Source organism: Epinephelus lanceolatus, chromosome 1, assembly GCF_041903045.1.
Source record: "Epinephelus lanceolatus isolate andai-2023 chromosome 1, ASM4190304v1, whole genome shotgun sequence".
NCBI classification, from domain to species: domain Eukaryota; kingdom Metazoa; phylum Chordata; class Actinopteri; order Perciformes; family Serranidae; genus Epinephelus; species Epinephelus lanceolatus.
The window spans coordinates 42,364,212-42,507,923 of record NC_135734.1 but is presented as its reverse complement, the minus strand read 5'-3'; the positions used below and the strand labels follow the sequence as shown (position 1 = coordinate 42,507,923).

Below are 143,712 nucleotides of genomic sequence, written 5' to 3'. Positions count from 1 at the left end.
CCACAAGATTGGAGAAATTAAGGATTTACAGCGTGCCATACCCATGGCAATGCCGTCACGTGGTCTGGATATCCCCATCCATTTCTATTAACGAAAGACGAATGTCCCCAGACTCCCATTCCGAAGTAAGGGAGGCTGGTCATGCGAGACTAGGTCTCACTCCGAAGTCTTTGAAATCCAGTGCTTGGGCAGTGACTTGCGGCATAGGACACCGACGAAAAAAGCATGTATCACTGGGTGACACAGCTATTAACATAATATCTCACTTCAAAATAAAGGAAAGAAAGAAATGTCATCAGTACACGAGCTTCGTCATGAGTAAGATACATGAAATTATACGATGGCAATAAAAAGTATTAAAAAAAACAAGAAGTTCATTCTTCCAGTCAGAGATTTCACATATATGACAACAGAAAACATTCTAGCGGTCAAACTTGTACGAATAACATGACGCGAAAATTCGCATCTCATTTGGTGTGAACACATTAGGCTACTGGACATCTGTAAAACACGATCTTGAAAGGACTGTTCATTTTAGACTTTATTCTGCACAGTGTTGAACTGAAAACAATAGAAACCTCAGGAGAACAGCACAGTGGACACAGTGGAAAATACAGAACATCCTGAACAGACACCTGTTGACACACACGCACACACACACACACACACACACACACTGAACACTCATCCATCAGCCCAACAGTTACGATCCGTCACAGTCAGTTTTTTCCGTCATCTGTAGGAAAAGTCACAAAAACGTTGGGACCAAACGGTCAAACAGGAAAACAAGTTGTTCACTGTGATCACAGCGACGCACGTTACAGTCAGCTGACTCCTTTTGCCACTGATCATTTTTATTGTCGATTCGTGTGACAATCACCGCAGACGCCACCATCCACGCTATCACACCCAGAGAGAACTTCAACAAGTCAAAGAAGATCCAACCTGCCACTCCTGGAGGACATGTCTCTTCAGAGGACGGCCAGGTCGTGGCAGCTCTTGGACCGCACTTTGACCGCCATGCGCTGGTTGTTGCGTGCCACCAGTCGGTCCAGGAAGCGGCGAGCCTTCTGGGTGAGGCTCTCTTTACGTCTGTATATGGAGCGTCGGCGCTGAATGGCCTCACTACCGTCCTGACGGAGGCGGATCTGTCGGATCACACCCTCAAACAGCTCGGTCACATTATGTTGCAGAGACGCCGATGTCTCGATGAACTTACAGTCGAACACCACCGCACATGCTCGGCCCTCTGGGGAAAAGACACATACAGAAAGAGGGTAATTATAAAAACAACATCAGACAATTGTCGTTAACTTGTTCCTATCGATATGTGTATGTATGTACCCCTGTGACCTTTGACCCCTACCTTCCACAGCGACTTCTCTGGACCGGACCAGGTCACTCTTGTTGCCAACAAGGATGATGGGCAGGTTTTCGGCCTGGCGGATGCGTCGCAGCGTGATTCGGAGCTCAGCGGCAGCATCAAAGCTGGAGCGGTCGGTTACAGAGTAGACGATGACGTAAGCACTTCCAACCTTTAGACAGTCGTCTTGAGAGGTGTTGTCCTCCCCCTCCTAACAGGAAGAGAGACATGGACACAAGAAACATGTTTCTATTTTAATCAATATTTCATATGAGTTAATATTTTAAAAGTCTACGATTAACTTTGCTAGTTCTGATCAGAGTCGGGCGGCAGCACAATGAACAGCACAGCCTGAATATCCTTTGATCTAGCAACGTTTGTAAGGTCTTCCTTGGAAAGTTTGCTCTGGAGAATGCTGTGACATGTAGTTTCTTGTGTGTGTTCTGGGTCCAACCATGGCAGCGATTAATGCTGTGTTCAAATGGGGTCATGTTTACAGTGTTCATGAGATGAGTCCATATGAACGCCTCTTGTGGTATCACAACCTCGTAGTGAGAAAATTTATGTAAGCTCTGAGTTCATGAGTTGTGATATGTTAGCTGATGTTTTCAGAAATGGTACAGACCATGGGTGTTATTTCTTTGGTGAATGCTAAGTTAATATATTTCAGTTTCAGTCGTGTGGAGTTGTTCTTCATAATTTTATGATGTGTCTGGGGAAAATGTTGATAATCCCAACAGCTTCATCTTTTTCCTCTGACATCGTGCCTTTGCATTTCCTGCATCACGTGACCCACTGTTTGCTAAATCGTTAGTCTCGGTGGCTTCCTGACTCCGACAGTAGCGTATATGTTGCCGTTGCCTAGCAGCAGTGCTCTCATAACTTGAACCACTTGAATGCCAATCATATCATGAACACATTCTCACTCTGACCTGGTCACATATCAACGTTTGCAATGCACCCTGGCTGCGTTAGTTAGGAAATTTAACATTTACATACAGTCTCTTTGAAAATAAATGTACTACGTCAGTACAACACCATGAATTGACATTTTTTTTCCTTCAACAACAACAGATTTTCATGTCATAACCACAAGCTCGTGAGTTCCATTTAATGTCAGCATAGTCAATCAATCAGTTCAATTTTATTTATAAAGCCCAATATCACAAATCACAATTTGCCTCACAGGGCTTTACAGCATACGACATCCCTCTGTCCTTTGGACAACTGAATCTACATAGACTGAGCTCAACAGTCAGAAGAATGCTGTGATGTCACAGCGTCACAAACAATCCAACATCCTAACAAACACTAATAAATTAGTCAACCACTATGAATCTTTAAACTGAACTACATAATATTGTGTCAGTTTGAAAAGTGATTTGTGATTTCCAACTCTTTGCCTCAGGTGTCATGGTCTGATGAAACAGGCTCACTGGCCCTTTAATTCTCATTAACAATAAAACAACATGTCTTCTACTATGTTCATATTCTCATTTTTATCTTATAGTGTTACTGTTTTGCGATCTGCATTTATTTGTTGTTCTGTCAGAGACTCAATGATATTTCTGTTTAGATACTATATTAATGTAAACTGCTTTGGTTCCACAATAAAAGCCTCTCTGCAGTGGAGGAGGAGCAACAGGGAGTCTGCCTTTATCACACAGGTAAGCAACCGCGCAAACTCATTAACAATGATCCTGACACTCAATCATTTTTTTAATCAATTTCATTTTTATGCAAAGAAACAACATGTATCTCCCAAATTCTGACTTATTGTCACAAAACAGGTTTTCTAGAGAGTATTCTATAAAATGAACCTTTGCATAAAGTTTATCCAAAAGTAAATAACAAAAGCTTTCCCAGTAAATGACATTTTATGATCTCAAAATAACAAACTAATGTTTCTGAGATCACAAAATAATACTTTTGTTAGCACAAGGAATTATTTGGCTTTTTATTTTATGATCTAAACAGAATTATTTCAAGTAAAATTAAAGTGCAAGAACATCAGTCATCAGCCACATAAGGTCCCTTTGCAGGACACCATGTAGCTTTAATCCTTTACTTAAAAACTGACACCTAATGCTTCACAGCTGTGCTTCATCAACACACACACACACACACACTTTACCAGTTTGTCGTTCTCCCAGGTATCCATGACGATGAGTGTGGTCTCCTCTCCATCTACTGTCAGTGTCCGCTCATATGTGTCTTCTGTAACAAACAATTAACACAAACAATAAACAACAAGACCGAGGAGCTGCAGCCATGCTCGCAGCTGTGAGGCTGTGCTTATACACATTGATGCTTTGAGCTAAATGCTGACGAGGTGATGTTGAGCAGGTGTAATGTTTACAATGCTCATCATACAGTTTTACTTGTTAGAATGCTAACAGTTGCTAATTAGCACCAAAGCACACTGCGGTTTGGTCATAAACCAAAGTATTAGACATGTTAATCCTTGATGGAGTTGTCGCATTTACAAATGTTATGGTATTTCATGGCAATCTATCCAATGGTTGTTGAGATATTTCAGTGACTCTGGACCAAAGTCGTGAACTGACCGACCAACATCTTTGTCCCTGGAGCAATGCCACTAGCACAGCTAAAAACAATAAACAACATGGAGCACCAACAACAAATCACAACTGCCTATTATATCTGTGATCAAAAGAGACAAACAACAACCTGGTAAACAACAATGACATCACAGTTAATAACTTGAGGCAAACAACAGCATCAGGACTCTGAGCTACAACAACAACAATCAAAACATGTGAAAGTGAAGCAGAAAGTAACCCAGACACAGAGCTCAGTCGACCTGAAAGCTAACAGCAGACAGGCTCTGCCCCCACACACCATGTCAGACTACCACTGGATCAATACTGGTTGTCAATCATGGCCTGGAGCCAATCAACACGTGACACAGGAGCTGATCGATGATGCCAGGTCAGTCAAGGTTGTGATGTCAGAGCAAGAACGCAGAAACTGAGCACTGAGGACTGAACTGGAGTTTGAAAGCCACAACACAACAATAGAACATGGTGGAAAACATCGATGGGGTTCTGCAGTGATTCAGTCAGTCGGTCACTTCCATTAATTTGTTGGATTAAAAAAAAAAAAGGTTAAAATCTGTGCAGCAGTGTTCACAGGGGGAGGCAGATTTTCAAACAGCTCTCTGTCAGCCAAACACCATTCAACTGCACACACTGTGATGACACAGAGCTGGTTGAAAATCGGCACTGTTTCACTGTCATGCAGAAAGTCAGTAATGTGTTTGTTCAATACATTCATCAGTAAGACTATCAGAAGAAAAGTTCGCTTTTTATTTTGATCTGTCATCTAGGGCTGCCCCTGACTAGACATTTTCCTAGTCAACCAACAGTCATCATTTAGGGCCATTAGTCGACTAGTCGCCCGCATGTTTACGATATTAATTCAATTATTACATTGTATATTTTGGGCGGTGCAACACAATGGTTTGAGTTGAAGGTGTGAGAAAGAATAGTATCAGTAACATTGTTAACACTGTGCTACATCACAGAGAAATACAAAACTGTACTAATGAACCTTCATTAATATAGGCCTATATTTTTATCTACAAGTGCACGTCACACTGAGCGAGCCTGTTAATGACGCTGTGGGCAAAGCAGTAATGATTGTGCTAAGTGGCTGATGGGCATGCACGTTTGGTTGACTATCGGGGGCAGCCCTGCTGTCAACCAATAGAAATCCTTTCCCACAGAAACCTCGGACACTGAGACAAAATGGAAAGACAAGACCACATGAATTAACCAGACACCCAACATAAATCCCACCTCCAGGTTGTTCGTCTTTCTCTGTGATCCCAGCAAAGATTCCTGCGAGACTGGTCTTTCCGACGCCATGGTCGCCTAACAACACCACTCTGTAAACACAGTCTGAGTCGCTTTGCGAATCGTCGTCAGAGTCTGAACTCCACTGGGCGCGGTAGTGGAGGGACTTGTCTCCAGGGTGGTAGGACGCCGACTGTCCCAGAGGAGGGTGGCTGCGTTGTGGACGCGGCTGCTCGGGGTCTGGCTGGGTGCTGGCGGGGTGCACCGGATCCTGAAGGTCCCGAGTCCAGGACGGGTGCTGGTAGAAGTGGGCAGGAGGGATCGGTGTGCTGCATCGCCGCCGCAAGGGCTCCTTCTCTCTCTGAGTGTTGAGGGTCATGTTGCTACGGTAACTGCATCAGGACAGGACGGGCCTGAGGGACAAGACAGAAGGATTCAGGTTTTAGAAGCCTGGTTTACTTTGGACTTTAAACATTTTCTACGACAAAGCATTGGTGCCAACCTCCAATAGATTAACTTCTCACCTTGCTACAGTGATGTAGAAGTGTACTCCAGGGTGTGTCAGCACACTGTGACATCACTGTTTGTTGTGGTTACAGGTGCAACATACAGGAAGTGACACTGTAGCCCTTTTTACACAGAGATCCACGATAGGGCTGCAATATAACCCTTTACTATGCTGCCTTTGCTTTCTTTGTACAGAACCAAATAACGCTGGCATCATGTTCTAGAGTGTGATTTCAGATAGCATGCTGGTATTCTCAAAACAAAAGAGGCGTGACGTGATGTGACGTGAAATATTCACACCTAGCAGCACTTTCTTAACAATAACAATGGCAAAACATGGCAATAACAATCATTTACCATCCCTGTTATATGGCTGTTGATCTCGTCCTTTGTTTGGACAGCACAGAGCTCCTGGACCTCACTGTCTCCCCAGTCTGCAAACATTTTCAGCTTCTGTTCTTCTTCTCTGAGTTAGCTGTTAACTGCTGCTACCTGTTTTATAAATCTCCCAACAGTGGGTCGCACAAAGAACACGTCAAAACATCACACCCGTCCCGTCCTGCCAGCTGTCCCTTTAACACAGTGGTGTAGTGGTAGTTGATGAGGTGGGTGTACTACTAGGTAGACAGGTAGGTTGCCGATGAGGAAGTGGGCATACTCTCCTATATATTACAATGGCTGTTTTGCTGATAGGTGGGTATACTGTCACTGGATACAAAAAGAAGTGGGTATACCCCATATACCTGAGTATACCCTCCACTACACCACTGCTTTTACACCAACATCGATTTGGCACTGTTGCTATCTCCGCTGCTGGCTCAAAGGCGAGACAACTCTGTCCCCCCATTCTGCGATCATATCTGTCATACAGAACTACAAGGTGCAATAACGGCACATCATTACCCTGCCTTGAACAGGCAGTGAAAAAGGGGCTTTTGTGTTGGGTCACATGGTCTACTCACCAAAAGTTCAAGTACAGCATTACGCTGTACTTGAACTTCTGGGCAAGTGTCTCTTATGACAGAGATGTTGTATCTCAAGAGACTTCATTAAAGTCCCCCTCCATTTAAAAATATGTTTTTCTTCTGTTTATGTCTCTTAAAAATGTCAGCCCTTGACTATACTGACTTGTAACTGCGCGAAGTTTGTTGCAAGAGAAGTGTTTTCACAGTCCTCTACTGAAGGGGGCGATGTCTGTGCACTTCCCTCTGAGGGTGATTTCACACCTGCTCTGTTTGGTTTGATTCAATCGAACTCAAGTTTGTTTGCCCGCTAAGTGCGGTTAGTTTGGGCAGGTGTGAACATAGCAATCTCACACAGGTATACACCAAAACAACCGGACTGAGACCTTCTTGAAGAGGTGGTCTCAAACACAAACGAACTCTGGTGCGGTTCGTTTGTGGTGAGAACGTGTTCCGACCTGGATCTGAACCAACTGCAGTCACATGACACATTGTTTGGGTTAAACATGAGCATGTTACAGTCCTGGAGGATTATTAATGTGCACCTCCTCCTGTACTGCCTTAATATGCACATTCAGCACATCCAATGCATCAAAACATTGTTTTCTAGTTGGAGCCGCGCCTCGTTTTCAAACTGTATGGTTTGACTAAAATGAACAATGACAGCAATATAGTCCACGATGAGCAGCGCTAAAATCAACCTGCGTAGTTGTCCCTCCATTGTGACATTAGAAAGTGTCACATTTATCTTGCAAGTGTACTCTTCTTCAACGTTTGCTTTACTTCCTGGATTTTTCACGCATGGAAATTCTGACCAATCAAGAGCAGCTTTCTCATGCAAGGCATTTGATCTGGTCCGCTTGTAAATGCTGCCGTGAGAACACGAACCAACTCTAGGCAACTTTGTAATGAAAGTAAAATGAAGACGAGATTGAGATGTACACCGAGCAAAGCTAGATTAGGTACGTCATATGATAACCAATCGCTGTCTAACAGGGAAACATGTATTAACATGGGAGCAGACTTCGGCACAACACTGGCAAAGAAACCTGAAACCTCCAGTGCAGAGCAGACTTATCAGAGAGCGCTAGTTTGCATTAGCATAGTGATAATCCTGAAAGCAAACATGGTAGAATGTGCAGTTTTTGGATGTAAACTGGACCCCAGAGCTTCTTTCCATGATCTACCAAAACCCCCATTGTAGCAGATATTATTGTGTGTTTTTGAAAATAAGACTAAATCATTTTATTTTCAATTGAGAGAGTGGTTGTGACTAAGCTTTCTCTCGTGTGTTTTGTACGAAGCTGGCATCACTCTTTTAAGATATAACTTCATCTGATTTCTGTTTTAGTATCTTAATAGTAGTGTGTGGTGTGAAGGGGGCATGGGTTTTTGTTGGTCCAAAGAACATAGATACTGTACTCTAACTGTTTGTTTCCTAGCCAGCTCATGAGAGACTTACTGACATGCTGTTGCACCAACTTATAGCTGAGTTTGAAAAGGGTTGAGGGGGTAAAAACAGGACACCACACATGACAGTCGTAACATAGAGTTAAGACAGAATAAACCCGTCTGAGCAGGTACAAGTCGTTCCTTATTAAGAGTTGTGATGGAAACTGTTGGAGAGATAAGAGAGACTGATGACAGAGGAGTAGCAGAGGACATTTTTTCCGGTATTTACATTGAGAGCACATTTCCTGTGACATCTCTTTACATTCACGATGACACTGAGCATGCCTTATGTTGTGTTGTGAAGAGCACAGTAGTGTTTTGTGCGAGCACACTTTATCACATACATTTCTTTCTCTTATCATTTTTTAAATAAAACAACTGTTGCGTTGAAAATGTTGAAACAAAATGTTGTAGGTCTCTTACAATGAACAATGTAGACTGGACCCAGAATCAGTTTAAATAACTGTGCACATACAGTTAAACTCAGAAACAAAAAACTGATTACACTGAATATGATTTGGTGCTCGAGCTCCAGGTTGAATCCTGGTTACGAGATACCGAATGGACCCATGAGGACCACTAGCATGCATAAGAGAACACAGGCACACAAACAAACCTCCTACAATAAATAATTCAGGTATTCAAAGGTGCCAAGTACGACAGTCTTTGGTGGTGAGGGCGAGTTAGACCAGGTCATGGCTCCAGCTTTTGCAGGGTACAGCTTTAAATAATCCTTCAAAATACCTGTGCATCACCAGTAATTATATTTTGATAATGTATCCTTATTTATCCACAACAAAACTACAAACACTGGACAGTCAGGAGGTCAAAGGTCAGAGGTCTCTCATGTGCAGTAAAATGTCACACAGACTACAGTATGAATGACAGCTAGTTGAAAATAGTAAATGAACTACATCAGGTGCTTTTAGTAAAGTGAGAAGCTCCTTACAAGCATATAAGAGCAACAAACTTATGTTCTCACATTTACTTTACGTGTCACATGTCAGAAAAACATGTTTACCCATATCATTTGAATGCTTGTCAATGTCAAATGTGCCTGTGTGTAAATCTAACAAATGTGAAATATGTTGGACATGTGGTATTATATGTTAAAACTGATGTTTATGCATGTTAAATATCTGTGTTGATATAATGTGAAATTGTTTCAGCACATTTCACAAGTGAGAGACTTTATGATAATGAATGTATGAAAACATAAATTTCACACATGCTTTTTTATAAAGGGACAGATAAAATACTCAAAATAATAAAAGCTGGAGCAGAAAATAACATGCAGTAGACAGATACGTGTCTCTTACCGTGCACCCCATGAACAGTCCTGTGTCCGTCCAGCCTCAGTAAACAACAGAACTGAACTGGACCCTGTCTCTCTGTCTCTGTCGGTGTAACAGTACCCTGGTGCCACAGTAACCCGCCTGGAAAAAAAAAGTTCCACAACAGCGTTAAAAATTCAGCAGTGGAATCACAGAGTTATCTACCTCCCTCTGTGTGTGTGTGTGTGTGTGTGTGTGCAGTGTGTGTGTCAGAGCGACAGCAGAGGAGAAACAGATAACTGAAGAGGAGGGAGTGAGTGAGTGTGTGTGTGTGAGTGTGTGAGTGTGTGTGTGTGTGTGTGTGTGTGTGTGTTTTATCAGTGTGGAGGGGTGAGTTGGTTTAGGGAACATTTTTGGTCATTTCCTGTTTGACCTAAAACACAGTTTGACTTAATGAAAGAGTTCAGTCAGGACAGATTAGTTTACATATAAAATATTACATGATATAATTTTTCTCTATCTGGAGTTTCGGTCCAATTACAGATGAGCTTTTTTTTTTACAGTCGTCAACATAAAATACAGAAAACTTAATCAACTGGATAAAAGCTTTAAATATTCACTTTATTAATGAACTCGAGAGCTACACAATTTTTTATTCCTTTTTGTACATAGGACATGCTTATAGGGATACTGTATTGTTGGCTAATGAAGAAAAAGGACTAATGATGCAAACTACCAGTTTTTTACTAATTAGCTGACTGATAATGAAACAGTTCACTGGCTAGCTGACAAAGGACCAGTTTACTAACTAACTAGTTCGCTGATGAAGCACTAAGTGGCAAGAGTACCAGTTACCTAGCTGTTACAGGTAGGCTAATTAAGGTCCCGGTTACACAGAAAGCATTTTAGCAGCTGGAGGCAGCTTTTTGTAATTGTTTTTAATGAGAATTAAGCTTTTTGCCCATGGTTTTAGCATTGCAACGTGCCTCACGTTTCTGCGCTCTAAGCACCTGGCGTTTTTGCCGGAGCGCTCTGAACTCCTCAAGTTGAAAAAACTTCAACTCAGAGTGGAAAAATGGCCCACATTATCTCCACCTTTTCCCCACTGTCCAATTGGATGATCCGAGAGGCGGACCTTCTGTGGTGGTCACGACAACAAGTTTACAGTTGGTAAACCACAAGAAACTGGTGGCAGCGGTTGCTGGATACCCAGAGCTATATGACTTAAACTGCAGTTACCACAACCTCAATAGAAAGTAGCAGGTGTGGAAGCATATAAGTACAGTAAAACTCAGGAAACTCCAAGGCACTCTCTTTGGAAAAATTAAAAAGTCTTTATTGTTATGGCTTGGTCATCTTAAACCTTTAAAAGCTCCGACACATTTCGGCATACAAGCCTTCGTCAGGGAGTCAAACAATTTTCAAACTGGAAAAGACTTCCTTAAAAACTTTCAAATCACCAATCATCTTTCGAAGCGCTCCTCTACAGACATTTCATATAAGTACAGTACTTGAAGTTTCAGGTAAGCAGATCTTCATTTCCTTGCATCCGACAAACTATTAACTGACAGCCTCTCACCCTCAACTAGAGCTGGAGCAAGTACCCTCTCGCTTAACAGGGGTACTCGGGTCGCTGCTACAAGCCATCTGGTCCTTGTATAACCAAAGTGAGAGCTGTGTCCGCATTCATGGGACAAAGTCAAACATGTTCTCAGTGGGTGTTGGCCTCCGTCAGGGCTGTCCCTTGTCTCCGATTGTGTTCATGATATTCATGGACAGGATTTCATGGTGCAGCCGAGGGGAGGAAGGGGCTCAGTTTGGTGATCTCACAACTGCGTTTCTGCTGTTTGCAGATGATGTGGTTCTGTTGGCTTCATCACACCATGACCTCCAGCATGCACTGGGGCGATTTGCAGCCAAGTGTTAAGCGGTCAGGATGAGAGTCAACACCTCCCAAACAGAGGCCATGGTTCTCTGCCAGAAACCGGTGGATTGCCCCCTCTGGGTTGGGAGTGAGTTACTATCCCAAGTGAGGGAGTTCCAGTATCGCGGGGTTTTGTCCACAAGCAAGGGTAGAATGTAGCTTGAGATAGATCTGTGGTTTGGCACAGCATCTGCAGTGATGCGGGTGCTGTGCCAAACCATCCAGGTGCAGAGGGAGCCTAGCTAGAAGGCAAAGCTTTTGATTTACTGGTCCATCTACGTCCCAAGCCTCACCTATGGTCATGAGCTCTGGGTAGTGACTGAAAGAATAAGATTGCAGTAACAAGCAATCAAAATGAGTTTCCTCTGTGGGGTGGCTGGGCTCAGCCTTAGAGATAGGGTGAGGAGCTCTGACATCTGGAAAAAGCTCAGAGTAGAGCTGCTGTTCCTTCCTGTCGAAAGGGGTCAGCTGAGGTGGTTCGGGCATCTCATCAGGATCCTGGGCACCTCACATTGGAGGTGTTCTGGGCATGTCCCACTGGGAGGAGGCCCCGGGGCTGGAGGGACCACATATCTTGTCTGGCTTGAGAACGCCTTGGGGTCCCCCAGGAGGAGCTGGAAAGTGTCGCTGGGGAGAGGGACATCTGGGGTGCTTTGCTCGGCCTGCTGCCTCCATGACCCTAATAAAACTCTCCACAGTATGAACAGTGGTTACATGAGCCTCAAAACCAGACACAACTCAGCCCTGAGTAGAGTGACCGTCCTCTACTGACCAATCAGACTGCAGTGTTCACAGCTCCACCTTTTAGTACCAGATCTGTGTGCTAGGTACCCCAACAGAGGGGGGACCAAACATGGGGACGGTATGGAATGGTTCCATTGGTACCATCCACAACTTTTCACAGTGGAAACAGAAAAAAATCGTACCGAACTGAACTGAACTGAACTGCTTGATGGTTATGGGCTCTACAGACCTTGGTGCAAGCACCTGGGTCCTGACCGACACTGTCATGACATAAACAACGTTAAAGCACACCCTCTTGTGTAATACTACTTTATGTGTCAAAAACAAATTAATAAATAAATCACAATTTATGTATTTCAAGTGGGAGAAATCAGTTTTCATGGGATTTAAAGAAGTAAGTTACCAGCAGAGACTCCACACTTGATATAGAAACGTTTTGTGAATTAAAAGGAATACTTCACCCACAAAATGAATATTTGTAAATAAATTAGTCACACCCTGTTACAAATTAATTCCGTTTAATTAAATAGAACTTTATTTATCCCAAATTAACGTTCACAAACCAGTAACGACCAGAACAACCAGTGGTCTGATTCGGTCACAGTCACACACTGGGCCTAGTTTTAAAACAATGGAGTGTTAAGTGTCAGTCAAAATATTCAAAATATACAAGATATAAAGTGTTTAATGACCAAAAAGCAAAAAACAGTGCCTATTAGAGTAACAACAGAAATAATTTAAGTATAAGAGTTACTAAAAATGAACTTAAATGGTGAAAAAAATGCAGATTGGGCCTGAATATGTCCAAATAAAGACAAGTGCTTTGTCTGGGAACGCTGCGAGTTATAGTGAAGCTGATTTGTGTACTTGTGTTTGAAATCAAGCCATGTTTATTGTGTGGAACTGCGGTGTAGGCCACGTGTGTAGGCTACAGCATAGGGTCTGCCGCATGAGTATAAATCCTGCTTTACTATTATGAAGAAGGACGGCAAATACACATGTGCTGGCAATCACATTTCCGCGCTGCCATTAACTCAATTTTCTACCGTTCATAGTGACAATATACACCATCTGTGGTAAAGAGTGTGTGGCTGTGTCTGTGTGTGTCTTTGATGATTTGCCCCTCTGTCTTTTCACCTTTTTTCCAGTCATGTTGCAGAGAAGCCTTCGCCTGCAGGAAGTAGGATATTATACAGAGGAGGGTACCCCAGTGGTCAACAACCAAACATGAACCAAAGCACATGTTAAGGTTAGGCAACAAAATCAGGTGGTTAGATTTAGGAAAAAAAACATCATGGTTTGACTCTATATTCATACGGGAAGCGAACAGAGGGCTCCCAGGTAAAAGTCCAGGGTTTGTTGGACCCATCCACCACCCCTCCCTCCGACCCTATGGGGAATTTCCAGCTCTTTATCATTACCGGCAGCATTTCAAACTGACCCTCACCTGTGGGGTATCATACTGCTGCAACAGGTGCCATCCAGCTGAGCGGTTATGTTGGGGTGAACACATCTAGTGCGTGTACTGATTGCATCTCCTTTTTACTTAGGTGATCGCACTCACACTTCAAAATCTCCACACAGACTTATATTAGCAGGTTTGGTTAGGGTTGTGTCCGCCTGGCTGCCTGGTGGTTGCTGCTTGCTCATTTTAACTTGGAATATTAAAGGTCAATTCCACTAATTTTAAACATCAACTTACTGGTGATGGTTAGTCAGCCTGTGAAACAGCTGTCCAAGCTGAAGCTTTGTCATTTCTGAGAAAATAAGAGAACAGAAGGTCTGCATTACAAACTGGAGGTGGGGAGTTTGAAAGATGTGGGTGTTATAGGAGGGTCCAAGGAAAGGCTCTTACAACATGGCCAATGGGTCTGTGTTTTTAGAGCTTGATCCCTACTGAGGACTGAAAGTCAGGATATCTCTGCTTCTGCAGATCTGCAATCTGTATTTTGTGAATCCAACTTCAGCTATACATCATCACTGTTCTCCTTTAATTCTGAAAACCCATCATTTATGATTTTAAGTCAAAATTGCGAGACTGTCTGCTCTGTGTTGTGGGGAAGGTGGACCCAAACACAGGAGACAACAGGAGCTCAAAAAAATTATAAACAGCAAGTGAACATCACACAACCAAATCAAGGATCCATAATAAATAAAGGGATGAGGCAGAAGGACAGGCAGGGAGCTGATTTGGAAAAAGTCTGAGGCTAACGCAGGGCAGGTGTGTCGCTGGGTAAATGAGGCAAAAGTACTAATTCGAGGAGAAAGAACAGGTGAGTGAAACTAATCAGACTAAAGCAGGAAAACAGGAAATAGAAGCACATATGACACATAAGGAGTGAATCTACAAAATAAAACAGAAAACAGCTTAAACATGACTGAACATGAAACAGGGAAGAATTCAAATAGAAAACTGAACAAACAAAATCCTGGAGATAAAAAAAAAAAAAAAAACAGAATCATGACAGTCAGTCAAACTTATGACCTGTTTCTTATAAATTAGATTTTAAAAGTCATTATGAGACACTTGGAAAGTCAGAATTTAATTTGGATTAACCATGAGTATCATTCTTAAACAACTGCTCCCGCCCACCCTTTGTGTTCTGGCATGAGCCCACATGGAAAATTAGATTACAGAGAAACCCACATCACTTCCTCTGTGTCAGCGTGAGTCCCTCTTACTGAAACTCAACACATCGCAGATGTTCAGATTATATCCACCCCCTCAGTTTAAAAGTTTAAAACTTGAGAGGAGGAGTTTCCCTCCAGATCTTCATCACCTCATCCAATACAGCTGGACGAGCCTACGATATGTTTCCTTTCGGTTACCAGCACAGAAGCACGGTCACTGATCCTCAGCTCCTTTATCAGGTCCAGCCAGCTGCTTCCAGCTCCAGCAGCAGCTCCATCACTCCCTCTGCAGATGGACTGATAGAACTGACTGACAGGGAGGAGCAGCTGAGGTCAAACTGGTTTTATTTGTTCATTCTTAACTGCTTTTAAAAAAAAAATCTGGATACATGGTTTTGTTGGTTTGCAGCTGGTTATGTTACCATTTAATCATGGAGTAATAATTTAGTTCTTAATCTATCAAAAGCACAAAGTGTAGTGTTTGGATCAACTTTTAGACTTAAGCCTAAACCACAGTTAAACCTGTCGGTACAGGGAGCGCCTGTGGAACAGGTAGAGTAAACGTGTTCACCTTGTGTGAAGGATCTAGGTAACATCCAGGTGTAAATTCTGCTGCTAAGGATGGTAAAAAGTTGAAATATTTTAACTCTGAGTGGCAAATAGTCTCTGCCGGCCTCATCTAATTTTACCGTCCTGCCATCTTTCACTAAAATGATATTTGGTTTGCCATCTGCTGTCAGTCAGACTCTTCAGTTATATATATGGACACATCCTGTTAGTGAAATGACTGATTGTGTCTTTCAGAATAAATTGAGTCTTCATGACCTGAGAACAACATAAGATAAAATTCATATAAACACAGTATTTTTCAGTATTTATATCAACATAATGAGTTTTATTTGACAGTTTCATCTTTCAGAAGTCAGTGAGTGTGTTGTTAAATGTTACTCATATAAATAAAAGGCCTTTATCCTAAATTCAATTCCTTTATTTCTCTCTAAAGTTGTGACTCATTATGTTGCTCCTCCTCCCAGGATGCACTGCAGGAAGCACCCTGAGAGGAGAGAGGGGCATGCTGGGATGCATCTGACTGCTGAGGGCAGAGGTCATCAGTTTGATCCTGACCGACAGGAGAAGGAGGAGAAGTGGCTGGAGTGCAGGAAATAATCATTGATTCGCAAGACATGATTAAGTTTCACCAAAATAAATAAAGATATTACAGAAATAAGAAATATTCTAATCATAGCAGTGGAAATCCTGTGAGGTAAATGCATACAAAAGTTAAAATAAATAATAAATAATAAATAATAAAATAATAAATAAATAAATAAAAAAAATCTAAAAACAGTATTTATTTATGTAAATAGAAATGTGAGTTTTGATCCACACACTCATTTTCTCACCTGCAGGAGGAACTGTAACAGAGATCCATTTCCACAGTTTGTTCTGAAGGACATTCACTGCTGCAGGAGAGAAACACACCTACATCAAGTTTCAGTCAGTTACTTTAAACATTAATAATTCAGACTTTCACAGTTTTGTCAGAGCTCCAAATACAAAGGTTCAGTTTCAGTAACAGCTGTAGTTCATCTCAGCGCCAGCAGGTGGAGCTGCTGCTGACTGAACCCATGTTTCAGGGACTAGAGAATGAGAAAAATGACTTAAAACTCAGGAGGAACAGAAAATGTACCGTAATACTCAGGGTGCTCTCAGTATCATCTAGAACCACTTTACTAATTCATTGTCTGTGGAGCAGCTCCAGACCTTACACCCTGTGACATCACACATTTAAGTTGTAGTACTCTTAATGTTTGCTAATATTTTTGGACTGTCCTGAGAGGGTTTGGTTTAACACACCTTTCCTGGGAAGAGAAGATGCTGAAACCTCTGAGTCTGGGTCAGAATCTGATCTATATTCTCCCCCTGGTTCCTCCACAGGTTCTGCCATGGGTTCTTCTCCAAGTTCCTCTTCTGATACTGGCCCGGGTTCCACTTGGAGAAAGACTCGTTCCAGCAGTTGATCCAGCAGCTGTAGGGCGTGGTCTGGTTTGGTTCTGATGGTCAGGATGCGAGCTGGTTGTCCTGCTGAGATCTGCAGCTCAGCGAAGTTCCTGAGGAATCAGAAACAACGGAGACGGTTCAAAAGTCTGAACCAGAACATCAAAGAACACCAGAACCTGATGTTGTTTTAGGGCAATCGCAAACCTGCACGACATTACACATGAGCTCAGAGGTTGCAGACTGTACACGACTCATTTGGAACAGGCCGAACAGGAACATCACTCAAATTAAATATCCACACTCAGAATTCAAATGTGAGTATTGAAAAAATAACTTTGAATTAATGTTGAAGAATCTTTTTTAAGACTTTTGGCTTTATGGGACAGGACAGGTCAAGCATGAAAGGGGGAGATGACATGCAGCAAGGCCCACACTATCCACTGAGTGACTGGACACCCCGCGAAGACTCTTTCAAGCAGATTTCAGTGGCTGATGTGTGTATGAGGCAGCTGTGGGTTCTTACCTGCTTCTGTTGTGTCTGAGGATCCAGCAGAGAATCAGTAGAACCATCAGAACCAGCAGCAGAACCACCAGGGATACGATGAAGAGTTCAGAGGTCATCGTCACACCACAGGGGGCGGGGAAGGGTTCTGCTCCTCAATACTACACACTGGGGAAAAAGGTACATTAAAGCTCCTTTGCACACAAAGTACTGTATTTTTCGCCTGAAATTGTTGCACGTTTCAAATTAAATACAAACTCAAATTGTGTCAAGCATGTTTACACACTGACTCAGAAACATTCGTCTGTCATTGAAGTGTTAGGAACAGGTTTGATTTTTTGTGTGTTTCGCATCTGAACGAACTGAGGTGACATTTGCAGGTAAATTTATATGCGCCTGCTTAATGCTGCATCTGACCAGCTAATTAGTTAGCTAGCTAACTAGCTTGATAGATGACATTGGCAGTGCACTCTTCACCGGTGAGCATTTGTTTGATCACTCGTTCAACAAGCTGAGGAAAAGGACACAATGTGTGGTCATGTTTCTAATTTAGCTAGATAACAAGGAGACTTTAGCAGGAATGCTAACGTGGGTTTTTGTTAAAAGTTTGTGGCTCTTGTGTTGTGTATAACTGGTAATACACAGAAACAGCTAAATTTGACAATATACCTGCTCCTGACCAAAGGCGAGATTTACGCCCAGTCTAACCAAGAAGACAGTTCAAGCCTGGACAGTGGCTTAACTGTGAGGTTGGACTTAAAACGCCAAGTTAGGCCCAGCTTAGCTTCAAGAAAAGCCCTGTAGGTGGCCCTGGAGCCTTTTACTGTATCATGAAGTCTTCCTAAGAAAATGAAGTTTTAAACTTTAACTTCCAAGCCACTGTAGATAAGACCTCCTCAAAATGCTCAGGGAAAACTGTGTATCTGAGCTTCTATGAAACCAGAACAACTGAGAAACTGCATCTGGTGATGAAGATCATGTGATATAAAAAGAAACTACTACAAGGACCTTGAGGTGAGAAGAGTATCTTCTCAAAAGATTAACACTGTTCTTGACACAAAAATGCTATTTCCAGGAATTTTTTTTTTTTTTTTTTTTGATCACTCGAATCACTTCTTAAAGACTTTTCAAACCCCATAACCCCATGACATTTCCTTTAATGCCACCCTCGGGACAAACTGATAAATCATAAGGATGTTGAGTTTTGTTTATATTGTGGCTGTAACAAACACTGCAGCCTCTGCAGGACACTAGCATGACTTCACACTAGTATTCTGGTGTAACATAAAGGCAGAGGTATGTGTGCAACTAACAGTCATTATAAAAAATTGTTCTTCATACATATTGATTTGTGTGTTTAACTTACCGGCCTCTTCTGTTGGGATCCTGCAGTTTGTAGGGAATCAGTTTGCTGTTAGACATGACCAGAGAGGTTAAACCATCTGCCACTATGAGCAAGTTGAAAGAAAACATTCTGTTTGTTTTGAATTTCCTGAACCAATCAGAGGCGAATATAAACTGCACTGAGCTGATCATTGTTTAAACTAATGGAATATTCTGTCTCTGTTTCAGACAGAAAGCCTTTCTGTTCTGACATCATCAAGAAGAAAATTTTAAAGAGAGACTTCACAGAGTAAATCCAAACCTTTAACTTAACTATACAGTCACCTCTTCTGCTATCAGCTGATTCTGGTCCCAGTAGTGTAGATTTAAAGGGACACTTCACCCTGAAATCAAAAGTACATATTTTTCCTCTTACCTTTTTATCAGTCTAGATTGTTGTAGTGTAAGTAGTTGAGTGTTGGAGATATCAGCCGTCCTCATCCATTGTGGTGCTTTATATATAAAAAACAGAAATAAAATAGAAATGGGGCGTCCAACAAAAGTTTCGCCTAAAACGGTGCGCTGCATCCCGTCTTATTGCGTCGCTCACGGGCAGTTAGGACAGTCTAATTGAAAATAAAGCAATCTGTCTGATTTAGTTGCTGATGGATTCTTGTGTCATATCCAGTTAGGACATGGCGTAATGGAACTAGATGGCGCTCTGAACTTGTGGCGCTCAACCACAATGTCTCTTTACAGAAATCATGACCCGGATATTCAAGATATTGTTGTGAGCAGTTTGATGAAGGAACTATTTTCTTTCTACCAATCTACACCCACCAACCCGCAGAAGGAAGTGTGCATCTACTCATGGATGAGACGCTAGCACAGTCAGAGTTTTATCACAGCACCATCCAGTGGCCATTAGAGGAACTTCAGCTGAACACACCTCGGCGCTGGCTTCAAGGCTGCAGTCGAATAGTATTTTTTGCTTTGGGAGGTTTCTGACTCAGTGAAACGACCCGAATAGCAGTCATGATAAGAGCTGTTCGAATTCTCTACATGCTAAGAAAAGGTGCTTCAATTCTTCCTTTCTTATCTCTGTGAGCAAAGGATACACTGGACTGGTCCTACGCAGGACTGTTTTCTTAATCCCGCTCCTGCTGTGTGTGTGTGTGTTTAACTTGGTTACCTCAGTAACCGATTCCATCCTAACCTACACAAAAAATGAAAATGTTTACCGTACTTTGTGTCATGTTTTAAGGTAAATAACTCTTAAAAATAGCTACTGTTACTTCTTTTATTATCTTTCATCAAGTGGGCATGTGGGCAAGAGACTTCCACCAATTAATTTGCCTTCTGGTTAGGCCTTATGCTAACTTGAATGTGGATACAATTATTTTATTGTGCGGCTCTTGTAAACTTTTCAAATGTTATCTGACCAAACCGATCAAATTCAGATACTCTTATCAGCTTTTTTGCAGCGTGTGTGACGCTCAAAGCAATTTATCCAGGAGTATGCTACAGCGTGTCTTTGAAGGCAGCACAAGTTTGTTATTGGTTTGATTGGCCAGTGAGCCCACACGCTCTCATGCACACCCAGGCTGACAGGTACACAGTGAGGGCCAACAAAGAGACGTTTGACACACTGATCAGAAGTAGATCTCCGTCATTGTTTTACAATGAATAACGAGAACTCTGCAGCAGACCAGCGTCAATAACATCGTCTATCACGATTGACATAAACAGGAAACAGATGATTGGTCAGCATGTTTTAATCAGATTAAAGTACATCAGGAAGTCACTGGAGGTTTTTACAAAATAAAATGTACAAGAGAAGAATCTTTGTCTCATATATTTTTATATAAAAGCACCATCTGACGCAGTGATCAGCGTTATATTAATCTGTGTCATAAATGAAAACTTAAAAGCACCCTGATAGAGAATTATTATTATTATTAGGCACCATGTTGATATAAATAAAGTTTTTTCATTATATAAGTAAAAAATATGTTTTAAGGATGATAAAAATGTTGCAGATAAATACAACGATCAAGTATATAGACAGTGTGTGTTTGAGTGTACGTGTGTTCAGACAGCATTGTTGTTGTTGTTATTGATTTCCATCCTGCTGATCAGTTCGGTCACCAGCTGCTGCACGGTTTGAGAGCGCAGCCGACCGACCTCCAGGACGCCTTCATGGTTCACACTGTCCGTGTCCTCGTAACTCTTCACCACCTGACACAGATCAATCAGTCAAATAAACAATCAAATAAACAATACATAAATCAGTCAATCAATGAATTAATAAGTCTAAGCAGCGAGTCTATGAACCAGTCAGTTAAATCAGTATATCAGTTACTTAATCAGTATGCTGATTTATCAAGCAATTAATTGATTCATTTGTCAGTCAATCATTCAGCTCAGCTGACCCCTGAAGATTCAGTTTATCTTATTAATCCAGTTGATTTGTCACTTTGTGTCCTGCAGCTTCATTGTCAGTCACAATCCATCAATACACTGATGTATTGATCAGTGTGTTTACCTTGTTGGTGATCAGAGAGAGGCCAAAGACTCTCAGACCGCAGTGAGTCGCCACAACGACCTCAGGAGCCGTACTCATACCTGTAGACACACAACACCTGGAGTTACTCAGACAGGCCACAACAGTGAGCGTCTGGGGACTGAGGACGCTAATTGAAATTTTGAAAGTGAAATTCTTGCTTTATTCTTGCTCGATATACGACTTAAGTTGCTCAACAGACCTGTGTCTCTGTTGTCATATTTTGCGCTTCATAATGCTCCACATATTTTCATTGCGAGACTGCAGGTATGCCAGTCTAGTACTGCACTCATTAATCTGAAGCAACACTGTTGTAACATGCAGTATGTGTCTCATTGTCTTGCTGGAATAACAAAGGACGTCCATGAAAAGACGTCATCTGGATGGCAGCATATGTTGCTCCAAAACCTTTATGTACCTTTCAGAATTAATGGTGCCTTTAGAGATGTGCAAGTTACCCATGATGCCATGGGCGTGTACACACCCCCACACACCCATGTTGTAATATCCTTTATACAGTCGTGTCGGTTTTTAATACAGAGCAGCTTGAGGGGTCAAAGGTTACGGGCATTCAATGTTGGTTTTTAGCCTTGTTCCTTACATGCAGGATGCGCTGAATCTTGAATAGTAAATGGTGAAATTTCTTGCAACTGTTTGCCCACACAGTTTTACTTACATGCTTGTGAACAACTGAGCCTTTCGAGGATGCCCCTTTAGGATGACCCATTAAGTTAACCAGTTAACCTGTTTCCCTTAGGAATGTTCCACACAGGTGTTTTTTGAACATTCAACAACCTTCCAAGTCTTTTGTTGCCCCTGTCCTAGTCTGAGTGGGTGGAAGTTCTGCAAAGATCAGCCTCTCATTGGGCGGAACGAGCCACCCGCTGAAGTCCCGCCCTACCACCTCCAGTTGTGTAGCAGTTTTCAACACGTCCTTTACTAACTTTTGCGGTGTTTGATCTTGCGGGGATGTAGCCATTTTCCTACCATGGTTTGCGTCCTGTAGGCGATATTTTTGTGGGCGTGTTACACCAAAGACAGTGGATAAACCAGCAAAACCTGTTTCCCCCCGGCAATATTTTTGCAAGCGCACCATTGCTGTGGCACCGCCAAGAACGATTGTGATTGGTTGAAAGAAATACAAGCAGCCGGGGCATTTTTTTCTCCAGTCTTAAAGTGAGAGTCGGCCCAGCCAGACCTTTCTTTTCTTGAGAAAGGTCTGGTGAGCAAGACTACCCCTGTCCCAACTTTTTTGGAGCGTCTTGCAGGCATCAAACTCAAGACTAAGTGTATATTTACAAAAAAAACAATAAAGTTATTTAGTTTGAATATCAAATATTGTGTCTTTGGACAGTATTCAACTGAATATAGGTCAAAAAGGATTTACAAATCATTGCATTTTTTTTTTATTTACGCTTTACACAGCGCCCCAACTTTTTTAGAATTGAGGTTGTAAATACTTTTGGTACTTTAAGTATATTTGCTATGCTAATGCTAATACTTGTGTACTTTTACAGAGGATTAGGTTCATGTTTTTGTCCAGTAAAGACATAAAAGTAGCAGAGGACTATTATTATTTGACGAACTGCTAGAACATGACTCAGAGATGCAACATTGCCTAAACTATGAACGGTCAAAGCAGGAAGTAACATGACATTTTCACCATAAACTGGGCAGAAATGGCACAAATTGTTGCTTTAAAATTTACCAGCATGCAGGAAATCAAGTGTTTGGGTCCCAAAAGTTCTTGGGTGAAGGTGAGGATTAAGATTAGGGTTAATTTGGGTGAGTCTTACCGACAGCATCCACCCCGAGTCGATGCAGCAGTCTGGCCTCAGCGATAGTTTCAAAGTTTGGCCCCCCCACCATGGCGTACACGCCCTCCTGCATGAGGCCGGCCACGCCCAGCTGCTTGGCGATCTCCATTGCTAAGCAACGCAGGCCTTTGTCATAGCAACCTGACATGGCCGGGAAACGAGGCCCGAACCTGTAAAACAAAGCAACAAACTTCAATACTTTGTAACTATAACAACTGAGTTAACACAAGCAACAATATGATCACAATGAACAGCAACAGTGTGAAAAAGAGTTCATACAGAGAAAATTGATTTAAAAACAAACAATAACAATTCAACAAATAAACAAGACAACAACACACAACCAGGTAAATAAATCAGTGTGTTACTTGTCGTCGTTGGGTCCGCTCAGCGGGTTCAGACCGACCAATCCAGGGAAGTTTACGTGGTCTTTGATGATCATGATGTCACCAGGCTGGAGACCGTCGGCCAATGAGCCGGCAGCGTTCGTCACGATCAGAGTCTCCACCCCCAACAGCTTGAAGACTCGCACTGGAAATGTCGTCTGATGAACAGACAGACAGAGAGACAGACAGACAGATAGGTTCCACGTCATAACCCCGGTAATTATGTGTCTCTAAAACATGAGAAGTTTCTTGTTAATGATCGTTGCCATGGAAACGGTGGTTGTACGTGATGCAGGATGTCTGACAATTTGTTTTCTTATCTACAATTTTGTTCTCCATACTGAGACTCTCAGGCAGTGTTAACAATATAATAAATTGTGTCAGTAGTTTTGTTGGGATGGAGTGAGTGTGTGTGTGTGTGTGTGTGTGTGTGAAATATAGAGGGAAACAATAGCAGCATTGAACAGTCTGCTAAAAGGCTGCATGTGACCGAACTCATGCATGACCTGAGTTGGGTTCACACACACACACACACACACCCACACACACACACACACACACACAGAGGTCATGTTACAGGTTCAGTCTCGTGCTGCTGATTACAAAAAGTATTTTGTGTCTTATACTAAAGGGTTGCGTGACGGAGGTGCTCTAGTCAGCTCACATCTGTGTGTGTGTGTGTGTTTCCCATGTGTGGAATGTATTTGTGTTTATTTCTCTTCTTGTATTTATTTTGTGTAACGTAGTGTAAACTGAGTGATGACACTGAAATGTTGCGGTCATGTGCAGTCTTACTATCTGGGAAAATGTGATACTGTTTTATAACTTTAACATCTGATCCCAGAGCCCAAATGACCCCAACTTTTGGGGAAACACTGAACACTGATGTGCTTGTGTGCGAAGAAAAAGGATCATCCAAACTGCAGAAGAAGAGGTAGAGATAATCTGACTTTTGGTCCACAGAATGTCACCCTCCACAAATACTGCATCCTATGATGCCACTCATTCTTTCATTAGACCCTCACTGCCTCCAAAACATCTCAGTATGAAGCTATAGCCAGCAGACCCTTAGCTTAGCTTAGCTTAGCTTAGCTTAGCTTAGCATAAAGACTGGGAGCAGGGAGAAACAGCCGCTGTTTAAACTGCACAAAAAAACAGAGTGTGAAAACTTTCTTGTCCAGTTCCAGTCACGTCAGTCTTTGCTGGTTGCCTGACAAAGAATAGTTTGGCACATAACCTGCATAAAGTGTGACGGCAGGGTGTTAATCACTGAGCTTTAGAGATGCTGATGGATGGAATTTGCAGCCTGTTCCCATTCCCAAGTTTTCATATACCAACACTTTGTCATACTGATGCCGAAGGCACACTTCAGCATCTTCATGAGATGCGTTGGATTTCAGCTGACTCCAATTTAAACCCATCCTTGGCAATATTTGACTGAGCAACTGATGTGGTATAAAGGCCAAGACACTCTGCATAGGTTGGGCAGGATGGGCGATGGATGAGTCAAACAATCACAGACTTTCAGCCAGGAGACTGCAGTCAACGTTGTTTTAATGTAATGTTACGTAACTTACATAGGCACCTCCAGTGTGAAACAAAAAGCAACATTTTTTTGACATAGTATGATGTAACTTACATCACATTACGTACTTGTGTTAAGCCAAACCAAGTAGTTTTGTTACCTAAACCTAACCGTGACAATCTGACAGTGTTAACCACGTGTTGTAACATGTTTTATCCAGGAGACAGCTGTGTGTTCAGAAACTAAAGGATGCCACATGCGTCAGTATGAAAAGCTGAGGGGATGTGACAAAGCATCTGTATTGGGTGACCTATGAATGAGAACAGGTTGGAGGACGACCCCAAACACTCCATTTTATGTGTGCCCCTCAGTGTTGAAATGAAACCAACACAAACAATATTAATTAAAGGGGCAATAAGTGAAATTCATCATTTCTAGATTGAAGGAATTAAAAAATTGCTATGTGAAGAACTAGAGGTGTAATTTCATCTGGAGTATAGCGTGACCTCACACACCCTCTCTCTGTGTTGATCTCCAGCCCATTGTTTACAAGCCGGTCCGGCTGCGCGTTCATGTACGTTCATGTGTGAGTCAATCTGTGAACAATCTGACTCTGTCTGAACAATCTCGCTCTTCTTCTCCTGGACAGGTACAACATAAAGTCAAATGTCTGTTTTAATTAGTATTACAGTAACGTTAGGCACATGTCGCTATGTCGATTCAATTAAATTTAATGTTACAATCGTAGCATGGGTTAATGTCCGGAGCTTCGGTCCCAGCAATGGGTCAGGCGCTCCGGTTGTGTTAGGTGTGTAGCCCGGCAGCCCAGCTAATTTGCAATTAGCATTGTAAAATGTAGCCCGGCGGGCAGTCTGGCGGCTGTGTTTAGCTATTCCCCTGCCTACTTCAATGATGATGGTACCTGTAATAAATGCAATATATTTGCTGAAATGGAGGCGAGGCTCAGTGACTAGAAGAGCTGGTAGAAGCGCTCCATAGCTGCAAGTTACTCCAGTAGCTGTAGTAGCTCTAGTGCTAACTGTGGGAGCTAAAGCTAACATTCCTCTCTTTTCCGGGTGAAGAGTTGGAACGTTAGCATAGCAGCTGACTAGTGCAGGCTAACGTCCCCACACCAGAGCTCGCCGGAGCCGAGAAGCAGGCTCCTGGAACGTTAGCATAGCAGCCGACTAACGCTAACGTCCCCACGCTTCTTGGCTCTGACTCACTGAGCCTGGCGGAGAAGCGTGAGCCCGGCTCCCGGCTCAGTTGGAGCGTTAGCGTGGCAGCCGAGTAAGTGCTAATGCTAACAGGAAAGCAGGGAAATAGCTAAACACAGCAGAGACCAAGAGTGAGTGAAAGACATTGCTAGGAGACATTGTTGGAGAGCAGAGGCAGAGGGAGGAGTGGCTCATGCCACACTTTGTTTTGCTCTACAGGCAGTGCACAACAGCAAACCTAGCGGTGAACGATTTCGCTTATTGCCCCTTTAATATTAGGGTAAAGGTTAGACGTGATCTAAGAGTGTGTGTGTGCGTGTGTACCTTGCAGAGTGAGTGTCCTTCATACATGTGGAAGCGACCCTGCATGCACACACAAGTCTTCCCCTTCAGCTCCCCAAACACCAGCCGACCTGCATGACCCTGCACTGCAACACAAACCATAATCACGCTGATTAACCCAAAAAGAAAAGTAAATCTACATTTCGGTGTGGCTATGCCAGCAGTTTTCGAGGCTAAACACCTCTTGAGAGTTATTATTCAGCCACGCTGACCTGTAACGCTGAGCAGACATTGTGAGGATTTAGCCAGATTTCAAACTCATATTGGTCGCCCTTGATTGATTTTATAATCAGAAATGATCAATTTTCTTCCAGATTAGCTGCTGTTTGATGTTCAGTTTGGCTTTTATTGATTGGATGGATTTCTCCACGTAAAAAATTTGGGTTGGCTGTCTTTAAGCAGTGCTGCGATTAGCAGTGTGCCCAGAGTTAGAGACTGAAGTCACAGTCACAGCTGTGCAGCAAGTGTTAAAAGCCTCATAGCTTATATGTGAAAACACTGACAATAAACTAATGAATAAATGAAACTTTAAAATATGACACTTAACTTACAGACAGATGTTAATGTATATTTGTGTTTAACACTTAATCTAAGTGTAAAATATATGTGAATAAATATGTAGTGAACAGCTCCATACAGTCAGGTTGTCAGTCAATGATAAAGTCACATCATTATTATTATTATTATTAATACCTGTGCTCTGTGGGAAGCCCGGTATATCTGAATAAGCGAAGGAGTCCTGACACTTGAGGGTGTCAGCGAGCATGCCCAGTCCAGACCCGCAGATGATCGCCACCTGGGGGCGGTGCTTCGTATGAGACATCAGCCAATCAGCTGTCTTCTGATATTCGTCATGACTGCAGAGAGGAAGGAATTCATTTTAATTATTTTAGTGGTAGTTTATTATTTAGAGTGAATTCACAACTACTGTGAAGTTCGTAGATACTGTAAATACAACTGTTTTACTATAACGTTAGTATCAGAGTTGGGAGGACTTAATGCCTCTGCCACTGGAATGCAACTAATCAGCAAACACATTAATGTTAAAGAAACAGTGAAATAAAAAATTACATTTTCAAAGCTCTATCCAGTGTCCCTGTCCCTGCCTTGCTATATATGGATAAAACCCCTCGCTAAATTAAGTAAATCATTTTGACTCACCTTAAATTCGGGGCAGTAAAATAGCGTACAATTGAAAATAAACAACCACTGTTTCATGGATTACATCATCCAGACGACTCCTGAGTTTCTGCGTTTTGGCAAACATTAATGAGGTCATTGAAAAAAACATTTTAAATGGAAATTTAGAGCCATAAAAAAAAAAACTTCTGGAGACAGCTGTTCATCACACCTACCTGTCAAAGCTAAATCAGGATGTGTAGCTGTGCAGTATGTAAACTGGAACTTTACAACAACCTTTACATTTAGTTTGATTTAGATAGATTTAGATACTGTGGTTAAAGTGTGAGTTTGTTTACTGTGTTGTTGGACTCCTTGATGCTGTCATGTCACAAAATGTTGTCAGTAAAATAGGACAGAATAAGATAATATGGAACCTCACAATCACAAAGACACTGATATTATTATTTTACCTTTCATTTTGAAATTGTTGACTTTCTAATTAGATGATTGATACAACCCTCATATCTGTCTGTTAAATATGAAGCTTCAGCCAGCAGCCCGTTAGCTTATCTTATTTTAGTACAAAGGCTGGATACAACTCGCCTGGCTCTGTCCAAAGGCAACAACATACACCAACCACCACACCTAAAGTTTGTCCATTAACACTCTCTCAATAAATACAAAGTATGAAGTGTTAATAAATCAATCTGCCAGATTAGAGAGGATTATATGCCTGACTATTTCTCAGCTGGGACCAGTAACTTCCTGGAGTCTCCACTGGTTGCTTGGCAACAGCTCAGAGTCTCAAAGAGCAGGAGCTATGTTGCTTAAATCAGTTTACTTTTAATTTGAGGGGTCAGTTTTGATACTATAGCACCTTGTTTTGTCAACAACTGCAAGGATGAAGTGTTCTGATTTGCTTCAGCTTTTGATGAGCTTGTTTCCATGGCAATGACACCCAAGGCTCATGGGTATTGCAGTATTTAGAAACATGTCATGTCAAAATGATGTGAACAAGTTTCTCAAAAACAAAGTTTAAATAACGGAAACTGGGGGTCAGAACATAAACCTACAGACTACTGTGTTTCTATGTTAAGTAACAATGACTATATAATTTAAATAAACTATAGAAACTCTATACTTTATGGTACAGAGGGTGTTCTACAGTGTATTTTTTTTTGTATGGATTCAGTACTTATAAAATACCTCCTGGTTCCCACTGGTGTGTAAATGTAGGTGCAGAGGCAGAAAACAAGACTAAGGGGAACAAGGGAGAAACAGTATGGCATTTTAAGAACAAAGGAAGTCATTTAAATATTTCTGTGAATACTGGGACTTTACTGAAGCCCCTTTTTCTTTTTGGTGGAATATTGTAACTATCCTCAATACTGTACTGTGTAGGTATCCAGAATTTATAATTTAGTTCAACCTTCCTCTAAAATGCCCAGTTGTTACCCCATAGGCTTGTTTTTCTGATTCAGAAAGAAAAATATATACTATGATTATATTAGACTTTCCTCTAATGTTTTTAGATTTTTTTCTTGTGAATTACATGTACCTTGTCACTTTTTCAGTCTTCTAAAAGTTATCCAAATCAAAAAATAATAAATACAATAAAATAAAATTAAAAAGTTGAACTGGTCACAGTAGAAACATAAAATGATGAGGGGTCACAAGCCAAACACTTCAGTAAAATCAGGTCTAGTATATTAAGAAGAAGAAGAAAACAGTTATTTGTTACCTGATTTGTTCTTTGCTGTGCATGATGGACGGACGACAGACGATGATGATGATGAATCTAAAGCAGACTGGTGTGTGTTATTATAAGCAGCCTCTGTCACTAACTGAGTGTGTGTTTGTGTGTATATGTGTGTGTGATGGAGGAACAGTCAGAGTGCAGCCAGCTGATGCTGATCGGTCTACATATTCACCGGTCACATGCTCCTGATTGGTCAACAACTCATCCATTCATCAGCAGCAGCCAATGGAGCCACAGTGTTGTAGAAGTGTGTGTGTGTGTGTGTGTAGGTAGGTATGTGTGTGTGTGTGTGTGACTCCTTTCTGAGCAGGATCCTGGGATTTTTTTTTTTGTGTTATCTAAGTGGAGTCTGGTTTTGCGTCACGTCTCCACTGACAGTAACGTGATTTTACTTTAGTTCAGTTACTGACTCTGATCCTGAGGCACAACACGCACACACACACACACACACACACACACACACACACACACACACACAATTTTAAACCCAAAGTGTGGCAAGGGTGTAGGTTTCATTTCAACACTGAGGGTCACACACATTTAATGGAGGGTTTGGGGGTCGTCTTCCAGAGTCATCATCACACACTTAATTTCCTGCATTCTTCCCACCTATTTCTGCATTCATTTATGGTGCTAATACCCTTAATTTAATTGCACATGCTCTAAATATTTGGCGTGATGTATCCCCTACATAACCCCCAAAATCTACACCTATGATCACTTCTACCAACAGTTAATATCACACTGGGGTTATACCTTATTACACAGCGACAGCCAGCAGACCCTTAGCTTAGCTTAGCTTAGCTTATCTTAGCACAAAGACTGGAAGCAGGGAGATACAGCTAGCCTGACTCTGTCAACAGTGACTAACATTCATTTGTTTGATAAAAACTGAAGTGAAACAACAATTAGTCATTTTATGAGGTATTATATTTGGTTTATTTTGTAAATAAATCTAACCTACACACTAGACCTTTAGGGGCCATGTCTACCGAAGCATTTTTTCCTGAGACCACTGCATTTTTTGAATTCTTTGCAATGGCAGCACAGTGCATTTACGCTATACTACAAATGTCAGCTGAGTGGCCATTCTGCACTGAGCACTGCTTGTTTGGCATTTTTTTCTGAGCAATGAGAGTTGAAAAATGCTCAACTTTAAGTAAATTCTCAATGTCACTTTTTACCCAGTTACCCAAAAAGATGGAGGAGGGATGAATACCACAAAGACCAACGGTCATATCTCAAATGTATGAGCGCTGATGAACAACAATCAGCACTCTGTCCTCTCAATCTGTGTGCCGCAACCTTCATCCAGAGCAAGTACTCTACCTTGCGCCAACACCTTTACCTCTGTGGATAGTCTGTATCATAGTAATCAGACACAACCAAAGCATCTCAGGTGAAAAAATGCTACGCCACCAAAGTGCTCTTAAGCACCTCGCGTTTTTAGCTGGGAAAAAATGCTTTGGTGAACACGAGGCAAATGTAGTAGAGTACATAATTTAGCCCTGAATTGTAGAGGAATAGAAGTATGAGGTTATATAAAATAGAAACACTTCAGTATACTTTAATTAGAACTGAAGTATAGTAAATGTACCATATTACATTCCACCACTAAAAGGGGTCAAGTATCTACAGCTGCCTCTTATGTCAGGAAGTTAACAAATCAAAGCTGACTCATAGTTTAAACCAGAATGAACCCGCAGCTTCAAACGAGGGTTAATATGAATCAACGTGAAGCACATTTACTTCAGTTAAGTTAGATTTGTCAGCTGGCCCGGTCCAGAATTTGGGTTCAGCCAATCAGAGCAGAGATGTGGTGGTTTAACGAGCAGCCGCTCGTCGGTCGGTTCGGTTTTAATTGTAACTTAACGTCGAGTCTCATGACCGCCTGCACACCTCACGTGTTTCCCTGCTGCCGCTCTGATCAGCTGCTGCTAATGAGGCTCATGTGGGTCTGATGGACGAGGACCAGAGAGGAGCTGGAACCAGACAGACTGGGACCAGAGCTGGAACCAGAGCTGTACTGGTAAAATGACCATGAATTTTTTGTGTCCTCTTTGCAGAGGAACCACAGTATATGTTTGATGCACCTCAGTACACCTCCACCTGCTGAGAGGTGAGTTTCTGCATTAGGAAAAAAAACAAAAAACAGAATCCACTCCTCACAACTACAAAATCCAAAACCATACAAAAACTCAGGGGTCCAATTGAGGATACAAAGTTTCACATGACACAGATGATGACTGAAAATAAAACACATAAATCTTTCTATCTCTGTTCACACGTGCCACCGTGTGTGTGTGTGTGTGTGTGCATTGTTTAACAGGAGCCATATGGAAGCTGGTTAGCAGGTTAATGGACAGAGCACAGCTGGTGGTTAGAGACACACAGACAGAGACAGACTGACTGACGAATGTTGCATTGTACTGAGGATAGAATCTGGTATTTTACAAATTATCAGGCTTCAAGTAAAGCATGGGTGTCTGAACCAAGAGCTGCTGATGGATATGGGTTCGGTCTAGGTTTGTGTGACATCACGAAGAAGCTACTTTTCGTTCAAAACAATAGTTCAACCAACAGTTACTCTACAAAAGTAATCTATCACGCATTACTTGCTATTTTAAAAAAAGCCATTATTTTACTTATTTTGCATTACTTTGCAACTTCATCTGAGATGCATTGTCATATAAACAACAAACCTTCCATATGCCCACTTATCATCACAAAACAAGGCTCAGGAGCATCAAGACGGTACTAGCAGTAAATAACTGCCTCAAAATGAAACTACAGTAGTATATAAAACAATATAAATAAGGCTGGCTCTTTCAACACCACATAGTACAAATATTAATTACCTCAAAATATTATATTAATGGGCCTTAATAAAATATAATCAGACACTGGTCTTCCTAACACCATAAGATGATGACCAACTTAAGGAAATGAAACATGTTTAAATAGCATATGAAGTGCATTTAATGTGCCAAATGAAGTCACTCCAGTCGCTTGTTCACCACACCGTGTCTTTATAGCAGGCTAGTTCAGCTTATTTAGACATGTAGCAGCAGTTAAACCTTGTGAGGAAGAGTCTCTCAAGTCATTTGTCAGACAGCCTGTTCTGTCTCAGAGTCAGCACAAGACCGCCCAGGCTGAAGAGGCTCTCCATGGACACAATGGACGCAGCAAGTTTTATTCATTTATTTTCATTTATTTTTTCAGATATTTGAAGAACTTACTTAACACAAGTAATGACATAATTGTTTGATTAATAACTGTAATGTGATTACAGTAACATCTTAATTCGTAAGGACAAGATCACACATGAGCGAGTGACCGTCACCTGTCAAGGAGACATTCGTGCTAAATGTGGGAACTGTGATGCACATAGGAAGTTAGCTTGCTAGCTATTATTAGCTAGTTTGCTAAATACCGCAAAATGCAACATATTCTTACCCCGACCTCATCACATATCAATGTTTGGTCATGGATTTTCCACATCTGGCTATGACAGGGGTCTGCAACCTTTGCCATTAAAAGAGCCATTTTTTACCAAGAATAATTTGAAAAAATCTGTGTGGAGCCGCAAAACATGTTTGAGCCTTATAATCAAGGTAAATAGCCTATTAAGTCTAGATTAGCGTATACTTATGGTCTAAATAAGCATTTGTTAATATGTTTTACCACAAGGTGGACACTGTGCAGGGCACTATTTATGATTATTTGGTACTTAAATTTTGCAGAGCTGGCAGTGAGAGCAAACAAATCTGTCCATGTAATACTACATTCTCTATTTTATTCAATTTACTTTTTTGGATTTGGGATCCATAGCTAACCAGCCACTGCTATCGAGGTTCAGCAACATTTGGATTCATAGAATGAATTTCCATAGAATTCTTTTCTCAAAGGCTCAAAGGCCACTGGACAGGGGCTAAAGAGCCACATGTGGCTCCGGAGCCACAGGTTGCCTACCCCTGGGCTATGACATGCAAGGTACCCTGGGTGCATTGTTTGTTGACGTTCAGGGATGCCATGCCAAGTACTGCCTGTTACATGCATTGTCTGTTTTCAAAATACACTTCAGTTTTCACAGGACATGTCCTGTTTGCATACAGTCTCTTTCAAAATACAGGTACTACGTTGGTACAACACAAATTGACATTTTTTTTCCTTCAACAATAAATGCACATGGTTACATTTTGCCAGCACACACGTGGTTGGATTCAAGAGAAAAGAACAGGGTTTGGCTTTACAATCTTACAGGAAGCGAACACTGGCCTCCAGGGGAAGGTCATGGCTGTTGGATCCATCCGCCAGCCCTCCTGCCGACCTAGTGGGATTTCTGCTGCCTTAACTTTCATTGTCGTCCCGCCACGTTTCCCCTTGATGCCACTGGGCGTCATTAAACAATAAGGCAACCTGCCACATACCATGCCAATGTGAAAGACTTTGTAGTGAGACTGGATTGCCAAATGTGACTTTTCTTACATTTCATGCATGTCTCCTGACTTGCTGCCAGCCAGTCAGCATCTCTCATGTGGGGCAGTTTGTATTTTTCATGGCCAATATCATACAATATCAACTCCTTAAACACAGCAACAATCAGTGTCTCTACAACACGTACTTCTTTGCTGCTGGTTGAGGCTGTGAATTTGTGATCAAAGCTCACCAAAGTTGTTCTCCGTGCAACATGAAGATGTGAATTTGTGAATTTGCTGTGCAACCAGAAGCAAATGCTTTATTCGCCCTTTCGCAGTGAATGGTAGTGACAGGAGGCAAATATTCGCCATGTGTCGTTAATTTCATGCATGTATGACTGTGCTCTAAAGTGTTTCACCCAACACGGTCATCGGATCATCTACTAAGTATTATTTAAAAGTGCCTGACCTTTTCCAAACAGTTTCCAATGATGGCTTCTCAGATGCTTCTGTGTAACAATGACGTGTCAGGTGAAATGAACACACTAAACTAAGATGCAAGACCCAACAAGAATAACACCAGCAGTTTCAGCAAATGCTCTAGATTGTAAAGCCAAACCCTGTTCTTTTCTCTTGAATCCAACCACGTGTGTGCTGGCAAAATGTAACCATGTGAATTTATTGTTGAAGGAAAAAAAATGTCAATTTGTGTTGTACCGACGTAGTATCTGTATTTTGAAAGAGACTGTATGCAAACAGGACATGTCCTGTGAAAACTGAAGTGTATTTTGAAAACAGACAATGCATGTAACAGGCAGTACTTGGCATGGCATCCCTGAACGTCAACAAACAATGCACCCAGGGTACCCCCCAGGGTACCTTACCTTTATTGAAATTCCATCATGTCAGCAATTTAATGGAAATAGCATTCTGATCGGTTGCATTTATAGACCACCAGATTCAGACATCAACACATTTATTGACACACTTCATTCCACTCTCAAAATAATAACCAAAGAAAGTAAATTATGTTTTTTACTTGGTGATTATAATATTAATTTGCTCAAATGTGATCTCACACAAACGGTTGATTTCTTAAATGCACTTTATTTTTTTAATTTCTTCCCTCTAATTACTAAACCATCCAGAATCACCTCTTCATCTGCTACTCTCATTACTAATATTTTGTTTAACTCTTATGAATTTGAGGTCACTTCAGGCCTCCTGATGTGTGATGTCTCTGACCACCTTCCTGTCTTCCAATTTATCCACTCCAACTTTTCTAAGTCTAACAATCCTAAGAATGATCCAAATAAATACCATAAATTCTCTAGAAACAGCATTGATAATTTTAAGTCGGCCATTGGCTCTATCATATGGGATGAGGTACTCCTGTCGCAAGACGCGAATAATGCATATGAATTATTTTTAAAGTCCTTTAATAAGGCCTTAGATGTATCATTTCCTTTGGTGAGCACAAAATCTAGAAATAAATCCTCTAAGGGGAAGCCATGGATAACTGATGAATTAAAAAAGCTCTCCCGGAAAAAAATAAACTTTATAAGAGATCTATTCTTAACCCCTCCCTTATGAATACTGAAACCTATAAGAAATGTAAAAACCAATTCACAGCCTTAGTAAGAAAAGCAAAGAAAACATACTATTCTATTCAATTTACTCAAGCTTCCAATAACATTAAAACAACATGGCATCTCATTAATCACTTACTGAATCGCACTAAATCTCCATTTGCTGCCCCTGTAGAGTGTAATGGTAAGAAGGGGGTTCTCTCTAACCCTATTGATATTGCTAATGGCTTTAATGACTTTTTTATATCTGTTGTTTCGGAACTAGCGTCTAGCATCAATGGCTCTGACATAGACCCCTGTTCTATGATCAAAGGCCAGTATCCTCCACTCCAAAATTTTGACCCGCCAACTTTACAAGAGGTTCGTAATATCACTTTGTCATCCAGCCCATGGTCATGATGGCATCAAAAGTGTCCTTATTAAAGAGACCACTGATTATATCATCAAACCCCTCACTCACATCCTCTCTCTGTCTCTTAAAACTGGAATTGTCCCCCAGGATTTAAAAATGGCTAAAGTCATACCGATCTTCAAGACAGGCGACTCCCAGGAATTCAGTAATTACAGGCCAATATCAATTCTACCATGCATATCAAAAATCTTGGAAAAGCTTGTCTATTCTAGATTATTTAATCACTTAGCAGCCAACAATATTTTATATAAACATCAATACGGCTTTCGTAAACGACATTCTACTGAGCATGCCCTCATTCAACTTGTTAACTATATTTCATTAGCTCTTGATAATAAAAAATTTGCCCTTGGAGTCTTCCTGGACCTGAGTAAGGCATTCGATACGGTCAGTCATGATATATTGATTGCCAAACTCAACAGATACGGAGTGGAGGATGCTGCCCTGAAATGGTTCAGAAACTATTTAACTAACAGAGAGCAATATGTTCATTTGGCAGGCTTTACTTTCAAGAAATCACAAATTATGATTGGTGTTCCTCAGGGATCAATCCTGGGGCCTTTACTGTTTTTAATTTACATCAATGACATGGCGATGACATGCACCAAACTTCTCCCAGTACTATTTGCAGACGATACAAACCTCGTAGCTGCACACAAAGACTTTAATATTCTAATTAAAACTGTCAATGAGGAAATATCCTCTATTGCGGAATGGTTTCAATGGAACAAACTTACCCTCAATGCAAAAAAATGCAACTTAATGATTTTTTGTAATACTAATAAACATTATCCTATAGAATTAGCTAAAATCTTTATCAATTATACTCAAACTGAATTGGTTCAGCATACTAAATTCCTAGGAGTTATTATAGACAGTTGTCTTATATGGTCTGATTATATCGACCTTGTCTCTAAGAGATCTGCGAAAATGCTTGGCATTTTGAGGAAGGTTTGTCCCCTAATTTACTCCTCAGCTTATTTAACCTTATACTATAGCTTTTTGTTCCCATTCATTAATTATTGTAACATTGTCTGGGCAGCAACCTATCCTACATACCTGAATAAATTAAGTGTCATACAGAAGAAATATCTCAGATTTATATCCCACTCAAATAGATATGCACCCTCGGCACCCCTTTTTAAAAAATATAAAGTACTCCCCATTGACAAGGTAAATGTTTATCAAACATGCTTACTCATGCATAAGTTTATATATAGGAAACAAGATCTTCCAGACACCTTTCAGAATTTATTCATCCCCACCACATATGTACACACATATCAAACTAGACACAGCAAATTACAATCTACTCTTACCCCGCACACGGACTTCAAGACACCAATTTAACATTACTTTTAGAGGTCCTAAGCTCTGGAGTGAATTAAGCTCATCACTGCAATCAATGTCCTCCCTTTCTGCTTTCAAAAAGCATTTGAAGAAACTTCTATTACCCGCCTGATCCCTGTGCTCATCCTTCTCTAACATGATTTTATCAATCCTTCTGATTGTGGGTGGCTTGCTTTTGCTGCGTCTTTCCTGGGTTTAAATTGTATTTTGTGTTTAGCCTGCATGTCATGTGATTGATATGGGCAGGTGTGGAACTCTGTACAAGCCTGCAGAGGCTTCGTTCCCACATTGCACAGTTTTGTACTTGTACTAAACTTGTGCTAAACAACTAAACTAAACTAAACTAAACTAAACTAAACTAAACTAAACTCTAAAGTGACATATCTTTACATTTAACTGATAGAGCACTCTAACAGCTGGAGTGATGATGATGTGAGAAAAAGAGGAATTCAGCTGACAGAGTGGATGGATGGGTCAACAAAACTCTGGATTTAACACAGGAGTCTGCTGTTTGTTCCCTGTTTCAAAATATGACACATTTTTAGTTCACTGCACCTGATCAGGATGTTATCAGCCCATGAAATGACTCTTATCTGTGGTTATAAGCCTCATAGATGGGTATGAACACCTGTTGGTAGGTTCACAAGGCTGTTTTCAGCCCATTCAATGAGCATTACTAGTTCTTTATGTTTCACTTTCATTTTCCTTAGGTTTAAGCACCAAAATAATGTTAGGCTTAGATTTAGGTTATGTTAAGAAAAATAAAATCCTTGTTGGCGGTAAATGCTGGCTTCACATGGGACTCAGATTCCGGTCTCATGGGTGAAAGTTGTGTGTTTGACCCACCCACCACCCCTCCTTCCTCTCATGTGCTCTCTCACACATGGGAGAAAGTCTCAAGCCCTTCTTGGCAGAAAATTTCATTTCATGGCCTGATAATGGCCATGAAAGCAGAACCACATCTATTCAATTCAATTCAATTCAATTTTATTTATAAAGCCCAATATCACAAATCACAATTTGCCTCACAGGGCTTTACAGCATACGACATCCCTCTGTCCTTAAGACCCTCACAGCGGATAAGGAAAAACTCCCCAAAAAAAACCCCTTTAACGGGGAAAAAAAAACGGTAGAAACCTCAGGAAGAGCAACTGAGGAGGGATCCCTCTTCCAGGACGGACAGACGTGCAATAGATGTCGTACAGAACAGATCAGCATAATAAATTAACAGTAATCCATATGACACAATGAGACAGAGAGAGAGAGAGAGAGAGAGAGAGAGAGAGAGATGCAGGTAATGACAGTAGCTTACAACAACATTAATGAAAGTAATAATATTATAGTTATAGTTCTGGCTACTGTGGTACAATATGTTGAAAGTATGTATTAGTATCAGACAGTATACTTGTGTGACAATAGTCATATGTGTATAATAACAGTAGAAGTATGACTAATGACTAATGATGGCAGCAGCAGCAGGAGGCATCTGGCAGGACCACGGCAGCAGCACAACCACACACGTCACACTGTCCAGGCACCGCTGCGGTATGAGTTATTCTGAGAGACAGTGGAGCACAAAGGCTCCGGAGAAGAAGCCGAGTTAGTGACATCCAGAATGGCCGAGTTAGCAAGATGCAGTAATAGGATGAGAGAGAGAGAGAGAGAGAGAGAGAGAGAGAGAGAGAGAGAGAGAGAGAGAGAGAGAGAGAGGGAGCCCGGTGTATTATAGGGGGTCCTCCGGCAGACTAGGCCTAAGTCAGCCTAACTAGGGGCTGGTACAGGGCAAGCCTGAGCCAGCCCTAACTATAAGCTTTATCAAAGAGGAAAGTCTTAAGTCTAGTCTTAAATGTGGAGACGGTGTCTGCCTCCCGGACCGTAACAGGAAGATGATTCCACAGGAGAGGAGCCTGATAGCTGAAGGCTCTGGCTCCTGATCTGCTTTTGGAGACTTTAGGGACCACGAGTAACCCTGCGTTCTCAGAGCGCAGTGTTCTGGTGGGATAATAAGGCACTATGAGCTCTCTAAGATATGACGGAGCTTGACCATTTAGAGCTTTATAAGTTAACAGTAGGATTTTAAATTCAATTCTGGATTTTACAGGGAGCCAGTGCAGAGAAGCTAAAACAGGAGAAATATGATCTCGTTTCTTAGTTCCTGTTAGTACACGTGCTGCTGCATTCTGAATTAGCTGGAGAGTTTTTAAGGACTTACTAGAGCTACCTGATAATAGAGAGTTACAGTAATCCAGCCTTGAGGTAACAAAAGCGTGGACCAATTTTTCTGCATCTTTTCGGGTCAGGATAGGCCTAATTTTCGCAATATTACGCAGATGAAAAAAATGAGGCTTATAACCACTGATAACAGCCATATAATGATCCGCACCAAGCTGTTTCCCTAAACGTAACCAAACACAATCATAGCGTTTCACATCATTAAACAAATTTAACAGTAATTTGATTAAATAAATAATTTTTGAGGGCACAGACGAACACTTGCCCTGCTGATAGTGGCGTTAGACCAGAAAACACTTCAGTGTTTCTTTCTGGAGAACAAACAACATATTTTTTGTTTAATTTAAAGGACAAGCTGATATTGTAACAGTAAATCAAAAGACTGAATCATAAAAGAGCTGAAACGCTTTTTGGACAAAGCCTCAGCTTATTATTGGTTCTTCATGGGGACACTGGACCTAACTTACAAATCATTTAATTCACTATTTAAATTGAACATACGGAACCTGCATGACTTACATAGATTCAGAAATGTGTTCACTGCTGCTCTCTGCGTGTTTAATGCTCAGCTGAATGCTCAGCATTACTGCGTTCCTTCACCTCAGTGAAAATGTGAAAAATGTGACCATTTAAATGTCATTCAGAGTTTTGGCATTCCTGGACGTATGTGATGTACAAGCAGTCTGTGGTGACCTACACATATTTTACTTCTGCTGCCTCAGCTTGATGACGCCAACAAACATTTTTAAGGTACTTCACACAACAGAGTAAAGCTATCAGTAGTAAAGACTGTTTCCCAATGCAAGTCCAGTGTAAATGATGTATGGAGGACAGGAGCTGTCAAAAATAACTAAATACATAAATAATTGACTTGATCAATATAACATGCCATTAAAATTACCAAAAAATGAAATAAAAAAAAAATAGATGTTGGCATTAAGTAATTGATCAAACAAGATATAAATATAGCCTACAAATATTTATGTTTTAATTAGCTTCTTTATAGTAAAACAACAGCACTTGTATAGGGCCTTTCTAGTCGTCCGACCACGCAAAGCACTATTTACACTACATGACACATTCACCCATTCACACACACATTCATAAACTGGTGGCCGAGGCTACTGTACAAGGTGTCACCTGCTACTCAGTAACCACTCACACGCTCTCACACTCCAATGGAACAGCCCTCAAGAACAATTTGGGGTTCAGTATTTTGCCCAAGGACATTTACGGACTGGAGGAGCGGGGGATGTAACCGCCGATTAGTTGACAACTCACCCTACCTCTAAGCCACAGCCAGTCTGTATTCATTTACTTTTGTAATAATTTTTCTATTTATTGACAAAAAAGTATAAGGAAATAAGTTTGGGTGAATGAATAGGAAGGAAAATACAAAGGGAAAATTATAAATGAATAAATACATTTAAAATAAATTGAGATAAACAAAAAATTGATAAAAGGGAACTCTAAATAGGAACGTGAATCAGATAAATGTAGTGATGTAAAAAGTACAATATTTTCCTCTGAGATGTACTGATGTAGAAGTATAAAGTTGCATAAAATCAGTGGTGCAATGTAAAAAGTAATAATACTTTGTTACAAAACATACATATTGAGTTTTTATATTTATGTTAGCTTTCACTTTGTCTCCACTACATTTCCTAAATAAAATGTTTACTTTTACAACGATATATAAAAGCATTGTACTAATTACTTTTGACACTTAAGTACAGTAAATATCAGATAACTTAAGACTTCTACTGAAGTAATATCCAATAGGTGAACTTAACTTCTACTAAAGTCATTTTCTGTGAAGATATCTGGACTTTTACACAAGTATGGCTCTCAGGTACTTCATCCACCACTAAATACAATGTAAATACTCAAGTAAATGACATCAAGTTCCTCGAATTTGTACTTGAGTTCAGTCCTTGAGAGTAAATGTCCTTGGTTAAAAAAACAGATCTGATGACAACAAGTAAAGTCATTTGTTTATCGCTCCTGATGACACGGTCAACAGATGTCCTTCTCTGTGTAAGTAGGTCGACCTGACGTACGTCTCTCAAAACAAAGTGAGTGTGTAAAATCACATATTTGAGATTCTCCGTGAGTTGACTCAGACTGTCTGCTGCTCCACAAGGAAGGAAGGTTTTATTTTGTTTCAGACTGAAAACAGTTTGTGTGTTTTCTGTCAGTGACGACTGAATGACACAGCAGGAACTGAGAGAGAGAAGATCTAAAATTAATCTGCTGTCAACAAAATGAGCATCAACATACTACAACTATGATTTTAAATATCTCACACTAACTTATTTCAGTTTTAGTAGTTACAATTCTGTTAAATTACACCACATTTTGTATTTTTTGTCCTGCACTAACTTTCCACGTGTGTTTTGTTAATGTGGAGCAGGTTGTGACTGATTTGATTGGAATAGTCCCAGTTAAATAAGATAATGGTAAAATCATTTCTATTTGTGACAGAAAAAAAGATGGAATACAGAGTTATTAAGGGAGACAAGATCTGACCGTGTGTGTGTGTGTATTTGTGTGTGAGAGATGTGTCTGAGGGTCAAAGTTCAGAGCTTATAGGGCTTGAGATATGACAAAAATGGCATGTCACATTTTATTCAGATTGTGTCACTAATGCTCAGGGTGTGTGTTTGTGTCATGTGGACAGTCAACACTAATCAGAAAGACACCGCTGTGATCCATGTGGCCTGGCAACCCAGAGGATGCAGGAAGTTAAGTTCATATTGGGTCAAACAAACATGGACTTTCAACCAGGAGACCACTGTTCTTGTCCCGTATGAAACCAAAAGTCAGCGTAGTTACATTATCATACATAATTATGCAAAATGCTTACGTCCTATCCTTCTGTCCAGTGTGTTGTTGTTTTAACCGCTGCAGCTGTTTGAAATAGGTTTTGGCATTGGCATGTTTTTCATGTTGGCAGCATGTAATTTATCACATTTTGTGCCCACAGTTCTTATGGATTGCACGCATTTCTGTGAGACTGTGTTGCACAGACGTACACTCAACATTTGCCTTCTTATTAAAGATATACCATGCAGGATTTTTCAAATAACAATGTATAGACTCATACAGAATTAACCCTTCTCAGTCATCACTTATGACCCACTGTGATTGGTGGTGTATTTTCTGCAGACTCTGCCCGCTGCCTGTATTTTCTGTGTTCAGGACATTTGGTGAGGTCAGGGCTATATATAAAGGTAGTGACTAGGTAACAGACCGTTAGCAGCAGGCACCCAAAAAAATGCAAATATAGCGAGGTGAAACACCAAATGAAAGTGAGCCTTGGGTGGGCTTTTATTTTCACATTTGCTGGCAAGCATGTATAAACAGTAACTGACAATCCTGTGTAGTATACCTTTAATCAGAGCCACCGTCTTTACATCTTTACAGCAGATTTTGTCGTGTGTGGAGATATTCCCTAGGTGAATAGCTGAATATGAATATTATTACACATTATGAAAGTTGAGTTGAAAAAAATCTTTTCAAGTACAAAGAGGAGAGCCTGCAGGGTTGTGAGACTCTGGGCACTCCCTCCTTTCATACATCCTTTCCCCTTCCTAAAAATAAATCACCTCACAATCCTCCACAAGCCTGAAGCTTCTTACAAACCTCACACACAAACTACATTTGCAGACTTATGACCATCAGCTCATGATCACAAGTTTGGCTGCCAGTCACCACGGACTGTATTTCATTACAGTTTTAACAGGACTGGGACTTTCAGTGGACATTATGATGCAGTCTGGACATTAACTGTTATACCTTATAATTCTATATAGCACCTCAATACACACATGTAATGAAAATGTAAAGACATGTTTTGTAAAATGAATGGAAACAGACGGTGAGGACATTTTGTAAGACGGGGACATTTTTGTTGAGTGAGGACATTTTTACAGAGTGTGTACATGTTTGTAAAGTGAGGACATTTTTGCAAAATGGGAAAATTCTTGCAAAGTAAATATATTTTTGAAAAGTAAGGACATTTTCAGTAAGTAGGTACACTTGGTGTAGTGGGAATGTTTTTAGCAGAATGGGGACATTTCTGTAAAGTGAAGACATTTTTGCAAAGTGGGGACATTTTTATCAAGTGAGGATAATTTTGTTAAGTGAGGACATTCCTGTAGAGTGGGGACATTTTTGCAAAGTGGGGGCATTTTTGCAAAGTGGGGACATTTTTATCAAGTGAGGATAATTTTGTTAAGTCAGGACATTCCTGTAGAGTGGGGACATTTTTGCAAAGTGGGGACATTTTTATCAAGTGGGGGCATTTTTGCCAAGTGGGGACATTTTTATCAAGTGGGGACATTTTTATCAAGCGAGGATAATTTTGTCAAGTGAGGACATTCCTGTAGAGTGGGGACATTTTTGCCAAGTGGGGACATTTTTGCCAATGGGGACATTTTTGCAAAGTGGGGACATTTTTATCAAGTGGGGGCATTTTTGCCAAGTGGGGACATTTTTATCAAGTGGGAGCATTTTTGCCAAGTGAGGACATTTTTGCAAAGTGGGAACATTTTTATCAAGTGGGGGCATTTTTGCAAAGTGGGGACATTTTTATCAAGTGGGGGCATTTTTGCCAAGTGAGAACATTTTTGCAAAATGGGAACACTGTTATAAAGTGGACATTTTTGTAGAGTTGGGACATTTTGTAAGACGGGGACATTTTTGTTGAGTGAGGACATTTTTACAGAGTGTGTACATGTTTGTAAAGTGAGGACATTTTTGCAAAATGGGAAAATTCTTGCAAAGTAAATTTATTTTTGAAAAGTAAGGACATTTTCAGTAAGTAGGTACACTTGGTGTAGTGGGAATGTTTTTAGCAGAATGGGGACATTTCTGTAAAGTGAGGACATTTTTGCAAAGTGGGGACATTTTTATCAAACGGGGATAATTTTGTCAAGTGAGGACATTCCTGTAGAGTGGGGACATTTTTGCCAAGTGGGGACATTTTTGCCAATGGGGACATTTTTGCAAAGTGGGGACATTTTTATCAAGTGGGGGCATTTTTGCCAAGTGGGGACATTTTTATCAAGTGGGAGCATTTTTGCCAAGTGAGGACATTTTTGCAAAGTGGGGACATTTTTATCAAGTGGGGGCATTTTTGCAAAGTGGGGACATTTTTATCAAGTGGGGGCATTTTTGCCAAGTGAGAACATTTTTGCAAAATGGGAACACTGTTATAAAGTGGACATTTTTGTAGAGTTGGGACATTTTGTAAGACGGGGACATTTTTGTTGAGTGAGGACATTTTTACAGAGTGTGTACATGTTTGTAAAGTGAGGACATTTTTGCAAAATGGGAAAATTCTTGCAAAGTAAATTTATTTTTGAAAAGTAAGGACATTTTCAGTAAGTAGGTACACTTGGTGTAGTGGGAATGTTTTTAGCAGAATGGGGACATTTCTGTAAAGTGAGGACATTTTTGCAAAGTGGGGACATTTTTATCAAACGGGGATAATTTTGTCAAGTGAGGACATTCCTGTAGAGTGGGGACATTTTTGCAAAGTGGGGATATTTTGCCAAGTGGGGACATTTTTGCAAAATGGGAACACTGTTATAAAGTGAAGACATTTTTGTAAAGTTGGGACATTTTGTAAGGTGTGGACATTTTTGAAGTGTGGTGAGATTTTGTAAAGCAAGGACATTTTTACAGAGTGGGACATATCAAGAAAGTAGGTACACTTTAGTAAAATGAGGACATTTTTGTAAAGTGAGGCCATTTTTGTCATATGGGGATATTTTTCTGGAATTTTTGTAAAAAGGAGACACAGTCCATAAAGTCCTCGAGGTGAATGGTACTGAATTTGGCAGCATTATAGGATATTCAGACATACTGAACTGAAACAATCTTGTCTCTGTAAAGAGCGAGATAAAAAAAACTCAGAGCAGACCTGATGAGCTGGTGGAGTTTGTCTCCCTCTAGTGGCTGAAAGTTGCTCCTCTTTGTTCAGTCCTGTTGAATCAGACAGAAACAAACACTGAACTTTAATCACACAGATCAGATCAGAGTTTATGTGAATCTGATGAAAATAAATCACTCGGGTTGTGACATCACAAAAGAGTCAAAGTAGAGTTTTAACAGTTTGTGTGATCTGACTGAAGCTCTTCACTTCTGAGTCTGACATCACATCACAGTGTCATTCATCACCAAAGAGCGTGTGTGTGTGTGTGTGTGTGACAGAATGTCAGCATGATGCAACACACACACAATCACCAATACACCCCCACCCAACACACACACACACACAAACAAACAAACACAGCAGGTGTGAGAAGATAACTTGACTGGTTTCATTACGGTAAAACACTGTAAAAAAGTTATTCATCAAAAATTCAGAGCACATCTATCCTCTGACTCTGAACCTTTAACAAGTACAGATTAAATTTGAAACTCTTTAGTGTGTTCAGTGTGTGCATGCAAATTTAAAACTGTTTACATGGCAACAGCTGAACAAAATGTTGCTGTCCTGGCAGAGAAACATCAGGCGAAACAATTAAAACTATTAAACTATTAAAGAAGGAAAGGACATGACGTCAGTAACAGTGTTCGAAATTTGCATTGGAGCCAGTCAGTGGGGCGGTCACGGCAAATCACACTATAAACCATCTTTCCTTGATGTTTCAACTTTGACTAAAAAATCCTTCCACCAAATTAAAAAATGTACATAAAGTGATACTGACTGGCGTTTTTTTTTATCTAAATGTGTGCTTTCAATTCCATTTTATTCATAAAGCTCAATATCATTACAGCATATGACACACCTCTGTCCCTTGGACCCTCACAGCAGATAAAGGGAAAAACTCCCCCAAAAAACCCTTGAATGGGGGGGCGGGGAAAGGTAGATACCTCAGGAAGAGCAACTGAGGAGGAACCCGCCAAATGTATCAACACACAGAAGGAAGCATGCACCCACTCATGGACGAGAGGCTCATGGCTTGAGAGATGCTTTTCAAAAATTTGAGAGAAGGCAGACATCTCTATGGATGATATCCCCAACACTTGGCAACTCACACCAGAAAAAACAAACAAAGGTAGACTGATAAATAGCACTACAGGTAAGAGGAAAAATATGGATTTTTGATTTTGGGGTGAACTCTCCCTTTAACATCATCTACAGAGTAAATCTGCTGTGTGTAGTTTAATCAAGCAGCAACATCTGAGTATCAGGCCGGCTCAGACCAGGGTCCCACAACAACACAGCTGTGCTCCATTCACTCTGATGCAGTCATTTCAGATTTCCTTCATTTTCAGGCTAGTTTTGTGGATTTAGAGCTAAATGTTGTGCCTGGGGCACATCGTGTATTAATGATACTCGTTACCTGGAGAGGTTGGAAAAAGATCTACGTTTCTTCCCTGCTCCAAAACCAAAATCAAACCCTGAAAAGTGTAGGGTTAGCTAGCTAGCTACTGAAGATATAGCCTACTGAATGTATACACATGCTGCTTTTTAATGATTATAACAGTGAAACAAAGAGCGACCCTGCTGTACAGGAACCAGTGAAGGGAAGCAGGGAAACTTTGCTCATATTCAACCAGCTGTGTGTCATCACAGTGTGCACAGATGAACGTTGTTTGACTTCCCCCAAGATACCTGCCCGTCCAGCGGCGGAGATCCAGGTGCTGGCAGCGGCACCAGAGCGAAGCCAAACACCGTTCATCTGCACACAATGTGATGCCACACAGCTGGTTCAATATCAGCAAAGTTTCCCTTTATATTCATTGTCTTGTGTGGGGATCACAGACTTTGAGTTTTATACTTGAAAGACCAAATACATGCTTGGTATTTGTGTTTTTATTTACAAATACTAAAGTTATTAGGACGATTTTGATCAGACAAAAAATTTACTTTATTACATGTTTTTCGTTTCATAACATGATGACCTACGGAGATTTGCCCTCTACACAGTGTTTTTTGAATCCTACAAAGTCTTTTTCATTTATTTGTGTTCTGTTGGCTTAAAATTAGACAAATGATGTTTGAAGAGTTCCTCCCCACCACTGACTGTACACATCATTTATAATTCATTCACCCACCATACATTACTGTCATATGTCATCATCACCCTCACACTACATATATTCTTATATACTGGCTGTATTGTCTCACTGAATTGTCACTATATCTTGCGCTGTGTGTGTGAAAATAAACTTGATTTGATTTGTTAAATATCCATTTTCAATTATTTAAAGTCAGACAAGTAAAAACCAACAAAATAAATCCCCAGATACACACAGGGGACATGACCTCTGTGTGTTGATATATTTAGCTCCTTATCACTTCTATCCTGAACGATCTGAATTTGTACTGTTCGTGTATGATGGAAACAGAATAAATAAATAAATAAATAAATAAATAGGAAATAAAAACAGATAATAGATAAAACAGATAGAAAATGTCTTTGATTTCCTTTGAGTTCACTGTGTTGCATAAATGTGAGAAACCTTTACGTGTGTGGACGTGAAGACGGCTGCTGCTGTTAATGCAACTGTTGTGGATGTGACATCATGGCAGTATGAGGTCAACACACACACACACACACACACACACACACACACACACAGGAACAAGTCAACACTCTGTAACTCTTCTGCAATCAGAGGCTGACTTCATCTTTCAACCAGCCTCCGTGTGTGTGTGTGTGTGTGTGTGTGTGTGTTGGTCAGCATTGCGTGTTGATTGCACCTCGTTACGGCAGAAAGCAGCCGGATGGTGATGGAGAGTGTGTGTGTGTGTTATTTTGTTTTGTTTGTTTCAGTCGGAGATGGGCGAGTGTGTGTGTGTGTGTGTGTGTGTGTGTAGGGTATTGCCTCAAGTTGCATTTGATGGTTGCACAGGAGAGCAATGAAACCACGGCCACACACACACACACACACACACACACACACACACACACACATTTGAGTGTTAAAACAAGGATTAATATTTGATGTTTCTTCTATATTTACATTGTTTAGGTTTTTATAAACTTTCACAGTTTCTAGTCTCTCGTCATGATGCTGAAAACTTTTTCCTGTCTAGAACATTCAGACTGTTCAAACATTCAATTTACCATTTATTTTTTGTATTAAACACAAAAATATATATAACAGCAGATCATTTAGACGTCACGGTATCAGCATGCAGCTCTAACATGATGAGAAAAAACTCACCCGATCAGCGTCCTCCTGTGAATCACTAACGTTACAACAAAATAGAGATGTTCATCATTTATGTCATGTTTTTAATTCAGTTGTTCAGTTCAGTTGTCCTCTTATCTGGAAGCTTTACTTTTTCAAAACCACCAAGAGCCAGGGTACAAGTGGACCAGTCAGACAACCATTCACAGTTAGGGACTGTTCTATATTTATCAGTGCTAATCTGTGTTTTTTTTCTTCTTTTTAAGCTACAAATATTTTTCCTTGAGCTCCCTGCATGATTGACGGAAAATTCATGACCCTCCCACCCCCAATAAATTAGTTATTAGATTTTTAAAACTTACCCTTTAATGTTTGAAACTTAAAAGCTGAAGATGAAATCCTGGAGTTGAAGAAAGCCTCGGTTTTTCACTCTTGTCGTGCACGCTGGTTAGTTAGTTCAAACAGTTTATTTTTGGCCAGATTTTAAATGAGACATAGTGATCACATAGTGATTTTGATGAGATATTATTTTAAGCTCAGATGTGGTTATGTTTCTTTTTCTGATGGAAGCTTTTGTCGCACATGATGTGTCCAAGAACCGTTGGAAATTTGAAAATTCCAATGATAATTTATGTTTTTAGTTTAGTTTAGTTTCTGGCTGTGATGAATTGTGTAATTTTTTCAAGAAAACATGCCCTCTGAACCCAAGTGGGTTGGAAGACATGTTTTCTTTAAAAATAAGCAGTAAAATAAACACAAAATACAACCATTCAATGTTGTATGCCCCTCCCCTAAGCCAAAATAAAAAATATAAGTCAACATGACAACACTGAGCATTCTGTTTGTTTTCACCGACCGTCTTTCATGACATATGCTTTAATGACGACTGGATCTTCAAGCGTCTATGAAAGGGTGCATGAATTTCAACCGGATTATGCGAACTGTGGCTATTCTGCTTCCTCAGTTGGAGTAAAAATCATGGCAGAGCCTTGTTATGGTGCACCTTAGCTTTAAAATATTAATAAATTAATTAAAAAAAACTTTAAAAAAACCCTGAGATAACAGTGCACCAAAGTTGTTGACCACAATAGCACCAGTGGGGCAGACAGAAAAACATTCCACTGGTTAACATGCACAAGTGCATCATCAGTTATAGGCACACGTCCAAGCAGATAGCCCTGCTGTATGGAGTCACAAATCCCTGCTGCGCTGGGCTGACACACTGAGTGAAGCTAGGCCAGCACATGAGTATGAAAAGGGCTATTATGGTCCCAGTTAAAGGGAAACTCATGCTAACTTTGCACTCATTGTTACCTGATGTAAAAGCAGGCATGACTGTCCCACATTTTGTGTGTTTACTTGTGGTCAGACTCAAAGACGAGTGTTTGAAATGAATAAAAACGTTACATGTTTATGTGGAAAGCTATTGGAGGCTTATGCAGCTTGCACTGATAGATGTGCTGAGTCCTTGTTTCCCTGTATCTCTACTACAGAGGTGGGAAATGCAAAGTTGGCATGGTCCATCACACATATTTAAAGTGGTCTCTTACTGTAAAATATGTCCACATGGGAAATTATAATAAACAAATTCAAATTAATCTGCTGATAGGTAAGAGCGATTTGTTCACTTTTGTTTACTTATTTATTTTGATTATTATTCTTGTACAGTGGGTGGCAGTAACCTACAATGGGACTGCACATATACAGGAAGGGGAATTGGAGTCAGGTGTGCTGCATGCCAGGGGAAGCATTAAGTTTTCTGATCATGGTGTCTGCAGGTAGCATGGCAGTAACTTAAATTTGGTTTGGGAACCTAATTGTTATTGACAATGTTCTACTTGGATGCAAGAAAAGTTGTAAATATTTGCAAGCAATAAATGAAGTGGCCCAGAGTGAAGGTAAACACTTGCAGACATTTCTGTTTGTGCCTTGTAGCTGATGCCCACAGCACTCAGTTAAGTTCACTGACATTGCAGCACCAGTGGCTTAATGGAAAGCCACTATGCTATGCGTATTCTCTGTTTGCAAAATCAAACCTCACTACATCAATAAACTTATAAATATAACCGAAATAAAGAAAATATGTCCAGAGTTACATGTTATTGTACATATTGTTGTTTTTTCAAACTGTCATGTCCATGTTGCTGTGAAATTTTGGGTAATTTTCCAGTCTGCACCCAAACAGAAAGTCATCTCTGATATGTACAGATCTCGACACACTCAGACTTCCTGTAAACGCGTCTGTTAAGTCTGTGAATGCAGCAAAATCTGGACGTTTGATTCAGACTACTGACTGGTGAGTCAGATTTTTCTAAATGCTGTGAATACCAAACAAATATGGAATATAAATGGATATTTTATATTGTCAATACCAACCAACTCTTAAATCATACCGTGTTAATGAAATGAACACTTGCAAGAAGTTGACATGGAAATCTTTCCCATCTCTTCCATCTATCTCACAGGATTTGAGCTCTGGTTGTTCACTAAGCTTGGTTCAATAAACCCTCTCCAGAGATTTACTCAATCAGACTCGTGCTGCTGATAGGATGAGTGTTTCATTTTGGTAAATAAGGGAGAGATTTGAAGGTCACCTGGGGGGAAGAACATGGTGTCTAATTAGCTGCTGATGCAACTCACCTGGGGAGACGCTGATGGAGATGATGAGCTGTGCTGAGATGACCCCAAGAGGTTAATTTGTTTCATTCATAAATCCTCAGCTGCATCAACAAGACAGCAGGGTGTGAGTACGGCATGTAGGTGAGTCCAGTCCTGCAGCGGCAGGAGAGTCACACCTGTGTATGCAAGACAGAGACACAGATCATACTCACAAAAAGAAGACAGGAACATCATCAAGTTCACCTGCAGCAGACAGATCTCCTTAGGTACATACATTAGTTAGTTATTCATTCATTCATTCATTCATTCGCATTCATTCGCGGGGGGGCTGGAGCCTTTCCCAGCTGACACTGGGTGAGAGGCAGGGTACACCCTGGACAGGTCACCAGACTATCACAGGGCTGACACATAGAGACAAACAACCATTCACACTCACATACGGACAATTTAGAGTCACCAATTAACCTGCATGTCTTTGGACTCCACCCTGGGTTCGAACAAGCCCCTGACTTGCACACCTCTTGATGTGAGTTGACAATGCTAACCACTGCACCACCGTACCACCCACAGTAGTTGTGTACAGTAATATTACATCAGCAGTGGTGGAATGTAACGAAGTACTTTTACACAAGGACTGCACTAAAGTACAAATGTGAGCTACTTATACTTTAGTTCTTTAATCTCATGCCAATTTCTACCTCTACTCCACTACAATTCAGAGGGGAATGTTGCATTTTTTACTTCACTACAATTATTTTATAACTTTAGTCACTAGTTTCCTTACAAATAAAGATTTTTACACACACACACAAAATATATATGAAAAACTAAAAGTTCTGCCGAAGGGATGAGTTGATTGATTAGAAAATGACTTGGCAACTTTTTTTGACCTCACTACCAGAGATCGTGGAGGCAGTGTAGCATAGTTCGAGCGAAATATGACCATAGGAGATGATAAAGACATTTAAATAATGGCAGAACAGCATTGGTAATAAAGTGAGAAGAATTCTCGGTCTATATGTTGGGATGTATTTAACAGCCCCAAAGATCACCGCCATCTACAACGCTGCCTTCTTTTAAACGTACAATACGAACTCATTCATCATCACCCTGATTGTCGTTGTGTGAAACCTTTGACTCCGCCCCCTAGTGGCAACTATTGTCTGATGTTTACAGTATTTGAAATGGACGTATCTATTTTCATACATACAGTAAAGGGAGTATAACTGAGCCTTAAATCCCCATGGACCCCTCATGTTTAAATTCCCAACTTTGCAGCAGAAATAAAGTGTTCACAGCCTGGCATAAAACTGTTTTGGTCTGTGTAGCTGATTTCATCATCTGCTGACCACAGAGACTTACTTCTTCTTATTTTGCTGCCTTTTAAAAACATACAACTTATGATAAAATCAAAACCTAAATAAGTTTAATGAGGAATTCAACAGAATCAGATCTAATCCTCCACAACATCACCACACACACTGCTGTTACGGCTGTAACGTCATTAATAACATTGTTATCATGATTATCATTATTATTATTATTTTGAGATTTAGGACCCTACAACAAATTTCAGTTCTTTCTTTAACAGACACAGGGAGGAGGTCAAAGGTCAGAGCTCCCCATCATGCACACACACAAACTTGCACACACAAACATGCACACACACACACACACACACACACACACACACATAGTCATGTCACAGTGGATGGAGTCGTCATGCCAACAGCAGACATTACTGCTGGTTTCATCACAGAGACAATCCCAGGCCAGCCTCACTGTATGTGTGTGTGTTTATAGAGATACACCCCCCCATCTCTCTCTCTCACTCACACACACACACACACACACACACACACACAAAGTATTTAAGTGTCTTCTTGTCTTATCTCAGTTTTGCATCATCCCTGGTGACCTCTGTGTGTGTGTGTGTGTGTGTGTGTGTGTGTGCATGTGTGTGTTGGGGAGGAGAATGAAATGAAGGGCTGAGACAAAATCAGGTTTTATGACATGAGAGCGCCTCAAAAAAGATCAGTCACAACTGTAATAACCGATAATTATATTTTAAAGTCTTCAGCTGTGCACAAACCTGTAAACGTGTCAGACTGAAATTATTCAGAAAAATATTATCTATATATAAATCAAACAACAGTAAAAGTCTACAGCACTGCGATGCTTTGAGCTAAATGCTAACATCAGCACACTAACATGCTAACAGTAAGAATGCTATGTATGCGGTAAGGCAGCAGAGCATAGAATGTGTTTTGGCCTGCAGGGCAGCTTATAGTTGGGTTTCCATTCAAATGTGGCACAAATCTTTACCGAATTCTCAGAAAATCTGCAAAAGAAAATACACATTTAGATTCTTTTCCATCCACAACTGTTATGTGATTATTGAGAGTTGGTTCACTGCAAAAAGCAGTGGGTGGCGCTAATTCTCCAGTCAGGTGCAGAGGAGGGCGCAACAAGATGATATATTATTAAAAAAGTGCCAGTCAGACCTCAAATAAAGGAAAACAATAGATGTATAATAACAGAGAGCACACTGGACGATGGTAATAAAGAGTTTTGAACTATTATTACATCTCTGTGCTCTTAGAAGAGCATACATAAGCTGTTAAAAGCCATTCAGAGACGACCACGAGAGCCTGCAGTGGCCTATGAGACTGGACGTCAGCATTTATTTACTGAATCTGTTTCCATTGCACATATACCTTTCATCAATACACCAACTTTTTCCCCAAGCATATTTTTTTGCAATAGTTCGATATCTTTTTGAATTTTTGGCGTTTATACACAAAATGTGCATAAAAAGAGGTGGATGGAAATGTACATTATGGGGCACTGCATCTTGTCCAATTAGGACAACTTAATCATCTCCCATAAGGGCATCCAAGATCTGCTCTTTTCAGTTTACTTCCCGAAAGTAAATCACAGGTTTTGTGTAGAGTTCAAATTTAGTGACACTTAGACACATCTTGTTAGTGCTAACCTTTGAGGGACCAGACAGAAGTGAAGAATCCATCTTCTTCATTTCCTCTGTCTCAGGTGGAGTTTCATTTTTCATTCTGCAGGATGCTCTGCATGTTATCTTCCTTTAGGTGACAAACATAGAGGAGAATATTTAACAACAGCTGTTGAACCAGCTGTGTGTTGGTCTTTCAGATTGACACTCACCTGATGTAGACAACTAAGTCCTCATCTTGTCCTGAGTGTCTTTGTTGGACAGAAGGTTAAGCCTCATGTAAATCTGCCAACAGGTGGGAGTTCTGTCACCAAAGTGTTTCTGACTCAAGTGTTTGCTACATCTTGCCTCAGCTGACACAACGCAGGGTCACCGATTTAATCATCAGCTGCCACATGTTTTAACTCTTCACCTCACATCATGCAGAGATCAAAGTGATTGTGAACTGATCCCTGGTCAGTGGATGTACTTGAAGTTTATCTTCTCCCTACAGCGAGAAATAAGAAAATGGAAATGACACCAAGGAAACACAAACCTGAACCACAGAGACTCTGTTGTATCTGAAGGCTGATCTCTGATCACTGATCTCTACACAATCCAAAGTTTGGGTTTCATTCAATAATAATTATTTAATAATAATTTCACAAGTTAATTTAATTGGTTACTCTAAATTGTCCGTAGGTGTGAATGTGAGTGTGAATGGTTGTCTGTCTCTAAGTGTCAGCCCTGTGATAGTCTGGTGACCTGTCCAGGGTCCCCTGAGCCCCGCCTCTCATCCAGTGTCAGCTGGGATAGGCTCCAACCTCCCTGCCACCCCTAACAGTAAGGGCAGTTATGGAAAATGAATGAATGAATAAATCAATGCAGAATAATGTAGCAAATTAGTGCAATTTACAGTAATTGCGTTATGTTTGGTTTTTGCATATAAATTAAACTGTTCTTAAAAAAGCATGTAAACATGATGGAAAATTGGTCTGTAAATATATATTAACTAGAATTACCACCTCACGGATGTATGACTGCGTGCCCCACTCAAGTTGCAGTTACAATTTACATCCATGTCTGTGAAAACATGGATGCTTCACACACATCTTCACCCGATGCAGCACAGCTTCACGGTGGACACCCAAAGATTAGTGTCACCAATTCAGTATCTGACCAAATGTCAAAAGAATTATGATGCTGAGTAATGGCCAGAAAAGTGTTTTATGCAGATGTTATGATGTCACAGTGAAGTTGACCTTTGACTTTTTGGATATAAAATGTCATCAATTCATCATAACATCCTATCTGATATTTGTGTGAAATTCTGTCGTAATAAGTGTATGAATTTTTGAGTTATGGCCAAAGACATATTTTTTTAAGGTCACATTGAGCTTGGCATTTGACCTTCGACCACCAAATTCTAATCCGTTTATTTGTCCAAGTGGATGCTTGTGCCAAATTTGAGGAAACTAACTTCAGGACTTAAGACATTGTGTTCATAAGAATGAGGTGGATGCAAGGTCACATCGACTTTGACCTTTGATCACCAAAATCTAATCAGTTCATCATCCCTCACAGCACTTCTTGTGGTATCGCGTTCACGAGAATGGGACGGATGGATATGACAACCTGAAAACACGGCTATCACCAACACGGAGGCATAAAAACTGTATTACTGCTCTTACAGGTGAGACAAAGAGGTGAGCACAGTTTGGGAGTACAGCTATTTGTTCACAAGCAGTCTAATGTTAGCTTGGCTTCTTAAATTAATCAACACAATCTTGATTTTTTAAATTTGTTAGCTGTTTAAATCTGCACTTAACAAAGACCACCGAGTGCACTGGATCAGTACACTGGAGGATACTGTGGTGTTTAACCACCGCGGAGCTTAAACTGTCGTTTAGAGTTCCCACTGTTCACCATGTTCAAGATGCCCTTAAGCTAAACAGAGAGAGGGAGAGAGAGGCCACCAGAACAGAGCTGAGAGACCAGACACACACACACACATACACACACACACACACACACACACACACAGCAAAAGCAGCAGCCTGACTCTTGCGGAGATCAAAACTTAAGCATCACAGCAGCACAGGTGTCGCACAGGTGATAATCCTGAGAACGAGGACAGTGTGTGTGTGTGTGTGTGTGTGTGTAATGAAAGAGTGTGTGTGTTGTTCCCAGTATGTGTGTGTTCTTGTGGCAGGCCGTAGTTGAGTCAGACACTTGGCCTCTGATTTCATCACGTCGGTTATGAAAGAGACAGTAAAGTTTAACACACACACACACGCAGCACAAACACACATATACACGCAGTAACACACACACACACACACACACACACACATTCACACACAGACAGACACACAGTGTTCTTCCTCCTCTGTTTCTTCAATATTTCATCATGTGGCGTAAAAACACACTAACCATGTGGAGATAACCTGCTGTGTGTGTGTGTGTGTGTGTATGTAACCAGGTCAGTCAGGGCTCTCTACCTGTCGCTTGGAATCTATCCAATCAGAGCAGAGCTGACTTCACATGTACTCATGGGTCAACGCACACACAAACAGGAAATCTACATAATGAAGCTGTGACCTCATTTCCTGTAGAGCAGCAGGTGTCTGTGTCAGCTTCCTGCTTGATTAATCAACATGTCTCACATGTCCCTGACGTCCACGTGAAGTTATTCAGTCATTCACACTGACTAACATTACTACACTGTAAGAAACACACAGTATTGTCCTGTGTAAAAAATACTTCTAAAGCTAAAGATGATTTAAGGCTTTAAAGGGACAGTTCACACAAAAATCTAAAATACAAAATTTCCTCTTACCTGTGGTGCTGTTTAGCAAACTAGATTGTTTTGGTGTGAGTTGCCGAGCGCTGGAAATAACGGCGGTAGAGAGAAAAAAAATTAGAGAAACTCAACAGCAATGTCTCTTTCCAGAAATTATGACTCCGCTACTCATGATAATCCACGGACCTCGTTGCAAGCAGTTTCATGTAGGAACTATTTCCTGTCTATCAAACTACTCCCGTCACCCTCATCACCACACAGAACAAGCCTCAAGGAACAGCTCCGGGTTTTGAGGCGGATATGTTATTCTGTAGTGATTCGTCAGGGAAAATCGAATCCCCCTCCCAGACGGAAATCGGTTAGAGGGGAAGCAATGTCAGACTGAGGATGAAAATGAGTGTAATGAGTTGCCAGTTCTGCCTGATGTCAGGCAACCAACACCCAGCAACTCGCAACAAAACAATCTACTTTGATAAATAGTAAGATAACAGGTAAGAGGAAAATATGTAATTTTGATTTTGGGGTGAACTGTACATCATTAACATCCTGTAAAATTCACCTAAATTCATCTAGAACACCTCTCCAAGGCATACCCAAAGTAAACTGAGAGCTGTACTTGTTCCAATTTTAGTACAGGTACGTGCATGGTCTCATTTGAAAGGTGACACTCAAAAGATGTTTTTCCCCTAAAAGTCGGAGTCACTGGTGCGGTTACATGATGGCTTCTCATTCAGAATGAAATAAATCTGAATGAAATCATTCAGAATTAAAGTCTTTCCAGGTAGTTTACATGGGAAATATTCATTCCGAATGAGGGTTTACACGGGAGATCAGTTTAATCGCCTTTATTCGGGTCCGCGCAAGGTTTGGGGCAGGGAAGGTTTCTGATTGGATAGGGGGCGGGGCGGATGTTACGTGTTAAGTTTACCAGAAGAAAACACTGTAGTCCTAGCTCCGGATAACAAGATGCTTGACGCCGCCGTTCTTAGTGCCTTTTTCGGGCTTGTTTTGCTTATATTCTTGAAGCAGCAGTACGACAACAACCTTGTTCTGCTAATGCTTTGTCTGTTGAGGAGAAGAAGGGAGGCAGAAGGTCGAAGAAGGGAGATAGAAGACCGTGCTTTGGCGAATGGAAACCGGTGAGTGCAACGAGTCTGACTGCTCTATCTCAGCCCGTTGCTATGCGCGCTATATTGTATAAGTCATTGTGCCAGAAGGGCAAGGAAATGAGTATGCGCAGAAAGACCGGTATGAACTTAAAGAGGAATGAGTGTATACAAGTGCGAGAAATTCTTTCATTAGGAATTAGAAAGGGAATATTCCAGACCGTTACATCGGTTTGAATTTTCAATCGCATTGACCATTTTCAATCCGAATTAGGTGTTTACAAGATCACTTTTAATAGGAATGAACTTTCATTCTGAATGAAAAGGGAATTAAACTGTCCATGTAAACGAACACACTTAAATAAAGAGTTTTTTTTAATCCTTACCTGAATATTGTCTTGAAAAGATGTTGCAGAGGACTAGGACTGGGGAGGTATTACCTGGAAAACACAATAAGTCCACATCATGAAGCCTCACCTAGTCAGAATTCAAAGAGGATACAACAATATCACAGAAAAAAAACCCATTTTCTACATGTTTTTCTGAGGTTTTGTCTAAACATTTAAAAAAAGAAGGTAAAACAATGTACTGAATGTGTGAAAAACTTATCAACACAAATATAAATGTGTATTAAGAGAGCTTAGAGTATATAAAAATGCTTCTAGAAAACCTAAATTGATAAGAAAGACTTTTTCCCTTAATGTTCAGACCAAAGATTTGCTACGAGATGAGTTGAAACAGGCAACTACTTGCAATGCACCGTTCTGCAAGATTTTAAAAACCTGACGGTTCACACTAATGCAACTACATGAGATGGTGTATCATCTCTATGCAACAACTCTCTGTTCTTACATTCCAATTTCCGGCTTCTTAAAATATGAATGAGGATAGTGATAGTGAGATACTGGCTACAGCTGCATCTGTAGTAGTGATGAAACAGCAAAAACAGAAACAAAACGAGCATCAGATGGACTGTGTTCATAACAAATACACCACAATAATATAAAACAACAACAGCACTTAATCAGTTAATGAGAATGTAAGCTCCTTGAGCTCAGACCGGCCAGTTCACACCACTGCAACTTTTCTCTGTAATGTTCTACAACAGTTTTGTCTCATGGCGAGTCTTTGGTCTGAACTGGGCTTAAGGTCTTGAAATCTGTGGTGCCTGTAAGTAGTTCAAAAGTGCACTCGAGGTCAGTAGTGTCATAAACTACTAAACTCATAAGCCTCAGAAAATTGGGCCAATTGTCGACTCTTTAAATACCTTTAACCTACAGGAAATATTACTGACATATGTTCTTTCAGCTCAGGCCTTGGTCGGCTATTGAGGCTGTAGCAACAATATTGGAACTGGCTCAAGTGAGGTGTCAGTGGAAATGTCACGAGTTTGCCTCCATTTGAGACCACAGCTGGTTGGATGTTTACATGCAGCGCAGAGAAATTATGGATAATATGTGAAGAAATGTGAAGGTTTGAAAAATGTGATGGCAGTTTGTTGATATCTATGGATGTAACAATGTGTTTAGATTAAATGTTTCCCTGGATTCAGATCCTTCTAACTACTGCCAGTGTGTGAGAAATGAACTGATAGCTGTATAAGCAGAATTTCTGTCTGGAGAATATAGTGCTTCATAGGAGAGTAATAGCTGTTTATTTGTTTGGTTTTTGTCTGATAGAGTTGTTTATTGAACCTGCTGTGGTGGTTGTATCATAAAATGGTCAGCATTAATGGCACTGCAAGGAGCATAACTTTTGAACGATACGTCATATGAGTAAACCACCTTAACCACAACAAATACAGCTGTTGTTTTACATATTATAATCATCAAAAATCACCCTCTGAGGGCCCATCGATGGGCCGTTGGATTTTGAACAATTTTAATCAAGAGGCGACTAAGTTACGTGTTGGTTTGTAGATGTGTAATGTAACTAAGGACCAATGGTGGAGAAAGTACTTAGAATACTACAGCGAAGATACTCTGTTACAAGTAAAAGTCTGAACTTTACTTGAGTAAAACTACAAAATTATCAGCATTAAAATATACTTAAGGTACCAAAAGTAAAAAAACTCATCATGCAGATTTACATTATATTACTGGATTATAATTATTGATGTATTAATGTGTTCATCGCTTTAATCTTGCAGCTGGAGCTCATTTTACCGACTTTATATACTGACAGGTAGAGCTAGCATTTTTGCACCCCCGGTTCCCTCGTCTCACCGCAAGTGCAGTTTTTAAATGTATTTTTTCACAGACACCTGAAATAAGATCTGTGGTTCACACAAGCTTCGGAGACTTTCACATTTTGTTCCAAACTTAAAATATGTCAGTACAGTACCGCTCAAGAATTTTAAAGCTTCTGTGTCTTAAAAAAGGCAGTTGCTAATAAGTGGCTAAATGAGACAACAGAACGTTGTCACACTGAACACTGTAGTTCATTTACAGCCTAATGTTAGCTTTTTACTTCTGGTGATTGCATTTGAGCTTAAAGAATCATGAAAGTGGTGTTTATTGGTTAAGATTACCTTGCTGAACAAAACTTGTAAGTATCATAAATGTTTGTTTGCCACAGAGATTAATTTCTACAATAATCAAAAATCCAGTGGTAAAATCCCAAAGACTTTTTGACAAGGGAACCAGTGCAATGCTTACTTCTGTGTTGGCCTACAGAAAAACAATCCCTGGAGCACTCTATAAATTATACATCACAATCTATTAGCTGATTTATATTTTGTATCAGTGACCTGAAAGTGTAAAGTCGCTAAAGCTGTAAAATCATTGCCGTGAAGTAAAAAGTATGATATTTCCCTCTGAGGTTTAGTGGAGAAGTAGAAAGTAGTAGAAAATAGGAAATACTCAAATAACAGTTCCTATAAAATGTACTTCAGTATTTGACTTAATGCACTTCTCACCACTGCTAAGTACATTAACTCAAACACTCTACTTAAGATCAGTTTTGAATGATCTGAGTAGTTCTTCCACCTCTGTAGGTTTGTTCTCAGTACGACAGCTGTGAGTTAAGTTGTAGGTACCATGTTGAGATATTTCAGTCTGAGTTAACAGATAATAAGGTCACTCACCTGAGTGTGTAGATCAGAGTGAGGAGAGGCAGAGACACGTGAGACAGGTGATCCTGGGTGAGACAGATGAGGTGAAGCTCAGTTTACGAGGTGAAACGTGCCACACGTCTGAATGTGGAACAAACTCACAGACTGAACACAGATTAAGGTCAGAGGTCAAAGGTCAGCAGGTGGCTGCAGCTTTACAGGTCACGTTTACAAACAAACAAGACCGTGATTAACGTCAGAGGAAAACCTCTATCGACTGTATTATAATAATGTTACTGTCAGAGGAAAACCTTCTGGGTGACAAATGAGCAACTCAAGGTAAATTTAGTTGTGTTTCACCTTTCATCCACAAAAACAATTCTAAATGCAAAGTACATGTAACAAACAAAATTCCGTCGGTGTCAAACATACAGCCCGTGGGCCAGAACCCCTACAGGGTCCAATCCAGCCCACTGGATGACCAGACTAAGAGGTTCCAGGTTTCAGGAGCAAGTTAAACACTGCGTACTTCATGTGAAATTCTGCTTCAGAGGCTTTTTCCACCCTGACCAGGATACAGTTCTCCGATATATGAGTGAATACCTACTGTGACCATGTTTAAAGATACTGAACGTTGTGCAAAATATTGTCAGTCAGCAGCTTCAGTTCAAAATAATCTGTATCAGGAAATGTGTGGGTAGTGCATGTGTAATGACAGTGAGAAGTAGACTGACTGAATGTGGAAAAACTGAGACATACTGTTGAAATTGCACTTATTTTTCTTAAGCTATCTCAGACTGTTCATCTGTTTTGTAAAAGGATGAACCTCGACAGAATGTATTTGTAATTCTTTACACTGAAAAATACTGGTTATTGTGCGATCGTTTTATTGGTCCGACCCATGTGAGATCAAATTGGGCCGTATGTGGCCCATGAACTAATATGAGTTTTACACCCCTGCTCTACACCAAGTTTGTGATTTGGGCTTTGAAACTTGTCCAGTGTGTCACTGCAAAATGCAATAATCCTCCGAATATAAACAAGCAGCTGCTGTGTAAAATTAAATCTCTGACTCACCACCGTGCCATGTCTGATATTTTTAACATATATCCTTGCGCCCATAAAAGAAAGGTACACTCGCTTTGTCAGACAGTTGTCTCTGTTTAACTAAACTTGCCACCAGATCAATATTTGTTTATAATATAGTGTCATATAGGAACTTTTTTTGGTCATTGAAAATGTTTCCCCTGCAAATAATGTCTTTGGAAATACAAAAACTGAGAACTAAAACCTGTCTCATGTTATATGACTGTAGACAAAGGCGCTATTTCTCGTTCTCATAACAAGGAAGCTGTCAGAATATATAATTTGTGTTGTAAGCAGAAACTCTATCTTTACACCCAGACTCTGTTTACATGTGTTGCATTGCGAGTGACGTAAGTTCCCATCAGAAGTGGAGACTAAGTATATTTACTCAAGAACTGTAGGCTATTTAAGTACAGTTTAGATGTAAGTGCACTTTACTTAAGTGCTTGCATTTACTGCTTCTTTACACTTCTGCTTCTCTACATTTCAGAGGGAAACATTTCACCTTTTACTCCCTTACATTTACTTAATAACTTAAGCTACCTTGCAGATTCAGATGAATATGAACAAATGAATTATGATGCAATATTACAAGGTAGATTAAAATAAAAGTTTATTGACCCACAGCTCCCCAGCAGCAACTTAAGTAGTTAAATTAGCTCCACCTTTGCCAGCTTCAACATTAAAGTGATGAACATAACCATTTATTTTAACAGAATAATATACACTAATCTAAAACGTGTCATTCTGCATAATGAGTACTTTTTACCTTTGGTTCTATGAGTACATTTCTGTTAATACACTTGTACAGCCACATTAGTAAAAGCTGCGAGTGCTTCCTCCACCTCAGGCCATCGTTATGTTCAATAAAGAAACATAATGCAACAGCTCTGCTGAGTCTCGTGTCTGTTTTCTGACGACTGATCCGCTCAGGATTGCAACATCGAGGCTCCGCCCCCCGCTGGATGACGACATCACGGGAGGAAACACCGTAACCAGACAGACCTAGAGTCAGTGTGCGCCGCAAAGTTCTGGAGACGAGCAGGGACCGAGCAGACCAGGGTCCGAGGGTCAGACTGGATCTACAGCAGAGCCACACACGGACATTATTTTAATTTACACCTCAGGCGGACGGACAGGAGGACAGAAAGGACTCGGTGTGACTCGGCTTTGTTCGCTTCAGCTCCGGATATATTTTAAAATATACTTTCATTTTCACTTTTTTTAAACAGCTTTTATTGTTTCTTTTTCTTCTTCTTCTGTTTTCCACCGTCTGAGTTTCTTGTAATTCAGACTGAAAAAGAAACTCAAACTACCAGCTGACTGACGACACGTTGCGCAACCCAGACAATAATAATAACGAGACAAAGACGTCATCACCGGACAGTCGGCTCCAGTTCTCCCAGTTGCTACAAGAGCTGCAGGTCCCAGTCGACGTTTTAACTTTGAAAGGCAAAGCTTTTGTATGTCTTCAGCAACTTCTGCACCACAGACAGACAGACCATCTGCTCCTCTCTGACTCTACTGGGTTTCTACTGAGTCTAACTGGTTTCCTGTTGACCTGCAGCCCGAACCAGTCTGCCTGTCTGTCACGAGAGAGAGCACAAGGTAAGAAACTGAGCTGAGAGCAGAGGTGGAGGAAGCACTTAGATTATTCACATTGGCAAAGGAAACAACAAATTATACAACTTCACTATGCTGTGCACTTTTTAGTCTGTAGTTTCCAAATAAATAATTTGGAAAAAAGTATAGAGAGGATACATGTCGAGGAGTAAATGGAAGCACTCAAGTTAAGTGCAAGTACCTCAAGATTGTACTTAAATAGCCTGCAGTACTTGAGTAAATATACTTAGTCTCCACTTCTGATGGGAACTTACATCAATTCCAATGCAACACATGTAAACAGAGTCTGGGTGTAAAGATACAGTTTCTGCTGACAACACACATTTTATATTCTGACAGCTTCCTTGTTATAAGAATAAGAAATTACACCACTGTCTACAGTCACATAACATGAGACAGGTTGTAGTTCTTAGTTTTTGTATTTCCAAAGAAATTATTTGCATGGGAAACATTTTGAATGACATCTCTTTGTTGTTACAACCAAATAAAAGTTCCTATACCAGACTTTTTATGAACAAATATTGATCTGATAGCAAGTTTAGTTAAACAGAGACTAGTATTGTCTCTAGACATATATAATGTTATTAATTCATGTATATGTACAAAAGAATTGTCAGCAAAATGTACTTTAAGTACTCATTATGCAGACTAGTCTCTTTGACTGATGCTTTCAAGTGTAAACAGCCTCTTTATGTTGTACCTGCTGAAAATGAAAGTACCTCCAAGTAGAGTACAACTACCTGTAAACTGTACTCCAGCACTTTACTTACTTACTTTACTTAAGAGCTCAAAAGAGCAGATTCTGCTGGACTCTGCTGAGCAGAGTTTATGAAACCGTAGTCCTCATCAGCACATGGAGTGAGCCCAGCTGTCATGTAGGATGGGTGTGTTGACATGTGAGCCCAGTAGCTGTTATGTGTGGCGTGTATAACTGTGTGATACAGTTGAAAGTTCTGGAAAAAGCTGGCAAGTGGAGGATGAGCTGGGTTTGTTTGGTTTAAGGGACTGTTCTTTATGTATCAGAGGAAGGGGTGTGACTTTGTCTTTGTTTTTTTGGACCCTCCCCAAAGCTGCACATATTTGTCTTTGAGCCTTTGCACATGATGTGGACTGTCCGGAATTTAAAAAAAACAACAACGGTAATTCTGTTTTTGCAGTTTGCTGGCTATGATAAATAGTGTGATTTTTAAAGACACCTGCAGTATGAAAGGCATAAATACTTTTAAGACTGACTGCATGACAACTGAGCAAACTCCATCCACTGACTGTTTGGAAGGAGCTCCCTGTCACACAGACATCATTAATACACAGAGGGAATCGACTCAGTAACAAGAGATACTCAAATTAAAGGATTAGAAGCATGTACATAATAACGACTGTTAATAACATGTTTATGTTTAAAGCACTCAGAGCTGGTTGGTCCGGCCTGCAGGACAGAGAGAAGACATCTGACTGTCAGTCAAAACAGATCAGAATCATAAATACTAATAACTGGGACATGTTATAGTTGCTCTTCTATTACATATAAACCTATGGAAATATATAACACATATAAAAGGAATATAAAAAATATGTATCATACTACAACGTGTGTTAAATATAAATGCAAGACTAGAATAAGTACGAATTAAATAAGAATATTAGTTGAGTAGAGTGTTGCACAGGTGAACTGTTGCACAGTTAAGTTGGCTTTGCAGCGCTGAAATACAAATAATGAATAAATTATGGGGTTATATCAGCTGACAAGTGAAATAAGTCCAAGAGCCTGAGTCTATTGACTCTCAGTCTTGTGACTCAGGGCGTCTGACACACACACTGAGGGAGGAGTTGAGAGGTTTGATAGCTACAGGCAGGAATGACTTCCTGTCGCGCACTCTGGTGCATCTCAGAGGAATGAGTCTTGTACTGAATGTCCTCCTGTGCTTGACCAGCACACCATGGAGTGGGTGGGATAGATTGTCCGAGATGACACACAGCTTACACAGCATCCTCCTCTCTGACGCTGTCGCTGGAGAGTCCAGCTCCACCCCCACAATGTTACAGGCCGTGCGGATCAGTTTGTTGAGTCTAGTGACATCTGCTACCTTTAACCTGCTGCGCCAGCACACCACAGCAAACAGGATAGCACCGGCCACCACGGACTCATAAAACATCCTCAGCATTGTTGAAAGACCTCAGCCTCCTCAGAGAGTAGAAACAGCTCTGGCTCTTCCTGTAAAAGGCGTTAGCGTATTTTGCCCAGCTCAGTTTGTTCCCAGTGTACAATCACAGGTACTTGAAGTACTCCACAATGTCCACGATGCCTTTACCTTCATCAGATCCACAAGTTTTTTCCCTTTGTCTCCGTCACGTTGAGCTGTAGATGGTTCGGCTCACACCAGGTGACAAAGTTTCCCAACACAGCCCAATGTTCATGTGAAGACAAGAGTCAAACTTGTCAGTAATGCCGGGTTAAAGACCTCTTTCTTAGTCAGAATAAACAGAAACAAGTAGTGTTAAGTACTTTCAAATAAAGAGCCAAAGTGAAAGAGGAAGGTCCTATTGTAGAAGTAACAAAACCTCATTAAAATCCCACTGACGTAAATCTAGATAAGGATGCTGATTTCTTTTTATTCAGTTTCAGTTTTTAGCTACCTTTAGTGAACACGATTTCCTGTAAGCCCTAGACTTCTGCGAGCTTTACGTCACATCTTGACAAAACAGACGAGTCCACGAGGTTGTGGCTACATCAGATGTGTCTGTAATAACACCAGGACAGAGAGGAGTCAACGGTGTTTATGTTTTAAGAAAGCAGACAGCTGAGTTTAAGGCTGAACACAAAAGGAAAATGAGAAATGAGCATTGGTTAATAATATGGATAACTCAAGCACCACAGGAGCTGAATTGTTGTTTACCTCGTGTAAAGCACAAAGGTTTGAACCTCAGGATCATGCTTTGTTATTTTCAGAAAGTCAGATGAAAGAAATCCTCAATGAGAGAGTTCATGAGAGTTCAGGAGAATCTGGTGGAATTTTTCCCGTCGTTATTTTTAACATTGATCTGTGATTGTGAAACAGCAGCTGACGAGATGAGACATCAAACAGCACGGAGTCACTGAGTGTGTGTGTGTGTGTGTCAGGGGGTGACGTTTCCGCGGTGACTCAGAGTGTTTCACCAGAGTGAAAGCAGAGTTGGCCAACAGCATATTGCCACACAGCGTTACCACGGCAACCACAGGCTCTAAAAAACTTTATATGACAAAAACATAGGCACACACTCTCACAGTGAGTGTGTGTGTGTGTGTGGTAGGTGTTGACTGTATTTAAAGGCTGTTTAAACTACAAACTTGTGCTCTGATGCAACGATCTGAAAGCTGAAGCGTCTGTCAGCTTACAGGAAGTTGCATCATGAAGCCTATAGACACGTTAACAGTGTAACGTGTGAGCAGCAGAGACACAGAACACAGCGAGATGTGATGCGAATATAATTCTTCTTACTGTATGTGGAAATATAACTGAGGAGGGGTTTTAGTGGCTCAGCTGTGATGAGACCAGCAGAGGGCGCTACTGTGCAGAAACCAGCCAGTCTCAAACAACTCAACAGCCTGAAGTTCCTGGTAGTAAAGTTCTGGAAATAAAGCCAACTATAACCACAGATTGTTGAAATTAAAATACTTAACTGTTCACAATAATCAATCTGCACACAGGACATGTGGTTAGGATGCTTTCTATATTTGACACACAGTAAAATAATCAATTATACAAGATCTCAGCTGCAGTACACCTCAGATATACCACATAGGCAAACTGAAATCTGCAGATTCGAAGCAGCTATAAGCACAATTTTTATATTAATTACTAACCTTATGATGTCACCTTTCTCCTCCAATCACAGATGAGCATGGGCATGACAGCCGCCAGATCTCAGCTGTGTCTGAAGAGATTACTGGACGAGCCGCAGGACAATTTACTGAAATGTAAAGTAGCCCGTCTGGATCCGCACCCTCCTGCCACCGGCCTATCACACTGCCTCAGGCCCAAAAGCCCCGCCCCCGAAGCCAACCAGAGCCAGTCTCCAACCAAAGTCGGATCGTACTTCCTGTTTGAACCCTGTGAGGGGGAGAAGACTTACAGGGCTGTGCACGCACAGACAAAGCAGCAATACACCTGCCAGGTAGTCACCTATGTTACTGACACTGCAAAAATACAACTGGTACTGTAACTGTAGCAAATGTTTTATAGTTACCTTAACCCTCCCTCCTGGTTGCCATGGTTGCAGGTTCTTCCTCTGCGTGGTTATCAAGAACGCTTGGCTGCCTACTCCCGCGTCGGTCACCATGACAACATCTGTGGCCTGTTGGATGTGGTGATTGGCCAGGACAGTGTTTACGTTTTCCTGCCAGGTCACCACGGCGACATGCACGCATACGTGAGAAGCAGGAAGCGCCTAGGAGAAGACGAGGCGAGGGATCTTTTCGCTCAGATGCTGAACGCCGTGACGCACTGTCATCTCCATGGAGTCGTCCTGAGAGATCTGAAGCTGCGCAGATTTGTCTTCATCGACCAATACAGGTGAGACTGTCGAGTACTCTGAAAATACTATTATACAGACAAATGTAGGTGAACTGACAGAGAGGTACTGATGATACCAATACTGATGCTACTAATACTACCACTGATACTGCAAATAAATACTTAATAAAAGTGCTGAATACTACTGCATCCATCACCAGTACTACAGATGCTACAGCTGTCACTGCTGATGCAGCACATAGATTAAAAGTGTGGTTTTCTTTCTGCAGGACTCATCTCGCTCTGCTCGGCCTGGACGACTGCGTCCTCCTGCATGGTAACCATGAAGATGACTCTCTGACAGACAGACATGGCTGCCCCGCCTACGTCAGCCCCGAGCTGCTGACCAATGGGAACAGATCTTACTCGGGTCGCGCTGCAGACATCTGGAGTCTGGGCGTGTCTCTGTACACAATGCTGATTGGACGATACCCATTTCAGGACACACAGCCTGCTGTGCTTTTCACCAAGATACGCCGCGGGGCCTTCAGCCTGCCCGAGTGGCTGTCGCCGCAGGCCAAGTGTCTGATTGGCTGCATGCTGAGGAAGTTGCCCACAGAGAGACTGACGGCGTCAGAGCTGCTGATGCACCCGTGGCTGACCAATCCCTGCACGCCACATCACAACACACAAAAGACACACACACACAGTTCACAAAAAACACTACAGAATAAACAAGAGGACGATGATCAGGTGGTGCCGACGTGGACTGAAAAACAATAATGCCATATTTCCAGTGCATGGTACAGCACGGATCAACTCTATTTGTCTTCCATCGGCAAAAGTTGTGCATAGAACCTGATCCTTGTGTTGGCAGGTGGAGATAAAACCCTGCAGACCACTGACTGGTCTGGTCACAGGCCATCCTGCAAAACCCCGCCATTTTTAATAGCCAAGATACCACCAATAACAAGCCTGTGGATATTCTCATAACATAACAACCGCAGTTTCTTTAGTCCCGGACTGAAGATGATGCCATGGCAGTTTCCAGTGTTGTCACTATTGTGATCGGCCAAGAATCCGCCTACATTGAAGAGGTACAATCCACAGTGGAAAATGAAATAGAGAAAAGGACCTTAAGTTGAGTCGAGACGAACCATGCAGTGGAAACGAGGCCCAACACAGCACGTCTGCCCTTCTATACTTGTGAGGACCCACAATATGCATCCTCTAACCCTAACTTACGAACCCCAAACTTACACCTCAACCTGACTCTTTTACCCTAAAACCAAGTCTGCACCCTCAAGCAGCCTTCAGCCAAAAAGTCCTCACAAGCAATCCGAAACTCCAAAAGGTCCTCGCAAAGATAGCATGACAAGAGCACACACACACATACACACACACACTACAGAGACAGTCTGATCCTGGATTACTTGACCCGACCCTCAGGTGCCTTCCTGTCGCTGCGTCTCAATTCAAGCTCCGCCAGATTCCTATCAGAGTCACCAGCTCCCCCAGTGCAGTACCTGACACAAACCAGATCAAATAGTGTGTTCAGGTCCCCTCTCAACACCTGGTGACATCATCATCTCTGATTTAAGACATTGACAAAGACTGCCTAAACACATGACTGGTTTCAAAATAGACTTTGACGCAGGCGGAGCCTAAAATGGCACACAGCTTCTTTCTGTCAGTGTTTACACTTCCTGGTTGCTCCCTAGCATTAATAAGAGAAGGATCGGTGAGTGTTAAAGAGTCACAAGACACGTTTCTGAAAAACAGAAAGTACACAACTTTAAATTCAGCTTTAGCGTGACGTCAAAACATCAAAGTGTCTCATTCTTCTCTGATGATCCCAGTTTAATAGAAGCTGAGAGCTGTCACGATTGCTTAAAATATTTTCAGGCCTCTTATCTCATGATCATAACTTGATTCAGTAATTTTCTTTGGAATTTTGTTTTTGTTGGGTCCATACAAACGGTTATGCAGAAAAAACGATTTGCTCATATTATTAGTTATGTAATGAGTCGTTTTCTTGAGACATGACATGTAATACTGGATGTTGAACATGTTCACACTGCAATAATAATTATTACATGCAAGCTAGTTTATTCTGGGACACCTCATATTGTAAAGCACTGACTGCGTGACATAAGTGGCTCCGGATCAACCATCGTCCCAAAATGACAGCAGAGTTTAAGTTGTGATCATGAGAAAACTATTTCTTATGTAACAGAATAATTAAATCTGAATCATAATGAGTGAATAATGAAGTTGTAATCTTGAGATAACTGGACTAAAATTACTCCCATCACTCAAGTCTTGTGCTCCCTTTGACTGATCACGACCCGCAGCCAGCCAATAGGATGCCTTCTTCTGAATGTGTCACTCAGACCTCACTTAGAGCTGGAGAATAAATAAAGATGTTTCACAAACTGTTCTGATCCTGAACTGGTTTTTGTTTGGTTTTAACTAAGGAAACATTTTATTACTTGTGTTAAAACCTGTATTTCTTTTGTTGTGATTCAAATGTTTAAGAGTTGAGTAGAGTCCCTCAAAGAGTATAGACAGGAGGTGAAGAAACAACAAGAGAGCAGCAGCAGTTTGTCTCACCTTCACATTTTATTATTAAATCACATCAGACAGCAGAATAAATCCTGTGACTGTCCGTCACTTCAGACCTCTGAATTTTCAATGATACTTCATTTCTCTCCAACATCCACTTCATCACAGAACGGTTCTGTCCTTGTCTCAGTCTAAAAAAGTCCAATTAACAGTCAGTAAACTGTCTCTTGTGTCGGCTCATTGGTCGCTGTGGCAGCAGCCAATCAGGAGCCATTATCAGTGTCCATGTCATCAGTGTCGTCGCCCTCTGAGCGGCAGATCTCCTCCAACGCCAGCTCTGAGAGACAGAAAACAGGAAGCAGGAAAAAGATGGGTCTGTTAACTTCTGAGTTCTGAGTGGCCAAAAGTATGTGGACACCTGAACACTCCCAGTAAGATGTGAAATTGAAACTAAGGATGCCATATAAGGTTGTCAATGATACGACATGTACAAATCCTAATGTAATAAAAACATGTCATACCATAATATTAATATTTTGACATTGATGTAGTTAAACTGTAATAACAGACAGCAGCAACACACATGGTTGAAAGAGAAAACATCCATACTGACCTGATTAAGTGGATCAGGGCTCAGCCATGACATGACTGATACATATTGAAGTTCCCATGAAACTGTTAGAGAACTATTTGATTCTGCATATTTACATCTTTCCTGTAAAAACACAAAGCTAGGGACGGTCTTGTCATGGATATTGATTGGCATTTACTGTAACCAACAGAGCTGAACGTGTGTTACATATCCCTGCCAGAGTTCAGATTGACAGCGGCTACTAACTCGACACGAAGAAGAGCGATGAGGACAGCCTGCTCTCTGTGGTCGAGAACATCTTGCCGCCACTAATGCGTACAGCTGCAGATTTTACCAACAAACTGCACAGGCATGAAATCGAGGAAAAAGATGACCACGACAAAGTCATGTTGGAGTGAAGCCATGATACATGTTTGAGCTGAGATCTGAAGCCAGCAGTGCTGCTGGTGAAAAAGAGGCGCAGGCTCACCCCTACGATGGAGCTGACGCATTCCACTTTTAGGCCTGTGTCTATATTATTACATTTCACTGGGCACAACATTAGTATACACCTCCCAGTCCAGGATGAGTCATCAACATTTTTTTTATCTTTTTTCCAGGAAAGGAAAAACTCTAAATTATTTTGTTTGTCGTTGGGCCAGATACTGGCATATATGTGACATTCAGCACAAGACATATGAGATTAAAAACCCTTAAACATCTATTTTGATTTCTTTAAATACAGTTTCATTTGTTGCAAGTTGAGGAAAGTGCAGTCAAATGTCTCAGCAGTCACATTCAGTGTAGGTTGTGTGAGGAAAGGCTTCCAAAAAAACCAGGGTGAAGTTACTTTTGATAATCACCAGCTGCATGTTTTATCAAATACAATCTGCATCTAACTGAAATTAATATTGGTAGAGTGTAGAGCAACAGCTGCCTCTCTGAGCCTGAAAATCCATCTGTATGAGCTGCTGTAAACAAACACACCATATTGGCCCCAGATATGAGACACTACTTATTTCTAGAAATTGCCTGTAAATATGGGGACCATATTTTATTTGTTTGAAAATTTTTACAATAGCAGATATTCTTTTTAAAACAGAGAGCATACCAGTGTAAGCTGCCACAGAGAGCGTTGCATTGCGGGTCGTTTGTAGCCTTAGTGTTGCTAGGCTTGTATGTTTTTAAGTCTATTGATAGTGTGTGTGTTAGACACAGTCAGTAGTACTTAAGTGTTTAGTTATCCCAGTTCACTTACAGGTGTTTCTGTTAGCTTGAGTAATGTTTTAGGAGAAAGTAAAGTGAAAATGAGTGAAAAGCATGTCTTAATGTCTGAAAGTTGTGTGCGTGTGTGTGTGTACCCTCGCTCTCGCTCAGCCTGGGGATCTTCCTCAGCGTGTCTCGCACAGCAGGGATCACCTGGTCATACATGTGCAGCAGCGGCCTGCAGCTCTCTGAGAAGCTGCCGTGATGCAGCAGCAGCCAGTGAAGCAGCAGCAGACACTCCCTGAGCAGAGACGCTGCCGGGCCGCACCACCATGGCAACGAGGGGGTGGGGCATTTCTGTGGGGGTGGGGCCATGCCTGAGGGGAAAACAAGAAAAAACAAACTGAGTTGCAAATGATAATTGTGTAGAGACAGATTGTTAGGTGTCATGAACAGTAGAAGGGACAGAGCTGTGAATATTTGCAGGCTTGTGTTTTAAAGCTGAGATGCGACTGACCTGCTGAGTCTGTCGGATCCTGAGAACCACGAAGATCCAACCACTGACGATGGAAAACAATCACCACTGTCTGAACCAACTGAGAGAGCAAGACAGACGCTTGTAGTAAACTGCAACACAGTGTTAGTGTCATTATGTAAAAGAGGGTCAGAGAGTTTTACCTCAGTGTAACATTGACAGCTTCTGCGCTGGCTGGCGGTCCAGCTCTCTGCCCTCTGAGTCATCAGTTTGCTCAGCAAACAAACCACCTGAGACACAAAAACAGCCAAAATAGAAGCACTGTAAATCCTCAAATAAAAGCTAAGCTCAAATATTAGCTGCAGCTGAAACAAACAAATGAAGGGCAAGCCTTTATAAAAACACTGAGGAGTGAAATTACTTGTATTATTCTTATTCAAATAATAAATTCAGTATAGTGTACATTCCCACATTAATTCTATGCACATTAATTAGTCATGTTGAACTCACCACTCTGATGCCTTCAAATTTCCCGTCTTTAATACAAATACTGCTTTCATTAATGAATTAGTTTCGGTCAGTTCTACTTTATTTGTTTTAATTGTTGTGAAACTCAACACTTGAAAGTGTAATTCATCAAGACAACACGTAAACATGAAGGAAGAGTTGAGTTTTCATCGGCTATTTAAAACAAGAGAAGATCAGAAAACAGGGAGGATTCTTTCTAAAAATGTTTAATGTACTTAATACACAAGAAGTTGAACATAAAAACACACTTCTAATATAAAAATATTGATTAGTGCAGCCTTAAATCCACACTGACTGGTTGATGTCCAGCTTCAGTGCCTTGAGGACTTCAGTATGATGATAAAATATCACAGGTTTGAGCTGTTAACCAACCTGTCTTGTTCTCTTTCGCTCTGTCGTAACATGACATCACATAAAATAACAGCATCTTTTTTTGTAACATTCCAAACGTGACAATCTGACTTTCTGTACCACATAACACAGAGAAGGCATGTGGAGGTGAGAAAGAAGTCAGCATCTGAACATCTCTTTTTGTCATTCTTTACTCAACAACTTCATGGTAACAACAGATTGCAACACCAAGAATGTGTTTGAAGACCGACTGTCTCAAAGTGTGTAGCATTATTCCCATTTTAACAACCCGTGGTGTAAAACTACAAAGACACACACACACACACACACACACACACAAAAAAAACAGCTGTTGGAGAGACATCAGGGCAGCAGTGGGATGCAGCCTGGAGGAGAGTATGAGGTAGGAACACTTAAGATGTGGTCGGACCGCTTAGAACATTTTGTTTGAAACATAAGAAAATTCTATCCATGCTGTTATTCATTTACATCTCATGTAGGATGTTAGCCTGACATCGCCAGACCAGATGGCAAATGCAAGTTAGTCCAAAACGTGGTGTGTGTATGTGTTACCTGCAGGTCCAGGAGAATCCAGTCTCTGTGTGCTGCTTGGTTGTCTGGTCTGGTTCTGATGAACTGGAACAACTTCAGGAAAACACACGGGTCTAAACAAAACAACAAACAATTAGTGAAGCTTTTCTTTTTAAAAAAAAAATCAAAATCATGTGGAGCAGAAACTTAAAACAACTGAGTGAATATCTGAAGCAAAAACTAGATAAAAAAAATCATCAAAGAGCAGTTACTTAATGTATAAATGACATTAAATTACAGATGAGTTGGAGTCACTGCAGTAACTGTGCTGTATCAGTGGGCAGAGACTCACCATGCTGAGAGCAGAGCTGCTGAGCCAGTGTCTGGTGGTCAGACATGGACGTGAGGACAGACACACTCCCAGAAACCATCTGCAACCTGCAGTCTGCTGACAAACACACACACAGCACCTGCAACACACACTGCAACCTGACAGGGAGAGACAGAGAAACTGTCAGTGAAACTAAAACAATACTAGTCAACACTGAAATAATAAATTAATCACATTAGTTATATAGTTATAACACGCAGGAGTTCCTTCTTTTGGTTACTGGACTGTTGTTCTGACTAACGATTTAATATTTCATCATATTTTTACTCTGTGTGTCAGTGCCTGTAAATCACTGCACGTAGTTTACAGTCATGTTTTACGTAACTGCTGACAGTCAGTGGAAAGTCGTAAACCCGCATCACTCCCAGCTCAGCCACTCCTCTACCTCCAGTACTATTCCCCCCAGATGAGAGTTGCATCATATGCGTTTGATCTCGTAAACTGTTCTATGTAACTGGAGAACTGTTAAAAAGAATTTGAACTAAAGGGTGTGTGAGTGGGTGAAGTTTCATGACACCTTCACTGCTGCCTGCACCTAGAAAACAAACTCTTACAAACAATCGTAGTATTGAGAAATTGACAAATATCTTGCAACCTATACTTGAACATTAAATATAGTTTTAAATACATTTTGAAAAATACATTTTCAAGGTCAAGGTTTCAAGGTTTTTAAGTACTCAAACAAAAGTTGAATTCATGTTCATACATTTATTTTCAAGGTGCTTATTTTATTTGCAAAAGTCTGTTGTCACATATGATCAGATTATCAACTATTGATTATTATGTTTCCATCATATAATCATACAGAAGAACAATACGACCGACTTTGACCTTTGACCTCCCGACTGCTCGTTGTTCTTAATGGTTGCCTGCAGTGTGTGTACCTGTCTGTGTGAGTGTGTGGCGTCCTCTCAATAAGGACACACAGGGTCTTCATGGCATTGAGGACAAGCTCCTCATTCTGTGAGCCACTGCCTCGCCCTGCTTCACACAGCCTTAACAATGACTGCAGCAAGGCATTCTGGGAGCTCAGACCCACACCTGCAACAGAACGCTCAGTCTAAGACCAGAGGGAGAGACAGAGAGAGGAGGATTTCAGTGAAATGTTTTTTTTCGAGGGGAAATTAAACAAACAAAACGTAGGTTCATATCATAAAGTTCGTATTTTGATATAAGCCTTCTTGACTGTGATGAAGGTGAGGAGGGACAGGTGATAACGTTGACAGTGGGAGCGTGTTTTTTTTGTTTGTACCTTTTTGTCTGTAGCTCTGCTCTGACTCTCCTTTGACAGCACAGCCTCCACTGCCTGACAGCATCACAAAACATCACAACTTATTTGGCCAATAACCGATATAGATAGATGGAACAATCTTTTTCTACTTTCATAACTTTTCCAGGAATTTCACAAGTGTGAGTTTAACATTTGGACGGAAAAGAGCTTTTGTCACATCACAACTATCAGTAGTTATCATGTGTGAGTTGTCACTGTTGTGTCATCACCTCGTCACTGTGGGCCAGCACCAGGTAGAGGAGCCTCAGAGCAGCCAAGCCAGTGTCCTCCACGCTGAAACCAGTCAAACCAGCCTCCTCCAGTCTTCCCTGTGCAGCAGCAGGAGCAGCGCGGCCCGCTGGAAGGGAGCTGGCAGCGGTGGAGTTTGATCCACCACTGCCAGCAGAGTGTGAGGAACGGAGCAAATCCAGAGCCTGACAGAGCCGAGACAGGTGAAGGTCCAACAGAGGGAGGAGGAGGACAGCTCCAGGACACAACCTCCAAAGACACACACAAAAAAGGATTTAGATGTTTTTAAAAATGTCGCGCTAAGATAAATGATGGTTGTCCAAATCACACATTACATCTGTATCAGAGATAAAGGGGTGGCGTGGTCAATTATTTCAATATTTATTGCCTACTTTTTCAGTTGTGAGCTAATTTACTGTCTCTGTCAAGTAGTTGTCGGTTAGTCACTCAATCTACAGCAGGAAACAGTATTTCAAAAGATAAAGTGTTTTTTTATAAACTTGACACATCTGCAAGTCACTTGTGGACAATTCAGAATGGACTTGTGATGCACTTTTAGACTGTGACCCACCACTGTGCCAGAGTATACACATTATTTGCTATCAGCTAGCTATCTGGGACCAGGCTATTTCCTGGGGACAAATAAATTCAGTCAGAAAGTTAAGTCGCTGACGCTTGAAATGTTTGAGTTTGCTACAATGTTATACCCCTCTTTCTTTATCTGTTTTTGAACGTACTGTAGGGAGCGATGGAGAACGAAAACGTACCCAGCATGCTGTTCAATAGTGTAACAGTTAATATGGGCCCCCTCTAAATACATTACACAGTGTGTACATAACACACTGCTAACACATATGTCCCTCGGATCTCAACACTGCATTTCACTGGGTTTTCAGAATTCACCTGCCAAGTGTGAAGTCGATAGGATGAACAGGTGTCAAGAAAATCAAAGGACAGACAGACAGAAACTCCTATTTTAGTTTGATAAAACTGTTGTTAATGGATGTGTTGCCTTCTTTTTCTTAAATGGTTAAAAATGTACTCTATAAAAATGCAAATTAACTTGTGGTATCTTTGGCCTGTCCAGCACACTCTGTGTTACTTCTGTGTTAAAAAGTATTTGAAATATGATGAATCAGTAATTCTCAGTGATTTGCAGACCTGATGGGTTAAATGTGCAGGGTAATACTTTTTTAAATCTACATTAACATGTCCTTGTGATGGTGTTTTGCTATGTGGCCATTTCAGTGCTGCTGATACATCTTTTGGCCACCAGAGGGCTCTATTGTCTAAAGAACTGTTCAGCTTTAATAGTGTTTTGTTGCTCAGGATTTTTCAGAGCGCAGAAGATATCAGTCAGTTAGGTTTCAGCATAGCAGCTGAAGTATCTCAGTCAGTCTACCTTATGTTTCTGCTGCTGGCTGAAGATGCCGGTCGGCTCTGACTCAGCATGTTGAGTCCGGTTATAGCCAGACTCTGGACCGAACTCAGAGCTGTTCTGGGAGCTCCGCCTCCACTGCCACTGACGCTGGCTGCAGCATCACAGTCCAACAGAAAATTTGTAGACAGCTCGCTGAAATCACAACATGCAACAAAAAAAAACAAAACAACACATCAGTTAGTCTTTATAACAATTCAGCTCCTTTGTGTTTCTTCTGCAATGTGACCTACTGATGGTACTACAATCATGACTCCTACTACTGTTGATCCAACTACTGAAGTCAAAATAGTGTCATGAAGGTTGAAAATTAAATCTCAGATGAGATCTAATTAAAAGTAAAATAAAAATTTTCCTACGATTTGTGTTTTGGTGAATTTGCTGACGAGGTGAGTTGGTTGCATTTAGTGACTTCAAAGCAACACTGAAGATACAGTAGATGTTTAAGTGATCATAATATAATAACATGTATGTTTTTTGCAAGTGAGTGAGGTGGACTTAAATGCAAGATTTCCAAAGGACGTCTGGTGCGTTGGCTTTAGAAACAAACTCGATGATGCTGATCTAATCACACAAAATGATGTGTTTATTCCTTGAATTTATTAAACCAGGGTGACTTTTAATGAGCATGAATTGCTTCACTGATGTGGCTGGGGGAGGTTACATACTTTGCACTCCTTGATCAAACTTTATTCTGGCACACCAGATATCTGGCACACCAGATATCTGAACCAAAATCTGTTTCTCTCTCAAGTCACTGCTGCAAACTCCTTCCCTCTGACTACTACAGTGCTGTGTTGTTATACATACTACACTCCCTTAGTGACCACGTTGCCATGGCTACAGATGAGGGCATTTACCTGGATGTCAGGTGGATATCAGTCAGACTCATGGACAGCAAGTGAGACAGGCCAAGGCTGCTGGGAGACAAAGGCTGCTGCAGCAACAACCCGAGAAGGACTCCACCTGGAGAACACCACAGAACACACACAGACGTCTTCATTAATTAATAAACGAATGGTCAAAATGTGTCCAGCAGATGGCATTATCTGACTTCCAGTCTCTTATATGGACCAAGATCCTACATTTCCCATAATGCAACTGGATAGTGTCTTTGATTAGACCCTCCTTGTCTGGTAAATGCCCTCATCTTTCAAACTTCAAGGTTGTGTTTCATTTGCCTTGGCACTTCCCCTCAGGGAAATCCCAGCTGCCATCATAAGTGTTGTTCCATTTGACTGAAAACCTGAAGTGAACTTGGTGAGTTTGACACTCGGAGGACTGAGGGAGGAAGTCAACACCTATGGTCACTCACACAGCTGCAACTTTTCTCTCTTTGGTCTGACCTGAGCGTAAGTAAATGAGAGGAAGGGGAGCTACCAAAGAGATTTTACTCAAACTGTGTTGCAGGTTGTTTAGTATGAAGCAGCACTGCGAAGTGACTGACCTCGGTGCCTTAGGTGCGCAGGTCTGACAGACAGGAAAGGGTCCGGGCGAGACGTGTCCTGTTTGTCGCCAGATCTGCTGCTGGATGTCCCTCTGTCTGCTGGAACACACCAATACAAGCACATGTCAAAATCTGCTTCTCCTCAACACAACTGTTTCACTATTATCACCTTTATCATGTGACCCACTGTCTCTCCGTGTCTTCACTGGTGTTGTTCTGGACGGGCCTGGAGCTCCAAATGACTCCTTGGTGATGAACCCATTTCCTGTTGGAGAGGAGGAGCTGCTACCGGTCCCATGATGCAGCTGGGCCAGAGAGCTCAGCACTTTAGGACTGAGAGGAGAGAGAAAGAAAAAAACAGATGATAATCGATCACTCTGACTCAGTTTAAAACCAAAACTGGTGAGTCGTACAGCTGCAGCTGCTCCTCTACAGTGTAACCTTTGACCTCCTGATGAAATATTTCCTTTAGGTCTCATTTTACTTATCTCAACTCCATACACTCTTCTAGTTCAACAGGTCCCCTTTAAATGTCTTGATTTGTCCAAACAACAGTCCAAAAAGACATCCAGTTTACATTGATATAAAACATAGAGCATTTAAATCTATCGTCTGCTGTTGATGATAACTGACCTGTGTCTTGGCAGTGGAGAGGCCGTCTTGTTTTTGTCTGAGCTGTGCAGTTTGGTCTTGATCTCATTGATCTCTGCTTCTTTAAACTGCAGCTCAGATTGTAAAGACTGAACCTAAACAAGGGGAACATGTCATTATGTTATTCTGAGGATTATATGAACTGTATTACATACAGTCAGGTCCATAATTATTTGGACAATGATACAGTTGTCGTCATTTTGGCTCTGTACACCACCACAATGGGTTTTAAATGAAACAATGAATACCTGCTTTAAGTGCAGACTCTCAGCTTTCATTTAAGGCTTTCTTCAAAAATGTAGTATGAACCGTGTAGGAATGACAACCATTTCTTCACACAGTCCCCCAATTTTAAGGGCTTATAAGTATTTGGACAAACTAACATAATCATCAATTAAACAGTCAGTTTTAATACTTGGTTGCAAATCCTTTACAGTCAATGACTGCCTCAAGTGTTGGACACATAGGCATCATCAGATGCTGGGTTTCTTCCCTGGTGATGCTCTACCAGCCCTTTACTGTAGCCGTCTGCACTTCCTGCTTGTGTTTTGGGTGTTTTGCCCTCAGTTTTGGCTTCAGCAAGAGAAACGCATGCTCAATTGGATTCAGGTCAGATGATATGACTTGGCCATTGCAGAACATTCCACTTCCTTGCCTTAAAAATGTCTTTGGTTGCTTTTGCAGTATGCTTCAGGTCATTGTCCAACTGCACTGTGAAACATCGTCCAATGAGTTTTGAAGCATTTGGTTGAATCTGAGCAGATAATGGTGCCCCAAACACTTCAGCTTTCATCCTGCTGCTCTTGTCAGCAGTCACATCATCAATAAATACAAGAGAACCAGTTCCACTGGCAGCCATACATGGCCATGACATAACAGTACCTCCACCATGCTTCACTGATGAGGTGGTGTGCTTTGGATCATGAGCAGTTCCTTCCCTTCTTCCTTCTCTTGTCTTCCCATCATTCTGGTAGTTGATCTTTGTTTTATCTGTCCATAGTATGCTGTTCCACAACTGTACAGGCTTTTTAGATGGTTTTTGACAAACTCTAATCTGGCCTTCTATTTTTAAGGCTAACCAATGGTTTGCATCTTGTGATAAACCCTCTGTATTTATTCTAGTGAAGTCTTGTCTTGCTGACAAGAGCAGCAGGATGAAAGCTGAAGTGTTTGGGGCACCATTATCTGCTCAGATTCAACTAAATGCTTCAAAACTCATTAGATGATGCTTCACAGTGCAGTTGGACAATGACCTGAAGCATACTGCAAAAGCAACCAAAGACATTTTTAAGGCAAAGAAGTGGAATGTTCTGTGATGGTCAAGTCATATCATCTGACCTGAATCCAATTGAGCATGCGTTTCTCTTGCTGAAGCCAAAACTGAGGGCAAAACACCCAAAACACAAGCAGGAAGTGCAGACGGCTACAGTAAAGGGCTGGTAGAGCATCACCAGGGAAGAAACCCAGCATCTGATGATGCCTATGTGTCCAACACTTGAGGCAGTCATTGACTGTAAAGGATTTGCAACCAAGTATTAAAACTGACTGTTTAATTGATGATTATGTTAGTTTGTCTAAATACTTATGAGCCCTTAAAGTCGGGGGACTGTGTGAAGAAATGGTTGTAATTCCTACACGGTTCATATTACATTTTTGAAAAAAGGCTTAAATGAAAGCTGAGAGTCTGCACTTTAAGCAGGTATTCATTGTTTCATTTAAAACCTATTGTGGTGGTGTACAGAGGCAAAATGATGACAACTGTAACACTGTCCAAATAATTATGGACCTGACTGTATGCGTGTGTATTTCTCAGCTCCTCACCTTCCTGTTGAGCTCCTTCTCCCTATCGCTCTGCTCTTTCTGTCTCTGGGTCTCCAGCTGGATCTGGTTCTGCCTCTGGGTCTCCTTCTCCTGCTGAGCTCCCTTCAGAGAGTCCCTCAGGACCCGGATCTCGCCGTTCTTCAACACAATCTCCTCCTCCACCTCCTTCAGCTAATAACACAAACATTCAGCAAGAAGTGGTTATACAGAGTCCGTTCTCAGCAGAATCAAATCACTCATTATACTTGACATTTAACCACACTGATGGCAAATATCTACTGCTTTGGATGACCTCACACTGCTCCTTGTTATCTTTATATAATCCTACTACATCTGGGTTTCAAACCTCAACACCTTCTTGGTCCAGACTGAAATGTGTCTGTAACACCAACAATCAAACAGTGACAACAAATGCCTGGTCAGATTCGGAAGTTTTCATATCAATATGCAAATTTTAATTTGTTGTAATGACTAAAAAGTGACTTTTACCAACTACAGAGACTGGACTTTAGGTTTTCAGATGAAAGGCGCAGTTATTTATGTACTTAAAAACACCTGGACAAGCAGTGACACAACAGTGGGACAGTCATTACATAGTTTAAATACACTGTACTTAATCAGAAATTCTCACAGAAATATCAGATGTCAGGATAAACTTTGGGGAAATGTACAAATGAAGCACAAGATGTGTAATATTTCCATTTGATGCAATGGTGATAAAAACAAAGAGTTTAGGGTTTTGATATTTCACAGTGTAAACATCCTACAGCTTCAGTAAAGACAGAGGGCCCTATCTTACACCCAGCATGAAGCAGCGCACAGCTCAGTGCAACTGTCATTGCCACTTTCAGACTGATGCAGGTGTCATTTTCACAGCCAGCACCCACGTTGTGTAAGTAAGAAATGTACTTGCACCCATCTGTGCGCCCATGGAGGTGTAAGTCTCAAAATGATGTGTGGTCAGGCATATTATTGGCGAACAGCTATTTTGAGGCAGCAGAATGTGATTCCATCATTGACTTAAGGCCAAGTTTTTGTTGGTCAATGGTAATATTTTACTGCTATTTAAAGAGTGCATTATTCAGATAGTACGATGCGCCTACAAAGGGAAGTTCACAACACGCGTACACTCTGCCTGTTACACACAGAGACACACAGATGGGTTGCGGGAGGGTGAAATAATACACTATTAATGAGGAGGATATTAATTACATTCTCTAAAGTGTGAACATAGCAGAGAGCTGAGCAGAGCTGCTTTCCAACTCCCCATTAAGAGACACGCTGTGCAAATGTACACACGAGGAGCAGCGTTACTTCATTGATTATTTCAGAGGCTAAATGTTGAGTCCTTTTTCTTCTGTCAGGTTTATAACTACAGCTTTTAGTTTTGCTGCTTAAACAATATTTGCTACAGTGACATTACTCCTCTTACTGTATCACTGTCAGCAGAGAACTGCTCACATTTCCAATTTGCCAAAGGTGCCGTGTAAATTGCAGTGTGCCATAGGCAGACATGCCTGGCTTTTAAAGGGAATGGAAGATGACACTTTGATTGGTTGAACTGATTTGCCTTACTTTTCACCCAGATTATGTGCCCTTTAACTAGCAAAAGTGGAGTTGGACAAGCAGTGTCCTAAATGTGCTTGTGCCATGTACTATGTCCTATGGATCATTAAAATAAGGCCCTATGAGTTAGAACTACTTGATACAGAACATGCTGTGTATGATACAGTCAGACAGTTTGGAATAATTTAAACAACCTTAAATCCACTTAAGAGACAACAAAAGGGAAAATGTACAAAGAGGATAACAGTCAGATTTACAGCAGTGTTTACCCAGAGTTATTCAAAAGGCTGTTTTTCATTTGTAGGCCTTCAGCGGATGTTACATCACCCTACAGTAGTTTTTTAATGAGGTAATCACCTAACAAGTTATTATTATTGGTATTTTAGATTTTTATATTTGCACTCTTCCGCCTATGTATTGCAACTGCTGTGCAGCAAATATCCTCGAGATACTCAGATGATATCACGTGATAATAGCAGTTTTAATTTATCTTATGAGCCCTGCTCAACAAAAATACAGAAACTTGAAAATGACACTTAATTCATGTTATAATCTCACATGCCAATGGAATATCATAAGCACTGTTATGTCTCCCTGCTCTGATTATATAGTTTTGTTCACTGTAGTGATTCTTCAGTATGCTTTACAACAGCTGCTTTCTCTAAATCTGCCTGCTGATTGGATGCACATGGGTTATCTTTTTTAGGTAGTGAGAAAGCAGTGAGCCTCACCTTCCTCTTTAGCTCTGCATGCTGAGCCTCCAGCAGACAGTAAGAGTCATCTCTGTCCAACCCAAGCTGCTGCTGCCTGTTACCTGAACACACAAAATAACAAAATTTTAAAAGCATGTTAAGCAATGCTTGTTAAAGGATACTGCAGTGGTTCTGCAGGTTTAAAAAGTAGAGGTATATCAATACATCTTAGTACAGTATAGAAAATATACTGTATAAAATATTCACAAGTCTCCCAACTGACAGTATGTGTGTTTACTGTAAGAATACACAGCAGCTGATTAGACCAACCAATTTACAAACGTACCAGATTATCACTCAGTTTTCACCTGGTTTTCATTCAAAGTCTAAGATTTTCATCTTCAAACTGACTGTGATGGTCTTTGTTACAGTCAGTCTTTAATATGTAGGTAGATTTGAAGGAAATTTAATGAAATCAATGACTGCCTAGAAGGAAGAAAAACAATCTTTAACTGCTGAATAATTTTCGAGCAGGAATTTTAAACACAGATGATAACGCTGGTAGTCTGTGGGATGAAATATGTAATTCAGCAAAGGTTTGATCTTTACATATGACCATATTTTGATGATCTGCTCTAAGCTCACCGAGAGGCTCTCTGCTTGGTATCCCAGGATTTCCCCTGCTGCTGCTTAGCCCAAACGCGTTCTCTCTGCTGTGGTTGGATGTGGCTCTGCTGACAGATTTACTGTGCCCTGCATTCGACGGCCAGGCAGACCCACGGGCCAGCTCAGTGGGTTTGGTTCCTGGTTTAGACCCAAGTCCAGGTGTGGTGACACCAGTGTTGGCCTGCGAGGCGATGATATCAATCTCATCCAAGTCGTCCTGAGTGAAGTCCTCATCATCTCCAAACGGGTCATCAAAGGCCACTGTCGTCACTGCTTCCTGGTTCAGGCCTCGAAGGCGCTTGGTGGGGGGATAGTTCATGCTGTGGGGGAGAAAGAGAAAAAGACAAGCAGGTTAATGAGCTACAAACAGCCACTGGTCTACGATATTGTTGGTTTTAGCATCAGGGCCTGTATTTATCCATCTTGTCAGAGTGGGATATAACTCTAGCTGGCCAAAAATGAGTGATGCAACTTCATATGAGGTGAAGCTCCTAAACTGATAACTACAACCAAAGCTGCATCACTATGGTGGTTTGAATATCTGAGACCTTTGATAAAGATGGGCCTTAGTTCAATATCCATAAAGCCTCTCAGGAGTAAAATTTTTGTTTTAATTATGTCAAATTTCTAAGAACAACTAATAACCATTTTGCGTTCATTCATTCATATTCCTAAATGTTAAGCCTCGCCCTCTGAACAAAGGAATACTTTGCGCATCTATTATATTTTTTTAATATTTCTTTAACACAGTTATGAGAGCTACTTTAAACAAAGCTGATCAGTCCCAACTTCTGCCCAGAATTGTTTGAATCATAAATCAAATTCACAGATATATATTCCATTCATCAGACTGTTTTTGCTATGTTTTAAACATACTGGGTTATCCAACAACAACAGCAAGTTTAAAGCCTCTGCGTGTTGAAATTAACTGAAACCTGAGGCTGTCTGGGAAGAAAGGACCTCAGCCTTAACATTAAGAGATGAGTTAAGAAAATGCTCAGCAAGAATGAAAACACAGGTTTGTAGTTTAGCTCAGCTCAGACCAAAGTTACAGCCAGTCTGTCGCTAACATAAACTTCTTAACAAGCCTGTTGCTAGGTCATTAAGTGTTATTAAGTGTGTAGTTCCTTTGGGTTCGCCACCTGTGTTACCTTGTGTCCCGGTGCTGCTGCTGTCGCTCCTGTTAGCTGTTAGCCACAATGACACCGCTGCATAACTAACGTTAGCTGTGATTCCAATGGGAAGTTAACCTTCTGCTAAGCTAACAGGGCTCACTCCGTCAAAACAGTATTTAACTGTCTGTTTAAACTTCACGAAAAAGACATAACATATATCTGATAATGGCGTCTCTTCAGACTCCAAACTCAGCTCTAAATCAAACGGTTAAATGTGTTTTACGGTGGCCAGCAGCTGGATAACACGAAGATATAATTATCATGAAAAGTGTTCGCTTGTTCCGCCCGCTCCGGTGCCGCTGTCAATCTGACCAATCAAAGCGCTACTCCGGCAAATCTGACCAATCAAAGCACTCCTCCGGCAAATCTGACCAATCACAGGCGACCATGCACTACACTGGCTGTCGTACGGGTCCTTCGTAGGGACAAACTGAACTCAACGTACGATAAGGCGCGAAAAAGCGTCTTTAAAGGAATAGTTCGAAGTTTGAGAAACATTTCAGCTAGATGAGGATATCTTCCTATCGTGTCATAGTAATTAATTTTACCTTTTATATCTTAATTTTCTCTTTACTTTTTAATTCAATTGTAAATCTGTATCCTTTGTTATGTTTTATATTTTCTTGCTCTGTAAAGCACTTTGAATTCATTTAATTATTATTTTTTTAATTTTATATACTTATAATTGCCCTGGTGTATGAAATGTGCTATACAAATAAAGCTGCTTTGTCTTGTACAGTAAATAAAAGTTACAACTAGCTTCTGGTTAGTTTAGCTCAGCACAAAGACGACAGGCGGGGAGAAAGACCTTCAGGACTTTTAGGAATTAATTTTATAAATTTTAGGAATTCAGTTTTTTTTTTTTTAAATCAGTTTTTCAGATATGAGGAATTTGCCTTTGTGTTTCTGTGCACAGCAATAAATATAGTAAAAATATAAAAATAAAAAAAAAGACAAAAAGAAAATACTGCAACAGTCAAGAAACATAAATAACATTTTAAAAAAATGACAATAAAAATATGGAAAGAAAAATCAGAAAATATATGACTTAAAATGAAAGCTGTGCAGTTTTGTGCAGGAATGTGCAAAAATACTGACCAAGGAATGTGCAAACATTAACATTATGAAGTAAAGAGAGCTAACAAACCCCACTTGGCAGCATCTCTAAAGCCCAGTAAATAATATTCTACATGTTGTTTGTTTATTCTGTGCCAAAAACATACAAACAAATGCATAAAAAACAAAGTGTGAAATTACATGTTGTGGTTATGTTTGGGACTATCTCTTGGCCATGTTTAGTAGCCTCGCACTGATGACATAACTCTGATATTAAACATTTGTATTTGCACTCCATAGCAACATGGTCACATTTTATATAGCCGCATACAGTCTTTGGATTTTGTAAAGTGTGGGGGGCATGTCCCTCTGTCCCCCGTGAAAATTACAATGCGTGTATTTAAAACAAAGAAAATTGATTAATTGCCTCCCTGTAACAACCACCATGGTAGTAACCTGACATTAGTGGTCACTGTTTTTATCCACGTTATTTCGAAGGCTGATGTTAGTATGAATCCCTGTATGTACACGCGCCACATATAGAAGCTTCTTGTGGCTTCTCAGCAACAGCAAGTGTGCTTTCCATTTTTAGACACAGACAGGTCTGTGTGTCGCAGCTGAGGCTCTACAGTGTGTGTGTGTTTAACACTGACACATGCACTCTCTCTTCCTCTCTCTCTCTCTCTCTCCGCCTCCGTACTTCAGTACAGAAATGGCAGAGCTCAGCGACAGGCATCCAGATGCACCCATCAGCATCAGCAGCAGCTCTCTCTCTCTCTCTCTCTCACACACACACACACACACACACACACACACACACACGATCATCACGAACATCTGCAGCACCATGGCGTCACCGGTGTCACCAGTGTTCTGCGCTCTGGCAGGTCTGCTCTGCACAAATTCAGCTGTTTATGGCTTAAAAAGATCTTTCATTGAATGAGCAAAGCGGCACACACAAACACACACATTTGGTGGGCAAGTTGGTTGCCATAACAACGAAACAGTCAAAGCAGGGTCAGTGAGTGAATCAGATGAAATGAAACCTACATACATGTGTATGTGTGTCTTACCGCAGAGCAGAGGAGCGGCTGTAACTCTCACATGTCTGATTCTGTCCGATGTGGGTTTGAGACATCTCTGACTGTCCTCTCCTGCGGTGTCCTCTCAGGAGGGCCTGCAGTGGGACTCAGGCTGCTGTCCAATCGAAGTGAGAGCTGTGTTCACACATGAAGATGGACAGGATGTCCCTTGTGATGTGACACTCATAGACAGGTATAAACCTTTCTCAATAGGGAGTCAACAAGTTCAAACCCAGCAAACTTGACTCGAGTTCAAACACCTGAGGAATGAAGAACTTCCAACAATCAGTAACCATTTGCTAAGCCCTGCCCCTTGTTGCTACTGTTGCTACACCTGTAACAGAGAGAGAAAGAGAGAGGTGAGCTAGAGAGGTAATAATAAGGGGAAAAAAAAGATTATTTTCGGTTGTCACACAGGCTGAGCGCTGGTCAGGTTATAACTGTAGTAAACCTCTTTTACCCCCGTCACACTGCAAAGGACAGACTGATCAGGCTCCTCTTCTGTGGACAGAAGAGGAACCTTCTAGACACCGTCTCCGTCTCCACATTTAAGACTAGACTTAAGACTTTCCTTTTTGATGAAGCTAATAATAGGGCTGGCTCAGGATCGTGGATCGTAGTTGTGCTGCTGCTGTGCTCCTGCCTGATGCCTCCTACTACTGCTGTTATTACTGTCATACTTCTCCTTTTATTATACACATGACTATTATTGTCACATAAATATACTGTCATATACTTATAACATATATGCTACCAAAATACAATCATTATCATTATTATATTATTACTAATTTGAGTGTTATCATAGCTAATATCATCACTGTCTGTGCTGCATCTCTCTGTCTCTCTTTATGTATCATTTTGTCATATGGAACAGTGTAAATTTATTATGTTGATGTTCTGTACGACATCTATTGCGCGTCTGTCCTGGAAGAGGGATCCCTCCTCAGTTGCTCTTCCTGAGGTTTCTACCATTTTTCCCCTGTTAAAGGTTTTTTTTGGGGAGTTTTTCCTTATCTGCTGTGAGGGTCCTAAGGACAGAGGGATGTCTTATGCTGTAAAGCCCTGTGAGGCAAATTGTGATTTGTGATATTGGGCTTTATAAACAAATTGAATTGAACTGACTTGACTTGAAAATAATCTGTTAATCAATCAATCAATCAATCAATTTTATTTATAAAGCCCAAGATCACAAATCACAATTTGCCTCACAGGGCTTTACATCATATGACATCCCTCTGTCCTTTGGACCCTCACAGTGGATAAGGAAAAACTCCCCAAAAAAACCCTTTAACAGGGGAAAAAAATGGTAGAAACCTCAGGAAGAGCAACTGAGGAGGGATCCCTCTTCCAGGACGGACAGACGTGCAATAGATGTCGTACAGAACAATCAAGAGGCAAACTTGCAAATGATGACTCGCCCTATTCTCCCTATGATTGACTGGTACTCGTCGCCTTCATTGGTTGGATTGGTTAAGGTTAGGCAAGAGGATTGGGATCGGTTGGGGTTAGGATAAAATGTCAGGGTAAGACAATCAGAGGCAGAGTAAGGCGTGCCATTCCTCTGCCATCCTCAGATTCGCAAATTTGCGAGCTTAACCTCATGCTACTGCAACCTTTATGTTAATGTCATGGTATCCGGTTCAGACTTGTGCTGTGTTGAAGACACCAACATGTTAAAACTGCCTGCAGATTAACATAAAGAGGCGCATGTCTGACAGGGTCTGAAACAGTGAGCAGTTTGAGAAAGCAACAGAAGCAGCTTCTCACTTTTTGCCAATGAACAAAAATATTGTCGGCTGTAATGACAGCTGCCACTAGCAGATTTTGTAATCAGTGGCTGGCTCAGTCACAAGATGACTTTACAATGTTTCCAGCTGATTCATATCAAATGAAAACCCTGCAGGTTTTAAATATTTCCATGCATCACAAAAATGCTGACCATGAAGCCTATAGCTGTGACAGGGCCTACATCACACCAATATGGTAGATTGATGTTTCATATCTGAAGAAATACTGCACAATGACATGAATAGACTGTTATAATACACTCATGAGACTGAAACTTTGAAATCAAGGTGTTGTAGTGCTTTGGGCCCCAGTTATTAAATGTATATAATGCAGGATTTTCCTAAAAACAACAAAAAAAAAAAAAAAAAACAATGTGTAGACTCATACAAAAGCAATTCCTCTCTACCATCAGTAGAGATGTGTGGGGGTGTATTTATCTGCAGAGACGCTGCCCTCTTTTCTTCTAATGTAGCTGAGGTCGGGACGTTACTGGGCTGCTACATTTGAGCAGTGGTGGGTAAGGTTGGGACATTATAAAAAGGTATTCGCTTAGCAGATTGCCGAAAAAACAAAGGTAGCAAGGTGAAATGCCAAGGAGACAAATCTCGCTCCAAGACAAGAGTGAATCTGGGGTGGGCTTTCACTTTCACCTTTTATGTCCCTTTCTTTAAACCATACCACAATTTGCTTGAGTATATTTTTAAGCCAGTAATCCACTTTTTACTTGACTTAATTTGCCATCTATACCTTTGTTCCAACTAGTCTGCTCTAAATGTGGGGATGTAGTGTAGGGGGTGAAAATGTGAGGAGCACCTCTGCTGCAAATGTGAAGTTTCCAGCTACCTGGAAAAAAAAGACGCACCACCTGTCTTTTGGCCACAATGCAATCATGACAGAGCAAAACCCAGAACAAGAGGCAGCTTCCAGTGACAATCCCTGGCCACAACTCATTTACCAAAATCTAAAAAGACAAGTTACATGATGATATGCTTGATGAGATCTCAGCCTTTAAAAACTCCTCTTCTCCACAAGCACATTGAAATAAGGTGCACATACTGGTGGTGAACATGAAGTTATCTAACTAACCTTATTCTAAGCAAGGTCATTTAATTTATCCACTTTGGAACAGATATTAAATAGGAGAAAGAGAACTGTAGGCGAGGAGCAGATGGACAGTGAGAGTGGGAGATGGTTTATATCTCATTTGTTTAGGCCAGTGGCTCTCAAATGGTATGCTGTGGCACACTGGTGTGCCGTGATGGAAATCCATGTGTGCCGTGGGATTTTGTGATAACCACACATTATTACTGCAATATTCAAATGGTCCCATACAAAAAGTTATGAATACATTTTTTATTGACTGTCAGTATGTTGTGTGCACCCATTTCCTAAGAAAGATGGGAAACGCCACCACATCACATTATCTTACATTATTTCCCATCTAAATGGATGTGTTATTGTTGCTTTGATGTGATTTTAAAAAGTTTAAAATGAATTCTTGAATCATTTGGTTAATAAATATTTCATGAGTAATGGCTGGTTGTCAATTGTAATTAATGTTAGTAATTAAAAACAAACTTTTATGTTTCGATGAGTGATAACACACATTATAGTGGCTACTGTGCACAGATATAGATACAGGTGTTGCCTTGAGATTCTGGCTTGTCCTTTGGTGTGGCTTGGGCACCAGTACTTTTTAACTTTAACTTGATTAGCTTTTTCAACTGGTAATTTTTACCTTTACTTGAATCACTTTTAAGGGAGTAATTGCACCTTTGCTTGAGTATAGATTTTCCGTACTCTACCCACCACTGCTGGTGAGCACTTAAGGAGAGGATGGGGATGGAGAGCGACACAGATCACACACATCAACTCATGTACCATTTCTAGTTCCACAGCTGAGGCTGATAATAATGGATCTGGAAATTCTTGCACATTGACTTGCTAGAACATTTTGGTCCCAATCTAAAACAGAAGAACCCTAGCAGACACGAGGGACTCCATCTCCCAGCATGTCTTGAGCAGCATCTGCAGGAGGATCCCAGATGAACAGCTAGAAGATGGATTGTTGTACGGTGTGTTCCCTCTGTTACTGTGTGTATCGCTGCAGTACAGATTCCCTCTTGCACATGTCGAGGCTTCATGAGGAGTTTCAGTCAGAGAGGAAGACATCCAGAGGGAGAACGCTGCATCTGATTGGCTGATGACCCTTAACAGGCCACCAATCAGACACCATCCTCACTGTGTGACTGCGTGTGTTTCCCTCTCCATCTCTGAATGCACCGTGTCAGCCTGCGCATATTTTTATGTTTGCAGAGCTGCATGCATGCATGAGTGTGTGTGCGTGTGTGCAGGATGCTAAAACCTGGAGCTGTGAAGGAGGGGGAGGGGCACGGATTGAGACGCTGACAAATTAAACGAAAAAAGAAAGAAAGAGGGGATACACAGAAGAGAAAAAGAAGGGAGGAGGAGGACAGTGAGGAGAGGACAGATGCTGAGGAGAGAGTGATAGTGAAAGGCACGCTGAGGAGAGATAGACGGAGAGAGTGAGAAGGAGGAGGAGGAGGAGACGATCTGCTGGAGGAAGCAGCAGCATCGTTGATTTTCACAGGAACCAAGGCGGCTATCCTCTGTTGCCGTGACGATGGGCTGCTGGCTCTCTGGACCGTGGATGGGAGACCAAATGGTGAGCGTCCAAAGACCTGTTCAATGTTCTGAATGATGCTGGCTGTGTGTTTAATGATGTCTGATTTGAAGAAGATGGAACTGAGCTCTGTAAGACATGTTCAGGTTTGTGTGTGTGTGTGTGTGTGTGTGTGTGTGTGTGTGTGCGCCTGTAGATGCAGATGCAAAATGGCATCATCTCATAATTTCTGCAGGACTCTGCATTTGTGTGTATGTATGTGTGTGTAAAATGAGCCTAATGTGTGTGTTTGAATCTGAAACAGTTTATGTCCTTTTTTGGTAAATATATAAAATGATCATGTTGTGTGCAAGAGTGAGGTTCATATTCGTCATCTCCATCTGCTGAAGGCTCACAGTCGTTCTGCTGCCATCCTCTGTAGCCACACACAGGTGCCATTTTGTGCTTCTCAGCTCATGCAATGTGTGTATGTGTGTGTGTGTGTGTGTATGCGTGTGTGTGTCTGGTTGAATGTAGCGGAGGGTGACTCATGGTTGTGATGTGCTGGAGTTAACAATACTGTTCATGCGTCTAATTCGATGGCTGCTGAGCTGAATGTGTGTATGTGAGTGTGTGTGTGAGTGTGTGTGGTGTGTGTGTGATGTGTGTGTGTGTGATGTGTGTGTGTGTGTGTGTGTGTGTGTGTGTGTGTGTGTGTGAAGCAGGATGAGGTTGATGCTGGCTCGTAGGTGTTAACCCTTTAGTGGAAATATGGACATCATGTTCACATTCGTCATATTTGATATAAACGGCTCAGAATTTGACTGTCTGGTAATTTTGGAATAAATCTACCATCTGTCTGCAGGCAGATCTGTGTCTTGTGACCTAGTTGCATAATGTTGACTAATTCAGTTTGTTTGTCTGTAGTGTGTTCACACTGTAAAATAAAAGGCGCTAGAAGTGCAGTTAAAATGGCAGCATGCTGACTAAAATTTGGTTGTGGTATCGTTGATGCTGTTTTCCCACAATGCATGGATGGATTAGAGCTTTCTCTCATGTCTGGCATTCCCATAAAGTTGTTGGACTTCTGAGAGACAGATTTAATAAGAGTGGTGCAGCAGAGGTATGGGTCAAACTCCCACAACACTGGAACCTACATTTCCCATAATGCAGCTGGATAGTATCTTGTGATTAGGCCCTCTCTGCCTGGTAAACAGCCACATCTTTACAACTCCACACCTCCAGCTTACGATGCAGACTTTCTGTTATACATTCATCACCTTCAAGTCCAAGCTGGGATAACCCTGATGACACCACAGCGACATCATCAGGGTTATTGACAGAGCTCCTCCAAATCTGCAGAAGACATTATACCAGTGATACTCAACTTGTCGACCATGGGCCAAATCTGGTCCATGATCGTGTGCTGCCGGGTGGCCTACCAACCATTGTCTAATTCACAATTAAAATACACTGATTCTGACTGGGATATTTTTTTTCTACTTTGAAAGCAACTACAGTGTCAGAGTACATATCAAAATCATTAAAATTTAGCTTTTTTAAATAATTAAATAGAATAAAGTGCCAAGGGAGGATCCCGCCCAAGTCCCCTGACAGAGGTCCAGGCTACACCCTTAATGTCCTTCGTTCTAGAAACACCCATGCATGCATTTGCCCTGTAGGGTTCCTGCAACTGGATTTGCCTCTTGGCAAAGATGAGTGAGCAGAGCAAACATTGAAAGGCTGAAAACAGGCAGTTCTGTTTTTATATATACTGATAAATATAATTAACATTTGTTTATTAACTGCCCCCTGATTTCCTGTCATTTTGCAAAAGCGGCCCTCGGGCAAACCAAGTAGAGTATCAGTGCATAATAATTTTACAGGCTGAGGGGAACTCACATACACACGCTAATATTGGAGGAAAAAGGGTATAAAATAGGAGGAGAACAGGTATTACATTTACATTACATTACATTCTCTGGAGGTCATTAGTGAATTTGAGTATTGCCATTCAGCCGTCCCGCTCATTGATTTATAAAACTGCCAACAAGTGTCAAAGAATTGTACAGATCTTACACTGACCAACCCTAACTAAAGACTGCAAGATGTACATTGAGTGGAGTGCTGCTGCACACATGGATGTAGATCTGGGCTCAATATTTAGAACATGTGCATTTGTCCCCCCTATAATGATAATATCAAAGTGGCAGAGGACATTTCTTTTGACAAAATTAAAGACCTTCACACTATAAACTGATGCACAAAAGGCACATTTAGGTGCATAAATAGTCACCAGAATGCACGAGCATTTGATGCTTAAACATTTCTGGCAAAGGACCCCCACACCTCCCATTTCATATCTGTGCCCCCCAGCATTGAAACAAATCCTGCGTCCTTGGCTGCACAGTTCATTTACAGAAAAGTAATAGTTTCTTTGTAAATTTTGTTGATATTAAATGATTAACATCAAATAAGTCCGTAGACTTATGACAAAACAGATTTTTCTGTTTGACACTGTGACAGGTTTTCATTATGATCTGATGCTTTGACATGATCAGAAGACGTAATGAAGCTCCACTGATCAAACATTTAATTGAGTAATGTGGTAGTTGTGAATCCACAGAGAAAGACTGGAAACTCCGAAACTCTAAAGCCACTTTGCCACTAAAAAAAAAAAAAAATAAAATAAAAAAATAAAAAAAACACTAACATTTGTCTTTTTAATGTAATGGGAAAGGTTACAATCAGCATTCACACCTGGGTCAAATGACTCTGTAGTAGTCACAGGTATTTATTAGCTCCAGCTTCAGTCAGCATTGGTGGAAAAACAACACCCAGTTAATCACACTAATTTTAGCCCCTAAATTGGTGAAATGCAGTCACGTGCCACCACATAATACTGTCCGTCTCCGCCAAAGTAGCATTCAAACATAGGTTCAAATTAGTCTACACCAAGTTTGAGAGAGCCACTGAAAAAGTAAGAGATATATGAAAAGAAGTAACCACGGTAAAGCTTTCAGATGCTTCCATGCTGCTCTTTGCTGTTTACTAATCTGTTTTCCAGCCTGTCCATGATGTCAAATGTGACACATCAAAAAAACCCACACACACACAGCCATACTCGCCTGCTGCAGAGACTCACTTTTGGTGCCAGGTCCTTTTGCTCTATTTCATCTCCCACTGTAGATAGTCCTCCCTCAATGCAGGCAGGATTCTCAGCTGATCAGCATAGCAATGCCGAGTCAAACTGCCGTGACATCATCGTCAATGTGACACTTGGTGAACTCTTATCGGCCACCAAACTGAGTAATATCTGCATTTCATCAGTTGTAGCATGGCTTAGTGTTGGGAGCTGCTGTTTTTTAAAATCTGGGTCGCGTGAATAAGAAATTGTGGTCACTATTGACAGTAGCTTGACTATTTATAAATGGCGAATGCAAGATGTCCCATGTTGCACTGATGACAATTCTTTCTGACCAGTGGTCTGCAGTGTTTTAGCGCCACCTTCAAGTATCTGCTCAGCTCGGTTGAAACCTCGACTGAGGTGGTACCAAAAAAGGTACCAGGCAAAAGGTACTACCCACATCTGTTCAGTTTGCAGCACCAAACAGCAGACAAAGTTGATGTCCACTGGTGAAGACAGTGAAATATCTAACAGCTAAAGAGCCAGATGTTTTTCTCAGGAGTTGGTGGAGACCAAACCAGAGCTAAAAGGAAAGCAAATACTGCACTTACATTCATCATGTGGACATAACCATGACTCCGTCAGGGTGACCATCTCACTCTGTGTCCGCTGGATTTGGGAATAGCCAAATGTTGCCACCATCACATCCTTCCTCTTCCCCTGTTTGCTTGTCTCAGGTGAGTGGGCGAAGTCTTGCAAACCTGAGCCAGCGGGATGCTTTGCGGATCCTAGCGGCCAGTCAGCGTCCAATCACCATGCAGATCAAGGGTCAGAGGGGGTGTGGCACTGAAGCAGACAGGGGAATGTGGGAGCCCCTTCCCCTCAACCTGCAGCACCTCAACCTGCCCCTCCCACTGATGGGGGCAGGGCTCAATGCCTCCAGCCCCTCCTACCAGGACAGGTATAGACACACACACACGCACACACACACACACACACATATAAAAAGACAACATGATGAGGATCTGTACAGTATAGTAAGTCTTATTACTATGGAGAGCTGTTAAACCTGCTTCAATAAAAGTGACACCCTCTTCTTCACAACATGGTTCTTGTGTTCACAATTTTGCTGTTAAAACTGAGAACGAGGAATCGCTGATCTCTTTGTATCATGGTTTGGTTTGCAGACTCACATTGGGCGAATTTAATTTGGCTGACAAGCACAATGAAATAAATGTTACCTGATAAATGTCTGCAAATCTAAGCATCTTTTAAAAAGTTAGTTTTTGCAGATGAACCCCCTCCAGATTAGTGTTGTCACGGTAACAAAATTGGGACCCACTGTACGATACCAATGAAAATATCATGGTTCTGAGTAGTATCACGATACCACAGCGAAAATGAGGCAGATGTGCCTTTTGTCATTTATAAAAAGATAAATCACTTTTCTATAATACATCAATGATATTTCAATGGAATAAATTACTTATTGACTTATTCATACTTCAAAAACAGCATCAATGAGTGATTAACATAAAGGGGATCAAAATAAAATAAATAAATAAAATAAAAATCAACCAGCCACCCTTCTCCCCTGACAGTCCCTTCATAAGTAATGAACAGTCCCTAAAGTGCGGTGAGGTTTGTGGGCCGTTACTGCCAGAAAGAGAGAAATGTGAAAGGCTCGTTTCTCCTCTGACACATCACATACCTGTGTTAGGCTGGCTCGGCTGTTCAGGTACTTCTGGGCAGTCCACATGCCAAGAAGAGGATATCATTAGAGCCGACTTCTCCGTCGCCAGTCAGCCGATGGTCGCCGTATTTGACAGGAATACATTACTGTCTGTGTCTGTGACCCCCGTTCAACCCACAACCGATGGGATTCGCCTTTCGTTTCTGCTGCTGGTTGAAATCTTTAGGCTGCTCGCACAGCGTGCTGAATGATTTAAGCCTATTTTGCTCGCTCAAAACTATTTTTAGTCGCAAATGCCAGTGTGGTGACGGGCGGATCGCCACACTGCCGACATTTTACTCCGCCCGTCACGGCACGCTGTTTTATTGCGTTATCAAAACACGCCACTATTATTCGGCCTTGCTTTTAACTTATTCCACCGAATACTGAATGTGTGTTTTTTTGCAATATTCAGCCGAATATATTCGGTTACCGAATATTCGGTGCATCCCTAGTTTCATGTACCCATACAGATCTCTGTTTATCTGTGCCCAACAAACTATTTGCAGTCAGTCTCTCACCCTCAACCAGAGCTAGAGGAAACCCATTTTAATCACTACTAATTACTAGAAAATGATAAATGATTGCATGGGAAGGTTAGGGTAAGGAGGTGATGAGGTGGTTGCCTGGCAACAATAAAAAGGCAAAGCAAGCGTTTTTTGCAACCTGTAAAATGCTTTCTGTGTGATCAGGGCCTAAGAATGATGAACCACAGGAGTATATTAAGGTCTTAAGTTCTACGTCATAACAGGATTTAAAAATGATTTAGCCTTGAAAATGTCTTAATTGTGTGTCCCTGTCCTCTGTCTCAGACATTACTACAGCCATCTGTCTCTGCCACAAGATCACTGTGAAGGAGGACGGTACAGCTACCTGTCCAGCTCCCCACGGGACACTGTGGACATCGGTCACCAGGTGAAAAGGAGAACCACACACATTTGTTGAATATAAATGTTATATTTTAATTGCAATCTGCAAAAACCAAAATATTGGGTATCACTCTGGCCTCTGCAACAATCAGTTTCAAATGCTTTAATTTAGTCGAGATTTAACAAAGACTTCCTTCAGTTAGTAATAAATGACCAACCCATAAACATACAGAAGCTTTGTGTTGTTTCTAATTTTCTTTCATCACATCATGAATCCCTCAGGATCCAGAACTGAGTGGTCGCGGACCAAAGGGACAGAACTGCCTGATGGGATGCTGCAATGCAAATTTAGACGAACCCAATGGCTGCCACAGTCAGGTATCCAAAACTGTGTTGAGTATCTTATTGTTAAGATCGCATGCCATCACCTTCCTATTTTGAGTAGAAAATATAGAAACCGAGAGGGAATTCACATGAGAATTGTTTGGCCTCTGGGCTGCCGAACCAGCACAAATAAGACAAAAAGAAACCGTGTAATTCTAAAAGCACTCACAAAGGGTGAAACGCACCACTAACTGTGCTGCCAGGTAAATACCATTTTGGAGCTCCTGTGCCATTTGCACAGATCTAAATTAGGTAATGTTCATACACTACCACAAAACCTGCCCCTTTCTATCAAATTGTGCCTCATTGGAAAAAGAGGCCAATTCACAAAGATCAGCGCTAACAGCCACACGCAGTTAGAGTGAAATAATTAGTGTCTTCAGTGAGTTAGTGGTAACTGAAGCGTATTTATTAGGAGTGTCATTCCCAGCACTGACCCAAATACGGTTTCTCTCTGTCATGTCTAAAGTCCTTGCCTGAAGATTTGAGGAATGCCTCTGCACCCTGCGGGTCAGGACCTGCAGGTCGCATCTGAGAATTTCAGTTTTTTTTTCTCTATGCCATCATTCTGCCTCCAGGGGCAACATTTATACTTATCCACATGGATAATTGCAATCAGATGCAAGAAAGGACTTCATAGGCGTGCACTGTTATATCACGAACACAATATTTTTTGTCTATCTGACCTTGACACAGGGCAGAAAGTGTTTTCAAGTGATGCGAGCAATCAGCAACTGCTATCCATTCTTTGTGAATTCGCCTGCAAGCGTGATTGCAATCATTTTTATTACTCAATCTTAAGAAAACAAAAATCAGTAACAATATAAACTGAGTGTTTTGGTGTGTGTATTAATGTAAATGATCTTGGGACTGAGGATGACTGTTGTTGCAGACGGATGACGAGGACTTCATGCTGGAGAAGCCAATGGGCTTCATGCCCCTCCATCATGAGCTGGACAGCGGTCTGGGCTGGACTGACGGCTCCATCCATCAGGGGGACCTCTCTGGGCTAGAGACCGAGGAAGGAGGCCTGGAAGACTGTCATTCTCATGGGGCCCTCGCCCCAGGGGGTTGTGGGGGCTTTGGTGGCGGTGGCTCTCCTTCCTCTGAGTCCTTTATTTCTTCAGAGCTCAGCGACTCTGGTTTTTACAGCGTAAGCACTGGGGAGTTTAGGCACTTTCAGAGGCTGCTGGAGAAGCGAATGCGGCTGTACAATGCCAGAATGCAACATCAGGGTGAACCCTGCGAGAGGCGGGAGCGGCGTGACAGCTGCCCTAAGAGCCACCGTGAGCTCCTGGAGGCCATCCCTGAGGCCCTGACCATGCAGCCTCAGTGTCCACGCCTGCAGCTCGAGTTGGAGGAGGGCACTGGGCCCATCATGGATCTCCCACCCCGTGGCCTTTTCAGGTAGAATCTTGTAGAATGACACCTCTTCTAAAGATAAAGCGAGTGCGCAAACTCTGTCAGATTAAGTGTGACTAATTGTCCCGATAAACTACGAGCGACAGCAACAGTCACAGAACTTATCGAGCCCTGAGCAAGCCCGAGCAAAGGCTTCCTGTTGCTCTGAAAATGGGTTGGAGGTGCACAAAACTTTGTCAAAAAAGAGCCAGTGCCACTAAAGGCTGATTTATAGTTGCATGCAGGCTGTATGCAAAGCCTACGTAAGTGTCTCACGCCGTAATGAGCAGTTATTCTTATGCAGTGGTGTCTCTGTGTCACTCTGTAGTTACACCTTTAAAAGACTATTTGGCAGTGGGGTAGCTATGCCACAATGATGAGTTTTTGTGAAGTGCTGTAAATACTGATTGATTTAAAACACACCTAAAACCTGGCTTAAAAGTAACAATGTTAAACAAAAGTACAAAATTCTGCTCTGATATAACACCTGTCTTTTGCTAGACACATTTTCCCCAAAACATGGTAACGTTATTAGCATAATCCAATGACATTTTACACTGCATAAATTAGCCTAGCAGCTAGCAGAGTTTTCCTCCGATCATATGAAACCAGGAACAAAAGAAACATTCAACAAAGGGAAAGTTTCAAAATTTGGCTCCATTATAACTAACAAGGTTCACTAACAAATCAATTAAATAGTTTTTCCCGCTCATATACTAGTAATTAATAATATAATGAATATTGACAGTATTGAGCAGAGTTTACTTGCTAGTTTAAACCAGTTTAGAACCTTGTAAAACCTGTCTAAACTGAATCATTTTGCATCAGAACATCCATAATTTACACCAGCCCAAACAAGTATCTCTGTTGTTTAAACCAGTTAAAACAAGATTATGTCTATCTCTCTAAACTAGTTTAAATCAATTTAAAAACTGTCAACACAAGTTTTCTGGAGTTAATCAATCTGCACAAATCTAAATCTAATCTAAATCTAAACATTAGTTTTAATTTACCAAGAATATCTAACGACATCGTCAAGAATTTCATAGCTATATGCAGTAGACGAATTTAAATATCAATCTGAAGGTACTTGTTAGATTCTTCTAAATATCTGCGTCCTCAAATGTGTCATTACTGTTTGTTTGTTGACCTCATTCTTTATATTTCCAGGGTCTCATCGGTCCAGTTCCATAAAGCTGACCGGCCCTGTCTCAACCGTCACAGCTCCAGCAGTGGAGCCCTCTTCAACCCCTCCCACGCCCATGCTGCAGTTTCTCGAATGAACGCCCCGGTCCTCTCCACTTGCAGCACCCCCTCCAGCCACCGGAGACCACTAGTACCCATGCAGCAGCACCACCAGGGCTCGAGTTCGGTGGGGATGCTGAGGAGAAGCCGAACGCTCCATCATCGCCCTCCTCCCCAGGAGTACCGCCGTCGAGCGAGCCACCCAGCTTCCCCCTCCTACTGCGCAGCAACCCTGCACCACTGTGGAGGTGTCCCACCACACAACATCCTGCCACAGGGCCTGCCAGAGGAAGGTGAGCTAGTGGCTGGTGTGATGGCTTCTCACCCAGCAGGCCTGTCCCTCTCACCACAACAACACCCCGCCGCTCTGGGGCATATCAGGGGTTCCAGCAGCCATGAACGATGCTGCGACAACAACCCCAATGCCCAGATCGCTCACCACGACTGGTGGCATTCACAGGAAAGAAGCTTGATGCCTGAGAAACTGGTGACAGAAAGGGACAGAGAGATTGAGAGGGAACTAGAGCAAGAAAGACAAATGCAAGAGAAAGAGCTGGAGAGGGAAAGGGAGCGGGAAAGGGAGGCACAGATTCAAGAGGAGATGGACAGAGAGAGGCAGCAGGAGTTGGGGAGGAGCCGAGCCAGAGAACAACAGCAGCTTCAGATTTCAGTCCATCCTCCTCAGGCTGGAGACGTCAATGACACCTGGCCGAAACCAGCCACCCGTCAGTCCCAGAGTGGCGTGGGAGGCAGAGGTCTCTATAGCACCCTGGAGGGCCACACAGGAGCTGGCTCTGCTGCTGGATGGGATGCAAAGAAAGGACATATGAATGTGAGTTCAAGCCCTAATCCCAGTTCTGGTTTTCAGACAAGATCTAATCCAAGCTCCAAACCCAACGCAACCTCACGGATCTCAAGGAACCAGCTCCTGAGAGACCGGGCGTCTCAGCTGGCGGATGAACGAAGTGGAATGAGCACGGATGAAGAGACCAATACTGACATGCTGATGGGTCGGTACTGGAGTCGAATGGAGAGAAGGGAACACTTCCTGTTGGCCCGTGAGCAGAAGCAGCAGCAGCTGCAGGCAAGAGGAGGGAATATGCGGGACGCCATCGCCAGGGGAGGATCCATCGCTGGAGGAGGAGGAGCCTCTGTTGGAGATGGAGGTGTGGTGGACAGCAGAGGAGGCGGGGCTTTTCCAGAGGGGCGGTGCAACACGGTCCTGGAGCTAAGTCAGAGGAAGCTGAGTCGTCTGAGGAACAGGAAGTTGTTGGATGACTGGACGACAGTAGAGGAGCTGCTGACTCATGGGACCAGGCTGGATAACCAGGAGGACATAATGTGTACCAGCTCTCTGCTGACGGTCACCACCGTCTAACTGCATGGGCACCACGTCTAACTGTAACTCTGTGTGCGTGTGTGTGTGTGAGTGTGCGTGATGTTGAGCTAACAGTACAACATTTCACTGAATCCTCTTGTTCATTTTTTTCCAGAATCAGATGATGGGTATTCGTTTCATCTTTGTGTGTCCCATACACAGAGAGGTCCAGGATGTCTTTAGCCTAGCTAAGCACAAAAACTGGAGGCAGGGGAAAGCTGTTAGCCTAGCTTAATTTAACGAGGAACAAAAATTCACCTTCAAACAACCCCACAGCTGTCTGATCTAAACAAACAGCTGGATTATGCATCTGTGTAGCTGCATGGGTCTGAATGATGTCATTTTTATCTGCTCACGTACATGCAGACCCTCTGTGGACGTTTTGTATTCCACCCCAAAATATCTTACTGTGCAGACTCTATGAATCCACAGTGCAGTGCATTTTGCCATCCACCCTGCTCTCTCTGTCCTCTTCGAAGTACCGTACTAAGGGCCCTATGACTTCTGCAGCACCGAAAACAGAGATGGAACTGCAGAGATAAGTTTGTCCAGAGTCAGCCTCTAATGTTTCTGTATCAAGCTAGCCAACGTAGCATTTGAGTGGTCAAGCCGGTAGCTGCCATTAAAGTTGTAGTGCACCTGGAGTGTACCCGTATTCTACTCTGTAAATATATTGAAACAGCCCAGGATACAGAAATGACTATGCCGGCTTTTCAAAATAAGGAGTTAATACAGTGTAAATGCATGTATGGAAATAAGATTAATTGGATTATATTCACAGGAAGTATAAACATGTTACCTGTGTCCCTTATGAATAAGGAAATCCCACTAAATTGTGAGGGAAATTATTAAATTATTGAAAATAGTACAAAAAAGAATGCATTGGTGGTTTACCTCAAATTCATTGATAATTAATAAACTGATTTTTTTCTTATCTAATTATTGAAATTATATTCATCCACAACATAATCAGACACTCTTTCTGATGACAAAATGTGCTTAAACTATAAAACACAGAATTCAGAAAAATTAAAACCACATCTGAAAAAATAAAAACACATTTCATAGGGCCCGACGTACTTGAAGCGCAAAGATGAAACTGGTATCCATCCTCTCATATGACTAAAACAGAACAAGAGGATTTATGGAAATGCTGCTGTTCCTTTAATGAATGTGCGCGCGAGAGGGAACCTCACTGTCATCGCTGTACATCACCTCAACTGATAGCTTTATGTGTGGGTGTGTCACCACTGTACAGCACTCTGGACAAAATGTGTGTGTCAGTGCATGACGCTTGTAAAGACAAACAACTGAACAAGGTCAGATGAGCGTGTGTGTCTGCGTCATGTCTTATGCTACATCTTATGCTACATTTATTTCACAGAATCTTTGACAAAATTTACAAAACTTTTGGGTTCAGACTCAAATCCTCAAACAGACCATGAGATTTCGGGGAGCAATACTGTTCTGCGTGATGTACCTGGCTGTGCACTAATGATAGATCACATACGACTACTTTAACATCAGGGCCACAGAACACATCAACTGTAGCAATGCAGACAAAGACAACTGAGATTTGATACCAAATCCTGAATGGTTTTTATAGAAACTCTGTTTACAATTAAAATACCAATCGGTGGGAGCTTTTGTAACTAAAATGAAAAAAAGCGACCTGATTTCCTTGGTTGTGAAACACTAGTGAAACCGTGTTGATCAGGGATGGGGAACAATGTGCCATGGAGGTTCTCAGAGGATTTCAGCAGCAGGTTGATGCTCTTACCACCACAGAAACCCCACCAATTAAAACAATATATGTACTTTTTAGGACATGAGTACCATGATTATGAAAGTGAGGCGCACTCACTCCACTGTACACAGCACACTGACTAAAAAACAAAATTGCTCTGACTTTGAGTGAGCAGCTCTAGTATCCATCTCGTGATTCGGAGGCGCTCTGTAATTTAATGTGTCCTTCCTTGGACCATGCTCCACCCTTCCATCAAGTTTCATGAAAATGAGGGCAGCAGTTTTTCTGTTATCCCTCTGACAAACAGACAAATGCACAGATGAACGCACAAATGACATCAAAACCATGACCTCCTCAGCGGAGGTAGAGGAAGTCTCTGAAAGGGAAGCACTATAACGTGTGAAGTTTAAATAACTAAAAAAGAGTGTTTTTTAGCCCCATTGTTACTGTTCTGCTGACCTGCGTGAATGCAGCATAAGATTTTGGGCTCTTCATGGCACATGGTTCCCTGTTCCTGCTGGTGTCTTTACTGTTGGCAGGATGTTTACAGATCTACCTACCCAGGTAACGTTTACTGAAATCTACAGACATGCGTTGACTGTGCGGAAAAAAATTCCACGGAAGATACACCTCAAGTCAACTTAGGTTGTCTAGACTGCTGCAGTGTTTGTACAGTCAGGACAGACAGAGCTCAAGTCAGCGTTGACATTCCACTAAAAACAGGTACAGTGGGAGTGAATCTGAAATCTGCTGATTCCAGGTCTGCAGTTCGGGAAAATGTGCAATAATACCTCAAGCTAGTTTTAATATGAAAATGATGGTGTTGTGTGCGCTACCTGTCAGGAGTTCATCGAATGCAGTAACTCGTTTTAAATCAAACAGATGCACAAATGTGACGAGTCGCCATGAGTGCACAGTAATCCTAGAATCTGAAATGGCAAGAGCAAAGGTTGTGTAGATATTTACATTATTTCTTTACATTGTTTTCATTGAGAGGGACCTAAGAAAACAACTTTTTGCACATCGTTTTTTATACTAAAAGTTTCCCTACCTTTCTGTACCAGGGACTGAGGCCAGTGGAAAGACTGTAGATAGAACGACAGTATGTGTTGATGTTTTCTTTATAAACTATCATAGTGATTTATGGAGGAAAAAAATAAGTTTATTGTCATTGTGTTGGACATATTTCAATATTTTTCTTGTGATGGTTACAAAACCAATGTGAACAGTTTTTATGATCTTTAAAATCTACTTAATTTCCTTAAAAGCTGGTGAAATTTTTGATTTACCATTTTCAAAGAGTGAACACAAAATGTGAATATTATTGTCGCTTTAAATGGCTAAATTGAATTTTACTGTTGTTTTGTGTCATTATGACATGTACATATTGATTTTGTCAGAAGGTGCAGATGAGGTCAGAGATAGTAACAGGTCATGCTGATGCCATCAGACGCCTCCAGTGGTTTATCATGTGATTCTGTAGGTTTATAGCTGTGTTATGGAGGCTGTATATACAGCACAGAGATTAACATTGTAGTAGTAGTTCGTTTAACACTCACAACATTGTCAAAATCCATGAATTTTGAGTAGGATCACTGACACTAATGCTTTAAAGAACACTGCAACATTTTGGATAAATATTCTTGTTCTGTCTTGTCCAGGGTCGGATGTTTCAGCTGGTTATCAGTTTCATCTCTGTGTGTTTAGTAAAACAATGGTTCCTGGATGTGTTTAGCCTAGATTAGTACAAATACTGGAAGCAAAAGAAAAACGTCCAACAGCAGATGTTAGGGTGCAGGAATAGAAATACAAGAACTTATGTTTTTTACAGGATGTGTTTGGTTTAGTTGGCACAGAGAGACACAGCTAGCCTATTTCTGCCAGTACTCTGAGCGACATGCTAACGTCGTGATTGCGAGCACACTGATTGACAGACACAGCTGTCAACTATGAAGTCACATCTCCTTTTTATAACATCAAATAACTAATTAAAACCAAATTTATCAGAAAAATGAACACACATCAGCGTGATCAGATCTACCTAAAATGACAGAAACCAGTTGCTAAAATTGGTCAAATTTGTTGCCAAATTTGTTGTCAAATTACAAACATTATTAATCACACAAAACAAGTTTCAACCATAAACTGCGATCAGATTTTGGACCTTGTCCACTTTTGTTTCAGGATCAGCTGCAGACTGACTTGGTAGAGATGGCTGCCATCTTGTTTTTACATTGACTAGTGTATTATCCTTTTGTTATCACTAGATGGCTCAAAAAAAGTGTCCACGAATGAGGACAATAGGCCTCAGTTGAGTAGAATGCAGTATAAGGTCAAGTAAACCCAAAATTTGATGTCCTCATATGAGGACACAGGGTCACAGAAGGATGTGAACCAGCCACCAGGGGTCAATAGAGATGTTTTGACGTCACTTTAGGGAAGCATTCATGTCATCATCTTTATACAGTCTATAGTCTGGACCAGGGGTGGTGAATCTAGAACGATGCTGCTCATGGGGCTAAAGAAAAAAAATACAACATCAACAAAGCTGTCTGATTTATCCTGTTCCCTAACAAGCTAGTCATCAATCCAACAATTTGCAAACTGCCTCGAGAGAGTCCAAAATAAAGGAACCTGATATACACGCTAGTGCTACTCTGGCAGAGAAAAAATTGCATGGCTCGGTTGTTTGTTTGTTTGTTTTTCTTCCCAACGAGGGAAATAGCTGTCCCTCAGCACAACACCACACATAGCTGAATCACTAAATAATCAGAGATGTGCAGCAGTAATTCAGAGGTCAGGAACCAGGCTAAGCTTTGGAGTTGCTGGAAGGATTTTTCTCTTTTGACTGAGCAAGGCTAGCAGCTTCCCTTTGCTTTCAGTCTTTGTGCGAGGCTAAACACATCCATGGCCTGTGTACTGAGAATAGAGAATAGACTGACTCATCTGACTCTGGAGAAGACAGAGAGCAAGATGGTTTACAGAAATGTCGAACTGTTTGTTTAAAACACCTTAAACGTTCAGACTCAGAGAGAGAAAAGAAGTGGAATCTGTTTGTTTCCACGTTTTCCCTCTCCCTCTCGGCTGTGACTCAAACAGTCTGAATAATGGATGACGAAGAAAGATTTTTTTCTTCCCAACCGCCCCCCCCTTTCACTCTCTTTGCTTACGTTACACAAGGACACTGAGGGCTGAAAATAGCACTGCTGTCCTCATGTGATGTGAAAATTAAAAGCACACTGGAGCGGAGACACTTGCTGCTGGGGAACTCAACACTTGTTTTACTCCATCTGACAATCCCTCCATCCAGCCAGCAACACCACCTCCATCTGTCTGTGCAAGGGTACTTTTCACAACAGCAAGCTTTTTGGAAAATGATGATGTACATGTGATTGTAATAAAGAGATTTTAATTAGCTATGAAACGGTGGTTTGGTGTTTTTATTGAACACATTGCAGATATTTTAGATGTTTTGAAACTTGGGCACAGATATTTAAGTCTTTCATAACTGGTCTGAGTAGGTGAATTAATGTAATACTGTTATACATTATGAATTGAGGCCACATGTTTTATGTACAGCATGTGAAGAGATTACTTAAGAGTCCCTTCTTTAGCTACTGGCCTGGACCCCACATGAGTCCATTATAAATCATGCATTAACATACATCATGCATTAAAGCACAACAATATTCTGTTGGGTCAGTCATTAATTAACCTTAAATAAATAAGGCTTTTTAAATCAGATGTTGCAGTTAAGGTTTGAATAAATACTGTTGGTTTAAAAAAATGTCTTGTAATAACTGTTGACAGCATTTGATAAATAGGATGGAAATTAAGAAGAAATCATAAAAATAAATATTTAAAAATGTTTTTAGAATGTTCTTTTTTTTGCATTATTAACATGTTCTATTGCAAGTACTACTTTTTTTGCTCTCTGTGGTTTCTGTTATAATATCTGTCATACTGATTTGTTTCTGCTATAACGCTGAGCTGCATTTTATGTTATGAAAGGTGCTATATAAATACAGTTTATTATTATTAAAAAACAAAATTACATTCACCAGATATATGCAGCTTACCCTTATTCTCTCCTCAGGGGTCTCATTTATAAAACCATGCATAGGATCCATGCTAAAAATTTATATTCAAAAATTCAAATATGGTGTGTGCCAAAAAATATTTGACAATTTCTACAATCAGGCTTCCACCTCACCATCTGCGTCGCCAATTTCCTGTCTCTCAAAATGTTCGTAAGTGTAGGTCAAAGTTTCTACCATCAAGTCTGTTTTTATAGATCACAACTTTTGCGTGGGAAGTGGCGTACACCTCTTTCAGACCTTGTTTTCTGCATATGCAATGTTTATAAAGAGACCCCTGTATGTTTAAATCAGACAGCTTTGGAGGTGCTGGAGGACTGAGCTGGGCTAGCAGTTTCCATTTGCTTCCAGTCTTTGTGCTAAGCTAAGCAGTGCTGGCCCTGAAGCTCAAAATCAGAAAAGAAAAAACAAAAAAGTTACTTATTATCAATGCATCTATAATTCACCAAGTCACATAATAACAACAGAGCCATCTCTATGACACTTCAAACTCTATCTGCTGATGAAGACCTTGAGCTGCAGTAAAAAGTTCTGGGAGGCAAAGTTTCTGCAAGTATCCAAGTATCTACAAGTACAGCACTTTACCTTCACACTGGAGTTCAATGACAAACATCAGTATTCAGTCTCAATTATAATTGTTTTTTAATAAAGAACATATATTTCACTGATTGATGATTATTGATGTTTTTAAATGCAGTGGGTCATAATTAGTCCACAGACTCAGTGGAGGCATTTTAAATGTGCCACTCATAATATTTAAATATTTTTTCTTTTTCTACTTCAGTGCAGTAATAGTTGGAGGTGTTGTAGGAAAGAACACTTTATTTTAAACCTTTTTCTTTCCAAGGGGCCACACACTTGGCCTCACACACTTGTATTGATGCTTCAGTAGCAGCAATGAAAAGACAGAGTGTGAGAAACCAGGGAAAAGTGACTCACAGAGCCCCCCAGTGGGACAAAAGATCAAGACCTCTGCCCTGAAGACACAGGGGCTAAGGAGTGTGGTGGTACTGATGTGAAAACCTGCTCATCTGTTGTAGAATGAATATTATGTAATAGTGGATACATGGCAATAAGTAACAAATTTGTGTTTTTTTTTATCTATTCATTTTTTCCATTCAAACAGTTTCCATGTAGTGTGACCCTCAGCACTTCAGTCAGCTGTTTTTTGTATTTTTCTTTTCGGTAAAACTTCGATTGTGTATTTTTTTTAATTGCTAATTGTTTTGAGTTGCTTATCACCACCTGTCATCATAGAGCCTGTCAGGCTATTGGTGCACATATCAGTGTGGCAACCAAAACTATTTTAACCTGACAAAGATCCAACTGGGATCAAAACGTATATTTAAATGCTTTTGTGTTTTGGAGCCGGATACAGCCGGATACAGATGATATACTTTTAATCACCTCCAAGGATTTCAGTGAGTATTGCAGACATGTTACGGACAAATAATTTTTCCACTGATGTTTCTATTCAGTGATTTGTACCCTACAGAATGTAAGTGATTTTTATACTTTGACTGTATATAGAATCCACAGTCCAGTGCACGTGTGATTCATTACGGTCATTGATCCCGTCCTCCATCTGTTCGTCTAATATGACCACTGAGCATGTGGCAGCTCAGCGTTCCCTTTTATTTTGAGCGGCACTCTGATGGGCTGAAAACGGTGAGAAAGTCCAGTCATACCCAGACCCACACATTGATATGAAGATGGGGGACTATAAATAGGAGGGATGAAGCCAGCACAGATCAGATTCTCTCTACAGAGACCTCTACAGCACACAGATCCAGACATGGCACCTACAATCACTGCAGCAATGACCAATTCTCAGGAGCATCTCACTCTGACCCACAAGGTAAACTCAACATCCAACAACATTTAAATATTGTTAATAAATCTTCATGCTGACAATTTACTCCAGAATAAGTTTATTAATGACTTTGTTCTTCTTCCTGCAGCTCAGAAAGCCTCTGGTGGAGAAGTTACGCAGAGAGCGAATCAACAGCAGCATTGAGCAGCTCAAGTCTCTCCTGGGTCCAGAGTTCCTCAAACAGCAGCCAGACTCCAAGCTGGAGAAGGCAGACATCCTGGAGATGACAGTGTGTTTCCTGACACAGCTGCAGCAGCAGCATCAAGCTGTGGACTCAGCAGCTGTCGGTCAGGGCTACTCCAGGTGTGTCCAACAGGTGACACACTTCCTGTCCAAAGAGCAGGTGAAGACACAGTCCCAGAGAAGACTGCTGAACCACTTCAACAAGCTGCAGTCTTCCTCTGATAACAACCTGACAGAGGCTGACTTCTCTCCTCTGAGCGCCACAGTCCAGACCAGCATCACCAAACAACAGAGTCCAGTCAACAGCGCCCTCTGGAGGCCGTGGTAGACACCTACAGACTGGAGTTACTACCAGACAAACTCAGATGACCATATTGGTCAAAGATTACTGGAAATTAATTCTTCTGAATTCTGACATTTGATGAAAAAAACAACAACGGTAAAAGCACTGGCAGCAAAGTTTCCAAACAGATACCTTAAAATTACAGTAAATAACCATATCACAAAACTACGTACAATAACTGTAAAAATACAGAGTAGATTTTTACAGTCAAAATTAATTAAAATACAGTATGTTATAGTTGATAAATGCCCATTATACTGTAAAATAACATACATATGTCAAAAAACATTAAAATCAGATACCCTTCAGGTTAATCTCTGTAATTTTACAGTATTTAAGAAACTGTAAAAAAAAAAAAAAAAAATGGTAAAAACACTGGCAACAAAGTTTCCAAACGGATACCGTAAAATTACAGTAAATAACTGTATCACAGAACTACAGACAATAACTGTAAAAATACAGAGTTGATGTTACAGTCAAAATTAATTAAAATACAGTATATTATAGTTGATAAATGCCCATTATACTGTAAAATAACATACATATTATGTCAAAAAACATTAAAATCAGATACCTTTCAGATTAAGCTCTTTAATTTCACGGTATATATTATTTATTTTAGGAAACAGCCAAGTCTATCTATAGTAATTTCATGTTAAAATACTATTTTTCATACTTTTTCCATGTACAATAACAAAGTTATTACGTATAAAAATGAAGTAGGTTCATAAGATAAATATCTGCAAATTTACAGTATTAATCTGTCATTTTGGAGAATTAGTATATTAAAAAACAACCATTGGACAGTGGAAAAACAAGCTAAATCCATTACAAATACATCAAAAATAGCTACATTTAAGGCCAATCTCTGTGAATTAAGGGTATTTAGTATTTTTTTTTCATGGAATGGCCTCATCTATCTAGAGTAATTTCCAGTTTAAATACTGTTCTTTCATGTACAATGACTGAAAAATAATGTATAAAAATGTTATAAATGCCTTAAACCAACAATAAATGTCTGCCCATTTACAGTATTAATCTGTAATTTTAAAGAATTACAAGATTTAAAAATGTTCGTTGGACAGTGGAAAACAGCAGAGTACATTAAAAATACATGTTTTCAGTCACAATCCCTAATAGCAGAAACCAGATAGCTCCCTGCCCTGCCCATCCAGTAACACTGGAAAGCCCCCTCCTATTCTACTGCATGGGCATGAGCAACAATCTATGATAAACTTTTTCAAAACATGACACTCGCAGTATAATCATACAGTAATCATCAGTATGTTATCTTGAAAAATATTGTTTAGAAAAAGCTGTGCAGAGCAAAGAAAAATTGCAAATCTGTGACTTGTTTTATTTTTGAATACCATGGAGTTCAAATAGTTACATGATATGAAATATATATTTCTGGCGGTGGATAGATGGACCATAGTTATTAACAGAAAAGCATTGCAGATTTTGCTCTTTTCACAGGCCATGTTTACAATAAGTAAACACTACACTAGTTTTATCCTTTAAAGTGATATTTATAACTTTTGTGTTGTACTGTCCATACTGCAAGTCCAAAATATTGAGTAGCTTCTTCAGCAGCTGCTCTTGTGCTCTACAAGTAAGTTACTTTGACTAGACCTAGTTGCCCTAATTAATTGCAGGGCAAAACTGGAAATAGAAACATCTTTCATCTATAAGTAACATCAGCATAAGAACTACCTACATACCTACAATAAATAAATAAATTATGTGTACTTGAAGTTTTTTTGAGTTTGGCCCATGTTCCACTTGACAACATGGAGAGGGTGGACTTTATGTCCTATACTACAGCCAGCCACCAGGGGGCGATTGAGATGTTTTGGCTTTACTTAAGGAGCTGTCATGCTGTCCATCATACTGTATTACTAATGTACTATTCATGCTAAGTATGTCAGATTGAGGATGTAGTGTTTCAGCTGCATAGTATGTGGATTATGTATGCAAGAAACGCCCGCATGTATACTAAATTATCAAGAAGTTTTGATTATGCAGTGTGAGCTTACTGCACATACTCAACTCAATGCATTGCTAGTCTGATACTCAGAATTGCCATTTCGTTTCACTGCATTACTCTGTCTGACCGTGCTCTCATAGTAGCCGTTAGCATAGCAGCTAAGTGTTAAAGCAATTTCTCAAGATACAAGGTGCTATACACAACTTTTGGAGACAGATGGACCTGGTTTCGTCCAGAAGCCATCAAAATGTGCAGGGGTAATACAACTCTGATACGAGGTGTCCTGAGTATGGAAGCAAATCGTGACTAATATTTAAATTAAAATGCATTTGCAGAAATGCTTTTTCATTTTAAGAATGTGGCTGCATTATTTGACTATAAATAAAATGAATAATCAATCAATCTATTTGCATTTGCATTTTCTTCTTCAAGACTGCACATTTTATGCCATAATCAAAAAGAAAACAAAGAGGACATTGCTATTTCATTTTCGTGGTCTGTCCTGCAATATAGTGCCCATAATTCGAAAATGATTTGGCAATCTGAGTGGCGCAGGAGAGTGACGCCAGTAGCAGCTCTTCTTCAGCTCCGTGCTGACCATGGTGCTACCCATCTAATACGGTAGGGGACGGTGTGCACATTTGATATATGGATGCATCACAGATCATGGCGCTCCCTGAGATTGTGCTTTCTAAACATCGTAATTTCCCAAAACTGAATAAATACCTCACATAGCAACACAAAACTGCTTTGCTACCTCAATCATGTTGTAACTAAGATATCTGCTGGAAATTTTTTTTTTCATGGACTGTTCATTGAGTTACGGAGTTAATACGTCTGCTGACTACGTCCCTGACACTGATCAGCTGTGACTCCCCTATCTAACCTACATGTGACTGATCACCACCTATGCCCACAGCTGTGCAGGTAGCCCATAGCAACCATAGTGCCTACCATAAACACACACACATTCACACACACAAACATACACAAATCTAAATTGGCTGCAACACTGAGAGACACAGCACCTGCTACTAGCTTAAATGACTGTCAAGTCAGCAAACATATTATCTCTGTCAACAAAGAAATGCTGTTCCTCCTCAATTTCAAAGTCTTCAGACATGTTGGGCTGTCCTTTGCTAAAAGACCGTAGTGCAAATTATCTTTTAACTCTGTGGTTACTGCTGTACGGTGCACGTATCACGTGATGTAAACACATGTAGAGACTTGGGCATGTTTTCGCTGGTCTCGCGCAAGCGCGCACACGTGAACGCGGAGCACAGAGAAACAGTCAGAGCTACAGGCTACTGTCTCTCTTTTGAAAGGATTAAGCACAGTTACCCCTCTTCCATCCATGCGGCGCCTGCTCAGTCTTCAAACTACTGTTTTGAGGTGAACTCTGCATGAACCAAGCTGCTGCAGCAAGAACGGACGGATGTGTCGACCCTGTTCCCTGTTTAGATACACACGTGGCGAACACAATGAGTAACGTTTATAAACTTTCTAGCTTAATTTCATGTTGAAATGTATGTTTGGTGACCGTGAGTAGATATTGTAACACTGTTTCTACTGCACACACTAGCTTTGTGCTGGTCAAGGGCATCCATCCAAAGTAGCAAAAAACCGCGCTGCTGCTCAGTGGTATCTCCATGCCAGTTACATTCGACTCATGTAAGTACGCGTTTTGCTAATAATATATGGTAAGATTTTCACCAGATTCTCTGGTGTGAACAAGTCTCTTAAGTTTCAAGTGTGTTTTATTGCCTACAGTTGTTGGTGTAACGCGAAATGGCGAAGGTCTTTCCATGCTGCTTCTGTAGCCTTTCGTTAACATCAGTAAAATGTTATGTAGACCACCAACTGCTACATAGACATGAAGCTAATGCCCAATTTCCATGTTGTGTTGCTGACTGCAAACGTGTTTGTCAAATACAGTGCTTTTAAAACGCATTGTTATAGACACCATAACAACCCATCTGTGTCAGAATTGGACATTGTGTAAGGACCATATACATGTGAGAACATAAGTTGTCAGAAACAGTGCACAGATTTCAAAGACCTTCTTGCACATCTCAGGTCACGATCTTTCCAAAAGTGAGTTGGTAAATTGTCCATTTGTTCTCAGACTTGAGAGAGGTAGAGGATAATGGGCTTGTCACTTCTTCAGGTCATACTGTACGAGCAACAGTCTTATGCATTGAGGGTGACAATTTGGGATCCCACTGCATTGGAGGTTATGCTGAAAATTTCAGTACCTCCTCTCACTGTTGTAGGTACTGCTTGGTGCCCAGACAGGACATGGACAAAGTGAGTGTCAAGTTTCCAGTGAGAACTGTTGAGAGTTACAAAGAGGCAGTGCAGCTACTACAAGACAGTGAGACAACAACTGTAAATGGAGTAAAGTTTGACTCACTTTTCAATGGTCTTCAGTATTTTCATATGTGTCAGCCAGGCCTTCCACCGTGCATAGGCCATGACATGTTTGAAGGAGTAGTTGCCTATGACCTATCCATTTACATTCAGTACTTTGTGAAGGTAAAGAAATGGATGACTTACCAGCAGCTGAGGTTAAGGTTGGTGGGCAGGCAGGCAGCTGAGAATTGGTGTTTGCTGAGACTTCTTCCCATCATTATTGGGGACAGAATCAAAGACACCCAGGACCAGGTATGGCAGCTAGTTATAATGCTAAAGGAAGTGGTTGAGTTAGTCTGTGCGCCCAAGATATCTGCTGGCCAAGTCAGTTTCCTTCAGGTCCACATACAAGAATATCTTGAAACAAGGAAGCATCTATTTCCCTCTGAAAAACTTAAACCAAAGCATCACTACCTCCTTCACTACCCATCTCTGATCATGAGGCTTGGCCCACTCATTCGCTTGTGGACAATGAAGTTTGAGAGCAAGCATTCGTACTTTAAACGATGTGTGAGGAGGACACAAAACTTTAAAAATGTTTGTAAATCTCTTGCAAACAACCACCAGCTACTGCAGTCCTAAATGAACTCCAGCTCCTTCTTTCCTCCAGCATTGCAAGTGAAGGATTCCTCCCCTTACCATGCTCCGTTGTATAGCAGTAAGGTACGCAATGCTGTTGAGGAGAGCTTGGTCACACCCAACTTTATATCCACAGAAGTGCGCTATCAGGGAACTCTCTATAGAAAGGGTTCCTTTCTGGGCCTTAAGAATGATGAATCTGTGGAATTTGGACAACTTTAGCTCATACTAATGAAAGAAAACAAAAATGTGTATTTTCTTGTGACACCACACTCATCCTCTTACATGCCAGAGTATGGGCTTCATAAAGTTGGAGAATCAGCAAGGGATATGCTTTGCATCAATGCTGATCAGTGTCTTGATTTTTATCCACTGACTGCATACAGTCTGCTTGCAATGAAAGTAATATCCCTGAAGCATAGTGTTTTGGATCTGTAAATATGTTTTCATTTCACTTGTCATTTATTGCCCCCTTTTAGACATGGATGACATAGCCACTTTTGTTCAAGAAGCACTACCAATGTGTAGCACGCCAGCTACACTGCAACCCATTATGGATATCCTCAAAGACATTGGGGTGGAAACGCCTGACGATATGCAACTTGTCCAGATAAATGACCTTGCAGGTGTGCTCAGACCCATTCAAGCAAGGAAGCTTATTGCACATGTTAAAAGTAAGTCAAGGCTCAGTCTGTAATATGAGTATATTGCCACCAGTGCCATTGTTGGTCTACTATTCAGTATTATGTATGTCTCTGTGCTTTTTAGGTGTCTTCTCAGCTCAGAGTGATGCAGCTTCAAGCATGGAGCAGGATTTCACAAGAACACCTCAAACTCAAGAAACACTCTGGGTCACTACAGGCCCAAACATACCCTGTACTTCTCGAAGCTCATTTGGAAGCCCAGGCACACCTCAAACTCCAGAAACACCCTTTCGAACCTCATTTGGAAGCCGAATCTCCTCTCCATCTGGTAGTGAATGCTCTAGTCCCACTAGACAACTGGGCAGTGACTGGCACTACAATTTTCAAGTCCCTTGGAACATGCTGCCAGCTATTGTAAGGAAGAAATTACACAATCAAGAGCGGCCCACAGCCAGAGAAAGGAGGGAAGTGATTCGCATTATTACAGCTGAAATTCTTGCCACTTGCAAGACACCAGCGAAGAAGCACTTAAGTGAAGTTGCACGGAAGATGGTCCTAGAGTACCCAGAGTCTTTCAAAGACGTCATAGAAGGTGAAGTCGTTGGAAGCGGCTATGATTCTCTTACAAAACAACTCCAGTGCAGAGTTGATAACTACAAGAGAAATGAGGCGCTGGGTAAGAAGAGGATCATCCCAGATGACACCAGCACTGTACCAGAAAATAAGAAGCAACGGAAAGCCTTTCGAACCTCATTTGGAAGCCGAATCTCCTCTTCATCTGGTAGTGAATGCTCTAGTCCCACTAGACAACTGGGCAGTGACTGGCACTACAATTTTCAAGTCCCTTGGAACATGCTGCCAGCTATTTTAAGGAAGAAATTACACAATCAAGAGTGGCCCACAGCCAGAGAAAGGAGGGAAGTGATTCGCATTATTACAGCTGAAATTCTTGCCACTTGCAAGACACCAGCAAAGAAGGACTTAAGTGAAGTTGCACGGAAGAAGGTCCTAGAGTACCCAGAGTCTTTCAAAGACGTCATAGAAGGTGAAGTTGTTGGAAGCGGCTATCATTCTCTTACAAAACAACTCCAGTGCAGAGTTGATAACTACAAGAGAAATGAGGCGCTGGGTAAGAAGAGGATCATCCCAGATGACACCAGCACTGTACCAGAAAATAAGAAGCAATGGAAAGACTCATATGGCTGTATTCAGTGGGAATCTGGACCTGTGAATGTGGAAGCACAGATGAAAAAGAAAAAAGACATGCAAAAAATATTCCTGGAAAATGAGAGGAATGAAAAACAAATAGAACAGTTAATCTCAGACACCTTCATATCTCAGAGAAACGACATAATATCTGGTAAGGACACCCAGGCCCTTACTGAAGAATGGCCTCTCCTCTTCTCACTTGTAGGCATGAAGGCACACTTCAAACTCTTGACTGGTGTCCATATCAATGAGGGATTTGAGGAGGCCATGGCCTCAAAACTGGCCAGAGTCCTGGAATATTTTCAGTCTCTTCCGTTGGAGAAATCAAGCGTAGCTGCAAAACAGAGAGCAGAGATCCAAGCTGGAGGTGGACCCTCTGGGGCGGTATTGATGCTACTCTCACACTTCAAAGAGGATCGTGCAAGAATGTTCCACATGGTCGACAGAACATGCATCGCTGTGGAGGTTAAGACAGAACACCTGCCACCCACACCATGCATTGTTGTATGTGGTAAGTGAGAACCAATATAATGTGTGTGCCCTACATGCAAATAGAGGCATTTAAATGGGTGGATTTACTGATGACTTTTTTTTTTTTCACAGGACAGAGTCCATTGTCTGCAACAGCTTTCATGGTGGCAGCAGACCAGGAGGTGATGATGGATAACTTGAAGAGCTTCACCGACGCACTGGTTGGCATGTTCATGTGTTTCTACATCTTCAATATGCACTACCCAGTGGAACTCAGGGCCACAATGGAGTTTCTTCAAAGGTAAATGTACATGAATAATCATACACACATACATAAAAAGACCCCTAAAAATCAATATCAGTTTAACTGATCAGCTGACTGGGTCAGAAAGACAGAGAGACAGACAGAGGAAGAGAGACAGACAGACAGACAGACAGACAGACAGACAGACAGACAGACAGAGGGCAGAGGAAGAGGGAGAAAGACAGAGAGAGGGCAGAGGAAGAGAGCGAGACAGACAGACAGAGGGAGAGAGAGACAGACAGACAGAGGAAGAGAGACACACACAGACAGACAGACAGACAGAGAAAGACAGACAGACAGAGGAAGAGAGAGACAGACAGACAGAGGAAGAGAGAGAGAGACAGACAGACAGACAGACAGGAAGAGAGAGAGAGAGAGACAGACAGACAGACAGGAAGAGAGAGATAGAGAGGGCAGAGGAAGAAAGAGAGACAGGAAGAGAGAGACACACAGACAGAGGAAGACAGACAGGAAGAGAGAGAGAGAGAGAGAGAGAGAGAGAGAGAGAGAGAGAGAGAGGGCAGAGGAAGAGAGAGACACACAGAGACAGAAAGACAGACAGACAGACAGACAGACAGACAGAGGAACAGAGACAGACAGACACCTCTAAAACTTTCTACTTTAAGTTGTCTTTATACAGTAATGTACAGTCAATTACTTTTGTGTTTGTACAAATACTACTCATTACCTCTAAAAAAAACCATAAAATCACCTTAACCACACATGCTTAATGACCTGCAATTTTATGGAAAACACTACAGATTTCTGTAATTTTACGTACATTTCTTCATTATCAAGAAAGATCTGTAAAATTGCATCACATTTTATGTAAAATTACATTTGACTATGAAAGAAATATGTTAATTTACCTTTAAATATCATAGTAATTATTGGTAATTACATGTAATTCTAAAGGTAAATATTTAAATTACTGCTAGTATCTGTTAATTTACAGTTATTTCATTGTCTTATCGAAAATGGTGGTAAACCTGTAAAAACATACAGAAAATTGTATGTAAAATTAGAGTTAAATATGTACAAATACAATAAATTGTCATTAAAAAACATAATATTAATGTAATCTTAAATTATGGTTAATTAACTGTAATTTTAAATATAAAACCTAAAATTACTGAAAATATCTGTAAATCTACTAGCATTTCATTGTTTTATTGGAAAACAGGAAAAATCTGTAAAAAAAAAATTACAGAACATTGGCTGTAAAATTACTTTTTTTTTTTTTTTTACAGTGTTCTTCTGTTTATACAGAAGGTTTTATTTTGTGTGTTTTCCTGAGGAAATGACAACAACATCTTTCATTAAGAAAAAGAACTTCTTATCGTGCATGTTGCATGAACCAAATCCGATTGCATCAGAAATTATTATTATTATTATTATTATATCTCACTGTACTTCATGTATTAGAAGTTTATATTGCTATGGTAACATTTGTTATGTCTTGATTGTTCACAGTAAAAAGAAAATTGAAATGTCTGGTATTTTTTAGACATATTGTCATAATGTACTCCTCAAAACTGATCTGTTGTTAGATCCAAATGTTTATTTTTTTATTTTATTTTATTCTTTCAAGTTTTGATTAATGTCACAATTTTCCTGTGATACTTTTATGTCTCACTGCACATCATGTGTTGGTACAATACTGTGCATGGAGAGATTTATTACCTCTTGATAGGTACTGATGATTTTGAATTTATCAAAAATCCTAACTCCTTTTGTGGATGTTTTGTCACAGTGAACTTTCTCTCACTTATGTGATAATTTAAAAATAATCTGTTCTAAGATCAGTGTGTTTATCCCTTTTACTGAAAAACCCACTTCTTAGGTCAGTTTTTATCCTATACTTTTGTTAAAAAGTGCAAGTAATGTCCATTTTTAATGTTTAATGTACGACTAAGTGTTGATTGATCTCAAACTGTTTGTATGTCTTGTAAAGACGACTGATCCTCTATACACTGTGAGTACTGTAGTGATGTATCATCACATTTACCTCCAGTTAAAAATGTCATACTTCATTATTGAGTTTGTTTGAATACACAAAACCTAATCTGATCATCTGTGTTGTGTTCACATTGTATTTTTTGACACACAGCGACACTGTGATGATAAACAACAGATTCAACATGTTCTTTGTTGCATTTTGTTGTTGACAGAGCGCTCTATCATAACTCCATGGTTCAAACAACACATAGCTGCATTCACAGCAGGGTAAATTTGACATTAGATAAACTGATACATGTCATATTCTGGCGCATCATAAGTCACCAAATCATGTGGAGATGTGAGCCTCTAATCATGTTTCATTGACAAACTTTTGCTGAGTCATGATTTTGGCGGAATTGTCAGTTCAGTGTGTTGGAATGTAAAATGTTTAAAGATGCCTACAAGCACCCACACATTTCAGGTCATGTGATATGATACATAATGAGACATGCTTGTATTGATCCTGACATGAAACAGTGAAAGGAGAGTGTGTGGGAAACCAGAGGAAACTCACTCACAGAGCCCTGAGGGACAACAGATTGTGACCTCAGCCCTAAAGAGAGAGAGAGGTTAAGAGGGATTAAGGCGGTATTACAGTAATAACCTGCTTGTTTGTTTACAGTCATGATCATAAAGTTGGTCCATTGTGAATACTGTTAAAACACTGCAAGGTCATCATGTGTACAGAATATTTTTAATTTAAAGTAACAGATCATACAATGTCAGTATGTTACATGTTAGATGAGACTGTAACTCAATTTTCACATTGAGAATGTTACACTACAATACTGAGTTTAAGGATACCAATTAATTAAAGCTGGTGATCGTCCAGTGTTTACGTCAGACAAAGTATTGATACTATTTTGGATAATACCCATTTTACTGTTTTAAAACTCTGTGTATGTTTTTGTTGTAAACTTTGGATTTTCAAAGAATATGTATGATTACAGTACAGGTCAGTACATTTGTAGCTAATGTTAAGGTTTTAGAAAATTAATTATTAAAATCTTGAGTTCAACCCTAAAAGAAATACAATAAAATTATATAAAATGTCTTCTGCTTGTGTCAAAGACAATCCTGTTGTTACACAGCATCTACAGTGAAATTATGTCAGTGGACAGAGTGTGGGAAAGCTCTGGAGAACTGAGTCACAGTTCAGTTTGATTAGCAGTCAGCTCTCGTCCAGAGGGATTTGGCACACTTCAGGAAACATCTGTCTTAACCCCCTAATTTCATATAAAGAGCTCAGCTTTTGATCCACCAGGCAAAATTGTATTATGACTTGATATTTATATTGTCTACAGTTACAAGTTAAAAGTGACAATTCAGCACGATTGTTGATATTATATGTATTTTATTCAATGTATTTTCAGTTTGTATGAAACCTTGGAGGCAGCCAAGAGTGTTCTTTCCCTCCAGATGGTCGGTGACGTCAGGCTCTGTATCCTTTACACACGACCAGCAGCCGTCACAAAAGCTTCTTGAAAGGTCCTTTTGTTGTGCGCTGACCACACCATGCAAAGAGTGTGGGAAACTGAGACCAGCCTTCTACTCACACAGGCTACCAGCCACAAGACAGAGGACACACCTGCTACATCTGGACACCAGCACAACTTTGTCCCGGTTCAGATTAATATGATACTACCATCTAATGTTGGTTGCAGGTGTCTTGCAGCACTACAAATCTGTTCTAAGGAGGAAATTCGATGACATGCAGAGTACAACCCTGTATACAGAAGACTGCTTATTATATAGCAGTTGAGTGTGTAAACTTGCACTCATAAAGGTAAGTCAAAGGGTGAATATCATGAGCGTGTGCTCAGTCAAAGTCATTGATCCCAGCATCAGGCAGCAGATCTGCTCTCTCTACAGGGTCAACACTTTCCCAGATTCACACAGAGCTCTGTGAGTCTCTCTCTATCACCCCCCCCAGTCCTCCACCTGTTCCCCTGAGATCTAACCATTGCCCTCAGAGCAATAAAGCCATTCGGAGTGTGGCATCCCTTACTGTCAGACAAAGCTCTCTGATTGGCTGAGACTGTGAGAAACTCCAACTAGACCCAGACCCACACATTGATATGGAGATGTGGGACTATAAATAGGAGGGATGAAGCCAGCACAGATCAGATTCTCTCTACAGAGACCTCTACAGCACACAGATCCAGACATGGCACCTACAATCACTGCAGCAATGACCAATTCTCAGGAGCATCTCACTCTGACCCACAAGGTAAACTCAACATCCAACAACATTTAAATATTGTTACTGAAAGCTTGTCTTTGTTCATGCCAACATTTACTCCAGAATAAGTTTATTAATGACTTTGTTCTTCTCCCTGCAGCTCAGAAAGCCTCTGGTGGAGAAGTTACGCAGAGAGCGAATCAACAGCAGCATTGAGCAGCTCAAGTCTCTCCTGGGTCCAGAGTTCCTCAAACAGCAGCCAGACTCCAAGCTGGAGAAAGCAGACATCCTGGAGATGACAGTTTGTGTCCTGACACAGCTGCAGCAGCAGCATCAACAGCAGAGAAGACTGCTGAACCACTTCAACAAGCTGCAGTCTTCCTCTGATAACAATCTGACAGAGGCTGACTTCTCTCCTCTGAGCTCCACAGTCCAGACCAGCATCACCAAACAACAGAGTCCAGTCAACAGCGCCCTCTGGAGGCCGTGGTAGACACCTACAGACTGGAGTTACTACCAGACAAACTCAGATGACCACATTGGTCAAAGATTACTGGAAATGAATTCTTCTGAATTCTGACATTTGATGAACTTGTTCTTCTGTTTTACAGAAGGTTTTATTCTGTGTGTTTTCCTGAGGAAATGACAACAACAATATCTTTCAAATTAAGAAAGAGAACTTCTTATCATGCATGTTGCATGAACCAAATCTGATTGCATCAGCAATTATTATGATTATATCTCACTGTACTTCCTGTATTGGTAGGATATATTACTATGGTAACATTTGTTATCTTTTGATTGTTACTGATCATTGTTAAAAGAATTGAAATGTCTGGTTTTATAGACATATTGTCATAATGGACTTTAATCTCTTTGATTACTCAAAACTGATCTGTTGTTAGATCCAAATGTTTATACTTTTTTTCTAAAAGTTTGATTGATTTCGCAATTTTTCTGTGATACTTTTATGTCTCACTGCACATCATGTGTTGAGAGATTGATATTACCTCTTGATAGGTATTGATGATTTTGAATTCATCAAAAATCTTACCTGTCCTTTTGTGGACGTTTTGTCATGGTGAACTTTCTGTCACTTTATCTGATAATTGAAAAATGATCTGTTTTAAGATCAGTATGTTTATCCTTTTACTGTAAAAGGTTTGTTTAATGTCACACTGTCACAGTTTTACAGTGACAATGTAATTTTTACATTTTGAGAATCAAACTAATTTAGTGATGATGAACAATGTGACCTGTTGTTAGGTCGGTTTTTACTATTTTTTTCTGTTGTTCAGGAAATGCAAATGTTTAAATCCATTTGGAAAAACAATTTTTTAAAATACAGTGAGTACTGTGTCCTCAAATACTGTATAGCATTTGTCTTTTATAAAGACAGTTGTTCCTTTACGCTCTCTGAGTACAGTGTGTCTTGTAGAAGTCGACAGGTTGTTGTTGTTGTGATGCATCATCACCTCTAGTTGGAGCGTTGTTGCTCATTGTGCCTTGTTGAATAAACAAACACTGTCAGCTGAAAATGCTGTGTCCTCGTATCACTGTGTATCATGGTTACATACATTTATATTTTATTTCAACTTATTTCTTGCCATCATCGTTTCGACCTTTGGTTGGTAAATCAAGATAAAATGATGACACACAGTAATTGTTTATCCATAACATACCTGTTTAGTGTTAAACTAAGCATTGGAATGTGGTTCAATTTAGATTTTTGATGAGGAGGGATAATCAGTGTTACATCACTCTTTTTACATGAAGTCAAGTCATCAAGCTAAATGAAAAAAGGTCCATTTCAAAGACACTTTTGCAACATCAATATCTTGGTAATTTTCAAGTTTAGGTGTTTTTTTAAATGTTTAGAGTAAAGCATTACACGCTTTAAAGAGGTCAGACTTAGTATCTAATGTGATGCATAATGAGGCACACTTCTATTGTTCCTCCAGTGAAAGCAGTGAAAGGACAGAGTGTGGGAAACCAGAGGAAACTCACTCACAGAACCCTGAGGGACAATAGATAAAGACCTTTGCCCTGAGGGGACAGAGATTCAAGACACCCTGGCTCCTAAAACTGGAGCTGGTTTGAAATAACGCCTGTGGTTGTAACTGTTCTTCTGATATGAATCAGCATCAACACCTTTTTTCAGAATACTGACAAGTCATCTTGTGAAGAGACCCTTTTAGCATGGTGTTTGAAAAGTTTCTGTCAGTAACGCTATAAATTGTTCTAATAATTTAGTGAATTGGTTTGGATGTTGGAAGTGTTCACAGCCTATGTTCTTCTCACTCTTTATTATTCTCCCGCCACTTTTGTTGCAACATAACTAGTTCCACACTTTTCAATGTAGAAATTTCATGTGTGCTACTGTACTTCTCTATTCAAACTGTAAACCTGTTAAGACATGTAAGACTTTCTCACATTAATTCAACTGTCTGATATCTTTCATACATTTTAGGTAAAATTATGTTTATGTTTTTCAACATTCAACATTCACATCATAATTTTCTAAAAAAATGGATTGTCTAGTTTCACTTAGTGTTGTGTACCAACTATTTATTCTGATGGGTTATTATTTTTAGAGGAGGTCTCAACCTTTACCCTTTGTGGTGCACACTGCTTTAGCACAGGACCCTCAAAAGGTCCATTTGTAGAGGGGCACTTGACTGTTTTCTGCTAATGGACAGAGTGTGGGAAAGCTCTGGAGGGAAGACTTCAGTGTGAATGACATTCATGCCACCAGCAGCCAAGTCATTCCCCAAAGGGATTTGGCACACTTCAGCAAACAGCTGCCCCCCAGGAAACCTCCCACCCTCATGTGTAGAGCTGAAACTTTGATCCAGTTGATGGTCAGTAGTGAAGCGTGATTATGATTTGAGGTTTACATTGTATGAATATGAGGTGATCACGCTAATACTTTTGGTGATTCTTTATGATAGATTTTTCCACCAAATTTCAATTTTTTTACACAGAGTCTGAGCCAGCCAATGGTATCCTTTCCCTCCAGATGGCTGATGATGTCAGACTGTGTTTCTATAACAACACACAGCCAGCATCTGTCACTGAAGTCCCTTTGTGGTTCATTGACCACACCATACAGGGAGTCAGTGTGGGAAACTGAGCTCAGCTTGTTCCTCACACTGATTACAAGGCACGTGTCAAAAGACTTGGCTACATCTGGACAGCTGCATGATTATTGTGTTACTGAGTTTAATTCATGCAATGGGCATGATACTGTTTTCTAACATCTTGAATATTATTTTCTAAAATGGTGCAATTTTGATTGAATGCATTTTAGAAAATCATGTCATATCTATCCAAATTTTTAATTAAAAACAGAGAGCTGTCACCTGCGACATGTTAGGTTTTGGCTCAAATAACATGTAACAAAAATAAATAAACAGACAAAATTTTTCTATTATTTTATTTTAACTTAAATGTAATTCAAACATTGCACCATACATGTTACTCCCTCACGTGTGTGATGTGATGATGAGCGTGTGCTCAGTCAAAGTCATTGATCCCAGCATCAGGCAGCAGATCCGCTCTCTCTACAGGGTCAACACTTTCCCAGATTCACACAGAGCTCTGTGAGTCTCTCTCTATCACCCCCCCAGTCCTCCACCTGTTCCCCTGAGATCTAACCATTGCCCTCAGAGCAATAAAGCCATTCGGAGTGTGGCATCCCTTACTGTCAGACAAAGCTCTCTGATTGGCTGAGACTGTGAGAAACTCCAACTAGACCCAGACCCACACATTGATATGGAGATGTGGGACTATAAATAGGAGGGATGAAGCCAGCACAGATCAGATTCTCTCTACAGAGACCTCTACAGCACACAGATCCAGACATGGCACCTACAATCACTGCAGCAATGACCAATTCTCAGGAGCATCTCACTCTGACCCACAAGGTAAACTCAACATCCAACAACATTTAAATATTGTTACTGAAAGCTTGTCTTTGTTCATGCCAACATTTACTCCAGAATAAGTTTATTAATGACTTTGTTCTTCTCCCTGCAGCTCAGAAAGCCTCTGGTGGAGAAGTTACGCAGAGAGCGAATCAACAGCAGCATTGAGCAGCTCAAGTCTCTCCTGGGTCCAGAGTTCCTCAAACAGCAGCCAGACTCCAAGCTGGAGAAAGCAGACATCCTGGAGATGACAGTTTGTGTCCTGACACAGCTGCAGCAGCAGCATCAACAGCAGAGAAGACTGCTGAACCACTTCAACAAGCTGCAGTCTTCCTCTGATAACAACCTGACAGAGGCTGACTTCTCTCCTCTGAGCTCCACAGTCCAGACCAGCATCACCAAACAACAGAGTCCAGTCAACAGCGCCCTCTGGAGGCCGTGGTAGACACCTACAGACTGGAGTTACTACCAGACAAACTCAGATGACCATATTGGTCAAAGATTACTGGAAATGAATTCTTCTGAATTCTGACATTTGATGAACTTGTTCTTCTGTTTGTACACAAGATTTTATTTTGTGTGTTTTCCTGAGGAAATGACAACAAAAATATCTTTCAAATTAAGAAAGAGAACTTCTTATCATGCATGTTGCATGAACCAAATCTGATTGCATCAGCAATTATTATGATTATATCTCACTGTACTTCATGTTCTTCTATGTTATGGACATATTGTCATAATGGACTTTAATCATTTTGATTAACCATAACTGATCTGTTTGTTAGATCCAAATATTTATGCTTTTTTTCTAAAAGTTTGATTAATGTCACAATTTTCCTGTGATACTTTTATGTCTCACTGCACATCATGTGTTGGTACAATACTGTGCATGGAGATATTTATTACTTCTTGATAGGTATTGATAATTTTGAATTTATCAAAAATATTACCTGTCCTTTTATGGACATTTTGTCATGGTGAACTTTGTGTCACTTTATGTGACAATGGAAAAATGATCTGTTTTAAGATCAGTATGTTTATCCTTTTACTGTAAAAGGTTTGTTTAATGTCACACTGTCACAGTTTTACAGTGACAATGTAATTTTAACATTCAGAGAATCAAACTAATTTAGTGATGATGAACAATGTGACCTGTTGTTAGGTCAGTTTTTACTATTTTTTTCTGTTGTTCAGGAAATGCAAATGTTTAAATCCATTTGGAAAAACAATTTTTTAAAATACAGTGAGTACTGTGTCCTCAAATACTGTATAGCATTTGTCTTTTATAAAGACAGTTGTTCCTTTACTCTCTCTGAGTACAGTGTGTCTTGTAGAAGTCTACAGGTTGTTGTTGTGATGCATCATCACCTCTAGTTGGAGCGTTGTTGCTCATTGTGCCTTGTTGAATAAACAAACACTGTCAGCTGAAAATGTTGTGTCCTCGTATCACTGTGTATCATGGTTACATACATTTATATTTTATTTCAACTTATTTCTTGCCATCATCGTTTCGACCTTTGGTTGGTAAATCAAGATCAAATGATGACACACAGTAATTGTTTATCTATAACATACCTGTTTAGTGTTAAACTAAGCATTGGAATGTGGTTCAAGATATTTGATGAGGAGGGATAATCAGTATTACATCACTCTTTTTACATGGAGTAAGTCAAGTCATCAAACTAAATAAAAAAGGTCCATTTCAAAGACACTTTTGCAACATTAATATCTTGGTAATTGTCAAGTTTAGGTGTTTTTTGAATGTTTAGAGTAAACAATTACACTCTTTAAAGAGGTCAGACATTGTATCTAATGTGATGCATAATGAGGCACACTTCTATTGTTCCTCCAGTGAAAGCAGTGAAAGGACAGAGTGTGGGAAACCAGAGGAAACTTACTCACAGAGCCCTGAGGGACAATAGATAAAGACCTTTGCCCTGAGGGGACAGAGATTCAAGACACCCTGGTGTCCTAAAACTGGAGCTGGTTTGAAGTAGCACGTTTGCTTGTAATGGTCCCTCTGTTATAAATCAAGATTACTACTTTTCATAATATGGTCATTTCATCTTCTGGGAGGCAGACAGTGTTTTAGCATGGTGTTTGAAGCGTGTCTGTCAGTTACTCTGTCACAGTTAAACTAAGAAGTTGGTTAGTTCTTTGAATGCTGGAAGTGTTCACAACCTACATTCATCTTGATCTTTATTAATATTCTCAAACTGTTATTGCAACTTAATCATGTTCACATTTTTCAACACAGAAACGTCATGTGTGCCACTACTTCTAATAATGGTAACTTAAATACTATAAAAAATATTCTGTGTGACCTGGGATTGGGATTTTTTTCCTGTTCAAATGTATGAATGGAAGTTTCAGAAACGACTTATGATGTATTTTAAAACTCTGTGTACTCATTCATACATTCGGCACGAAACTTCATTCAAACTTTAAAATGTTCCACATCTTTCATACATTCTGGGTATTATTCAACTTTCAAATCCTGGTAATTCTTTTTTTTTTTTTTTTTTTAAATCAACTTTGTTTTGGAGGTTAGTAATATTAGAAACAAATGAGAAAAACAAACCCACTCATCTTCAACTTCCTCCAACTCATTCATACATTCACATAGAAACTTTTTTACACTGAAACTGTTCACAACAAGTGGGGCCTGTTCTCATCATATCTTTCACACATTTCAGGCCAGTCACTAGTTATCAATGTCCAACATTCACACTGCAATTTGGTCAGAAACTGCCTTCTAAAGTTTCACTTATGTTGTGTACAAACTATTTAACTTAATGGTAAATTATATTGTGAGGGGGTCTCACACTTTACGCTTGGTGGTGCACACTGCTTCTGTACAGAATCATCAAAAGGTCCATTTCTAGTGGGGCACATGCCTTCTGCTAATGGACAGAGTGTGGGAAAGCTCTGGAGGGAAGACTTCAGTGTGAATGACATCCATGCCACCAGCAGCCAAGTCATTCCCCAAAGGGATTTGGCACACTTCAGGAAACAGCTGCCCCCCAGGAAACCTCCCACCCTCATGTGTAGAGCTGAAACTTTGATCCAGTTGATGGTCAGTTATGAGGCAGGATTATTACTGGAGGTTCAAATATGTATTGCAATGATTGGAAACAGAAAACATGTGATAATGAGTCATTTTGGTGATACTTAATAAAAGATTTCCCACCAAAATTTAAAATATTACAAACTGTCAGAGCCAGCCAATGGTGTTCTTTCCCTCCAGATGGCTGATGATGTCAGACTGTGTTTCTATAACAACACACAGCCAGCATCTGTCACTGAAGTCCCTTTGTGGTTCATTGACCACAATACAGGGAGTCAGTGTGGGAAACTGAGCTCAGCTTGTTCCTCACACCGACTACAAGGCACGAGTCAAAAGACTTGACTACATCTGGACAGCTGCATGATTATTGTGCTGAGTTTATTTCAAGTACCATGAACAGGCAGCAAACTGTTTTCGAACATATTGTACAGTTTGCAAAATGGTGGATTTTTTATAAAGCAATTTGAATTTTTTTTAATCAACTTTGAAAATTCCAAAACTAATCAGCAGTTCAAAACAGAGGGATTGCACCTGCCACATGTAAGGTTTAACTCAATGAACCATCAGCAGCAGAAAAATAAAATGTTCACTTAATTTTTAAACCTATCCTACATGTTATTCATATGTTATACTATAAATTGTTCTTTCCTCACGTGTGTGAGGGGACGATGAGCGTGTGCTCAGTCAAAGTCATTGATCCCAGCATCAGGCAGCAGATCTGCTCTCTCTACAGGGTCAACACTTTCCCAGATTCACACAGAGCTCTGTGAGTCTCTCTCCATCACCCCCCAGTCCTCCACCTGTTCCCCTGAGATCTGACCATTGTCCCCTGGGGCGATAACAGCATTAAGTGTGCTGCACCCCTTATTGTCTGACCAAGCTCTCTGACTGGTTGAGAGTGTGAGAAAGTCCAGTGAAACCAGGACCCACACATTGATATGGAGATGTGGGACTATAAATAGGAGGGATGAAGCCAGCACAGATCAGATTCTCTCTACAGAGACCTCTACAGCACACAGATCCAGACATGGCACCTACAATCACTGCAGCAATGACCAATTCTCAGGAGCATCTCACTCTGACCCACAAGGTAAACTCAACATCCAACAACATTTAAATATTGTCAGTGAGTGGTTGTTTTATTTCATGCAAACATTTACTCCAGAATAAGTTTATTAATGACTTTGTTCTTCTTCCTGCAGCTCAGAAAGCCTCTGGTGGAGAAGTTACGCAGAGAGCGAATCAACAGCAGCATTGAGCAGCTCAAGTCTCTCCTGGGTCCAGAGTTCCTCAAACAGCAGCCAGACTCCAAGCTGGAGAAAGCAGACATCCTGGAGATGACAGTTTGTGTCCTGACACAGCTGCAGCAGCAGCATCAACAGCAGAGAAGACTGCTGAACCACTTCAACAAGCTGCATCCTTCCTCTGATAACAACCTGACAGAGGCTGACTTCTCTCCTCTGAGCTCCACAGTCCAGACCAGCATCACCAAAGAACAGAGTCCAGTCAACAGCGCCCTCTGGAGGCCATGGTAGACACCTACAGACTGGAGTTACTACCAGACAAACTCAGATGACCATATTGGTCAAAGATTACTGGAAATGAATTCTTCTGAATTCTATGAACTTGTTCTTCTGTTTGTACAGAAGGTTTTATTTTGTGTGTTTTCCTAAGGAAATGACAACAACAATATCTTTCAAATTAAGAAAGAGAACGTCTTGTCATGCATGTTGCATGAACCAAATCTGATTGCATCTGCAATCATTATTATTATTATTATTATATGTCAAAAAACATTAACTGCCCTTTTTCTGTCATATTGTATAATGGACTTTAATCTGTCTGATTACTCAAAACTGACCTGTTGTTAGATCCAAATTGTTTTTACTTTTTGTTTTCTTAAAGTTTTGCTTAATGTCACAATTTTTCTGTGACACACTGCACGTCATGTGTTGGTACAACACTGCACATGGATGACCTTTTGAAAGGTATCGCTAATTTGAGCTGATCAAAAAAAAAATTAACTGTCCTTTTTATAGACATTTTGTCATAATAGACTTTCCCTCATTTTATGTGATTATTGAGAGATGATCTGTTTTAAGATCAACATGTCCAATCCTTTACTGTAAAAGGTTTGTTTAATGTCACTCTGTCACAGTTTTGCAGTGACCATGTATTTTTTACATTTTGAGAATCCAACCAATTTAGTGGTTTTTAAGAACACTGTGACCTGTTATGAGGTCAGTTTTTACTATTTACTATTTCTTTGGTTTGTAAGTGCAAATATTCAAACCTGTTTAGAAAAATTCTTCTAAAGTACAATGAGTACTGTGTCCTCAAATACTGTAAACTGTTTGTCTTTTATAAAGACAGTTGTTCCTTTACTCTCTCTGAGTACAGTGTGTCTTGTAGAAATCTACAAATTGTTGTTGTGATGTATCATCACCTCTAGTTGGAGCTGTCATAATTTATGTGGCTCATTGTGTTGAATAAACAAACACTGCAAGCTGAAAATACTTCCGAGTTATTTTATTCCTTTTACATGTCCTTGTTATGATGATGAAAAAGTCATTTCTTTTCCCCTTACATAACTAATTAAGAGTTCTCTACAGCCATCCCACCTTTGTATGATGTAATATCTGTCTATCTTTAAAATACCATCCATCTCTCCATCCCTCTACAGCTATAAACTCTTGGGTTGAAGTGTCCTGGAGACAGTTCCAGCTGACATTACGCTAGGCATGTGCACCATCCATAGGTCACCTATCAACAACAAGACAGATAAAGACAGACGAACACTAGCTTTATCACATACAATTAACTTCACAGGTTTAAATTCAGACCCCTACCTCTGTGAGGCTACAGTGGTAACGACTGCACCACTGTGACACCCCAGTTTACAGTAAACCTATGGGTGGTACATCTTTTACATGGTTTCATTCTGATTAGTATCTTTGCCAGGCCTGAGCCTTAAGGGGGTCATGCATTTGGTTGTGTGCGTGTGTGTGCATGTGGTTGTGTGTGTGTGGTTCTGTCTGTCCACAGTTAATCTTGCAAACTACCGGCCCAATCAGCCTAATATTTTAGTGCATATCTATAACTGTATGCTCAAGGATTTCTCTTGGTTGTGTGTTGATTCATAGTTGTTGAAAAACCTGTTTTACTGGCTGTTTTACACCATCACTAACTGCTGACTCCTCAGTCCTGTTCAACAGCTGGTAGGGGCTGCAAGTTTTCTGGATTTTGGCTTAGTTAAAAACAACAAGCCTTAAAGTCTGCTGCAAGCCGTGTTGTGGCCTTCGTCGTGGCTCAAAACTGACATCCTTTCAAAAGTTTGGTATTCTGAACCACAACTCTGTCCCCCTATTCTGCAATCGTACCTTTTCTACAGAACAGCAAGGTGGTCTGACGATGCGATATTCCCGCCTCAAACAGTCAGTATGAAAGGGACTATAGACCAGTTATCTTTATTAGCTTCTGAAATGTGTTGCGGCATATCTTATGGAATTACAAAAATTGTCCAGTGTGGCCATGATCAGCTCAAGCAGCTGCCTGGCAGAGATCTGCACTCTAGTTCATGAATTAAGTCACTTATTTGCATTAAAGGGCCAGTGTGTAAAATGGGTTGAAAACAGTGACATCAGTGGTCAAATTCTAGATTGCAGGGCTCACTCGCTCACCCCTCCCGTCGGGTAACTGACGGTGGCCTCGTAGGGACAAAAAGCCTTGCGCACAAGTTTTTCAGGAGTAGGTCTATCTAGCGACGAGGTGAATATTTATTTAGAAATCTAAACCATGTTACGATATTGTAATGAATCCCTCACGAGCAGGAGACCAGAGGAGCGTTCGGGAAAAAGGCCAGTTTATTTGAGCACTCCAGAAACTCCGGTAACACTCCAGGGGGTAAAAGACTCCGTCCCAAACTCTGACTCTTCTAGCATAACAGACACACTTCATACACACATACTCGTTTACCATACCGAGTGGGGACCCCCTCCCCTCTCTGCTCCACCAATCTCCAGCCTGCACACTGACTGACAGCGTAGCCGGTAAACAGAGCTCAGCTGTTTATTTAGCCTAGCAATATCTCCGGACTATAGTAGCTGCAATGGACGACTTTGAACGCGATTTTGAAGAGTTTCTTGTCGCGGACCCAGACCCAGAGCCATACCTGTTTGAGCCGGAGCATACAGATGAGGAACTCCATGTGTTTGATGCTGAGCGGGTGAGAAGAGAGGCTGAATGCACAGAATGGGATTTGGTGCTACTGCTGCCATCGTTGGGGAGATATATCATCAGGAGGAAAAGTGCCGCAGAGAGTGCATCACAAGGAGTGAAGTTGCATCTTCTTTTCCTCGCAGATGACGGTTCGGGTTCATTCTCTCCTGTTGCGTGGTAAGTGTGGTCCATTCCCAAACTTAATAACTAAAAAAACTTTTCACTACTCTCTATCGACGAACTACTAACACTCTCTGCTGTTTCCTCCTCCTTCTTCCTTCTTCTGCTGTCTTCGTTGGTTTATTTATACACGCGAAACGCGTTCTCTGGCTGGCTGGATTGGCCGCTCGGGCCGCCGTACATACATGGCGGCGCAAGATGGCGACCTCTCTAAAGCAAGGCCTTTGCTATATATATATATATATATATATATATATATATATATAAAAGAATAATTATAAGGCTACGAAAACCAAACGAATTTTATTTTATAGCGATTATACACTTATATAAACATATTAATGGGTAGAATATTCAGATTCAGATTCAGATTGACAATAAACCATGCCAAATATTACACGCTGACCCTTTAAGTCATCCAATCAAGTGGTAAATGTATATATGATATTGTTTTTTTAAGGCAAAACAATTTTTGAATAAGTGTTAGGTGCAGTTGTTTTAATGTATTAAGTACAAATAAGTAGTTTCTCCCTTTAAAAAGGTCAGACATTGTATCTAATGTGATGCATAATGAGGCACACTTCTATTGTTCCTCTAGTGAAAGGACAGAGTGTGGGAAACCAGAGGAAACTCACTCACAGAGCCCTGAGGGACAATAGATAAAGACCTCTGCCCTGAAGAGATAGAGATTAAAGACACCCTGGCTCCTAAAAGTAAATTCCTAATCTGTTTCAAATGTTTTCAAGCCATAATAAAAACTGCCTTCCAGTGTTGTTCTATAAGTTAATGTCCATTCAGTAAAACTAAAGTGTTATTGGGAATTATGAAAAAAAGAAACAAAATAAATTAAAAATGAAAAGGGAAGAAAGACTGCCTATATTTCAGGACAATGGATTACAGCCAAGTATTACATGTTGATCTCAGTGTATACTGGTTATATTACCAATACTGTTTTATCAAATATTTAAATGGGATATGTGATTCCTGAGCTGGTTTCTAACACAGACAATTCAGACTTCATATATGGTTTGTACTAAATGTTGTTGTGCTGTAAAATGTTAAAACAAGGGAGAGGCAGTGTAAAAGGAAAAATTTGAAAATAACCATGTGTTAAAAAAAAAGAATCATCAAAAGTTCTGTTTGGATTTAGGCACATAGGTTAATTTCTTTTACTGGACAGAGTGTGGGAAAACTCTGATCAGACCTTAGCGTGATTATCATCCTAAACCCCTCCAGCAGAAGATTATTCTCTAAAGGGATTTGGCACACTTCAGGAAACAGCTGCCTCAACCTCCCACCCTCATCTATAGAGCTGACATCTTGATCCAGTTGCCGATACCACAGTACAATTACCATTGGATGATCAAAATGTCTTAAACGATTAGAGGATGGCAAAAATAAAATATTATAAAATTTTCATCAGAATTTGAAACTTCTCAAACTATCCCAGTCAGCCAATGGTGTTCTTTCCCTCCAGATGGTTGGTGATGTCAGGCTCTGTTTCTACTACAACACACGTCCAGTATCAGTCACAAAGGCTCCATTCAAAGTCCTTTTGTCGTTCATTGACCACAGCATTCAAGGAGTCAGTGTGGGAAACTGAGACCAACTTTCTACCCACACTGACCACAACACACAAGTCAGAAGACTAAAACATCTGGACAGAAGAATGACTGTAGTTCTCAAGTTTTTAAATACAGCTTGGGCATTACAGTCAAAAACTGAATGTCAAAAAAAAATCTTTTATGTATTCATTTATATTTCCAATGATAAAAATGTCACAATTTCTGAGATACAAAATTGCAACTAATGTACTAAGACAAAATCCACAAATCCTTGCTAGATTTCAGGTTTTAACACAACTGCAGCATTAAGACATAAACATCTATTCCCACTGATTGTTTAATTTTGTTTCATGTAAGTGATATCTTACTTTTTACACAGGATGAAATTAATTGTCTGTCTCCCACGTGTGTGATGTGATGATGAGCGTGTGCTCAGTCAAAGTCATTGATCCCAGCATCAGGCAGCAGATCTGCTCTCTCTACAGGGTCAACACTTTCCCAGATTCACACAGAGCTCTGTGAGTCTCTCTCTATCATCCCCCCAGTCCTCCACCTGTTCCCCTGAGATCTAACAATTGTCCCCCGGGGCAATACAAGAGCATTCAGCGTGTTGCCGCTCCACATGTCTTATTGTGTCACTGAGCTCTCTGATTGGCTGAGACTGTGAGAAAGTCCAGTGAAACCAGGACCCACACATTGATATGGAGATGTGGGACTATAAATAGGAGGGATGAAGCCAGCACAGATCAGATTCTCTCTAGAGACCTCTACAGCACACAGATCCAGACATGGCACCTACAATCACTGCAGCAATGACCAATTCTCAGGAGCATCTCACTCTGACCCACAAGGTAAACTCAACATCCAACAACATTTAAATATTGTCAGTGAGTGGTTGTTTTATTTCATGCAAACATTTACTCCAGAATAAGTTTATTAATGACTTTGTTCTTCTTCCTGCAGCTCAGAAAGCCTCTGGTGGAGAAGTTACGCAGAGAGCGAATCAACAGCAGCATTGAGCAGCTCAAGTCTCTCCTGGGTCCAGAGTTCCTCAAACAGCAGCCAGACTCCAAGCTGGAGAAAGCAGACATCCTGGAGATGACAGTTTGTGTCCTGACACAGCTGCAGCAGCAGCATCAACAGCAGAGAAGACTGCTGAACCACTTCAACAAGCTGCAGTCTTCCTCTGTTAACAACCTGACAGAGGCTGACTTCTCTCCTCTGAGCTCCACAGTCCAGACCAGCATCACCAAACAACAGAGACCAGTCAAAAGCGCCCTCTGGAGGCCGTGGTAGACACCTACAGACTGGAGTTACTACCAGACAAACTCAGATGACCATACTGGTCAAAGATTACTGGAAATGAATTCTTCTGAATTCTGACATTTGATGAACTTGTTCTTCTGTTTGTACAGAAGGTTTTATTTTGTGTGTTTTCCTGAGGAAATGACAACAACAATATCTTCCAAATTAAGAAAGAGAACTTCTTATCATGCATGTTGCATGAACCAAATCTGATTGCATCAGCAATTATTATGATTATATCTCACTGTACTTCATGTTCTTCTATGTTATGGACATATTGTCATAATTGACTTTAATCGTTTTGATTAACCATAACTGATCTGTTTGTTAGATCCAAATATTTATGCTTTTTTTCTAAAAGTTTGATTAATGTCACAATTTTCCTGTGATACTTTTATGTCCCACTGCACATCATGTGTTGGTACAATACTGTGCATGGAGATATTTATTACCTCTTGATAGGTATTGATGATTTTTGTTGTGAAAAATCGTAACTGTCTTTTTTAAGGACATTCTGTCTCAATTGACTTTCCCTCACTTTATGCGATTATTGAAAATTGATCTGTTTAAAGATCAACATGTTTAATTTTTTACTTTAAAAGATTTGTTTAATGTCACATTGTCACAGTTTTCCAGTGACAATGTAATTTTTAAGTTTTAATAATCAAACCAATTTAGTGGTTATTAAAAACATTGTGACCTGTTGTAAGGTCAGATTTTTTTCTTTTGCTCAGTACATGGAAATGTTTTGATCCATTTGGACAAAAAAATCTCAAAAGTACAATGTGGACTGTGTCCTTAAAGCTTGTAAATTGTTTGTCTTTTATAAAGACAGTTGTTCCTTTACTCTCTCTGAGTACAGTGTGTCTTGTGGAAATCTACAAGTTGTTGTTGTGATGTATCATCACCTCTAGTTGGAGCTGTCACACCTTATGTGGCTCATTGTGCCATGTTTAATAAACAAACATTGCAAGCTGGAAATGTTGTGCTCTCGTGTCATTGTGTGTCATGATTATACTCTTCACAAAGATGAAATATACGTTCTACATTTGTTTTTATTTTAACTTGACTGACCTACGTCTCAATCATTAATTGGGAAATAAGATTCAGCACACACTGTTTATTCATAACATACCTGTTTATTGTAAAACTAGGCCTGATAATGTGGTTCAATCAAGACTTCTGACACAGAGGCATCATTATTAATATGTCACTCTATTTATATAAAGCCATGTCAAGCCAAGATAAAAAAAAATGTACATTTCAAAAACACATTTGAAGCTCCACTGTTTTTGTAATATTGTCAGGTTCAGACACTTTTAATGTGAAAATTTTAAGTTAACCATTTCTCACTTTAAAGAGGTCAGAGATTGTATCTAATGTGATGCATAATGAGGCACACTTCTATTGTTCCTCCACTGAAAGCAGTGAAAGGATAGAGTATGGGAAACCAGAGGAAACTCACTCACAGAGCCCTGAGGGACAATAGATCCAGACCTCTGCCCTGAAGAGACAGAGATTAAAGACACCCTGGTGTCCTAAAACTGGAGCTGATTTTATCACCTGTGGTTTGTTACTGAACCTTTGTCATAAATCAGGATTCCTACTTTTTTTTAAAAAAAATGTTCATTTCATTGATGGAAGCCAATATTTTTTGGCAAAGTGTCAATCATTCATTCTTTGTAAGTTAACCTAAGAAGTTGGTTAGTTGGTGTGAATACTGGAAGTGTTCACAACCAGTGATTGTCTCACCTTTTATCATTCTTCAGCTGGTATTTTTGCAACTTAACTGTTTACATATTTTTCAACACAGAAACTTCATGTATGCTACCACTTTAGGTTACTTTTGATACTTTCCAAAATATTCCACATTTTCAGGAACTTTCCAAATTTAAATAAATCAATGGAACTTTGAGAATTTACCTATTTCCATGCATTTTGAAACTCTGTGTCCTCGTTCATATTTTCAGCTTGAAACTACACTCAAACTTTAAAATAGTTCAAATCTTTCGTAAATTCCTATTATTCAACTTTTAAATGCTTTTTTAATATTTTACTTATTTTAAAGGTTAGTAATACTGAAAGCAAATGCAACAAACCCCCTCAAAATCCATTTATCTTTAACCTTGCCAAAAAGATGTATACATTCACGTAGAAACTTTTGTCAAACTTAGGGTTTCAGCGATATCGCTTTCAGGGTATACTGTGATATGAAAACCATGTACATTTAATTTATACTGGAAAAAAAAGAAAGATCTATACTGAAAAATAAAACAACTGGGTAAAGAATCTCACCTGTATTTTAGTTATTTTCAGGAGACAAACCCTTTTACACATACTTCTACTTTAAAGAATGGTTTTGGAGTTTCAGTTATAGTAATGAAAGGTTTGTTCAACTTTAAAACAACCCTTCCTTTAAGGATTATTGTGACTGATACTAATTCTTTAATACCATGAAACCGTAATATTTTCTGAGATGGTTATCGTAAACTGTAAACTGGCTAGGACATGTTGGATGTTCTCACATTAATTTAACTTTTTCATATCTCTGACACATTTTAGGCAAAATGCTGTTTAACAGTTTCTACATCTAGCATTCACACTGCAATTTGATCAGAAACCTGTAGTTTAACTTATGTACTAACTACTCACTTTAATGGTTAATTATTTTTCAGGGGGGGTCTCACACTTAATGCTTGGTGGCGCACACTGATTCTGTACAGAATCATCAAAAGGTCCATTTGTAGTGGGGCACATGCCTTCTGCTAATGGACGGAGTGTGGGAAAGCTCTGGAGGGAAGACTTCAGTGTGAATGACACCCATCCCACCAGCAGCCAAGTCATCCCCCAGAGGGATTTGGCACACTTCATGAAACAGCTGCCCCCCAGGAAACCTCCCACCCGCTTGTGTAGAGCTGAAACTTTGATCCAGTTGATGGTCAGTTATGAGGCAAGATTATTACTGGAGGTTCAAAATTGTACTGCAATGACTAGAAACTGAAAACATATGATAATGAGACATTTTGGTGATACTCAGTGCAAGATTTTCCACTAAAATTTAAAATATTACAAACTGTCAGAGCCAGCCAATGGTGTTCTTTCCCTCCAGATGGCTGATGATGTCAGACTGTGTTTCTATAACAACACACAGCCAGCATCTGTCACTGAAGTCCCTTTGTGGTTCATTGACCACACCATACAGGGAGTAAGTGTGGGAAACCGAGCTCAGCTTGTTCCTCACACCGACTACAAGGCACGTGTCAAAAGACTCGACTACATCTGGACAGCTGCATGATTATTGTGCTGAGTTTATTTCAAGTACCATGAACAGGCAGCAAACTGTCTTTTAACACGTTATGGTGCTTTTTGCAAAATAGTGCATTTAATGAAGCCAAATCAATAGAAAAAATGATCAAGTTAAAAATAAAAGGACACTACCAACTAAATCATCATTTCAATTACAGTTATTTTGCCTACTACATTTTAGATGTTTGCTCAATAAAAGCGATAAAAAGAAAATTCGATTTTGTTTTTTTAACATACATGTACTTTATTTGTAGATTACACAAAACGTGTGTGAGGGGATGATGAGTGTGTGCTCAGTCAGAGTCATTGATCCCAGCATCAGGCAGCAGATCTGCTCTCTCTACAGGGTCAACACTTTCCCAGATTCACACAGAGCTCTGTGAGTCTCTCTCCATCACCCCCCCAGTCCTCCACCTGTTCCCCTGAGATCTAACAATTGTCCCCAGGGGCAATACAAGAGCATTCAGCGTGTTGCCGCTCCACATGTCTTATTGTGTCACTGAGCTCTCTGATTGGCTGAGACTGTGAGAAAGTCCAGTGAAACCAGGACCCACACATTGATATGGAGATGTGGGACTATAAATAGGAGGGATGAAGCCAGCACAGATCAGATTCTCTCTACAGAGACCTCTACAGCACACAGATCCAGACATGGCACCTACAATCACTGCAGCAATGACCAATTCTCAGGAGCATCTCACTCTGACCCACAAGGTAAACTCAACATCCAACAACATTTAAATATTGTTATTGAAAGCTTGTCTTTGTTCATGCCACCACTTACTCCAGAATAAGTTTATTAATGACTTTGTTCTTCTTCCTGCAGCTCAGAAAGCCTCTGGTGGAGAAGTTACGCAGAGAGCGAATCAACAGCAGCATTGAGCAGCTCAAGTCTCTCCTGGGTCCAGAGTTCCTCAAACAGCAGCCAGACTCCAAGCTGGAGAAAGCAGACATCCTGGAGATGACAGTTTGTGTCCTGACACAGCTGCAGCAGCAGCAGCATCAACAGCAGAGAAGACTGCTGAACCACTTCAACAAGCTGCAGTCTTCCTCTGATAACAACCTGACAGAGGCTGACTTCTCTCCTCTGAGCTCCACAGTCCAGACCAGCATCACCAAACAACAGAGTCCAGTCAACAGCGCCCTCTGGAGGCCGTGGTAGACACCTACAGACTGGAGTTACTACCAGACAAACTCAGATGACCATATTGGTCAAAGATTACTGGAAATGAATTCTTCTGAATTCTGACATTTGATGAACTTGTTCTTCTGTTTTACAGAAGGTTTTATTTTGTGTGTTTTCCTGAGGAAATGACAACAACAATATCTTTCAAATTAAGAAAGAGAACTTCTTATCATGCATGTTGCATGAACCAAATCTGATTGCATCAGCAATTATTATGATTATATCTCACCGTACTTCCTGTATTGGTGGAATACAGCATGGTTACATTTGTTGTCCTTAAATTGTTATTGATCATTTGGTCAGAAACTTTTCTTTTTCAAGAATATATCTTTGATTACTCAAAACTGATCTGCTGTTAGATCCAAATGTTTATACCTTTGTTTCTAAAAGTTTTGCTTTATATCACAATTTTCCTGTGACATTTTTATACCTGACTGCACATCATGTGTTGGTACAATACTATGTGTGCAAATGGATAGGTATTGATGATTATGAATTTATCAATAATCTTAATTGTCGATTTTATGGACATTTTATCATTATGGACTTTCCCTCACTTTATGTGATGACTGAAAATGATCTGTTATAGGATCAACGTGTTTAATCTTTTCTGGAAAAAGGGTTATTAAATGTCACAGTTTTCCACTGACAACGTGCTTCTTATATTTTGAAAGTCAACTGAATTTAGTGGTTATTAAGAACACTGAGACCTGTTGCAAGGTCAATTTAATTTTTTTTTGTTTACTAAATTCAAGTTTTCCATTTGGAAATGTATTTTTTAAATGTACTGACTTCTGTGTCTTCAAATACAGCAGTTCGTTTGTCTTTTAGAAAGACCATTATCCATTTGAGGTAAAAATCTCAAAGGTACAATATGGACTGTGTCCTTAATGATTGTAAATGTTTGTCTTTTATAAAGACAGTTGTTCCTTTACTCTCTCTGAGTACAGTGTGTCTTGTAGAAATCTACAAGTTGTTGTTGTGATGTATCATCACCTCTAGTTGGAGCTGTCACACTTTATGTGGCTCATTGTGTTGAATAAAAAAACACTATCAGGTGAAAATTGTTCTCTTGAGTTTTTTTCTTTACATCTGCCCTCATTATGATGATAAAAATGTGTTTTCCCACTTACTTGAGGGATTCTTTTGTATGACAGATTATCTTGATACCATCCATCCGTCTGCTATAACTGCCTATCCTTTAGAGGGCCAAAGGGGGGCTGGAGTTGATCCCATCTGACACTGCACTAGGCAGGTACACCCTGGACAGGTCCACGAACAGTCACAAGGCTGAAATATGAAGACAGACAACAATTACCACATACAGATAATTTAGAGTCACCAATTTACTTAACATGCAAGTCTTTGAACTGAAGGAAGAAGGCAAGGCACCAGAGAAACATGTAAACTCCACATAGAGAAGCCCCAAAAGGTTCAAACCCAGAACCTTCCTGCTGTGAGGCAACAATGCTAACCACTTCAACAACGTGCCACCCCTGAACAAACCTGTTTACTGTAAATTTCTACGTGGAACATTTTTTTTATGTGGTTTCATTCAGATTTTTCATGAAATTAGGTCACTTATGTCCAGTGAGTCAAGTCATCAAATGAAATGATAAAAGATGAATTTCAAAATACAACTTTAAAGCAAAACAATTTTGGTTTAAGTATTAGATTTGGTGGGGGTATTTTAAGAAAAAAGTAATCATTTCTCACTTTAAAGAGGTCAGACATTGTATCTAATGTGATGCATAATGAGGCACACTTCTATTGTTCCTCCAGTGAAAGGACAGAGTGTGGGAAGCCAGAGGAAACTCACTCACAGAGCCCTGAGGGACAATAGATCCAGACCTCTGCCCTGAAGATACAGAAATTAAAGACACCCTGGCTCCCAGAAATGCAAAACTCCTTATCAGTTTAAATTTATAGATTAAAGTTTTCAATATTTTCATACCATGATGAAAAAATGCTTTTTTTAAATAGCAGCATTGCACACATACAGGGGTGTCGATGTGGGGTACCTTGTTAAATAGTGCTTCCTTCCTGTTAAAATTATGTTTCCTGTAGCACCAACACCAACAATTACATCTGTGATGTGACTAAAAACATTTAAGACCCAATCAATCTGAATTTAAGACACTTTAATACTTTTTAAGGCCTTATATTGGTAAATGTTTATTTAGGATAATTGAAGACTTTTTAAGGACCTGCAGCCACCCTGCACACAGGTCAGAGTTTTTTTGACAGAATACAACCACAGCTAAATACCACATGTTGACCTCAGTGTATATTGGTTATATTAACTTATAGGTTTTCAAATGGAATACCAGGTATGCGATTTCTGTGCACAATTCCAATACAGTCACTACTGACTGAATATATATATTTTTTAATTAAATGTTTTGAGGTGTATGATCTTAACAACAAAGGGAAAAAAACAAGGAGGATCTATTTAATGGCTGTCATAAAAGAATAATCAAAAGGTTCAAATGGATTTAGACACACAGCTTAACTTCATTTAATGGACAGAG

At 40.6% G+C, this 143,712-nt stretch overlaps 11 protein-coding genes and 1 pseudogene across 15 annotated transcripts; 9 read left to right on the top strand and 3 right to left on the bottom strand.

Moving 5' to 3' along the window:
• Positions 1-528: 528 nt before the first annotated feature.
• On the bottom strand, positions 529-9,694 carry rem1 (RAS (RAD and GEM)-like GTP-binding 1). Its single transcript, XM_033625841.2, has 5 exons — positions 9,422-9,694; positions 5,185-5,594; positions 3,498-3,580; positions 1,367-1,574; positions 529-1,249 (listed from the first exon to the last, which is right to left on the bottom strand). The coding sequence occupies exons 2-5, from the start codon at positions 5,558-5,560 to the stop codon at positions 972-974; spliced, it is 945 nt and encodes a 314-aa protein (XP_033481732.1). The 5' UTR covers positions 5,561-5,594; positions 9,422-9,694; the 3' UTR covers positions 529-971.
• Positions 9,695-20,258: 10,564 nt separating this feature from the next.
• On the bottom strand, positions 20,259-29,365 carry pnp4a (purine nucleoside phosphorylase 4a). Its single transcript, XM_033626148.2, has 7 exons — positions 29,215-29,365; positions 27,045-27,208; positions 26,334-26,437; positions 23,250-23,425; positions 22,861-23,051; positions 21,047-21,126; positions 20,259-20,739 (listed from the first exon to the last, which is right to left on the bottom strand). The coding sequence occupies exons 1-7, from the start codon at positions 29,235-29,237 to the stop codon at positions 20,593-20,595; spliced, it is 885 nt and encodes a 294-aa protein (XP_033482039.1). The 5' UTR covers positions 29,238-29,365; the 3' UTR covers positions 20,259-20,592.
• A 33,645-nt stretch (positions 29,366-63,010) lies between these two features.
• trib3 (tribbles pseudokinase 3) lies at positions 63,011-70,551 on the top strand. Its single transcript, XM_033626358.2, has 4 exons — positions 63,011-63,610; positions 67,499-67,777; positions 67,883-68,175; positions 68,406-70,551. Exons 2-4 carry the CDS (start codon positions 67,499-67,501, stop codon positions 68,896-68,898), a joined length of 1,065 nt encoding a protein of 354 aa, XP_033482249.2. The 5' UTR covers positions 63,011-63,610; the 3' UTR covers positions 68,899-70,551.
• A 166-nt stretch (positions 70,552-70,717) lies between these two features.
• On the bottom strand, positions 70,718-88,003 carry atrip (ATR interacting protein). Of its 4 annotated transcripts, none has more exons than XM_033626354.2 (18): positions 87,838-88,003; positions 84,513-84,853; positions 83,907-83,989; positions 81,610-81,780; positions 79,771-79,883; positions 79,325-79,470; positions 79,138-79,233; positions 78,551-78,656; positions 77,655-77,825; positions 76,234-76,501; positions 75,986-76,039; positions 75,618-75,793; positions 74,695-74,831; positions 74,385-74,476; positions 73,136-73,222; positions 72,975-73,053; positions 72,613-72,834; positions 70,718-71,017 (listed from the first exon to the last, which is right to left on the bottom strand). In XM_033626354.2, the coding sequence occupies exons 1-18, from the start codon at positions 87,900-87,902 to the stop codon at positions 70,944-70,946; spliced, it is 2,481 nt and encodes an 826-aa protein (XP_033482245.1). In that variant the 5' UTR covers positions 87,903-88,003; the 3' UTR covers positions 70,718-70,943. The 4 variants fall into 4 exon arrangements, with proteins under 4 accessions (XP_033482245.1, XP_033482244.1, XP_033482246.1 ...); XM_033626353.2 differs by having other exon boundaries at positions 79,138-79,236; positions 87,838-88,002; XM_033626355.2 differs by lacking the exon at positions 87,838-88,003 and adding an exon at positions 85,685-86,000 and having other exon boundaries at positions 79,138-79,236.
• A 3,907-nt stretch (positions 88,004-91,910) lies between these two features.
• LOC117256739 (uncharacterized) lies at positions 91,911-107,567 on the top strand. Its single transcript, XM_033626357.2, has 6 exons — positions 91,911-92,323; positions 96,125-96,348; positions 97,932-98,034; positions 98,271-98,366; positions 99,265-99,779; positions 100,944-107,567. The coding sequence occupies exons 1-6, from the start codon at positions 92,282-92,284 to the stop codon at positions 102,394-102,396; spliced, it is 2,433 nt and encodes an 810-aa protein (XP_033482248.1). The 5' UTR covers positions 91,911-92,281; the 3' UTR covers positions 102,397-107,567.
• A 2,393-nt stretch (positions 107,568-109,960) lies between these two features.
• Positions 109,961-110,709, top strand: LOC117256744 (transcription factor HES-5-like). The gene is made up of 2 exons (XM_033626362.2): positions 109,961-110,098; positions 110,202-110,709. The coding sequence occupies exons 1-2, from the start codon at positions 109,976-109,978 to the stop codon at positions 110,622-110,624; spliced, it is 546 nt and encodes a 181-aa protein (XP_033482253.2). The 5' UTR covers positions 109,961-109,975; the 3' UTR covers positions 110,625-110,709.
• A 5,098-nt stretch (positions 110,710-115,807) lies between these two features.
• Positions 115,808-119,120, top strand: LOC144464683 (uncharacterized). The gene is made up of 3 exons (XM_078172478.1): positions 115,808-116,291; positions 116,386-117,981; positions 118,074-119,120. Exons 1-3 carry the CDS (start codon positions 116,099-116,101, stop codon positions 118,244-118,246), a joined length of 1,962 nt encoding a protein of 653 aa, XP_078028604.1. The 5' UTR covers positions 115,808-116,098; the 3' UTR covers positions 118,247-119,120.
• A 3,218-nt stretch (positions 119,121-122,338) lies between these two features.
• Positions 122,339-123,039, top strand: LOC117256747 (uncharacterized). The gene is made up of 2 exons (XM_033626365.2): positions 122,339-122,476; positions 122,589-123,039. The coding sequence occupies exons 1-2, from the start codon at positions 122,354-122,356 to the stop codon at positions 122,919-122,921; spliced, it is 456 nt and encodes a 151-aa protein (XP_033482256.1). The 5' UTR covers positions 122,339-122,353; the 3' UTR covers positions 122,922-123,039.
• A 3,177-nt stretch (positions 123,040-126,216) lies between these two features.
• On the top strand, positions 126,217-126,909 carry LOC117256749 (uncharacterized). The gene is made up of 2 exons (XM_078170682.1): positions 126,217-126,354; positions 126,467-126,909. Exons 1-2 carry the CDS (start codon positions 126,232-126,234, stop codon positions 126,797-126,799), a joined length of 456 nt encoding a protein of 151 aa, XP_078026808.1. The 5' UTR covers positions 126,217-126,231; the 3' UTR covers positions 126,800-126,909.
• Positions 126,910-130,375: 3,466 nt separating this feature from the next.
• On the top strand, positions 130,376-131,935 carry LOC117256748 (uncharacterized). The gene is made up of 2 exons (XM_033626366.2): positions 130,376-130,511; positions 130,624-131,935. The coding sequence occupies exons 1-2, from the start codon at positions 130,389-130,391 to the stop codon at positions 130,954-130,956; spliced, it is 456 nt and encodes a 151-aa protein (XP_033482257.2). The 5' UTR covers positions 130,376-130,388; the 3' UTR covers positions 130,957-131,935.
• A 4,179-nt stretch (positions 131,936-136,114) lies between these two features.
• Positions 136,115-137,670, top strand: LOC117256745 (uncharacterized; annotated as a pseudogene). Its single transcript, XR_013492344.1, has 2 exons — positions 136,115-136,235; positions 136,348-137,670. The product of XR_013492344.1 is annotated as an uncharacterized LOC117256745 (transcript).
• A 2,901-nt stretch (positions 137,671-140,571) lies between these two features.
• Positions 140,572-142,245, top strand: LOC144464271 (transcription factor HES-4-like). Its single transcript, XM_078170679.1, has 2 exons — positions 140,572-140,709; positions 140,822-142,245. The coding sequence occupies exons 1-2, from the start codon at positions 140,587-140,589 to the stop codon at positions 141,155-141,157; spliced, it is 459 nt and encodes a 152-aa protein (XP_078026805.1). The 5' UTR covers positions 140,572-140,586; the 3' UTR covers positions 141,158-142,245.
• The last annotated feature ends 1,467 nt before the right edge of the window (positions 142,246-143,712 follow it).

Coding starts and splice junctions, on each gene's coding strand:
- rem1 (XM_033625841.2), bottom strand. CDS start 5,560: ATGACCCTCAACACTCAGAGAGAGAAGGAGCCCTTGCGGCGGCGATGC. Junction 3,581..5,184: donor GAAAGACGAACAACCTGGAG/GTGGGATTTATG, acceptor TGTTTGTTACAG/AAGACACATATGAGCGGACA. Junction 1,575..3,497: donor CCTGGGAGAACGACAAACTG/GTAAAGTGTGTG, acceptor TCTTCCTGTTAG/GAGGGGGAGGACAACACCTC.
- pnp4a (XM_033626148.2), bottom strand. CDS start 29,237: ATGCACAGCAAAGAACAAATCAG. Junction 27,209..29,214: donor CACAGCAAAGAACAAATCAG/GTAACAAATAAC, acceptor TCCTCTCTGCAG/TCATGACGAATATCAGAAGA. Junction 23,426..26,333: donor AAGGACACTCACTCTGCAAG/GTACACACGCAC, acceptor TCTGTTCATCAG/ACGACATTTCCAGTGCGAGT.
- trib3 (XM_033626358.2), top strand. CDS start 67,499: ATGAGCATGGGCATGACAGCCGCCAGATCTCAGCTGTGTCTGAAGAGA. Junction 67,778..67,882: donor AGCAGCAATACACCTGCCAG/GTAGTCACCTAT, acceptor CCATGGTTGCAG/GTTCTTCCTCTGCGTGGTTA. Junction 68,176..68,405: donor GTCTTCATCGACCAATACAG/GTGAGACTGTCG, acceptor TTCTTTCTGCAG/GACTCATCTCGCTCTGCTCG.
- atrip (XM_033626353.2), bottom strand. CDS start 87,902: ATGTCTCAAACCCACATCGGACAGAATCAGACATGTGAGAGTTACAGC. Junction 83,990..84,512: donor ACCAAGCAGAGAGCCTCTCG/GTGAGCTTAGAG, acceptor TTGTGTGTTCAG/GTAACAGGCAGCAGCAGCTT. Junction 73,223..74,384: donor GGATTCTCCTGGACCTGCAG/GTAACACATACA, acceptor TTTGTGTCTCAG/GTGGTTTGTTTGCTGAGCAA.
- LOC117256739 (XM_033626357.2), top strand. CDS start 92,282: ATGGGCTGCTGGCTCTCTGGACCGTGGATGGGAGACCAAATG. Junction 92,324..96,124: donor CGTGGATGGGAGACCAAATG/GTGAGCGTCCAA, acceptor TGCTTGTCTCAG/GTGAGTGGGCGAAGTCTTGC. Junction 96,349..97,931: donor AGCCCCTCCTACCAGGACAG/GTATAGACACAC, acceptor CCTCTGTCTCAG/ACATTACTACAGCCATCTGT.
- LOC117256744 (XM_033626362.2), top strand. CDS start 109,976: ATGAAGCCAGCACAGATCAGATTCTCTCTACAGAGACCTCTACAGCAC. Junction 110,099..110,201: donor ATCTCACTCTGACCCACAAG/GTAAACTCAACA, acceptor TTCTTCCTGCAG/CTCAGAAAGCCTCTGGTGGA.
- LOC144464683 (XM_078172478.1), top strand. CDS start 116,099: ATGGATGACATAGCCACTTTTGTTCAAGAAGCACTACCAATGTGTAGC. Junction 116,292..116,385: donor GCTTATTGCACATGTTAAAA/GTAAGTCAAGGC, acceptor TGTGCTTTTTAG/GTGTCTTCTCAGCTCAGAGT. Junction 117,982..118,073: donor ACCATGCATTGTTGTATGTG/GTAAGTGAGAAC, acceptor TTTTTTTCACAG/GACAGAGTCCATTGTCTGCA.
- LOC117256747 (XM_033626365.2), top strand. CDS start 122,354: ATGAAGCCAGCACAGATCAGATTCTCTCTACAGAGACCTCTACAGCAC. Junction 122,477..122,588: donor ATCTCACTCTGACCCACAAG/GTAAACTCAACA, acceptor TTCTCCCTGCAG/CTCAGAAAGCCTCTGGTGGA.
- LOC117256749 (XM_078170682.1), top strand. CDS start 126,232: ATGAAGCCAGCACAGATCAGATTCTCTCTACAGAGACCTCTACAGCAC. Junction 126,355..126,466: donor ATCTCACTCTGACCCACAAG/GTAAACTCAACA, acceptor TTCTCCCTGCAG/CTCAGAAAGCCTCTGGTGGA.
- LOC117256748 (XM_033626366.2), top strand. CDS start 130,389: ATGAAGCCAGCACAGATCAGATTCTCTCTACAGAGACCTCTACAGCAC. Junction 130,512..130,623: donor ATCTCACTCTGACCCACAAG/GTAAACTCAACA, acceptor TTCTTCCTGCAG/CTCAGAAAGCCTCTGGTGGA.
- LOC144464271 (XM_078170679.1), top strand. CDS start 140,587: ATGAAGCCAGCACAGATCAGATTCTCTCTACAGAGACCTCTACAGCAC. Junction 140,710..140,821: donor ATCTCACTCTGACCCACAAG/GTAAACTCAACA, acceptor TTCTTCCTGCAG/CTCAGAAAGCCTCTGGTGGA.